The sequence below is a fragment of the Panthera leo genome, chromosome B2 (genome assembly GCF_018350215.1).
Source record: "Panthera leo isolate Ple1 chromosome B2, P.leo_Ple1_pat1.1, whole genome shotgun sequence".
In the NCBI taxonomy this organism is placed as follows: Eukaryota; Metazoa; Chordata; class Mammalia; order Carnivora; family Felidae; genus Panthera; species Panthera leo.
In genome coordinates, this window is record NC_056683.1 from 142,884,952 (window position 1) to 143,013,285 (window position 128,334).

General features: G+C 43.0%; 1 protein-coding gene and 1 long non-coding RNA gene across 2 annotated transcripts; both read right to left on the reverse strand.

Annotated features, from left to right (window-relative positions):
* Positions 1 to 52,363: 52,363 nt before the first annotated feature.
* Positions 52,364 to 87,869, reverse strand: LOC122220556. Its single transcript, XR_006202933.1, has 3 exons — positions 87,405 to 87,869; positions 62,387 to 62,506; positions 52,364 to 52,554 (listed from the first exon to the last, which is right to left on the reverse strand). It is a non-coding gene; the product is annotated as an uncharacterized LOC122220556 (long non-coding RNA).
* A 21,438-nt stretch (positions 87,870 to 109,307) lies between these two features.
* On the reverse strand, positions 109,308 to 121,030 carry SOD2 (superoxide dismutase 2). Its single transcript, XM_042940214.1, has 5 exons — positions 120,506 to 121,030; positions 119,957 to 120,159; positions 115,520 to 115,636; positions 113,592 to 113,771; positions 109,308 to 111,087 (listed from the first exon to the last, which is right to left on the reverse strand). Exons 1-5 carry the CDS (start codon positions 120,526 to 120,528, stop codon positions 110,942 to 110,944), a joined length of 669 nt encoding a protein of 222 aa, XP_042796148.1. The 5' UTR covers positions 120,529 to 121,030; the 3' UTR covers positions 109,308 to 110,941.
* Positions 121,031 to 128,334: the final 7,304 nt, after the last annotated feature.

Sequence of the window (128,334 nt, forward strand, 5' to 3'; positions counted from 1 at the left end):
AAGTTTCACAACTCAGTCAAGCAGGTGCTGTTATTCTTTTACAGCTGAGGAATCTGAGACACAAAGAGGAAATAGCTGAGCTGACAATAAAACCCAGGCGTTCTGGCTCTAGAGTCCAGAGTCCAACCACTATATTATACTGCCTCTCTCAAAATTAGCTGTAAATTGGCCTCTTAGAAATAACACAAACAACCTTTTTGACTGATTATCTCCTAAATATCGAGGGTGCAAAAATTTATCCAAAGGAGAAGTATAATATGCTATCCAGACATCCCAGTCCAAAAGTTCTTCTTGCCAGTGTGCCCACTGGCTAGCCTCTGTCCAGATTTCAGGTTAGTGCTCTGAATTTTACGCTTTGATTTAAACACATACTCCATCCAGATAGCTTTTAACCTTAAGTAACCATAAGAGTCTTGCCCTTTCTCCAAATGCACTGGCAATGGTCTTCGACATGGTTAGTGTATATCGGCCAAGCTAAGGAAGGTGAAGGTAACCCCAAGCTGTTCTAGGGCATAGTTGGCCTGGTTCCTTTTATATCTATGGAGGGCATTTCTCTGCATATCAAAGGCAAGACTATATCTGGAAGAGTCAGGGGTTCCTTGTCTATGGTATTGGTTCCAGAGAAAATATAATCACCATGAAATAAAGGCATATTGATCAAGACTCAGCAGGTTTGGAGGGTCTGGTAGGAACTGTTAGGCAGGATTTGTCCTGGGACAGCCCTTAAAACATCTGACTTGGAGGGGCGACTGGATGGCTCAGTCAGTTAAGCATCCAACTCCAGCTCAAGTCATGACCTCATGGCTCGTGGGTTCAAGCCCCACGTTGGGCTCTGTGCTGACAGTTCAGAGCCTGGAGCCTGCTTCAGATTCTGTGTCTCCCTCTTTCTCTGCCCCTCCTCTGCTCACTTGCTCTCTCTCTCTCTCTCTCTCTTTCTCTCTCTCTCCCTCTCAAAAATAAACATTGAAAAACAATTTTTTTTTAAATCTGACTTGGATGTTACTCAAAGAAAGGAAACATTTCTGCAGTAAGCACCAAGTGACTTTAAGGGAAAGTTCTAAGCCCTGGAGAGACAAGAAACCTGTGGTCAAATGCATCATTTGCCTCTAAAAGTGAGCACCAGGGGCAAAGAATCTTGGAGGCATTGATGCACAAAATCCTAACAAGGAGGTCTTTGCCTTCACAGGAGGTCAACCAACTATCCCTCAAAAGTGAGGAAAGAAACTTAGGCTGAGGCAGATCAGTCTTCATTTCCAGTATTATCTTTCCTGGCCCTGCTCGGGTGTAATCACCAGATGGAAGAAGGGCAAGCACAGAGATTGCACAGTAGAGGCCAAGAGAAGAAACTGACACCTAACACCATCTGGTAGTGCTGAGCCCCTGGAATTTTGGGTCAGACTTGAGTAAAAATGACAAAGTGATTCCTTTTGAGATTAGCCAGCAGCCAGGACTACAGGCCATAGGTTCGTTTTGCATCAGTTGCTCAGACACCTGCCAGTCAGCACCCTCCTTCACTTGCAAGTGTCCCAGTTTGGCTGGCAAATTACACTATCAGACTTGAGATTCCAGTCAAGATGGAGTAGCCCTGTTCCTTGTTAATCTTCCCTCCTACAACTCAAAACCCCTGGATATAATGCAACAAACATAGAAGGACTGAATGGTAGAAAGAAGAAAGAAAGCTGGCTGGGGACCTCAGGACTTGAGGAACAGCAAAAAGGTCATTTCTCTTGGTTTCTTTTAGCCTCCTATATATCTTGGATGGATGCTAGAGGAGTCCTGAACTTCCATCAGCTACAAGGCAGGCTGAGGCAAGCTAAGGCAGGGCCCTCTAGCACTTTGCTGGGGTGATGTCAGTGAGTTCGGGGGGAGCAGAACACCCACTCCCTTCTGAATCTGTATACTATACTCCAAGAGGGTGGCTGACTGCAAAAAACAGAAGATTAAATGAGATCCAGAGTCTCACAACATATTACTCAAAGTGTCTAGGATACAATCGAAAATCACTTGCCATGGTCTGTGCGGAACTGGGGTACAGGTCACTCACTGCCCTTGATCTAAGACAGTTTTCAACATCTGTGTCACCTTGGCATTGGCACCCATTGATTTCCTTTTCTCGTTTAAGTGGAGATCTTCCAGTTTCCTGGTGTGATGATTTTCGTCTGTATCCTGGACACTTTGGGTACCGTGGTGCCAAGTGCGTGTGATCTCGGAAACCCCTGAAGATACTGTCAGTGCCCACACCACACTCCCCATGGAAGATCTGGCATCACTTCACCACAGCACTCACAAGGAAAGACCCATCAATCCTCTCCTGACATTTTCGAAGTGGGGAGATCGCATTGATTGGGATCGTCTGTTTTTCCCCCTCCAATGAGTGTCAAATGCCATAAGGAAAAACCTAAGAAAAAATAACTTTAAATTCCCCCAAGCTTCTCAAGTTTGAAACACACACTTCTTAAAGGAAAGCCTCCTGTTTTCTTGTTTCCATACCTCCAACCTATAAAGCAGGGAAAACACAGCCTCTGCCAGGCCTTCTGCTAAGAGCTATTTATTATGACAGAGCCAGTTGTCACTGTCCACATGAAGTCATCTGGGCCTGAGCATGTTAGGCGCCTGGCTTAGAAGGCCATGTCATTCCTTGAGCTATGGAATATTGTTTTGGCAAAAAACAGCTAGCTGTATGCTCTCACCCTTAGGAAACCATCCAATACCTCCCCTCATCCAGTTCATCAGAAGCACGCCATCTCTGAAACACGCTCCCCTAGCCCTGGATATTCTCTGCAGACACATTCTCCTTTTTCGGGGGGAGAGGGGTTGGCGCACCTCTCGAAGGAGCAGAGAGGTGTCATGGTGACTAGAGCCATGATGAAGAAACGTCCGTCTGTACAGCTATTTGCAGTAAAAGTCTAAGGCCCCAGCTGGCGTCCTTCAAAAGCCAATGGGGAGAGTGAACGTGAGGTGTTCTCGGGAGCCCGGGACTCTGAAACCTTTCCCAAGTAGAAAGGCCTGTGTGCATCCTGCCAGCTCGTACTTTTTCAGCTGATTCCACTTGAGAGCAAACTTTCCAGAGAAAATGGAAAAACACATCTTAGAGATAAATCAACATCAGTTCCAACTTTTTGTTTCAGTTGTTTTGCTTCATGCTCTGCCCTTGTTCATGATTGTGTTGCAATGGCCCTCCTGCCTGCTGCATGTTCTCTTAGGTCAAACGATGAGGTATGCCCCAGAGAGCTAACTTTTCACCTGGGTGGTCTGTTATAAAATAAGGTTCCTGTGAGAGAATCCTAGGATTTTAGAGTGGAAAGAAGCTTAGTTATCAACTACTCCAACATGCTCCTCTTATTGATGATGAGGCCCAAAGAGGTTAAGTAACTTGTGCAAGCGTTCATAGCAATCCGACTGCAGAGTCAGAGAGGGTGCAGGGTCTCCAGAAGGTGCAGGACCCTTTCTGCCTCCACGTGGTAAACCCCTAGATTCTCCAGTTTGGGGTTGATCTTGATTTCAAAATGGATTGCAAATATTTTCACTGTAAATGGAGATACCTAAAAACAATTTAAACCTCTGGGTACTTTTCTAAAATTTTCTACTTCCTGGGATCAAATAATACACTATTTTCCAATTTAAGCCCTCAAAATTTAAAGAATGCCTAACCTAATCTTATTCAACTGAACCAAAGGATTGCAGACTTTGAGATGTTTAGAACAGTATTTCAAGTCAATTTCTGGTTTGAGTTTAGCATCGTAAGTAAACATGTCATGTTTGTCATCCCCTTTGATGTATCTGGAGCCTGGGATTTATAGTCATAAACTATTCACCCAGTACGTCATCCTCATAACAGGAATCAATCAAATCATCATGGTAAAGATGGGATTGGTATGTCGGATATACTGATGACATTCTAGGCCAATAACACAAAGCCAAGAAAGCAATTACTAGATAGGACATATGTTCAAACTAATGTAGAACATTCTCAAACAATACATAGGCAGCACTTGATTGTGTGTGTTTTCCATAAAGCAGTAATTGGTCAACACCTATACTAATAGCTTTCATATTTCTTAAAGAATATGTTCTTTAGATAAAGGCAAACTGCTCATTGAATAAAATCTTCCATTGAATCTATATTTTGGACACACTACATGTCCTAGACTTGCTTTCTGAGATGTTGGTATCTCTAGCTGGTTGAATGATGGCCCCCCAGAATCTGTATATGTGACCTTATTTGAAAAGAGAGTCTTTGCAGATGCGATTAAATTCAGGATCTCAGGATTATCTCTTCAACTTATCTCTTCAGATATCTCTTGATATCTGGATGGGTCCTAACTCCAATGATGTGCTCTTATGAGAAAAGAAGAAGACACATATGTGAGAGAGAAGACAGAAGAGAAGCTCATGAGAAGTCAGACGTGGAGACTGGAGTAATACTGCAGTAAATTAAGGAATGCTTGGAGCCACCAGGAGCTAAAAGATGCAAGGAAAAATTTCCCCCAGAGCTCAAAGGAAACATAGCCCTGTAGACATCTTGATTTTGGCCCAGTGACACTGCTTTCAGACTTCTGGCTCCCAGAACAGTGAGAAAATAAATTTCCTTGGCTTGTGACCACATCACTCCAATCTCTGCCCCCATGGTCACATCATCTTCTCCTCTGGGTGTATGTCTAAACCTCCTCTGCCCCTCACCAATAAGGACACTTATGATGGCATTTGGGACTCACCCAGATTACCCAGGATAATCTCTTTATATCAAGATTATTAATTTAATCATACCTACAAAGACCCTTTTTCCAGGTTCCAGAGATTAAAACTTACTCTCTTGCGGGAGGGCCATTAATCCACCTCCTACACCCACAAATCTCATTGGCTTAACACAACAAATACCAACATAAACAGGTGACCTTCTCCATCTTGTGGTATGCCATCCCGAACACATGACTGTGGAGGGCATAGCAGCAAGGGAAGAAGAGAGATGGGAAAGGATCCCAGGCTCTCATTTACCTTGGCCTGAAACCAGCTCACATCAGTTCTGCTTATAGTCCATTGGCCAGAGCTAGTCATATGGACCCAACCCAAATATAAGGAAAGCTGGCATATGTAAGGGGGACAATGGATATTTGATGGGCACTAACTGTCTTTGCAACATGCTGAAAGAGGTCATAAAATTACAGGGGACCTGTACTATGGGAGACAGCTACTGCCTCTGTCACCCAACACTGTTCCCCACCTCATCCACTCTTCCATCCCCCTCCTTTGCAGAACCCTCCCCATGCCATGTGCCTCTAGTCTCAAAGGTGGCAGCATTACCCAATCTGTCCAATCAAAGTCTTAATGTGGGATTTTCCATTTCAATACTAAGAGGAAAATGTATCCCTTCCTTTGCCAAGGTGGTACAATGCAATTCTAACTACCCAGAGTTAGATCAAAGGCCATACATAAAGAGCACAATCCTCTAACAAATCACCCTCAGCTCAGATGCCAGCTACAAGTAGGGGGTCCCCAGGGAAGTCATACTTCTGACCCACTGCTATAAATTCAGGGATTCCCACTACCTCCTCAGGTTTGATAATTCACTAGAATGACTCTTAGAACTTGGGAAAACATGATACAGGTTTATTATAGTACAAAGATAACAGTTAGCACCAGACAAATAAGGAGACACACAGAATGATATCTGGGAGGGTTCCAAATGCAAAGCTCCCATGTCCTCAGGATGTGTCACTCTCTCAGCACACTGATATATGAATACCAGAGTTTTACTGGGGTTTCATTCTGTAGGTATGATTGATGGGGTCATTGGCCTTGTGATTGAACTGTCTCCACCCTCCTTCCTTCTGCAGGAAGTCGGGCTAATACCACCTGGCTCACAGCCCCAACCCTCTAACCGCACAGTCGACCTTTTTGGCATAGCCGGCACCCTCCAGAAACTGTCTAGGGGCTGACCATGAGTCACCTCACTAGTATAAACTCAGGTGTGGTCCAAGCAACCCACACCAATTACAAAGACATTCCTGACACTTGGGAAATTCCAAGAGGTTAGAGGCTTTCTTTCAGGAACCATGGACAAAGGCCAGCCAAATTCAGCATATAACAGCTGGGATGATAGCAGTCTGTAGCTGTGTGCTACCAGATCTCTGTCTCTATTCATTCCCTCTGTCCACCCCCATCACCTACCACATAGAGGAAAAGCCCTGTAATAAGAGAATAAAACCAACACAAAGAGAGAAGATGAGATGAGAGATGGAGAGTGAGAACAAGCCGTGACAACATGGTTTGATTCCTTCAGTGCAGCCCTGTCCTTCCCAAGTACAGATGTCAGTAAACCCCAGCTCTTGTGTGAGCCACATGGACTTAAATTCCCATCAATTGGAACCCAAAGAAGCTAATACCTCTGCCCTCTAGGAGCACACTATTTGATCGAGGGGTGAGATATACAAATGAAAAATTAAATAACAATTGCCAGGCAATAATTTAAGAACAACCACACAACCATTTGAGTAAGTAGCAAACTCAGAAGACAGAACTATTCTTCCCAAGGAAGTTTCCACAGCTAGGACGCTCACTTGTACTCCTGTTCTCATTTATTCAGCAATGTGCCAGTGCTTGGGATGTCAGGACACAGTCACTATGAAGCATATCTAAGAGCTCAAGGAACACAAGGAAGACAGTTGAATCTTATTTTATACCTTAAAGTGTTTCCCATTATCTTCAAGGGAGGGGGAGTCCATTGGAAGAATAAACGGAGTCACAAAATTCTGAAAATACATATTGATTTTAAAACTGAAAACCGTGGGTACTTGGGTGGCTCAGCCAGTTAAGCATCGGACTTAGCACAAGTCATGATCTCGTGATTTTTTTATCTCGAGCCCTGCATCGGGCTCTCTGCTGTCAGTGCTGAGCCTGCTTCAGATCCTGTTACCATCTCTCTTGTTCCTCCCCTGCTATCTCTCTCTCTGCCCCCCCCCATGCTACTCGTGCTTTCTCTCTCTCTCTCTCTCTCTCTCAAAAATAAACATTTTAAAGACCTGAAAACCAGCATTAAATTTCAATCACTGTTTAAAAATATTAATTTCTATCCCACCCCCCCCCACCTAGACTAAAAGGTATATTTCATTGAAGGAAAGGTGGAGAATGATAATGGCGAATTACGCAAGTGACAACTTCCACTTCTGAAAAGGTTGGAAATCACTACTTTATACAAAATGTGTGTTTCTGAGAATCTCTGTGACCCTCCATGATTCGGGTCCTATTTTAGCATTGATTACGGGGACCACTTCAGAGCAACAGTTCACTCCATCTTACCTGGCAATCAGCTGCCTGTGATCTCCCCACCAGCCCCTGCTGGGCCAGTAAGTAAAGCAAAAGCAAGTACTGACTCGGCATTGCTTCTCCAAAAAGCGTGTCTAGTGGCACCAGCTGAATCCTGTCTGTGGTGGGCATGACCCATGTAGACAGCCCAGCAGACCCCCATGTCGGTCCCATGTCACTCTTGTAGAGAAAACTTCCTTCCATGGAGGTAAATCATCAGCTTCAGTGGGAATTGGCAGGATTCAGAGGCAAGCTCTACCCCCTGCAACAGTTCACAGAGCCTTGACAAGGACCTTGGTCCTCAGGGTCCTTAAACCTGAGAAACTAGACAGGATCCAAAATCCCTGGAGGGCAGGAGGGAGTGGGGCTGATAGCTGACAGGCTCAGAGACAGCGTTTAGCATCTGGCAAAATTATCTGTTGAATGAACCCTCCTACTGCACACTGGGATGTCCTTTTGGAGTGCAAAGGATCCCTCATGCGCCTGGGATTTGGTAAATTCTGAATGCTGGGAATAATATGCCTATGCCTCACATCGACCCAGCTAATGTTTCAATAAGCCAGAAACTGGTTTCCAGGGTGATGATGTGCTTCCAACACTGCGGTTTAGAAAACTGGAACTCCAGAACATTACCAACAGCACCTGGGAGTGCCAGCCAATGACAGTCTGTCCAGGGGTGGGGCCAGCCAAGGCTTGAGAAGTGAGTATAGTAACTACCATTTATTTGTGCCTGTGATGTGCCAGGTCCTGTGTTAAGGATTGTATAAAGGTCATCTCTTTAATTCTCATGATGACCTTACATGCTAAATACTGTTATTCCCATTTTACTGATGAGAAACTGAGGCTGAGTGATGTCACCGAACTGATTAGTGGGACTAGAATACAAAAGCCTGTCTAGCTCCAAACCCCACATTCCAAATGCCTGCTTCTATGTAGCAAGCACTGCTGATTGTCTTCTAATTGTCATTCCCCACCTCTTCATACAAACAAAATCTTATAAAATTGTACACATAAGGACAATAAAGAAAAGTAAGCAAAGCACATGGATGGAGACTGACGGATGAGGAGGGTGGTCAGCACACACTTTGAGCAGATGCAAGAGGGACATGAGGAGTGAGCCACATGAATGCCTGGGAGAAGCATCCAAAGCAAAGGGAAGAGTAAGTGCCAAGATTTAAAAGGGGCACCTGGGGAATCACAAGGAGGTGGATGCAGTCTGAAGGAGACAAATGAAGAGAAAGCAGTAAGGGCTGTGGTCAGAGGTGGGTGGGTGGGAATGAGGTAGGGCCTTGCAGTCTGCTATAAGGACTCTGGCTGTGGATCTGAGCGAGACCGAAGCCACTGGAGGGCTCTGAGAGGGAAAATGGCATGTGCTGTCACCACATTGTAACACCCCCACTGCTGAAGAGGAGGGAGAATAGAATCACAGAGACTAGCTGGGAGGCCACAGCCACATCCTGGTGAGAATTGGTAATGGCTTGAACTGGGCCAGTCAGAAGCTGTCAAGATCCGGATATAATTTGAAGATTTGCTGGTACTCGGGAAATGTTGGAGAAAGTGTTAAGAACCCCAGCGTTTGGGAGTAGAAGAAATGAAAAAATGGACTTGCCATTTGCTGAGGTAGGACAGCTGGAGGAAGAGCAGGTTTGGGGCAGAGAAGAAGTTTAAGATGCCAATTAGACACTCCACTCAAGCAGGAATTGTGGACTTATGAGTCTAGAGTTTGGTGGAGAGTCCCAAGTTGGAGGTCTAAACCCAGGAGTCATTAGCACATAAGTGATATTTAAAGCCATGAGATAGGATGAGATCACCAAAAGAGAGGACATGGGTGGAAAAGAAAGTCTGAGGACTAACCCAACTTATGTCAACGTTTGAAGTCCAAGAAAGCAGAAGAACCCCAAAAAAGAGACTGAGAAGGAATATCAGTGCTATAGGAAGGGAACGAAATCCAAGTAAAAAGTGTTTCAAGGCAAAAATAGTGATCAGTTATGTCAAATGCTGCTGAGGAGTCAAGAAAGGAAAAATATCCACTGTAACTGTCAACACTTCTGGGACCTTGATGAGAGTAGATTCAGAGTAAAGGGCATGAAACTCTGATTGTGCTCAACATCATTACTCACCAGGGAAATGCAGATCAGTGCCACAATGAGACATCACATCACATCTGTTAGAATGGATAGAATCAAAAAGACAAGAAATAAGTGTCAGGGAGGATGAAGAGAAGAGGGAACCCCTGGGCACTGTTGGTGGGAACATAACTGGTGCAGCCCTATGGAAAATAGTATGAAGGTTCCTCAAAAAATTAAAAATAGAACTACCATATGACCCACCAATTTTACTTCTGGGTATTGACTCAAAGAAAATGAAAACACTAACTCAAAAAGATCTATGTTTATCACGTTCATTGCGGCATTGTTTACAATAGCCAAGAGGTGGAAGTAACCCAACTGTCCATCATCAGATGAATGGATAAAGATAGTGTGGTATAGAGATATTCAATGGAATATTATCCCACCATAAAAAATGAAATCCTGTGGGAATGCAAGCTGGTGCAGCCACTCTGGAAAACAGTATGGAGGTTCCTCAAAAAAACTGAAAATACAACTACCCTACGACCCAGCAACTGCACTACTAGGCATTTATCCAAGGGATACAGGTGTACTGTTTCGAAGGGACACATGCACTCCCATGATTATAGCAGCACTACCAACAATAGCCAAAGTATGGAAAGAGCCCAAACGTCCATCGATGGATGAATGGATAAAGAAGGTGTGGTATATCTATACAATGGAGTATATCAAAAAGAATGAAATCTTGCCATTTGCAACTACATGGATGGAACTGGAGGGTATTATGCTGAGTGAAAGCAGTCAGTCAGAGAAAGACAAATAACATATGACTTCACTCATATGAGGACTTGAAGAGACAAAACAGATGAACATAAGGGAAGGGAAACAAAAATAACATAAAAACAGGGAGGGGAACAAAACATAAGAGACCCTTAAATATGGAGAACAAACAGAGGGTTACTGGAGGGGCTGTGGGAGGGGGGATGGGCTAAATGGGTAAGGGGCATTAAGGAACCTGCTCCTGAAATCATTGTTGCACTATATGCTAATTAGGTTGTAAATTTTAAAAATAAAATTATAATTTAAAAAAAGGAAATCCTGTCAGTTTTGACAATATGGATGGACCTTGAGAGCATTATGCTAAATGAAGTAAGTCAGACACAGAAAGATAAGTACTGTGTCATCTCATTTACATGTAGAGTCTAAAAAAAAAAAACCAAATTCACAGCAAAGAGAATAGATTGGTGGTCACCAGAAGCAGAGGGTATAGGGAGGGCAAAAAGAGTGAAGGTAGTCAAAAGGTACAAACTTCCAATTATAAAACAAGTAAGTCATGGGGATGTAATGTACAACGGGGTGACCATAGGTAATACTGTATTGCCTATTTGAAAGTTGCCGAGAGAGTAATCTTAAAAGTTCTCATTAGAAAAAAAAAAAAAAAAGTTCTCATTAGAAGAAAAAAAATGTGTACATATGCATGGTGCTGAATGTTAACTAGATTTATTGAGGTGATCATTTCCCAATATATACAAATATTGAATCACTGTGTTGTACACCTGAAACTAATATACCGTATGCTGACTGTAATTCACTTTTTTTGCATCAGGAATCTCTAAGAGTTTGAGGGGCTGTGATCCATAAACCATAGATGAAAACCAAATATATATGAGAAATATATTTTGGTCATCTGAATGGCCAAATACATAAATTCATTATAAATCACAGTATCACAGAAATGAAAATCTACATATTAGCTTCAAGCCACATATTTCTCTCAGACTATCCTAAGCATCAAGTTAGAAGGCCATGGGATGGGATGCCTGGGTGGCTCAGTCGATTAAGCATCTGACTCTTGATTTTGGCTCAGGTTATGATCTCAGGATTGTGAGGTCGAGCCCCATGTTGGGCTCCACACTGGGCATGGAACTCACTTAAGATCCTCTCTCCATCTGTCTCTGTGCCTTCCCTGCTTGTGTGCGCGCTCTCTCTCTCTCTCTCTCTCTCTCAAAAGAAGAAGAAGAAGGAGATGAAGGAGGAGGAGGAAGAGGAGGAAGGAAGGAAGGAAGGAAGGAAGGAAGGAAGGAAGGAAGGAAGGAAGGGAGGGAGAGAGGGAGGGAGAGAGGGAGGGAGGGAGGGAAGGAAGGAGGGAGGAAGGGAAAGAAAAGAAAGAATGCCATGGTAAATTGTTTGACCTCGAGAACAAAAGGTTAGAGGGAGAGGAACTTCTTAAAGGACCAGCTTCAGCATGTACAGTCTCTCCACAGATTGAGCCCTTACCCGCATCTTATCAGGCAATGACGATTTATTAGACTCACCTCCTTGGCTGCAGTGTAGTGCCACTAATGATTGATTGAGGGAGTCAGTCAGTGCATGCCTATGTTGGGTGATGGGTTAGCTGGCTGTTAAAAGGACCTTCTTTGTAAAACAACACAAAAGAATGGTTTGAAAATGCCTACAGAAATTTGTACAGATAACAGAAAGTGATTCTGACACTTATGGTACCACACAGATGGCAGGTGGAGCCAGGCAAGTGGGGATCAGAATTTTCAGATAGAGCGTAGAATTGTCACTTATCTTCAAGTGGAAAAGAGAAAATTATCTGAAAAAGGTGAGATTCAGTTTGATCTTCATTTTGCCTTAATAATAAAGAGTAACTCTCAAAGTTGACTAGTGAGCAGACTTTATTTATATTCCGAAATGGTAATAGTACTCCAAATAATCCTCTGACTTAACAAGTACAAAGCAAACAGATTTGAAAAACAATCCAGAATAGATTACTGCTATGAAATATAAGTTTGAAAGTTAAATAGAAAGAGTTGATCTTCGAGGTGCCTGGGTGGCTCAGACACTTAAGCATCTGACTCTTGGTTTCCACTCAGATCATGATCTTGCGTCCGTGGGTTCGAGCCCTGCGTCAGGCTCCGCAGTGACAAAGGAGAACCTGCTTGGAACTCTCTCTCTCTCTCTCTCTCTCTCTCTCTCTCCCTTCCTCATGTGCTCGCTCTCTCCCTCTCTCTCAAAATAAATAAATAAACTTAAAAAAAAGAGTTGATCATGGAAATAGTACGTTTTTGGCTTTAAATGTTTTATGTGGCAAATTTCAAAAGTATAATAGTATATAGTTTCAACAGTATAGTTATAACAATATAATTAATCTTCCATGTCCCCATCACCCAGCTTCAACAATTGTCAGCACAAGCTAGTCTTGATCTACATGCCCATCCCAGACACCCCGTCAGTCTACAAATCCTTCAGTGTGTATTTCACAAAGATCAGGAGTTGGGATTTTTTGGTTTATCATAACCACAATACTATCATCACACCTAAAAATCAGCCATTCTTTTTTTTTTTTTTTTTTTTTTTTTTTCCAACGTTTTTTATTTATTTTTGGGACAGAGAGAGACAGAGCATGAACGGGGGAGGGGCAGAGAGAGAGGGAGACACAGAGTCGGAAACAGGCTCCAGGCTCCGAGCCATCAGCCCAGAGCCTGACGCGGGGCTCGAACTCACGGACCGCGAGATCGTGACCTGGCTGAAGTCGGACGCTTAACCGACTGCGCCACCCAGGCGCCCCCAGCCATTCTTTAATACCACGGTTTCTGTCTGAATTGAGAATAAATATTTTGACGAGCTCTACACAAGTAATTTAAAACATTTTCTTGTAAAATATTTTTAAATTAGGGCGCCTGGATGGCCCAGTCATTTTTGTGTCCAACTCTTGATTTCAGCTCAGGTCATGATCCCATGGGTTCGTAGGATCAAGCCCCATATCAGGCTCTGTGTTGGGTGTGGAGCCTGCTTATGATTCTCTCTCCCTCTGCCCCTCTCCCCTGCTCACACACTCCCTCTCTCCAATAAAAATAAAATAAAATATTTTTAAATTAAAATGAATATAAACATTATGTATAACTATAAATATACAATGAAGTAGAATGTAAAATTTACACAAACTTTTCTGGTTTGTTTTACTTTTAAAAATTTCTTTGGGGCACCTGGGTGGCTCAGTCGGTTAAGCGTCCGACTTCAGCTCAGGTCATGATCTTGCGGGTTGTGAGTTCGAGCCCCGTGCCGGGCTCTGTGTTGACAGCTCAGAGCCTGGAGCCTGCTTCGGATTCTGTGTCTCCTTCTCTCTCTGCCCCTCCCATTCTTATGCTCTGTCTCTCTCTGTCTCTTAATAATAAATAAACGTTAAAAAATTTTTTTTTAATTTCTTCAAACATACATATGTAGAATTTTACATAAATATATAAATATGGTAATATATAAACTGTTCATTTTGTTTTCTTATACCCCTTTTACACACAGAACCACACATACTGGCAATTTCTTGATCTAGTGTCTGCTTTCCTAATTTTTTTCTCTAAATTTATACTGGCCCCGTAAGCATTATAGATTATGCAGTAAACAATAAAGTCCCTGTGCTATTTGAGCTTACATTCTTGAGTTACATTTTACTTATACATAGAAAAATATACCATAGCCATAAACTGTGAATATATTATACAGTTTCCAGATTCCTGATTTTCTCACTCATCACTATCAAATCTACTGGTATAGGTCTCTTCATCCACTTTAATGCTTGCATAATACTTCAGTCTATCCCATAAACTGTTTGACTACTTCTCTGGTAGTATTTCCTTTGTTTACCTTTTTTTTTTTTTTTTTTTTTGCCACTATAGACATCCTTACACATATGTTATCATTCCCTGGTGCTTTTGTTTCTACAGATTCTATAGAAGTACGATTGTGGGGTCTGGATATGTGTGTTCATATCCAGAGTATATAAAGATCTGTTAGGGAGGGGGAAACCCATGATAAAGGAGGGATGCAAAGAGAGACAGAATTAGTCAGTCAGAGAAAGACAAAAATCATATGACTTCACTCATATGAGGACTTGAAGAGACAAAACAGATGAACATAAGGGAAGGAAAACAAAAATAATATAAAACCAGGGAGGGGGACAAAACAGAAGAGACTCAGAAATATGGAGAACAAACTGAGGGTTGCTGGAGGGGTTGTGGGAGGGGGGATGGGCTAAATGGGTAAGGGGCACTACGGAATCTACTCCTGAAATCATTGTTGCACTATATGCTAACTAATTTGGATGTAAATTTAAAAAAATAAAAAATAAAACAAGTTTAAAAAAAGAGAGAGACAGACAGACAGACATGCAGAACCCATGGGAAGAATGTCAAGGAGGCTAGATGATCAGCTGTGTGGAGTCCACAGCAGGGCCGACTCTTTCCTAATTCCTTTTGCCTAGAAACACTTAGAAAAATATTTTTCTCTCTATCCTTAGAGTTCTGCAGTATTCCTAGAAAACGCCTGGACACAGGCTTTTTCTTAACAAATCAGCCTCAAACCTGGTTAACTCTTTTAAAAAGGCAGACTTTTAAGAAAAAGAGAAGACGGGCCATAGACTGAGAGAAAACATTTGCAAAATACATATCTGATAAAAGACTGTTATCGAAAATATACAAAGAACTTTGAAACTCACCACTACATATTTTAAAATGGGCTGAAGATCTGAACAGACACCTCACTAAAGAAGATATGCAAATGGCAGACAAGCATATGAAAAGATGCCCCACAAGATATGCCATCAGGGAGATGCAACTTAAAACAACGACGACATACACTACACACCTAGTAGAATCGCCAAAATCTGGAACAATAGCGACAACAAATGCTGGCAAGGATGTGGAGCAGCAGGAACTCTTGCTCACTGCTGGGGGGCACGCAACATGGTGCGGCCACGTTGGAAAACAATTGGGCAGTTTCTTACAAAACTAAGCATACTCTTGCCATACAATTCAGCAAGTACACTCCATATTTACCCAAGTGAATTAAAAAATTATCTCCACGTAAAAGCCTGCACTCAGATATCTATGGGAGTTCTTATTCACCACTGTCAGAACTTGGAAACAACTAAGATGTGTTTAGTAAGTGAATGGATACATAAACATGGTATGTCCAGGCAATGAAATATCACTCAGTGCTGAAAAGACATGAGACATCAAGCCAGAAAAAAATCATAGAAGAACTTTAAATGCATATTACTAAGTGAAAAAAAAAACAATCTGAAAAGGCTACATATGATATGATTCCAACTATAAGACATTTTGGAAAAGGCAAAACTATGGAGACAATAAAAAGGTCAGTGGTTGCAAGAGATTGGTAGGGGATGAATAGGCAGAACACAGAGGGTTTGTAGGGCAGTGACTCTACTCCATATGATACTGTAATGATGAATACAAGTCATTGTGCATTTTTCCAAACCCATGGAATGTACATCACCACAAGTGAAACCCAATGTGAACTATGGACTTTGGCTGGTAATGAGATTTCAGTGTAGATTCTGTGTAACCAATGAACATTCTAGTGGGGGATGTTGAAAGTCAGGAGGCTCTGGAATTGGAGGGGAGTTGGTCTATGGGAACTCTGTGCTTTTTGCTCAACTTTGCTGTAAAACTAAAACTACTCTAAAAGATAAAATCTATTAAAATTTGAACAAAGAAACAGGCTTGGGTTTTCTTCAGTTCAGGGAAGTCTTCTGTTATCGTTAGTATAATAGTCACCCCTCCTCTGTGGCTTCTTTCCCTCTTTCTACCCCCACTAATCACAATCCAAGGTTTTAGGACCTTCCAAGTTTCTTATCCTTTGCCATTTGCTTTCTATCTCTTATCTTTGCTCTATGTCAAGATATTTCTTGTCTTTGATTTTCCTAGGATGCCCGTTCAGATCTCCATGATGATTTTCTCCTCCTTCCATTAATCTCTTGAATTGTATTTGGTTAGAAAATTATGATTTTTAGCCCCAGAAATTCTTTTCATGCCATATTTAAATTTCCTTCAATACTCTGATTTTTTTTTATTTAAAATTGTTTTGCATCTCCTCCAGCAGCTCTGTTTGTTTTGTCGTGTCTTCCCCTCTCTAGAGCAAGGCTCTGAGAGGGGATATTGTTTCTCATTGTTGGCTCCTGGTTTCATGTACCTTGATATCAGGTGCACTCTCACCTGTGGGGTCCAGGTCACAAAAGCAGAGGTGGTCAGTCTCTGCTTAGGTGAAGTCCTCCACATCCAGGGTCAAAGGCAAGAAAGACCCACCCCACCCATTCAGTTGCCTCTTGGCCTCTTCAGGTCAAGGAGCTCAGGCACACGCACATAGAACTTATGTGAGCCTTACTCCTGGGGTTCCTCAGAGCCTAAAGTCCCTTGCACCCAACTCCCCACTAATCCCACTAGTCATTTGCCTCAGAAGAAGGGCAAGGAGAGTAGAGTGGGAGCAGAGGGTGAAGGAGCTATATTTATTGGGGGTCTTCCCAGAGTGCCAGAACGAACCCTCAGACAAACATGACTTCAAATGCAAGTCCAGGCAAGGCACAACATCAGGAAGCCCCCAAGCGTTCTGGTGGCACACATTGTTTCCTCTCTACTGTTGATGGTGTTTGACTGGAAGCAGTTGAGAATAATGGAGCCAGTGAACCCTGAAAGAAGAGGGAAGTGAGAATACTCAGATACACTGAAACAGATGCTTGAAAAACAAAGGTCTCTAAAAGGAATTCTCAGAATATGACTACCTGTGGCTCAACTTCCCTTAGCTAGTCACACAGATTGGTATATGTGTTAGCCTGCTTGGGCTGCTGTAACACAATAACAGCCTGGGCCGCTTAAAGAACAAACATTTATTTCTCACCATTCTCGAGTCTGAGAATTCCAAATCAAGGTACTAGCCACTTCAGTTCCTGTGAGAGCCCTCTTCCTGGCTTGCAGATGGCTGCCGTCTCACTGTGCACTCACATAGCAGACCGAGAAATCTTTCTCTCTTCCTCTTTGTATAAGCCACTAATGTCATCATGAGGGCCCCAATCTCATGACCTCACCTAATCCTAATTACTGCCAAAGGGCACCATCTCCAAATGCCATCCCACTGGGTATTAGGGCTATAATACATGAATGGGGGAGGCACAATTCAATGCCCAGCAATGTACTGCAGCTAACTGCTATATAACAAACTCTCAACTTTCAGTGGCTTAATGTGATAGAAACTTATCTTTCACTTATATAAAATCTAATTGAAAGTGAGGTGTGCTTCACATAGACATTTAGGGCCTGAGGCCAACAGAGTCTCTGCTGTCTTCAACAGGTGATTCCCAAGGTCATTTGAGGAGTCAGCATCAGTCAGCAGAAAGGAGGAAAGATCAGGTTCTTGAACGGGAGGTTTTTCTGGAACAGTCCTGGAAATGATTCACATTAATTCCACTCACATTCCATTGGCCAGAACTCAGTCATGTGGCCTTACCTTTGCAAAACAGACTGGGACCTATAGTCTGGCTGTACACCCAGGAAGAAATGCAGTCTAACTATGCCTAGGTGCAAGTTTGGTGATACCTGGCACATTTTCCCAGAAAGCCCTATTCATGAAGGTATTGTACATGTAACCCACTAAGATTTGCTTTCCCAAACTGTATTTATTACCCAGACCTCCAAAATTAGCGTATGATTACTCAGATTTGGACTTGTAACAGAACATATATGTTTTGTAAGTTTCCTCATTGTAGTCAACTTCAAGGTAAGTCTTCAATTTACAAAAGGAATGCAATGAAAATCCTAAGTAATAAGTGTTTTCAACAAGTAGGGTATCACTTATGGGGCTTGTTATTAAAAATTTAATAATGTACAGTGGGCCTCTGGGTATATTGTACCACTATAAAAAGGAAGAAAATTAGATCTACCATAGCGGCACTTCAAGCAGCCAACTTTTCCAAGAAAGTGCAGCAGGACAATCCTCACCAGAGGAAGTAGACCAAAGGCATAGACTTATGTCAGATTCAGCAGGTCAGCAGCCTTGTTGTCTTTTGACCCCAGGCGCATGTGGACAGCATTTCAGGGGCCTTTTCCAGCAGACAAGCTGGTATGCCAGGGAGTCACCCCTCAGATCATGCCTTTCAGTGGGGCCCAGTAGGGGATCTGGAACTCATCTCTAGATTTTATCCTCAGGATAGCCCTCAAACCCACCTCTTCTCCCCATCTCCACTCTGTCATCTTTGTTCCAGTCACCATCATCTCACCTCTCCCCTGGACCACACGCTGGCCTTCCAAATAGTCCCCTACATCCATTCTGCCTTCTTCTGATCCATTCCATGTCCCCCGATTAAAACACTGCCACTATTGCCCATTGCTCTTAGAAAGCAAAACTCCAAACATGGCCTACCAGCACCTGCATAGCTCCTTCCGGTGTGTAGCCCCATCTCCCTCCACAGCTCCATGGGCTCCAGCCACCCTGGCCCTCTCTGTCCTTTGTACACCCCACATGCTCTTCCCTTTACCTGGTACATTTCTCCCTCCATCTTGCCTCCTGGCCTCTGCTTGAACCTCATCTTCTGGTAGAACCTTCCTAACATCTTTGAGTAGGTGTAGGGGATCAGAATTTGCCACCCCAAAGTATGTCTCTTCGGCATAAGGATTATTTTAGGCTGATTATTTTTAAGAAACTGAAAACACAGAAGAAGCTCTGAAAAACAAGTCAAATAAGTCAAAATTACCCTTTCATAAGGGATATTTATGTGTGTAAGAGGAATCTCCCTGCTGTCCCTAAAACTCCTATCAGTGGAGAATATAACAACTTACATCTGCATAACAACCTCGCCCTTGTTTACTGTGCTTTCCCTGTTCATCTGGTCACTTCCCATTACCACTCTCAACCCCCAATCTTTTGTCTTCAGCTGAAGATAATATTTAAGGTGATGGCTTTGGCCATTTTGGAGAGTTTTTCTGTGTCTCTCCCTATGTATACGTAGGGAAAGAAAAATTCTTCTTCTGCCCTTCCAGGTCTTCCAACTGGACTAACAATTAAATTTACAAAAGATGTACTAACAGGAGAATAAAACATTTTATTGCATGCACACCAAGGCCCAATGAAATTGAGCCCTAAAGATATGACCAAAGCAGGCAGTTTTTATATATTTTAAACAAAGACACAATACATTTGCGAATAACTAACAGGATAAAGAAAAGAGGTATTTGGGAGCTTTAACTTGTGGGGAACTCTAAGCAGACTTAGACTGAGGTAGTCGATGAGAAAACAATAAGATCTGTTTCTATAGCTTTCTTGGTTTTAAGGTCCCCATCTCTGGTGGTAAGGGTGTCTTTTTACTTCTAAGTGCAGGGAGGTTATTTTTCACATGGGAGATTTGTTTCCTGCTTTCAGGGGGAGGAGGATCTGAGTATCCCTGCGTCGGGCTGTTTCTTAAGTAACTTTTATTTAAAATAATCAGTGAGGGGCGCCTGGGTGGCTCAGTCGGTTAAGCGTCCGACGTCGGCTCAGGTCATGATCTCGCGGTCCGTGAGTTTGAGCCCCGCGTTGGGCTCTGTGCTGACAGCTCAGAGCCTGGAGCCTGCTTCAGATTCTGTGTCTCCCTCTCTCTCTGACCCTCTCCCATTCATGCTCTGTCTCTCTCTGTCTCAAAAATAAATAAACATTAAAAAAAAATTTTTTTTTTAAATAAAAAAAAATAAAATAATCGGTGAGCCAAGGGGGACACCTTTTGGGGCAGCCTGCCCTTGGACCCCACGTATACATGTTACTATACGTGTTTTCTCCTGTAAATCTTGTATCAATTTAATTGTCAGACCAGCTAAAGAACCTGGAAGGAAGAAGGCAAAACTTCTTCCCCTACATGTAACTTACGGGCTCCCTCATAGGCTCTATTACATGGCGCATGACTCCTTTGGCACCCACATTGCTTTGGGTCATGTTGGGTAGACACTGGAATTTCCACTACCTCTATGGAGAGTAAGTTCCAAGTGGGAATTGGGCCACCACTGCCGGGCAAGTGGTCTGGCACAGAACAGGTAATTAGTAAATACGTCCTGAAAAACTGAAATAAAGACAGAAGTGCATATGAATAGTTCTCTGCCATTTACAAAGTGCTTTTGCATAAAGTATGTATGTCATGTGGCCCTCACAACTTTACTTTCAAGCTGATTTTAGCACTTCCTTTCCACGGATGAGAAAGCTTAGTTTTGTTTTACTTCCCTGTGGGTTTTTTAAATATTATATTATTGTTATTCCTGCTCTTACTGTTATTTTGTCTTTATCTCCTTTGGATTTGCTCTGTTGCTCTTTTCCTTACTTCTTAAGTTGAAACTCAGCTCACTGATTTATTAAACTTTTTTCTGTATACATTTAAAGCCAAAAGTTTCCCTATATACATAGTGTTTTGGCTACATCCCATAATTTTTGATAGTGGCTTTATTGTTATTCAGCTCAAAATATTTTTTTAAATTTTTTAATGTTTATTTACTTTTGAGAGAGACAGAGACAGAATCTGAGCTGGTAAGAGGCAGAGAGAGGGAGACACAGAATCCGAAGCAGGCTCCAGGCTCCAAGCTGTCAGCACAAAACCCAACATAGGGCTTGAACCCACGAACCGCGAGATCATGACTGATGAGGGAGTGTGGGGCAAGCTGAGGGCAAAATACAGACTGGCACCCCCCGCCAGGGAGGAATATGTGTGCTATTTCTCGGACACTCCTGGCTACCCAAGAACAAAGGAAAGGGGTTTAAGTGCTTGCCATGGTAATATGGGAAACTAAAGCAAATGAAAAATTAAATTCCCTTACTGCCCACGGCCTACGGAAAAGTCCTTGAAACCGGCAGAGTGACCTCACTCTAGGAGCTCAGCTGCCTCGATGCTGACACTTCGCTACGGGCCAAAGAGAATCTTAGCTTAACATTATCCCAACCTTGAGGACCCTGTAAGTCACTTCCTTTACCTCAACTGTCCCAAAATATATGTTGGCAATCATACTCCAAGCTTATGGCCCCCTGATACACATCTAAAGGGTCTCATGACTGAGGTTTTATTAAATGGTAGTAAATGGAGTTTCCCTAGCAACAACTAACCCCTCAAGGTCCTGGAAACCTTGCTTCCAAAATACCTTAGAGACTTACTCTATCCCTGACCCCCTCCCAACCTGAGGGTATATAATGAGTTACCCGTCAGGACCCCAGTGCAGCTCTTTCTGCCCACGGGTCCTGTCCCCTTGCTTTAACAAAATCACTGTTTTACACCAAAGACACCTTCAAGAATTCTTTCTTGGCCACTGGCTCCAGACCACCCCACCATCACCCCAAAACTTCATCAATGACCTGAGCTGAAGTTGGACGCTTAATGGACTGAACTATCCAGGTGCCCCTCAGCTCAAAATATTTAAATTCTTCATTATGAGATTTTCTTTGACCTTTGAATCATTTTGAAGTATTTGTTTAATTTTTTACAATACTTATATAACACATTTTGGATATCTTTTTAGTTGTTTCTCTTAAATTTTGTTGTATTTTGGTCAGACTTTTTATCATTGATGACGCCAATTCTTTGCTTCTGTTGAGATTTCCTTTGTGGTCCAAGATGTGACTAGCTATTTTTAAATTCCCTTGAGTGTTTGAACCCTGAAAGTTACACCCGAGAAGACCCAGGTTGACAGGGACAACATGGGAGAAGGGTCCTCTGAGCCTCTCTCAGGAGGGACAGGGGTGGCAGTGAGACAGGGCTGAGGCAGTAGAGGATCTTCAGGGCATTCTAAAGTGTCTAGAGACAAAATTACACATCCCACTGTGTCATTTCTATTGTTTCTAATTAATTCCATGAATCTGGCAGGGTCTTTGAGGTTACTTTGAAAGGAAGCATTGGACAAGTGGGTGGTTTTCTCCTTTCATTGTTGGGTGACTAATGGAGCAATCTTGTTTTGCTTTCTGGCATGGGATTCTGTGAACATTTTAGGAAAGAATAGAGACCTTTTCATACAACCCCGAGCCTCTGTTTTTAAATTCCTCAGGAGCTCCCAGGAGGAAGGCACCGCGGCAGCTCTCCTCCACCCAAGCAAGAAAACAAGAACTCTGCGCGCTGGACACAAGCACCCCCGTGAAATGGAGATCTTAACCTTATTCATGATTTTTAAAGCATGATCTCAAAAATCCTCAGAAAACAGAGCTAATGGACCATGTGGTTCACCTTCATCATTAGAAGAAATACCAAAAAGGAGCATCTTTTGACGAAAAACCCTTTGAGTTTTGGGGGCTTCACAGCACTGGTGTGGGGTGGGGGGCGCTTCTCTGGTGGATCCTGCTGTGGGACCGCGGAGCTTCCAGACACACATGATGACCTCATGGAAGATCCAGCCGAGAGGAAGTGGAAATACCACCCAAATACCCTGGCATCAGGCTGGGTAGACTTTCAAATGCCAAGCGATGATTGAGGCAGGATCACCAGAGTTCCCAGAACCTCACTCACCCTCATGATTGGGGGTGCAAAACAACCTGTGGGTCAGGAAGGACACATGTGCTCATATCACAGTAAGAATTATGTTTAATCATTCAGAGCTGTAATAACGTCATGATTACTAAAAGCAGGGTTCAAATCAAATGAACCCACTGCTGTACAAACCATATCTGCTGGCTGAAATACCCTTTTAAGTTATCAGTTTCTAATTTAGCATTACTTCTTCCCCAAATCACTCAAGTTGGAAGTTTGATTTTGGCTAATCAGTAACTTCCAAAGGAATTATGGGCATAATGCCCTTATTTTCCAAAAATGCCCTGACACACCCCACGTGTCATTCAATCAACAAACATTTTTGCACACATCCACCCTACCTAGGAGACTGAGCCAAGGACAGAGTGATGCAAACAAAATATAAACACATGAAAATTTCAGTAACAAAGCCAAACAATGAACACTGGAGGTGCAATAAGAAGTCTATGTTTTGGAAGGAAGGGAGGGAGGGCAGGAGGGAGGGAGGGAGGGAAGGAAGGAAGGAAGGAAGGAAGGAAGGAAGGAAGGAAGGAAGGAAGGGGAGAAAGAAAGAAGAAAGAAGAAAATAATCTGTGTTCAATTCGCGAATAGAGCTGGAAAAGATACAACCTTGAGTTCAGTGTGGGAAGTCAGCAATGTTGCCTGGAGTGGTCGAAAGTCTTTAGAGACAGGTGAGTCTTGATAGGAGTTGTAAAATAAAAACAAAAACAAAAACAAAAAAGAATTTGGAAAATCAGAAAGTCTAGTAAAAGACATTCCAGGACCAAAAAAAAAAAAAATGATGTGAATAAAGTCAAGAAATCTGAACAGTGCCGATTAAGTTTCTTAAAGGTAAGTTTCATCACCTGATACCAGAGCCAACCAGTGATGAAATTTATACGTACGAAGAGTTTATCTGCTGCCCTACCACCTGGCCTCTCTGTTTCGCTGCCCCAGCTTCCCAGCATGCAGAACCAGCTACGGAATTTGCGAAACCCAATATAACATGAAAATCAGAGCTCCAGTGGAGAGGGTAAGTAAGCCTCCCTTTCTTTACAACCCCAAGGGATTGCAACCTTTATGCAGAAATGTACTGGGTCCCTGGACCAAGCAGTGAGAGGCTCCACCCCAATTGGGTGTAGCAAGCCCAGGGAAGGACGGCCACTGCCTTGCCCAGTCTGAGGGACTGAAGATGTAAAGGGCAGCAGCAGAACAAGGGCTTCCCTATCCCATGCCCCAGGACACAGGAGGCTCCAGGAGGCAGGGTGCAGGCGACTGCAAAGGTGTCTTAGGGAGGCAGTGGGAGGCCTCTGCACGTGCTGCATCATCCCATGGGATTTCATTTTAATAACATAAACTCAAATAAAATGATTAAGAATGTCAAGATGGTGGGGCACCCGGGTGGCTCAGTCAGTTGAGCATCCGACTTCAGCTCAGGTCACGATCTTACAGTTTGTGAGTTCGAGCCCCGCGTCGGGCTCTGTGCTGACAGCTCAGATCCTGGAATCTGCTTCAGATTCTGTGTCTCCCTCTCTCTCTCTGCCCCTTCCCCACTCATGCTCTGTCTCTCTCTGTCTTAAAAATAAGTAAAACATTAAAGAAAAAAATTTTTTTAAAGAAAAGAATTTCAAGCTGGCAACCACAGAGCAAGGATCTCTGAGGGCCAGGCCCCATAGTCCCCATGTGACTGCACAGGTCTCCGGTCCACGAAGCCAGCCAATCTTGCACTTTCTTGAATTTTCTGTCCACTCCCCACCCAAAATTGTATTACAATCACATTCTAAACTAGTCTGAAAAGCGCCTGCTGATCTTTTATGAGCAGAGGTCCCCACCCGTGCTTACGCTACATTCACCATGGGAGTCAGACCTGCCCAAGGGTGTCTGCAAAACCAAAAGCAACTTTGCCCAGAGTCTTCCCCAGAGAGAATGAAGAACCGGCTAGAAAAGAACATTTCTTGGAGAGCTGGATGGTCCAGCAGCAACGCACCAATTTCTGGGAAGAGGGATCCCCTGGCTTGTGTGTCCGGGGGTTTCTGGAATTCTAGCTCACCCACATGCCACTTCACATTGGCTTTCTGGAGGCAAAAGTCTTCTAACATAGAGGGATGACCATTTATGGGACCTCAAGGCATTATTGCAGTTTGGACAGGAGGATCATCTTTTTAAATAAACTTTTATACTCCATCATATTGTAGCAGAAGGAGGTTCCGGGGAGAGCAAGGTTGATGCTGTATGACACAGAGATACATCATCACCCAGATGCAATTCCTCTCTCAGTCACAGAAGAAGAAACTACAGGACAGTCAGGCAAAGATGGTGGGGGGTCAAACTGCCTTTTCTTTTTTTAAAAAAAAATTTTTTTTAATGTTTATTTATTTTTGAGACAGAGAGAGACAGAGCATGAACAGGGGAGGGGCAGAGAGAGAGGGACACACAGAATCAGAAGCAGGCTCCAGGCTCTGAGCCATCAGCCCAGAGCCCGACGTGGGGCTCGAACTCACAGACCGTGAGATTGTGACCTGAGCTGAAGTCGGACGCTTAACCAACTGAGCCACCCAGGCGCCCCTCAAACTGCCTTTTCAACACACGACACAGGTGGGTTCTGGTCATCCCCCTCTCCTCCAGACACGACCAGAACGGTGGCTCTCTCTGCCCGGCTGGCCACATCCTGTCGCTCTATAAGAAATAAGCCTCTGTTTGATGATGACAGACAACATCAAATGCTTTTCATACATCATCAAGTGATTTAATGTGCAAAGGCTGTGCTGATAACATCAAACCTCAGCTCGATCTGTCACAGTTTAAGTAACTTTGAGAATTTTCCCATTTCTGTGCCTCTCCTTTTATGCCACCTGCCGGAACAAAAGGCCAACTATCATATTTGGAACAAAGCGTCCTTGAGAAAGGAGTATCAGTCTTTTTCAGCTACTTCTGTCACGTCATTCAGTTATTGGTGGATTGCTCAATTTTTAAGCAATATTTCATATCTCCCAAGATAAATGTTCATCACACCCGAGAGAGTTCTAGAATTCGACTGTGTGTTTCAGTCATCCAGACAGAAGAAGTGGAGGCCCAGGAGCTTCCTCAAAGGGGAACAGAGTCCTGATTCATGAGTCTGGGGTCACCTGACACAGTTCCAAGAGTACCTAGAAACATGTCTGAAGTTCCACAGAGGCCGGGTCCTCCCTGAGAGGCTCTGAGGGCTGAAGTCCCTTCAGGGACAACAAGTACCATTCACCCATGAGAACAATACCTCAAGTTTTCCACAGCAGGAATAAGACACAACTGCGACATGCAAATTGTGCTCTGGGTTGTTGCAAAGACCTCTGACTGACCTTGAAAATACACAAAATATACATAGGGGCCAAAGAATGCATCCTATTCCTGAATTAACCAAATAGTCTACAGTTGAGTCTCTCATACAAACCTGCCACTAGTCCTTTAATCTCACAACAGAAAGTTTTTCTGAAGGCAATTTGAAATCATACAGTATTTTTTGGCCAATTTTTTTTCTAACTTTTTATTTGAAAATGCTTATGCCTAGAGTAAGATGACAGAATTGATGCAGTGAACACCTTACACTTTCCACCTAGAAGTACCGACTGTTAACACCTGGTCACTTTTGTTTGATCAAGCAGTATTTAACCAGGTAGTCACCCTTGGAAAGGGTGAAATGAGCCTCCCTTTCACCAAGACACTCTTGTTTCATCTGAGAGCAGATATTTGCCTCCATTAGGGGCAGTAAGATGTGGATGGGCCTCTCTCCCCCCAGTGGGGTTGCACTGCTCTTAACGAATTAAGAAGCAAGGGAGATTAGTTGAGGAAAAGCAGGAGTTGCACTTATGCTTGCATACTTAAGAAAAGGTAGGGGCGCCTGGGTGGCTTAGTCAGTTAAGCATCCGACTTGGTCTCAGGTCATGATCTTGTGATTTGTGGGTTCGAGCCCTGCGTCGGGCTCTGTGCTGGCAGCTCAGAGCCTGGAGCCTGCTTCAGATTCTGTGTCTCCCTCTCTCTTTGCCCTTCTTTCCCTGCTCATGCTCTTTCTCTTTCCCACAAAAATAAACGTTAAAAAAAAAAAAAGATTTTTTAAAAAAGAAAATGTCAATAAATTCAGCAAATATAAAGTTTCTTTTCATTTACTGGTGTCCATTATAAAAGCAAAACACTTCTTTAAGTATTTTCAAGGATCATACATTCATTCACCAAAAATATATGAAGCTCCCGCTCTGGGGGTGCCGGGCATTATTCTGGACACTGGGGACACAGCAGTGCACAGAGGAGGCTCAGATCTCACAAGCTCCCCCTAGAGGGGGCAAGGACAAACAACGAACTAGTACAGAAATATCCCATCAGGGATCACATTAAGTGTAAAGACTGCTTTGGGTAGTATAGACATTTTAACAATGTTTGTTCTTCCCATCCATGAACATGGAATGTTTTTCCATTTCTTTATGTCCTCTTCAATTTTTTTCAAAAGTGTTCTATAGTTTTCAGAGTACAGATCTTTTCCCTTTTCGTTAGGTTTATTTCTAGGTATCTTATTGTTTTGGGTGCGATTGCAAATGGGATCGATTTCTTGATTTTCTCTTTCTGCTGCTTCATTATTGGTGTATAGAAATGCAACAGATTTCTGTACATTGACTTTATAGCCTGTGACTTTGCTGAATTCAAGTATTCTAGTTCTAGCAATTTTTGGTGGTGACTTTCAGATTTTCTACATACAGTATCATGTCGTCTGCAAATAGTGAAAGTTTGACTTCTTCCTTGCTGCTTTGGATGCTTTTTATTTTTCTTTTTTCTTCCTTTTTGTCTGATTTTGAGACTAAGACTTCCAGTACTATGTTGAATAGTAATGGTGAGAGTGGACATCCCTGTCTTGTTCCTGACCTTAGGGGGAAAGCTCTCAGTTTTTCCCCTTTGAAGATGTTACTAGCTATGGGTGTTTCATATATGGTTTTTATGACATTGAGGTATGTTCCCTTTAACCCTACTTTGTGAAGGGCTTTTATGAAGAATGGATGCTGTATGGGGAACCCGGGTGGCTCAGTCGGTTGAGTGACCGACTTTGGGTCAGGTCATGATTTCACAATTTGTGAGTTCAAGCCTGGCATCAGACTCTATGCTGACAGCTCAGAGCCTGGAGCCTGCTTTGGATTCTGTGTTTCCCTCTCCTCTCCGTGCTCTGTCTCTGTCTCTCTGTCTCTCTCTCTCTCAAAAATAAATAAACATTAAAAAAAAAAAAAAAGAATGGATGCCGTATTTTTTCAAATGCTTTTATGCATCTATTGAGAGGAACGTATGGTTCTTACACTTTCATTAATGTGGTGTATCATGTTGATTGATTTGCAGATATTGAACCACCCCCCATCCCAGGAATAAATCTCACTTGAAATACCACCAGCACTTTTCACAGAGCTAGATCAAACAATCCTAAAATTTGTGTGGAACCACAAAAGAGCACAAATAGCTAAAGTAATCCTGAAAAAAAAAACAAAACTGGAAGCATCACAATCCCAGGCTTCAAGCTGTATTACAAAGCTGCAGTCATCAAGACAGTATGGCACTGGCACAAAAACAGACACATAGATCAATGGAACAGAATAGAAACCCCCAAAATGGACCCACAACCAAGTGGTCAACCAATCTTCAACAAAGCAGAAAAGAATATCCAATGGAAAAAAGTCTCCTCAACAAATGGGTGTTGGGAAAACTTGTCAGCAACATGCAGAAGAATGAAATTGGACCACTTTCTTACACAATACACAAAAATAAATTCAAAATGGATGAAAGACCTAAATTTGAAATAGGAAATCATCAAAATCCTAGAGGAGAACACAGACAGTAACCTCTTTGACCTTGGCCAGAACAACTTCATACCAGACACATCACCAGAGGCAAGAGAAATAAAAGCAAAACTCAACAATTGGGACTTCGTCAAGATAAAAAGCTTCTGCACAGTGAAGGAAACAATCAACAAAACTAAAAGGCAGCCTATGGAATGGGAGAAAATATTTGTAAATGACATAGCTGATAAAAGGTTAGTGTACAAAATCTATAAATAACGTATCAAACTCAACACCCAAAAAAACAAATAATCCAGTGAAGGAATGGGCACAAGACATGAATAGATATTTTTCCAAAGAAGACATCCAGATAGCTAACAGACCCATGAAAAGATGCTCAACATCACTCAACATCAGGGAAATACAAATTAAAACCATGGTGAGATACCATCTCACACCCGTCAGAATGGCTAAAATTAAGAACTCAGACAACAGATGTTGGCAAAGATGCAGAGAAAGGGGAACCCTCTTGCACTGATGGTGGGAACGCAAACTGGTGCAGCCACTCTGGAAAACAGTATGGAGTTTCCTCAAAAAGTTAAAAATAGAACTACCCTGTTACCCAGCAATTGCATTACGGGATCTACCCAAAGGATACAAAAATTCAGATTTGAAGGGGCACATGCACCCCAGGCTAAATAGTAGCATTATCAACAATAGCCAAACTATAGAAAGAATCCAAATGTCCATCAACTGATGAATGGATAAAGAAGATGTTTGGGGAAGCTGGGTGGCTCAGTCGATTAAGCCTCCGACTTCAGCTCAGGTCATGATCTCATGGTTTACAGGTTCAAGCCCCATGTTGGGCTCTGTGCTGACAGCTCGGAGCCTGGAGCCTGCTTCAGATTCTGTGTCTGCCTCTCACTCTGCCCCTCCCACCACCCCCCCCCCCCCATGCTCTGTCTCTCTCTCTCTCTTTCAAAAATAAATAAACATCAAAAAAAAATTTTAAGAAATTAAAAAAAAAAAAGAAGATGTGGTATAGGGGTACCTGGGTGGCCCAGTGGGTTAAGCATCCGACTCTTGATTTCAGCTCAGGTCATGATCTCACAATTAATGAGTTCAAGCCCCACAATGGGCTCAGGGCTGATGGTGCAGAGCCTGCTTAGGATCCTCTCTTTCCCTCTCTCTCAAAAATAAATAAACATTTTTGAAAAAAGGTAATTAAGGGGCGCTTGAGTGGCTCAGTCAGTCAAGCATCCAACTTCAGCCCAGGTCATGATCTCATGGTTCATGGGTTCAAGCCCCATGTTGGGCTCTGTGCTGACAGCTCAGAGCCTGGAGCCTGCTTTGGATTCTGTGTCTCCCTCTCTCTCTGCTTCTCCCCAACTTGTGCTCTGTCTTTCTCTCTCTGTCTCTCTCACCCTCTCAAAAATAAACATTAAAAAGTTAAAATGTAAATTTAAAAAAGGTGTGGTATATATATATGTGATGAAATACCACTCAGCCATCAAAAAGAATGAACTCTTGTCATTTGTGACATCATTGATGGAGCTAGAGTGTATGATGCTTAGCGAAATAAGTCAGTCAGAGAAAGACAAATACCATATGACTTCACTCATATGTGGAATTTAAGAAACAAAACAGATGAACATATAAGAAGGTAGGGGGAAGAGAAGAGAGGGAAATGAACCACAAACGACTCTTAATGACAGAACAAACTAAGGGTTGATGGAGGGAGGTGGGTAGGGGGATGGGCAGGATACATCATGGGGACTAAGGAGGGCACTTGGGATGAGCACTGGGTGTTGTATGTAAGTGATGAATCACTGAATTCCACTCCTGAAACCAATGTTGCACTGTATGTTAACTAACTAGAATTTACATAAAAATTAAAAAGAAGAAATGTCACATCAGGGCAAGTGCTCTGGAGGGAATGAAACGGGGTAACATGCAGGGCAAGGTTAGTGACTGCAGCTGATTCCTTTGGGGCCACAGGAGCAGCAAGTGCAAGGATCCCATGTGAGCAGATCAGGTCACAGATGCAAAGAGGTTGCCTGTGCTGAAGAAAAGGAACAAAAGGGAAGGATAAGAGATGAGGTCAGAGTTCTTAGAGCCAGATATGTGAGGACGCCTTGACCCTGATGCAGAGTTTGGACTTTATACTAAGTTTAGGGGGCAGTAGAGGTTTTTATACAGAAGAAGGGCACAATCTGAATTAGGTTTCAAAAGGTGCCTGCGGCCACTGCATGGAAAGGTGATTACAGGGCTTGTATTCACGTCCTAAAGCCGCGGTAGCAAAGTTCCACAAAGTGGGGGGCTTCAAACAGCAGAAACTGATTGTCTCACGGTGCTGGAGACCGGAGGTCCCAAATCTAGGTGTTGACAGGGCCACACTCCCTCTGAAGGCTCTAGGGGATGATCTCTCTTTTTTTTCCAGTTGCATGGTCTCAATTTATCAGGTGTTTGTTCTTCTGCAGACCTCGGCTCAAAAGGTTGTGATTTTAACTTTGTTTATGGCACATTATCATTACTGGTCTGTGCAGTGTATCTAATTATTAACAATGTTTTACGTAGCACTTTACAGTGGAAGGATGCATCTACATCCATAAATTATGGCAAGATGGGATGTTCCCGTTGATGCTAATTACTAGGACAGAATTCCAGCCACACTGAATACAATATTGAAAGACTCAACTACATTTTCTTACTTTCTTTTTTTTATATACAAAATGTAGGTCTTTTTTAAAGTTTTTTGTTAATTCCAGTTGGTTAACAGTGTTATATTAGTTTCAGGTGTACTGATGTTATATGAGTTTCAGGTGTGCAATATACTGATTCAGCAATACCAGGGGAGGGTCTTCTTCAACTTCCACTCCTGGTGGGCCCGGTGTTCCTGAGTTTATGACAACATCACTCCAAGATCTGCCCCGTCTTCACATGGTGTCTTCCGTGTGTGTGTGTGTGTGTGTGTGTGTGTCCTCTGATAAAGACACCAGAGGAGACCAGACTGGATTGGGGCCAGCCCTGAGGATGTCATCTTAACTTCATTGCACCTACAAAGACCCTATTTCTAAATAGGGCACATTCAAAATTCCCAGGGGTTAGGACTTCAACATATTTTGGGGCGGGGAGCACAGTTCTACCCACAGCAGGGGCACAGGAATAGAGGCAGGGGCTGTTTGGGGCACCTGCAGGGTGCAGGCAGCGGGGTTGGCTTGGGGAACGCAGAGCGGAAATGCGAGAATGCAGGTAAGATTTGGGTTATGGTTTGTAGCTCTACCCACGGACTTATGGGGATGAAGGTGAGCAAACATCAAGTGTGACTTCCAGAATTTTGGAGAGTCCAACTGGGAAGATGGGAAAGTTAAGAGAAAGATCAAGTCATGAGGGCAAATCAGTAGCTGTATTAAGAATGTGTTCCATCTGAGCTACTTCTCGAAGTGCACATAGAACTCTGCCAAGAAAGCACTCGGGTACAACCTGCTGCATATCAGGTGACAGATCAGAACCGGACATTTGAATTTGGAAATAAGCAGCATATGGATCCTCATTTGAAACTGAACTTCATCGCTAAGAAGGCCGTTGACATTGTGAATGAGGGAATAATTTTCAAATAAATGATAAAGACTATTTTAATCATCTCTTATGTTTCCAGAGAGTCACGACTTGAGGCTTCACGTTGCTGGAGCGCTTCTGGAGGTCATCTGCTGATGGCGGAGTTCACATGCGGAGTCTGAGGAAGTGAGGCGGGCTGTGTGCTGCTGGCTTTGATATCCACGGACTTCCAAACCCTTGAACTGGGTTATCAGTTAAGGATCGGTAATCTCTCAGGGCGCCTGGATGGTTTGGTCGGTGAAGCGTCCGACTTCAGCTCAAGTCATGATCTCACGGCCCGTGGGTTTGAGCCCCGCGTCGGGCTCTGTGCTGAGGCTCAGAGCCTGTGCTCAGAGCCTGGAGCCTGTTTCAGATTCTGCGTCTCCCTTTCTCTGACCCTCCCCCGTTCATGCTCTGTCTCTGTCTCAAAAATAAATAAACGTTAAAAAAAAAAAAAAGGATCGGTAATCTTGTCTGATGTGACAAAATGTTTCCGTATTTTGAACAACTGTTCTTAAATCCAAAATAAAGCTAAAATTAAAAGTATGGCTCCCTTTTTTGATGTTCCCTCACCGCTTTTAAGCCTCCCGCCTCCCCACTGTCCCCCACCTCTGCCCACACCTGAGGGAGCTGGCCTGCTTGGCCCTGGTGGGAGAGTCGAACCTTCACCCCAGCTGTCCCCTTAACTGTCATGAGCCCTAAGCCAGGCCCTCCCTCTTCTCTCCAGACATTTCAGGCCAGCAAGGGGAGACTGCCCGCTGTCCCCAGAAGCCTCCAGACGTGTGTGATCAACGTTTCATATACCCTCTTGGTGTCAGTGTGGCATCATCCGCCGTCTTGGCATCCAGATCAAATTTTGGGTAGGAGGCCGTCCCGCTTCTTCAAAGTGGCTGTAAACAAAACCCAGGACCCAGTCATAAAGTGCTGTTTAGGAAAGAAAAGAAAGGCTTAGCGCTGCAATCGAAAAGATGAAAAGCAGTTTGGAGGACTGATGAACAGGGACCCATAAAACAGCTGATCCCGGACAGAGGCACCCCTCAGCCCCCTTCCGGAAGGAGCAATGGGGTGCCGTCTCCCCCAGAGCCGCGCCAGCGAAGCAGAAGCATGACTTGAGGCCGGCTGGGGGCAATTCTCCCCCACCACCATTAGGATGCTAAACGGGAAAGAGAAAGGTTAGTACATTACAGAAACTCGCCCCCGTGGGAGCCAGAGGCTGGGTCGGGGAGGACAGGAGACCAGGAGACGGAGGAAGGGCTGGGAAGCAGGGGCCAAGGTGGAAGGTAGGCAACAGCACCCTCCAACTTGCCGGAGAACAAGTGCAGCTGCGCTTTGAATAGCGGCTTCTCCAAACCACGCCCATTTTCAGGGTCAGCCCTCTTCGGTCCACAGTCCAGGTTGTCGGATTCTGCACCCTGCTTTGTCCTTGTCTGGAGGGGGCGCCGTGGCCTGTCCTGTGGGAAGGCCTGGTGCGCGAGTCTCTGCAGAGGAGGTGAGCAAGCGCGCCCTTGGGGCGGGGGCGGGGGGGCGCCAGCTCTGGCTCTGGGTGACACCGCAGACATCAGTGGGGGAGGCACCGCACCCCCAACGCTGGTGGTGGAGACTCGTCTAACACCCCGCCTTCTCGGTTTCTCCTCCATGAAAATGAGGTTAGGTGGATGATTGCCGAGGTCTGAAATCACTACGGTTTTAATTCTGTCTCTAAGCCCAAGGCCGCAGGCTCCGCAATTAGAAAGGGAGCAGGGCAGGGTACCTGGGGGGCTCAGTTGGTTAAGCATCTGACTTCGGCTCAGGTCATGATCTCCTGGTTTGTGTGGGTTCCCAGGAGGGGCTCTGTGCTGACAGCTCAGAGCCCGGAGCCTGCTTCAGATTCTGTGTCTCCCTCTCTGCCCCTTCCCCACTCTCATTCTCTCTTTCTCTCTCTCTCTCTCAAAAATAAACATTTAAAAAAGAATTTTTTTTTTTTTTTTTTTTAAGAAAGAAAGGGAGCAGGGGGCAGGGAGGGCACGTGGCCAAAATCAATTCTTCTCCAGCGCGGACTTTTTTTTTTTTTTTTTTTTTTTGAGAGAGAGAGAGAGAGAGCAAGCGAGCATGCTGGGGGAGGGGCAGAGAGGGAGAGAGAATCCCAAGCAGGCTCTGAGCTGTAAGCAAAGCACCAGATGCAGGGTTAGATCCCACCAACCCTGGGATCAGGACCCCAGCAAAAATCAAGTGCCACTTGGGGTCCCTGGGTGGCTCAGTTAAGCATCGCACTCTTGATATCGGCTCAGATCATGATCTTGTGGTTTGCGAGATCTAGCCTGCAAAGGGCTTTGTGCTGACAGTGTGGAACCTGCTTGGGATTTTCTGACTCTCATTCTGTCTCTGTCTCTGTCTCTGTCTCTCTCTGTCTCAAAATAAATAAATAAACTTAAAAAAAAAGAGTCAATTAACTGACTGAGCCACCCAGGCACCCCGACTTTTGTTTTTTAAACCTGTGAATCCATCTCAGTGAGACTCCAAGTCTCCCACCCTATGAGACCCCCCAGTAAACCCTGGCGGGGGGGGGGGGCACAGACACTGTTACTTCCAGGGCTGGGAGTGGATGGGGCCACTTCTGGTCTTGCCCCACACACCCCTTGGGAAAGCACCAGTCCCGAAACGGCTGGGAAAGAGCTCGGTCCTTCCAGCTCCCGGGTATGTTGCTCACGGTTTCTCCACGCAGGCCACCAAAGGCACTGAGCCCTGTCCCGCAGGTTCCCATGGCAACACCCCTCTGAAAGGAGACAGGAACAGGACAAGGGAGGCCTCGAAGCCTGCTGCAGCCACCAGCCCGAAGCCCAGTCCAGGCCACAAGATGCGCACCAGGGAAGGAAGGGCTGGTGTCCTCGCCTCTCTGAAGGCTTGCAAGCAGCTCCTGAGAGCTACTGAGAGTGAAACGAAGAACACTTTGAAGAATACGTTTTTTAATGTTTTTTACATCATGCCACTGGCTAGCAGGCCACCCGGAACATCTGGTTCTAGCTCTGAAACCGTCGTGGAAAACACTGTGGCCAACGTTCTGTTCCCGGAGCTCTCGCTCAGGCCACCCCCTCACCTCTGGGACCACGTGAAAACCAAGACAAAGGTGGCTGGCCCGCTGGTGAAAACCCAGCTAGGTTTTAAGACTCTGCACTTAATTCACGTCTAAGTGGCATTCAATTACACCAGGAAATACACAAGTTTGCCCCCTTGACATTATGGGTTTCTCTCCTTCATGCCGAATGTCATACACCTTGTCCCTGAGCCATGCTGACCTCCCTAGTGATGGGTATAGTGCTGTGGAATTAGCTTTCCCTTCATCTTTGCAGTAGAGAGGCCTTCCCCCTCCCCAGTTTTTAAACCCTTTCATCCCCTCCTGTCATAAAGGTCTTCATCCACCTAGAATAGGGTGACAGGCCTGGGAAGCTGAAAGACGCCATGCCTGGCTGAGAGAGAAATGACACTGTCGTTTCCAGTTGTAAAGTATGCCCACGGGATTAGTGCTTCCCTCCTGCTGTTTACATAACGTTATGAAACAGTCACATACAGAAAGGGCGCTCAGTGTCCAGGAAGAGTGAGAAGGTCCCTCTGGCTTCTTATCTCTGATAAGAAGTTCCCCTTCCAGCAAGATTGGCCCCCCAAAACACGTGTGCATGTATGCGTGCACACACACACACACACACACACCCCACTTTGACACACACATCAGTCAGGAAAAGAAGTCCATGCCCTGGACGTGAGTGGTAACAGCAAAACATTCAGCAACAAACGATGGCAGCCACTCCCATTTGTTCTGGGTATCACCAGCTTGTCGTATTGGTTGATTTCCACTCTGGTTCCAGATTCTTCACCTTGGTCCACATCTTTCCTTCCCCTCCACATGTCCTACCCCAAGCCCTAAGACCCATACCCAAAAGTGCCCTCTGATGAATATCAGTGCATTTCTATTAAAAAAAAACAAACAGTATTACTGGATGTCCCACATATTTGGGACCAATTCTTCTAGGAAAACAGCGGTCATCCCAAGAACAATAACAACAACAAAAATCGATGAACAATGCCATTTAGACTTGCAAATTGGTGATAACCTTCGCTTTTGCAGAGTCTTTAAGTCACATCAAAATATACCATCACTTAATTCTTACAACTATTGCCAACCCCATTTCAAGGATGGGAATATTGAGACAATAGTGAATATAACTGTATAGCTGCAAAGATTTGTCCAGTGTGAGTGTAAGACTGTGTTCCAGCCACGCGACTTTCTACACCTGTAAAACAGTGCACTACAAACAGAGGCTGATATCACCCATCACATGCTGTCTAACCCACACACCTAAGAAGAGTTATAATATAATGAAGGAAAACTTTTATTTGCTGAACAGCTGGAGCCAGAATTCTCTGGAGGGAGGAAAGTACCCTGACATGTTGCTTCAAGTGGAAGGTGAAATATGTGCACGGTGTAACCTGAACCACCGACAGATGCTGTGCCAGAGGAGACGGGAGGAACCAGAAGTGCTTTGCTCCTGTCCAGGGGAGGAGAGACAAGAAGGGAGGACGTCAGGAGGAAGGAGAGGAGGGCAGTGATGTGGCACAGGGGTTGAGGCAAGCCTGCGTGGAGCAGAGCCGTGAGAAACCCCCGTCTCTGGTGGCTGAATGGGCTCTAATGATAAATATGTCCAGGGGCTCCCGGGTGGCTCAGTCAGTTGAGCATCCAACTCTTGATTTTGGCTGAGGCCCTGATCTCACAGTCTGTGAGTTTGAGCCCCATATCGGGCTCTGTGCTGACAGTGCGGAGTCTGCTTGGGATTCTCTCTCTCCCTCTCTCTCTGCCCCTCCCCCATTGGTGTTCTCTCATTCTCTCTCCCTCTCTCTCTGCCCCTCCCCCACTGGTGTTCTCTCTCTCTCTCTCTCTCTCTCTCTCTCTCTCTCTCTGTCCCTGCCCTCCCCAGCTCATGCTTTCTCGCTCTCAAAATAAATAAATAAACATTAAAAAATAAAAAATTTAAAAATTTTTAAAAAGTAAAAAAATAAACATGTCCAATGTGATTTCTAGGTTCACTGCTGTGGTTCTAAGATTAAAATTTACATGAATGTTTCAAATGTTACTTCCTTTCTTTCTTATATCACCTCTCCTCTGACTTTCTAATCCCATTCACCCTTGATGGTGCACTTCCCAAATAGGGTAGCTCTGTCTTTCCTGGTGTGAAACTTGGTCTGTTTCACCTTACAACCGTCTCTTTACAAATCTTTCCTCACCTCCGCCCCCCGTCTCCTCACTTTCTCCCTAGTGGCATCTCGCGGGTGTGTGTGTATGAGTGTGTATGTGTGTGGGTGTGTGCTTATGTGAGTGTGCATATGTGTGAGTGTATGTGTGTGACTGTCAGTGTGTGTACTGTGTGTGAGTGTGTGTTTCTGCAGGTGTGAGTGTGTGTGTGTGTGTTTCTGCAGGGGGGCACGTTTCTGTATGTGAGTGTATGTGAATATGTGTTTCTGTATGTGAATGTGTATGTGTGTGACTGTCAGTGTGTGTGTGTGAGTGTGTTTATGTGGGTGTGGGTGTGTGCTTCTGTATGTGAGTATGTGTGTGTTTCTGTAGGTGTGCGAGTGTGTGTGTGTGTCTTAAGTGGATGGGAACACCTGTTCTGGTCATCATCGCTGCTACGCTGATGTCTCAATGACATGCTTCTACCCCCACCAGCAGCTTCTCAGAGTTCTTAGTGTCTGATGCACGTGGTGAAATTTCGCGCTGGATGGGGCTGATTGGCTGGCAGGGGCACCGCCGGACCTGCCCATCAAGTTCTCTCCTCTTTAACCTCCCTAACGAACCTCCTTGAAAGCCTTCCATTGCCTCCAGAATCCTGAAAGACCACGAGTGAAGACCAAACAAAGGTTGAATACCAACCCTGGGAAAATGAACCCCAAACGGTCCCGTTACTAAGTGTGGTGGAACAGCCCCCACCGGCAAGGGATGAAACTAAACGCAAGTAAATGACTAGCGGGTCTTGGTGTAAGTGTCTGTCCGGCTGAGCCCTGAAGTACAGGAGGTGCTTCCCATCGTGAACCCTTTGAGCTTGGAGGCTGTGCTCGCTGCAGAGTTACAAAGACACTCGTCTCAGCGGATTGAGGTTCCACGTGTTCCACCCTAAGATGTAATCTCAGCTAGAAACCGGAGCTTGGACATCTATCACTCTGCAAGCCCAGAATGAGAGTCTCTTGCCAAAACCCTGGTTGGGTTTTCCAGAGAGAGCCCGTTTGAAGATTTACGGATGCCTCATCTTGCTCTGATGGCCTCCTAGCCTCTTCCCCACTTCACTTCTCCAGGTCCTTCCAAAAAGGAGGAAATGACCAGAGCGAGCCTACTCATGTCTTACCCAGAGCAGGCCTGTAGTAAATGTTTGTGGCTAATAAATATGCTGAAACCTGCCACCCTGGGCCAATCTCCCCTCGTCAGAACCAGGGGAAGAAAAGCGGAAAGTACTGACTTTAAGGTATACAAGCAATGCTGTGCAGCAACAAAGCATAGCTTCTTTGTTCGTTATCTCTGTGTTACCGAGGAGAGTATGCATGCTCAGAGAGGCTCTTTAACAAGTGCATGAGCACAGCAGTGGGAAGGCTGTGGTTCCATAAGTGTTCTGACCCAGCAGCTTATGCTATTTCCATACTATCCATCACTCTGCGTGTATTTGACTCTGAGGCAAATGAGAACAGAAGACATTTTGGACAGACTGCTTTATCAGGTTGAGGAAGTCTCCTTCTGTTCCTAGTTAACTGAGAGATTTTATCATAAAGGGATATTGAATTTGGCAAATGCTCTTGACAATATGGTTTAGTTTTTGGTATGCATTTGTGTGTGTGTGTGTGTGTGTGTGTGTGTGTGTGTGTGTGTGTGTGTTAGTTTGTTAACATGGTGAATTACATATGTTAATTTGCAAGTTTTAAACCAACTTTGCATTCCTGGGATAAATATAGTATATTCCTGGCCATGATATATTATTGTTTATATATTGGTGTATACAATTTGCTCTAAGTTTAAGAATTTTTACAACTATCCCCATGATGTTAGCCTGTAGATTTCTTTCCTTATAATGTCTTTGTCCACTTTTTTTTTTTTATCATTTACCCGTAATGTTTGGGGCACCTGGGTGGGTCAGTCAGTTGAGCTTCCAACTTTGGCTAAGGTCCTGATCTCGTGGTCCATGTGTTTGAGCCCCGCATCAGGCTCACTGCTGTCAGCGAGGAGCCGGCTTCCGATCCTCTATCCTCCTCTCTCTCTGCCCTTGCCCAACCGTGATCTCCCTCAAAAATAAGTAAAACATTTTTTAAAAAAGAGATAATATTAGTGGGGCGCCTGGGTGGCTCAGTCGGTTAAGCGTCCGACTTCGGCTCAGGTCATGATCTCGCGGTCCGTGAGTTCGAGCCCCGCGTTGGGCTCTGTGCTGACAGCTCAGAGCCTGGAGCCTGTTTTGGATTCTGTATCTCCCTCTCTCTAACCCTCCCCCGTTCATGCTTTGTCTCTCTCTGTCTCAAAAATAAATAAACGTTAAAAAAAATTTTTTTTAAAAAGAGAGATAATGTTAGCTTCATAAAATGGCTTACAAAGTATCCCCTTTTCTTCAATTGTCCACAAGAGTTTGGGTAAAATTGATATAAGTTTTTCCTTAAATGTCTGGTATGATTCATCAGTGAAAGCATTTGGGTTGGAAGTTTTCTTTGTGGGAAGATTTAAAACTATAAAATCAATGTTTAGTTTTAATAGGACTTTTAGGTCTATCTCTTTTTGAGTGAGTTTTAGTAGTTTATATCTTTCAAGGAATGTGTCCATTTCATTTAAGTTGCCAAATTTATTAAAATAAAATTTGTTCAGAATAGTCGTTTATTATCCCTTAATATCTGTAGGATCTGTGATGATATCATGTCTCTCATTTTTTTTTAAGTTTATTTATTTTGAGAGAGTGAGAGAGAACAGGGGAGGAGCAGAGAGAGTGAAAGACTGAATCCCAAGAAGGCTGTGCGCTATCTGCGAAGAGACCAATGCGGGGCTTGAATTCACAAACTGTGAGTTCATGACCGGAGCCAAGATCAAGAGTCAGATGCTTAACCGACTGAGCCACCCAGGTGCCCCAACTCTTGTAAACTCCTAAGGGATAAGAGCACAAAGAGCGTCTTTTGTTCTAATGAGGTGACTCTAGTGGGCTCCTGGATGGGGGCTGGTCACCAGAAAGACCAAGCCATTGGAAATTCCAGCCCACCTTTCACTCTCCTGAGGGGAAAGAAGGGCTAAAAACGTAGTTCATAATTGATTATGCCTACTTGAGGAAGCCTCCCTAAAATCCCAATAGTGCGGTGTTCAGGAGGCTTCTAGGTTGGTGAACATATCCACACTAGGAGGGTGACGCCCCCCAACTCTGCGGGGATAGAAGCTTCTGCACTGAGGACCCTCCCAGACCTTGCCCTATGTACGTCTTCATCTGGCTGCTTATCTGTGTTCCTTTATCACATCCTTTGATAAACTGGTAAATGGAAATAAGTGTTTCCCTGAGTTGTGTGAGCTGCTCTAGTAAACCAATTGAACCTGAACTACCAATCTGTAACCAAACTAGACAGAAGTTTGGGATAACCTGGGGACCTACTGCTTGCATTTGGCACCTGAAGTGGCGGCGGGGGGGGGGGGGGGGGGCGCAACTTGTGGGGCTGAGCCCTTACCTGTAGAATCTGACGCTTTCTCCGGGCTGATGGTGTCAGAATTGAGTTAAACTGTAGGTCACCCCGCTGGTGTCACAGAGGATCGCTTGGTGTGGGGAAGAGCCTCCACACACTTGATAACCCAAAGTGTCAGAAGTGAAGGGTGCCGTGCGGGTGGTCAAGGAGACGCGCAGGAAAGCCACACACAGGCGGCAAAACCAAGCCTTTCCCTGCACACCACCTCGAAGTGGGGTCCCGCCCTCCCCGTCCCCACTTCAATTAGGGTAAAGAGAGATGGGACTAACCCTATTCTCCCGCCCCACTCTACCCCAACAGGAGTACTTGTCCCACCTTTCTGTAAGACTCTGCTTCCTGCTAACTTTTCAGACCCGCACCACACTCTGCATACCAGATACTTATTGCCCTGGCACTGGTCTGGCCTTCAGAGATATTGATTGGACCACCCGCGGTATAGCTACATCTTTAATTTCTATAACTTTAAAAATCAGGAGTTTTTTTTACATTCAACATATCGATTCTCAGGCTCTCCTGAAAAACCAGAAGCTGTGACAACACTGCATTGGCCTTTCTCAATGGCAGCTCCCTTCAAATGAGCCCTTGTGTCCAGGTGACCACAGCCTCCACCTGTTGGCTTCGCTCTCATAATTTACTGCTTGGTCCACATAGGCATTTGATATTGCCACAGACGGAAGCTTGTGCAGGATAAATACGGGCAGACACTTTTTCTCCCCTCTCTGTGGAAGTCACAGACATAAAGTCCAGATGGAAGAATCATTTTCAAGACAGCAAGAGTATTAAACATTTGTACTAAATTATGACCTGTAATGACACTGCATTGAGAAATACAACTTTAAAGCCTTTTCCTTGAGGCTCCTCACCTGCCTTAATCCTAAGAACTATGATTCAGTCTTCTGTTTATTCTTCAGGGTTTTTTACTCTTAAAAGATTTGTTTTAAAACACTTATATACTGACACACGTTTTTGGCCACAGTATTGTCATTCTCTGCTTTTAAATCAAAATGGTATGGAAAGTACACCACAGGGAAATTTTGAACCTTAAGAAAATGCACACTTTAGCACATGTTTTCAATTACGTTGGAATGAATTTGAAGCTATGGAGACCCAGCCTGGCACAGTGAACAAGTGGCCTGGTGACCATCCTCACATCTTTCATCATGTGATGTGCACGAGCCTTCCAAACAGAGCTTTCTGAAGTCAGCCTCCAAGTGTTATCTGGCCCAACCCAGACCTTTTAGGAAAAGAGGAAGATATGTATTATCCACCCCTCGAGCTCATACACCAGTGAGTAAATCAGGACATGAGATTCTGACATTTCATTTGTCCTGAACACTGCATCTCAGAGATGCCAGCCTGCCTTCCCACCGTCTTCCAAGTTTCATTCTCCATTTGAAACAGAAAAGCCAGTTAGGGTAAAACTTTGTTTTTCTCCACATGTTGGCTTAGAAGATGATTTGCTCTGAATGCTCACCTGGGTTGAGTGAGTCTTCTGTGAGTCAGAATCGGCACAGTATTATTTTATGGCCAAATGTCGTATTTCTTTGATGGCAAGAGGGTTCCAAGGGTCAACACTAGGCTTCAGGGATACTTGATTAGTCCAGGACGGGTCTAATTCACATGGACCAGGTAGATTCCAAAGAGTCACTCCTTTCTTTTTGTTTTTTTTTTTTAATTTTTTTTTTAACATTTATTTATCTTTCAGAGACAGAGACAGAGCATGAGCGGGGGGAGAGGCAGAGAGAGAGGGAGACACAGAATCCGAAGCAGGTTCCAGGCTCTGAGCTGTCAGTGCAGCTCTCACAAACCGTGAGATCATGATCTGAGCTGAAGTCGGATGCTTAACTGATTGAGCCACCCAGGCATCCCAAAGAGTCACTCCTTTCAGCGAAAGGCCTCCCAACCATTTCTTAAGAGGCAGACGGTTCCACAGAAGTGCTCACGCACGGAGTCAAGGAGGAAAAACCAAGAGTGAAGGCCCAGTTGCCAACCCAGTTTTCGATTCATCCATCTTAATATTCGCTTACTTAGAGTAGTATTTCACTTGAAGAAAACTCTGATGGATAAAAAGTTTGAAAACCACAGCTTAAGGACATTTGGGCAACCTTTGTTTTAATCAGTAGCACACATGATCTACTATAACTATCCCTCACTCTCCAGAGCTATTTGCTTCCTGAACTTAGTATCAGGAATCCAGATAGACACATGGGCCACTTCTATTGGGTGACCACTACAAGGCTCACGTTGACAAGCTGGCATTGAATCTTCACTTACTGCTATAATTTTGAGCCTTTCATGTTTTCATCACTAAACCTCAATCATGAAGATTAGGAAGGATTACTGACATCAGAAAAAGGATGTGACCAGACTCCACACATTTGACTCATGTTCAAGTCACATCTAATGCTCAGACCCCCTCAGATCATCATTATTTTTTTTTATTTAAATTCATATTAGTTAACATATAGTATAATATTAGTTTCAGGAGTAGAATTTAGTGATTCGTCACTTACATACAACATTCAGTGCTCATCCCAACAACTGTCCTCCTTAATGCCCATCACCCATTTAAGTCCAGCCCCTCACCCACTTCCCCTCCAGCAACCCTCAATTTTTTCTCTGTATTTAAGAGTCTATAACTTATGCTTTGCCTCCCTGTCTGTTTTTGTCTTATTTTTCCTTCCCTTCCCCTATGTGCCTCTGATTTTCTTAAATTCCACATTTGAGTGAAATCATAATATTTGTCTTTCTCTGACTGACTTATTTCACTTAGCAAAATACACTCTAGTTCCATCCACATTGTTGCAAATGGCAAGATTTCATTCTTTGTGCGGCTAATAGTCCATTGTATATATACACCACATCTTCTTTATGCACTCATCAGTCAATAAGCATTTGGGCTCTTTCCATAATTTGGCTATTGTTAATAGTGCTGCTATTGCGGTGCATGTGCCCCTTCGAATCAGCATTTTTGTATCCCTTGGATAAATACCTAGCAGTGCAATTGCTGGGTCATAGAGTAGTTCTATTTTTAATTTTTGGAGGAACCTCCATACTGTTTTCCAGAGTGGTTGCATCAGTTTGCATTCCCGCCAGCAGTACAAAAGTTCCCCTTTCTCTGCATCCTCACCAACATCTGTTGCTTCCTGATTTGTTCATTTTAGCCATTCTGGAATGTGTGAGGTAACATCTTATCATGGTTTTGATTTGTATTTCCCTGATGATGAGTGATGTTGAGCATCTTTTCATGTGTCTGTTGGCCATCTGGATGTCTTCTTTGGAAAAATGTCTATTCATGCCTTCTGCCCATTTCTTAATTGGATTATTTGTTTTTTGGGTGTTGAGTTTGATAAGTTCTTTATAGATTTTGGATACTAACCCTCTATCCGATATGTCATCAAATCATCATTCTAATGAAGAAAATGTTAACAACATTCACATACCTTTGGATTTCTGAGCATGTCTGTGACCCACAATTAAAAACACAGAAACCGGGGCGCCTGGGTGGCTCAGTCGGTTAACTGTCCGACTTCGGCTCAGGTCATGATCTCACGAACGTGAGTTCGAGTCCTGCATCGGGCTCTGCGCTGGCAGCTCAGAGCCTGGAGCCTGCTTTGGATTCTGTGTCTCCCTCTCTCTGTGTTCCTCCCCCGCTTGCACTCACTCTCTCTCTCTCTCTCTCTCTCTCTCTCTCAAAAATAAATAAAGATTAAAAAAACACACACACACAGAAACCCTTGGTTACCCCTGAGTTGAGAAATTGGCTTACCTGCTATAAATGTGAACCCTCATGCAAGCTCACCCAATAAGCCATTTGGACCACTAGCACCGTAGGTAAGGGGGTTTGGCAACAAGCTGAGCTCAGGTCCTCAGGGAATGGAATATCTCAGGCCAATGGGTCCCCACTATCCATGTAAGCCTACATCCATGTTTCCCAAGACTAAAACTAGAATTCATGATCAAACATGCTTCGGGGAACATTTACACCAAATCTTTAAAATGAGAACTGTTTTAGAATGTCCTGATTGCACACTTGCCAAAAGCCCTGAGTCCCTGTGTGGAAGCCAGAAGAGAAACAAAGCAGGAAGGAGGGGCCTGGGAGCTGGGCAGGCCCACACTTGGCCTCCCCTTTTGTTCATCGTGAGCCCCAAGCTTCACAACCGCTTCTCACGGGTGGTGAAACAGAAGCCCAGGAGGTTACTGCACAGGTGTTGGCTAAGTTGGGAGCTTGCTCAGGACCATGAGCAGGAACTCGTGTTTGGAGCCAGTTCTTAAAACTCTTCCACAACCCAGAAAATTCTATGTGGTTTTTCTTTGGAAACAAAATCAGTATTTCTCATTCTGCTTTCCTTTTTACCAAACATACAGGTTTCTTTTGAACATCTGCAATCTGACCCAACGCTGGTTAATCATTATTAAGTATTTTCAGATCAACTTCACCAGACACTCCCCATACGCCAGCACGAAGCAAGACCATGCACATGAGGTGGGTTGAGAGGGGCACAGGAGCACATAGGAGCTCAGGAGAAACTGAGACCCAGGGGGTGAACACTGCCAGGATGACCGCGGTGGGAAGGAAAGGTCATGGGCAAAGGAAAGCCCTTTCCCCTATCCTCCGCCAGTCACCAGTTTCAACTTATGTTTGAGGTTGTTCGTGCTTTTATTATCATTATAGACAAACAAGTAAAGATTGCATCCTTGAATCCGATTCATTTCACCCTTGACAATCAGTTTTTCCTTCTGGGAGTAGACATGAGCGTCACAGCATCCACAACTGGGACTGTGGGGTGGACGTCTGTGTTGAACTAGAGAACAGTCAGGTAGCATGACTTTCTTAAGTCATTACATGGAGTTGTCAAACTTTGTCACTAAGGAGGGGCACCTGGGTGGCTCAATCAGTTGGGTGTCCGACTTTGGCTCAGGTCATGATCTCACTGCTCGTGGGTTCGAGCCCCACGTCAGGCTCTGTGCTGACAGCTCAGAGCCTGGAGCCTGCTTTGGATTCTGTGTCTCCTCCTCTCTCTGCCCCTCCCATGCTTGTGCTCTGTCTCTCTCTGTCTCTCAATAATGAATAAATGTTAAAAAAAAAAAATTAAAAAAAAAACCTTGGCACTAAGGAAACTAAGATTTTGGTGAAAGTCCAAGGGAGAAAAAATATCAAAATGTAAAAATTCCATTTTTCCTTTTTTCTCCCATTTTATGAAATCATTTGTTTTCTCTCTTTTTGTCTTTCATTCTGGGATCATTTATTTAATCACCATGTACCCCCACCCCCATGGCAAAGCCAGAAAACTACAGAATCTAGCATGAGGTTGGGAGTTGACATATAATTTCCAGACATCCATGTTGGACCCAGAAAGGCTGCCAATATGTCTAATTGCCCCATAAGTCATATTTATGAAGCCCTGAACCCTTATTTCCCATATCCAGAAAGTGAATTTTGTCAAGAAAGTCTTTCCAATACCATCATTAATTCTCTTCTCCAGTTTAGCCAAACACTAAACTCACAAGGTTAAGGGCTGAGTCTCAGGGGCTGGCGATGGATGAAGAAAACAACTTAAAAATTGGTAGAGAGAAAGAGGGTCCACTTCTCATCAGCCCCAGGCTCTCAGGCACACAGCCATTGGGTCACAAAGGGACACAGCTGAGTGTTGTTAATGGTCAAAGGGAAAACAGAGCAGAGGAAATGAAATTAAAGCAACCAAAGTATTATCACTTTATATTATCACATGAAACTTAGGGAGATATGCTCTCTTTCCTGATTTTGTTAAGTGAAATGCTTCTGTAGCTAATGTTGCATTTGCTTTCTTCATTTCCTTTTTCCTGTTGGTATTTCGATTCTCTGGATTGACGTAGGGGTGCTAGACCAGGGCCATGGAGCCAAATAAGCATGTATATTGGATGCCAGAAAAGGTTAAACATTAGTTCATGACTTCACAAATATTAGCATCCTAATTTTAAAATAGGGAAGGTAGAGAAGGAGATAAGTGCATCAGAGGCTTCCACTTGTTCCAGAAGAAAAACTGGGGAAATAAGGATGAGGATGAGGGTGTAGACGTTCCAGGGCACGCTCCAGGGTTGTTCTCTGTGCATCACCCAGCCAGTGGCAGGCGGCCAACTGCTCCTTTCATGGGATCCTCCACCTGCCTAGGTGGGGCCAATGCATTTCATCCAGAGTAGCATCTTCTCCCAGGAAGTGCAAACAAACAAGCAATGATTGCTTATCCTTTCAAAGCATGGACAAAGAAAAATACACAGTGGACACAGAGACACTGCACATGAAAGCCAGATTTTTGCGTCTTTTGCTAAGACTGTTTAAAAGATGATACGATCTCCATATTGTATATTAATGAGCACTTGGCTTTCAGCATTGTTTCCATTCTTATAACACCAGCTCCAGACCTGTGAGCTTCTGATCCCAGAGGGGCTGTGGAGTTACCACCTTCAGGCAGGAAATCCTCACATCTATAGACCTAGTAATAAAAGTAAATAAATTGAGGGGCACCTGGGTGGCTCAATAGGCTAAGCGTCCGACTTTGGCTCAGATCATGATCTCGCTGTTTGTGAGTTCGAGCCCCACATTGGGCTCTGTGCTGACAACTCAGAGTCTGGAGCCTGCTTTCGATTCTGTGTCTCCCCATCTCTCAGCCCCTCCCCTGCTCATGCTCTGTGTCTCTCTGTCTCTCAATAATAAATAAACGTTTTAAAAAAAATTTTAAGTAAATAAATTGATACCATGTACCACTTTTTCAAGTGTTTTTAAATGCTTTATAAATAATAAAATACAAGTTTGTAGAAGCATTGCCAAATCCATGCCAGCTTTTATATTTATGTATTTGTCAGTGATTTGACATAAAAACTGTAACTATCATAAAGCAGATTCACTGGGAGTCTCACGTTTATTTTCTTTCAACTTCATTCTGATTCTGAGGTCCCATCCCCATGGACAAGAAATTCAAGCTGTTTTTCTCTGGGTTCCCCTCACCCACATGCATAGCTAGTGTTATATCATCAATTCTCATCCATTCTCTCCAGTCATTTCGTCAAGTATGGAAATCTTCAGTGAACCTGGGGGTCAGCTACTTGGGACCCAGTCCCGCTGATGCAACTAACTCACAGCTTCGGAGGGCTGGCACCTGTCGGGACCGGGACAGAGGCTTCAAATAAGAAGGAAGTAAAATGTATAAGGGAACAAACTCAGTATTTCTATCAATTATCCCTACTATCATCTTGTATCAATAGGTCTAGTTAGGAGACAGAAATCACACAATAATTTTAACAGGGAGACTTTAATATAAAGAATTATATAACCATAACAGGGAGCTGACTGTCAAGGGATAAAAAGAACTCTAGAGGCTATCCAAGAGATGAAGGAGAATGCTCAACGAAAGAACACACTTGAAAAAGAGATCACCACCCACCCCCCTTTCTAAGGCTGGCATTCAGATCTCATTGAAAAGGTGTGATTGAAGCCCACTGAGTAGTGGGGAAATTCTCCAGGAGGACCTGAGCCAGAACTGATCCACAGTGGCTGGCCAAATGTTGGAAGGCAGGGTAACATGGGCTGGGACTGGCCAGCAGAAAACACCCCACCGGGGTGTAGGAGGCTCAAGGCCGAGAAGACAACCTCTAGGGTACCTGTGAGGCTCCCTGAGAATCTACTGGGACAGATGCTACTGAAACAGTGGAGGGGGCACCTGGGTGGCTCAGTCGGTTAAGCATCTGACTTTGAGTTTCAGCTCAGGTCCTGATCTCACGGTTTAGTGGGCTCGAGTCCCAGGTCAGGCTCTGTGCTGGCAGCACAGAACTTGCTTGGGATTCTCTCTCTCCCTCTCTCTCTGCCCCTCCCCCACTCGTGCTGTCTCTGTCTCTCTCAAAATAAATAAATAAACTTAAAAAAAAAAAAAGGGGCGCCTGGGTGGCGCAGTCGGTTAAGCGTCCGACTTCAGCCAGGTCACGATCTCGCGGTCCGTGAGTTCGAGCCCCACGTCAGGCTCTGGGCTGATGGCTCGGAGCCTGGAGCCTGTTTCCGATTCTGTGTCTCCCTCTCTCTCTGCCCCTCCCCCATTCATGCTCTGTCTCTCTCTGTCCCAAAAATAAAAAAAAATAAAAAAAAAGAAATTCAGTGGAAGGGAGTACCACTGGGTGTCCACCATTCATGCCACTGACTGCCACAGTAGCACTTAAAAAACAAGCAACAAAGCACAGAATCACACCGGTATGGGAAGTGATGCCCATGTCCCTTTATTTGCTGCAAAGCCCCACCTCAGCTGCCTTTGTGCTGTCACGGTGCCCCAATCGTTCCGAGGCAAAATGAAGCAGGATGCTTCACCACCCACTGGAGTTCGTGTGGGCGAGATTACTGGAGAGATTCCATGGTTCTCCATTCCTTAAGGGACTGTTAGTAAAACAGCTTCCAGGACCCAGAGATTTAACCAAGGAGACAAATCACAGCATGCATGATGAAACCCGGAAGTGCTTCTCCCCTCCCGTGATGCCAAGTTTCCAGCCTTGCCTGCCGCTTCTGCAGACTCAGGCAAACATACGTGCACCAGCCTCTCCCATTGGCAGTCTGTCAATATGCCCAATCTCCAGCATGGTCACAGCTCTATCCCAAGAGGCTCCTCATCGGTGGGGTCTCCATGAAGGGGCTGAAAGTAGTGGTCTTCCTTCCCTCACCCCACCCCACAGTCCTGGCCAGTAGCCCTCTCTACATTCTCTGATGAATAAAGGAAAGATCGTCTCAATATTGTATAAAGCACCATGCAAATGCAGCTGTAAGTTAGGTCCCCAGCCCTATGCCCTTCTAGCTTAATGGCTATCCTAGGCTCATCCTTAGAAAATTCAGGCATCACTGCCTCCAAGAATTCCCACCCACCAGAGAGGCTTCAGTGGGGCCTGTCTAACCTGGGTGATGATAGACTTGGAGGGACACATCTCAGTCCTCACAGATTGGAGCTAAGAACCCTCCAGCACCCACAGCCGGGTGTCCTGCCATCCCATTACCAGACACTTTCTGAGCAAGCAGGGAGCCGGGAAAACAGCGCCTTCCGAACTCGCTCCTCCCTTCCGCCCTTTCCAAGGTGAGCTTTCTAATGAAAAGAATTTATGATAGTAAAGAGCTGGAAAATTATGAATATTTAAAAGATAAGAATTTTAAAAGAGTTGCTCATATCTGAATTTCCCTTTGGCATGTTCAGAGATGTACTCTCTCTATAGAGCAGGAGGAATTTGGGGAAAATGTTGCCTGGCTTTGATCCAAAATGAGGACCTGATTTTTTTGGAGAGGTTTTTGGTTAAATTTGAGGGGGTTTTGGTTGGTTTGATCCTTTTTTTTTTAGGGAGTGGATTTTTTGGTTCATTGGTTGGTTGGCATTTTAAATCATGGGGACTAGTTTAGTTTTGAAAGAGAACTTTGCCCATAGGTGCTGACTTAAAAACACAAACTCGGTGACTCAGAACTCAGAGGCCAGAAAGGAATAGAAAATGTCCAAACATCTTTCAGTGTTCTTGGATACACATTAAGGGATTATTTCCCCTTAAAGTAATCTAAAAAAAAACCCAAAAGAGAAAAAGAAGGCAGGTAGGCAGGAAGGCAGGAAGAAAAAGGAAGGAAATAAAGAAAAAATTGGTTCTTAGAGTTCCTTTTTGGACAGGGGTAAAAAGACTTCTTAAAAACATTACTAATATATATATATATATATATATATATATATATATATATATATTCCAAAAACATAAACAGATGTTAGAGGAGGATTAAGAATTTAGCACAATTTGCTGTTTTAAAACCTTAGCCCTGTAGAGATCTCTCCTTAAAAAGAAATAAATATCTAAAGAAGGAAATAAGGAATTGGGGGTAAATTTGGAAAGGACAGTTGGCTCGTATGGCCAGAACATTAAGGTGAAGGCAGAGCTTTTTCTAAACACAGAGAAAAGGCTTAGCATTGTAGTTATAGTCAGCAAAGAAATAAGAGCACAGCTGTTAACATTCAGATTTGAAACATATGACTGCTTTGGGATTTATTTTTTATTGGACTTTGCAAATTGCTAAAACCAGGCCCAATAACCATTCTCCTTGGCAATGATTTTCTTCTGTTCTTAGAATGCACCTCTTTGGGAGTGGCAATCAGCAGCCACTTCTGACCCTAGAGAAGCCTCAACAAAGTGGTCACCTTCTGGAAGTGGGGAACAGCTTCATGGCCCCAAGGACAATGCAGTGGATCAAGCATTTAGCTAGAAAATCTGGTTTATTGGTCCATTTGTCCAAATTCTTCTACTGATGCTGAGTGAAACAGGGGGACATGACGGTTCCTACCCCCTAGGGTTGAGAATTAAATGGGCGGACAGTTGTACAGCACACAGCTGTACTGTGTGCCTGGCACACAGTAGGCACTCTCTTTGGGTTCGCTCTGACCTTACCCAGCATTCCTGGGCACCCTACTTTAAAACTCCATGAAATCAGGGCACCTGGGTGGCTCAGTCAGTTAAGCAATCCAACTCAATTTGGGCTCAGGTCATGATCTCACGGCTCACGGTTTTGAACCCCATGTCGGGTTCTGCACTGGTATCACAGAGCCTCCTTGGGATTCTGTCTCCCCACCCCCTGCCCCATCCTCTTTCTCTCAAAGATAAATAAGTAAACAACAACAACAACAAAATAACCCCCATGAAATCACTCTCAGCATTTTCTAACGCTTCTACAAAGGTGGACAATTCCAGCAACCAGAGGCTACAAGATTCCATAATTCTGCTGTTATATCTCCCATATGAAAGTGAGAAATCTGTTATAAAGACTTTAAAGCATCTTAGATGTACACATAACTCTAAACAAATCACCCAGAAGAAACACAAGCAACTGTCATATAAGTTTTTCCTAAATTTCATCACATCAATCTCAAGCATCAAAAGGGGAAGCACTTTTTTTCTCAAAGAAAATAGCTTCTTTAAAACAAGACCTCATCAAAAGTCTCCTATTTTAATTCCTAATAAAGAAAATAAAAACAGTAAACTCTTCTCTTTTTTTACTTTTATTTACTTTTGAGAGAGACAGAGCATGAGCAGGCGAGGGGCAGAAAGAGGTAGACACAGAATCCAGGCTCCAGGTTCTGAGCCGTCAGCACAGAGCCCAACGTGGGGCCCGAACCCATGAACCATGAGATCATGACTTGGACTGAAGTCAGACTTTGAACCGACTGAGCCACCCAGGTCTCCCAGTAAACTCTTCTTTGAAGCCATTCAACAGAACAAGGGAGGGCATCTGAAAGATGTGTTCTTTGCCTTTTGTACAAGTGTCTTCTATCTGTTTGCCCAAGGAAATAATTTCTCCCATGGGCCATCAACCTGCTTTGAGAGAATGCAAAGGAAAGAAAAAAATACAAGCTTGAAACAAGACAAGTAACATAGAAATGCAAATATTTCAGGGCGCCTGGATGGCCCAGTTTGTTAAGCATCCGACTTCAGCTCAGGTCACAATCTCCTGCTTCATGAGTTCAAGCCCCACATCAGGCTTGCTGCTGTCAGCATGGATCCTCTGTCCCCGTCTCTCTATGCCCCTCCCTGGCTCGTGCTTGCTTTCTCGCTCTCTCTCTCTCTCTCTGAAAAATAAATAAACATTTTTTTAAAGTTTCAAAAATACATGTATTTCATACTGTGTTGTACAAAAAGCAATATTGTATCTAGACAAGAGGTTTTTCCTCACTTCACTTCCTCCCCCTGATATAATAGGGGTGCAGTGTTTCCATTCAAGGTCCACAAAGTAATCAATCATCAGATTGTCAAGTTCTTCACCAACCTGTGTAGACAGATGACATAAGAGCATGAGAAATGCTGTACGGACAAAGAGATGTCTTAGCCAAGTCACTGCTCTTCAGACCCTCTGCTTCCTGCTGTCTTTAATCTTTCCCCTCTTTGCAAATACTCATCTTAAGTAACTAATCTAAAACATGGGAAAACATGCATGCATACTTCCAGCTTCTATAGTATTTGCGATAGAAAAAAACCCAAAACAATCTAAACATACAAAAGTAGAAGAATATTTAAATTATGGGATACCAACCCAATAGATTTCTATGCAAACATTTTAAACAATGGTGATAAAGACCATGGAAAGTGGAAAAATCAGAGCATCTGCTATCTTGAGCTCTCAGGTCACCCTAAGGTCTGGATACACAGGCAAATTAACATGGCAAGTAACTTATTGATATTACATTACAATACACCACACATGAAGTGGCATCATGTGTTATATTCAGTGTCGTTTCTCTTAATGCAATTCACAGACAAATTGCAACGGACAAAGTGCATTAGGGCAGCATTTCGTCCAGCCCCTGTGCCTGAATCACTGATGCGTTGCTTCAGATGATCTGTGTCTCTGATTTTCACTGACTAAACCCGCACTTTTAACATAATATCCCAGAAGAAGTAATCAGGGCATTCAGATCTAGCAAGCATGTGGCCCTCTCCTCTTGGCCACATCACCTACTCTGGTTTGGGAAATTAATCTTCTTACCACTTTGGTGTAATGGGGTGATATGTTCTTCTGTTGGAACCACTCAGTGACCTTCCCCAACCTTTAAGTGCATACATTAATGATCAACCACTTAAAAGTGGCCGAATATGTCAGACAGCTGCTTGTGTTAGCAGACTTTATTGGTGTCCCATCTGTGGACCCGGGTATTCTGACATATCTGGGCATGGGCTGAGCATTCTTTCAGGTGTCTCTTTGCTTGAAGGATCAAAAGCCTCCTGGGAAAAGACTCCTCTTCAAGATGAAAGGGATAGGTGTTTAGAAGCTTGGATTAAGATTAAAGGGAGGCACAATTATGAGGACCTATCTCCCTGTTCCCCGAAGGGCTCCCTAAGAACAGGCTTTCCTGGGTTCTAAAGAGTTCAGAGCTGTAAATAAATTGACTAAGTTTTATGTATGTTTTTATTGGGGTTTTTTGTGGGGTTTTTTTTAAGTTTATTTATTTATTGAGAGAGAGAGAGAGAGAGAGCAAGAGAGAGAGAGAGAGAGAGAGAGAGAGAGAGAGAGAGAGAATCCCAAGCAGGGGGCTCAAACCCATGAACGGTATGATCGTGACCTGAGCCAAAATCAAGAATCAGACACTTAGCTGACTGAGCCACCCAGATGCCCCCAAAATTGAGGAAGTTTTATCCTGGGAAGACATTGTGACCCAGCCATGTTGTCTTAAGACCATGTAGCATGCGTTGCCTGACTATAATGACACCAAGACCTATCACCCCTGTAGCTATGGCCCCAAATGTTCTGAAGTCATGAAAACTTAAAAGCACAAAGAGCATTTGACTGGCAGAATCTTAAGAGAATCATATTATGAGTGTCAAGAAATATGTGTGATTCTCCTCCATAATTTATGAACTCCAAAATCACAAGTTCCTATCCCTTCTAGCACATACCATCTGCAGTTCAACATACACTGTGGCCCCAGGCTGACTGGGTGTTGGAAGGGGTGCACTGAATCTTACAGACAACATGGCCATATGACTTATCACCCAAATCAGGAAACCTCTGAGGTTGTAAAGGAGCACTATCAGAATTGTGCCAGGACAGCAGGTATAAGCCAGGACTGTCCCAGGCAAACTGGCATCTGATCACCTATGAAAGAAGGTGAGAGAGAACATTTGTGTCTCTAACTTCAGCTTTTTGCTCCAATCAACTTTTTATCCCATCAGATGTTCCTGCTCTTGTAGGTACATCTTTGGCCACTCAAAGCAAAAATCCAGGCTTTTCTAGGCATTTTGATGAACGTGCCAAAACTAGAACATCCTAAGTAATAATCCTATCCATGTTTACCCTTGACCTTTCCTACCTGTACCCTTACTTCACAGAGATTCAGAGAGACATGTTTCCTAAAAGGATCCAAGTGGCTAGCCATTCAAAACAATCCTACCTTACAGAGGTGCCTCTTGTTGGTCCAAAAATAATAATTATCATTATTACATGAAAGACACACTTCTAAGTATTGGGTGACATCGCTGTTAAAAACACAGGACCAGCACCCAGCTCAGAGGATCTTACATGAAATGAGGGAGGCAGACAATGAATAAGTAAGCAAATAGATCACTGCGGGTCTACCCAACAAAGGTGTCACCTGAAGGGTGGGTGGGGGAAGAGTCTACTCCAGTGAGAGAGGTCCGGGAAGGCAACTCAGAGAAGTGGCATTCCATCTGACTGCAGGACAGACACTGGCCAGTGTGACAAGCCCCTTTCACAGATCAACATCAATTTCTTTTCTGGCCCCGCACTACCTTTTCCTGTTTCCTCCCAGTTGGTGAAGATCACGTGTGTCAATGGTAGTGGAAAGGACCCCTTTATGGCTTTCTCGTGAAAGCCATAGAATGAATACAGATGAAAAGCACACTCGAGAAATCATGGGAAATAGAATTATCACCATCAGTCAGCATAAGGCAGGCCCGGGGTGCCTGAATGAGCCACTCCTGAGTGTGGTTTTAATCACAGACAAGGTTTTGTGCTCCTCGTGCAGTCCTGGGTGCGGAGACTGGCCGAGTCTGTACCCGGAGAATTCCAGAGGACAGGCACACTCGCCGGGCTCAGCTGACCACCGTGTTTTCTCAGGGCAGCTTGGAGCTCGTGTTTACGCCAAAGTCAGCCTGAAAGGCAGTTGTCTGAGCCCATCATGTTCCTGGCATCATTCCTAGACCCTGGTGGTCGCCTGTCCCACTGACGGATCCGTTCTGTGGTTAGGTTACTCCCTCGTTCAGCGTCTGTTGCCCCCGCTGGCAGCATCACACTGCGATTTCTGACCCCACTCTTCTTGACTAACCAGAATAATCGAAGCCTCTCTCTTCCAAGCACAAGCCACAAGGCACTGTCAGCATCAAGCTGGTGCTTATCATAAGCTTTCCCTATCCCTCTTGCTCTCCAAACTCCAGATCAGGATCCCTGCCCTCCTCTCCACATTCTGCAACATGTGATTTTCAGAAACGTTAAAAAAAAAAAAAAAAAAAAAAAAAAAAAAGTCTGCCCAGGGCCCAGCAAGAGCCAAAGGAAATGGAATAATGAAGTATGTCCCACTATTCAGCCTGGGTTTGTTACCACACCCAAATGTGGTTTTGCCTTTTACACTATTTAGATCATATTGTTGACTCATGTTCCATAAGAACACATTGATTTACCCATGGAGCCTCTTCTATTCACCACTGCCCTTCTTACTCACCATCCCTCCTTTTCTCTCCAGGAACCTCCTGCCCAAAGCCAGTTTTCCTAAGGGCACATTTGATTGGACTATTGTTCACAGTTAATACACTTAATTGTTCTTTATTAACTCTCCTTTGATTGCTTTCAGATGTTTTCTTCTACTTGTCAAGATAGGTGATACATTTTTCATTCCTCTTTTACATATTAAAATATTGCTATTGGCCATATCATTTGGATCCTCAATAGATTTTTATTTCAGGTATTCTTACCACTTGACATCCAGGTAACGTCTGGTAACAATTAGCAAACTCGTAAACAGCACTTATTATATTCCAGGCACTGTTCTAAGTATATTACATTCACCAACTCATCAAATCCCCAACACCCTAACAAGTAGGTATTAAAACTATTTACAGATGAAGAAATGGAATCACAGGATTAAGTAACTCACTCTGTGTCTGTCACACAGTTAACAGTGCTAAGCCCATAACATTTCTTCCTCGGCTCTCACACGTAAGAGTAAAATTTCACCTTGTTTTTGTTCATGTTTAATTACCATCAAATTCCTATCTATCTCTATTCCAAAACAGGAGAATTTAAAGCGAATTTAAAGAGAATTCAAAGCATTCTAAGGTCACTGTCTTTTCAAGAGTAGGAAAGAGACATTTATTAGCTTTAGATATTGTTAGAAATATTAAAATTAGAAATATATATATATATGTAAATAGAAACCAAATAAATAATTTCCAGATCAGTAAAGGAACAAGACAGAAAATGTTAAAAGCGAGAGAGAGAGAGAAGAAAGGAAAAAAAGAAAAAACATCTCTACTTCAACAGAATGTGGTAAAGAAAAAATGAGAACCAAAGAGAAACATGGTGGATATAAAATGAAATGATAGAAAGAAGTCCAAATATAGAGTAACTATAATAAATATAAATGTATTTGACTCACCAATTAAAAGACAAACTCTCAGATTTATTTCTTTATGTTTTGACTATCTAGTCTTTCACTTGAAAGTTTGGCATTGAAAAGTTGAATATTGCCAGTTTAGCAATATTAATTTGGTCAAATAAAATTAAAGAAAAAAATATGAATGAAGAGAAAGGCAGAGATTACTCAATAATAAAAGGGATAAACAACCAGTAAGATGTAAAAATCATTAATTTGCTTTACCTAACAAAATTCCCTTCAAATATATGTTTGTGCTTTTGTGCTCTTATTATACTTAATGTAACAGTTTCTGATGGCTATGTGTTTAAAAAAAAAACCAAAATTATCAGAATTAAAAGGAGAAGTTGACAGGGGTGCCCGGGTGGTTCAGTTAGTTAAGCATCCAACTCTTGGTTTCGGCTCAGATCATGATCTCATGGTTCGTGAGTTCAAGCCCGCTCATGGAGCCTGCTTGGGATTCTCTCTCTCTCTGACTCTCTACCCCTCCCCCACTCGTGTGCACTCTCTCTCTCAAAATAAACTTTAAAAAAAGGGAGAAATTGACAAATCCACCATTATAATGAGGGTTTTTTTTAACACATAGCCATCAGAAACTGTTACATCAAGTATAATAAGAGCACAAGGGATTAAAGCAATGCAATCAAGCAGCTTGATCTTCATCCCAGTAAACAGATAATTTACAATCTTTTATGAAAACAAAGCAATTCTCAACACACTCCAAAATATTCGTATCATGAAAACCGGGATCTGTGATCACAGTGCAATACAATTGGAAATAGTACATTTTTTCATTGAAAAAATTAAAAATATCCTTGGAAATTAAAAGGCAGATTTCTGTAAAAATTCATGGGTTAAGGTTAAGGAAAAACTCACATGAAAGTTCCAAAATACTTAGAACAAGCGACAGAAGAACTACATATCAACATTTATTGGATACAGCTAAAACAGGAAGCAAATTTTTAAAAAATGCAAGAATTAATGAAATAAATTTCAGGTCGAGAAGCTAGAACCTGTAGCTACAGAGAACAAACCGATGGTTGCCAAAGGAGAGAGGGTGGGGGATGGGCACAGTGGGTGAAGGGGAGTGGAAGATACAGGCTTCCAGTTATGGAATGAAAAAGTCACAGGAATAAAAGACACAGCATGGGTGATATAGCCAATGGCATTGTAATAGCAATGTAAAGTGACAGATGGTGAGCACAGCATCACGTATAAACTTGTTGAACCACTATGCCATGCACCTGAAACTAACGTAACGTTATGTGTTCACTATACTCAAATAAACAAGGAAATAAAGAAAGAAATACTAAATCAATGCAAAAAAAAAAAGGAAGCTAGAACCTATAAATAGAGAGAACTATGAAATGAAAAACTAAATACATGCAGTGTCTTGTATGTCAATTATACCTCAATAGAACTGTTCTAAGAAGTTTACGGTTGGTCCAAGAATTGATACAAGGTTCAATGAATCAGAAAGAGAGCCCAGAAATTGATCTGTTTATATCTGGAAACTTGGTGGATGACAGGATAGCAATATCAACCAGTGGAGAACTGATGAACCACCCTGTAAAGAGTATTAGAGCAGTTGACTATCAATATTAAAAAGTTAAATTAGCACACTTACTGTGATAAGAACTGAGTCATGCATAGAATTGTTGCATCACTGTATTATATACCTGACACTAATATCACACCGTATGTTAATTATACTTCAATAAAAAAAAAAAAAAGTTAAATGTGATGCATACCTCCAAAATCAACATCAGACTGATCAAAGGCTCAAATGTGGAAAGAAGCAAAATGTCTTAAAATTATTAGGAAAAAGTATAAGAATATATTTATGACTTCACGGTAGTAAGGTTCTCCTAAACGTGACACAGAAAGCATGAATGAGAAAGAAGAATGTCTGACTCTGTCAAATTAAAACTTCAGTTTTTCAGGAGATGCCACAAACAGAATTAAGAGAGAAGTCACGGACTGGAGAAAGTCTTTGCCCTACATAGAACGAACTAAGGATTAATTTCCAAATACGATACTTTTTAAAAACTTACAAATCTAAGAAAACAACAGCCCCCAAAAACACGCAAAGGCAAGGCCCATGCGGTTCTCAGAGAAAGGAATCCAAACAGCCAATAAATTAATTGGGAGAAAGAAAAAAAAGTGCTCAATCCCACTGGTGATCAGAAGAGTCCAAATCAAGTTAGAGACAGCACTTTTTACCCGTAAAACTAGCAAAAAATTAAGATGAATGTATCCAGAGTAGGAGACGATTGCTTTGGAGAGCAAGCTGGCACTCACTATCTAATAGAATTGAAAATGGTTTTATCTTAGGACCCAGAAATCGTATTGGGGAGCGGGGAGTGATGACAGTCCAGTGAGTCTGCACCATCTGCATTCCCTGGGAGATCTAGACTTTCTGCCCAGGCTCCAAACTACGGGCGACTGGTTACGTCGCTGCGCTAAGGAAGGAGACAGGGCCAGGATGGGGTCACACAGGAGAGGATGAAATGCAAACCCACTCTGTCATTGTTCCCAAAGCTGCTACTTGCTCATCCCCGTTGCCTCTTTGGAACCTGGACGCCATGCGTGCCTCTCTTCCTGCCACGCTCTGGCCCCCGTGTCCAGGCCTGCCCTCTCCGTGTTTGTCACTGTGGCCACCATGCTGCTCGGCCCTGTCAGATGGTAGTGAGACTAAGCTCAAGATGTTAACGACAGGCCTGGCAGCACACCTGGTCGGGTGAAACTAGGGGAGACGGCCTTCCTCCTCACCCACAGAACTGAACAGCTTTCCCCCAAGAAAAGAAACAATCCAACTCTTCCATTTGTAGAAAACAGCAAAGAAGCTCCATCAGTCTGTGGCACGGAGCATGCCGGTCTCGTGTGAAAATGAGAACGACCCATCCTCACGACAGCCGAGAGTTGGAGATGTTTCCTAGTCAGCGAGGTGGGCCCGGGCCAGTGTACCCACACATGTCACCGGATAGCCCTTGGTGTGGCTTGATGTGGGTGTGGGATGAAGCAGAGCCCACAGCCCTGACCTCACCCGTGCCCTGTCACGGCCCCCAACCACCCCAGACAGCCCCCTATTTCACGGAGAGGGATGCCGACGCCTTCACCATCCTGTAATGTGTGACACAAAATCACAACCATCCCCGGGCACTCAGCACTGCCAAACAGATTGCCTTTAAATGTTTGTTTCACACTTATGTATTGATTTTGTATCAGTGAAAGTGTATATATATATATAAACAGACTCATTACTAATGCATTGCCACAGGCCAACCCAGAGTCAACGTTTTGGGGGGAAAATAAATTGGCAATTTTCCCACTTTTCTGCAGTTCTTTTTCTCTCTCTGGTTTTCCTTTGGGACTTTCAGGATTAGAGGATTCCAAAAGGCAAACAAAAGGGTTCTGACTTAGGATAGTATGACCGGTTCCTGGTAACAGAACAAGTGCACCAGCATTTCTGCTAGCCTTGACTTTCAGCTGATAACCTCTAGAGCCTCTAGAGCACCCCCACGTCACAAAAGTACGGGGATGGCCGGTGTTTCTGGGCTTCGTGCTCCACTCCCACGCCACCTTGCTCCAGGGCACTTTCCACTTGCGGAGCAGAACCAACATGTCTCGTTGTAGAAGGACAGGCCTGTCCTTAAAATGACCTGCATTCCCGCTTCACCCTAGTGATGGTGCAGTGCTCTCTACGATCAAATCTCTGCCCAGGTGACCTACCCATAACTTCAACTCTTATTTTAGTCTGAACCTTCCAACACTGTCATGTCAGGCTCGAGCATGAGCAGGCAGGACTGCCAGATCGAGGGCCTCCAGGAGCACAGAGGTTGCCATGTACAAATGTATGAGCCCCCTGTGGGCGGACAAGGCTCAGCGCTGCACCACAGAGTAGCTGACCTCAGCCCTGCTCACCCCTCGACTGGGCACCTTTGGGACATGCAGGAACTTCACCATTTTCCAGGGTATGTCTGGCCAGAACCCCTTCCTTGGCTTTAAGGCCATCTGTCAGCCCAGTTTTTCCCAACCTTCTTATCATCACCATCCTTCTCCCCAGAAGCCATTTTAGGCATTTTGTTCCTAATCGCCCCCTTGCATAAAGTTTTAATACCACAGATATACTATACATCTCTTCGTGGACTGAGGCCGTTTGGAGGGCCATAGACCATTGCAATATCTAAGGCTTTTTTGCCTCCCAAGAACAAGCATTTGTGATATCCTCTCCCTGTCACCCCCCCACCCCCACCCCCACCCCTACCCCCACTGAAAATGTATATATTAGCTGTGACTGCAGTAGAGTCTATCCTCTGTCACCAGAGGAATCTACCTGCCCAGGGAGGGTAGAACCAGCTCTTCAACAACACTGAAATGACCTGTTTCTCACACCAGTCCCAAGCTCACTCCCCTCCAGGCTGCCCTGGACAGGGCACCGACCCTCACCCCCTGCCCTCTGCCCACGTTCTCGGTACCCTCGCTAACCTCCACTCTTCACCCGGTTTCCTTTTCTTTCCATGTGCTGCTTCCTGTGTGTAGGAGAGAGATTCAGCCCACAAGGGAATTTCATAATATTTGAATATTTGGTAAAGCAAAAACCTCCTTTGTCTCTAAGCTGGCAAATTGATCCAGCAGCAAATGTATTCGCTTCTTTATATATTGGTTCAGTTAATCAATCAATTAACATAAGGAGAGGGCTCTGTGAGTTGGATGAACAAGAAGCAACCCTGAAGTGCAGGACGTGAAGGGTGAGGAGCACAGTGACTCCCAGAAAGAGCTGATGTTTGGCCAGTCCTTTGGGAGCAAACATGACCTGGTCTGGAGACTCGGAGGGACATTTGTGCAAAGACCAGGAGGACAGATGGAGCATTATCGACAGGCTTGGGAAACTGTGCCAGAGTTCAGTTGCTAGAGGGCAAGCAGAGGGCATGGAGAGCAGGGTGAGCGAGGAAGGCAGAGAAGAGGCTGAGAGAGGGAGTGTCAAGTCAGTGTGTGCTCTTGTATGGATATAGAAAATATGTGTGTGGCTCCCAGAGAGAAAGGATACTTCAGGCTGTGCCCACATGGGAGACGGCAGGAGTTAAGGAGGGTCTAGCAGTGGGTGGGGAGAGGTGGGGGGAGAGACAGAGAGAGAAGGAGGGAAAGAGATGGCCCATCAAGTTCAGGTGGAGCAGGATGGGCTGAACAGCAGAACTAGAACCAGAATCCACACAGACTCATGGGAAGGATGAAGGCTGAGGTTCTAGGCATAAGCACACTATCTAATTTTAATTACTTCTGGAAGTCACAAAGGCATATTCAGGTTTGAAAGTGAAAGATGAACCCACCAAGAATTTTAAAGGTTGAGACATGACTACTCTAGCCAAGGGTCTAAGTTGAATTTAAAACATCTAGTATCTAAGCAGCGACCATGCAGGACAATCCAACCTCAAGACTGGAACAGAACCAGCAGCAAGAATAACTAGAGAGTGAGTTCATGAACTTCTGACTTACAGTTTTCTGCATTTTCCTCATTGGACACAGGACTTCCAATAATCTGTGATGGGAGTCGGCCAACAGACAGGGGCCAGGTGGATGCAGATTCCCAGGTTAAGAAGGGAGCTGGACAGAACACTGTATCAGAAGAGAAAAATTTCAATGCAGACAGAATAACTTACCTCTGACCTGAGTGTGGTCATTTTTATTTTACCTGGGTATGTCAAGCTCAAAGCATATAAACCCTTCACACAATTCTCCAATTCTGGAGTTATCACTATAGGATTCCAACAAATGAGATATTGACTAAGGGAATTGATCTTAATATAAGAAGTGCAACCATGCTGAAAGAACATCCACCCCGGCTAAGATAATGAGAAAGAACATAGTTTGAAGTCAGTCGAGAAGGAAAAGGCAACCACTTGAGAGTGAACACTGGTAACAACAAAACACATGCATGCAATAAAGTCTTGAGTGATCTGAGTAATGGACAAAAAGATCACAGATTAACCCAAATTAGTCACACTGTGGTACAAAATGGATATATGTAACAAATGATTATTTAAATTTAAATTCTTCACAAAAATTAACTCAGAATAGACCCTAGACCTAAAGGTAAAATGCAAAACTACAAAACTTCTAGAAGAAAATATAGAATGGAATGTATGTGACCTTTGATTTGGCAATGACTCTTTGGGTATAATACCAAAAGCACCATCCATAAAATAAAAATTAATAAGTCAGACTCATTAAAATTTGAAAATGTCTGCTCTAGGAAAGACAATGTTAAAGAGTGAGAAGACAAGCCACAGGCTGGGAGAAAATATTTGCAAAACACATATCTGATAAAGAAGTTGAACCAAACATGTATAAAGAACTTTTAAAAAAAAAATTTTTTTAGATTATTTATTTTGAGAGAGTGCAAGTGGGGGAAGAGGAGAGAGAGAGGGAGAGAGAGAATCCCAACCAGGCTCCATGCTGTCAGCCCACAACCTCACACGGGGCTCGATCCCACAAACTGTGAGATCATGACCTGAGCCACAATCAAGAGTCAAACACTCATATGACTGAGCCATCCAGCCGCCCCTACAAATAACTTTTAAAACTCACAGTAAGAAAAAAAAATCCAACTGAAAAACACGCAAAAGATCTGAACAGACACTTCACTGAAGTAAATATACAGATGGAACACTGCAGATGAGCATATTCTAGTAAAAGAAAAATTCACATATTCAGGTCAGAGGAATTCATTCTGTCTGCACTGATGTTTTCCATTCCTGATGCAATGATGGGATATGAAAAGATGCTCAAGATCACTGGTATTAAAACAGTACAATAATGAGATGCCACCACACACTAATTAAAATGATCAAAATCCAGAGTTAAAATGGTGGAGCAGGGGCGCCTGGGTGGCGCAGTCGGTTAAGCGTCCGACTTCAGCCAGGTCACGATCTCGCGGTCCGTGAGTTCGAGCCCCGCGTCAGGCTCTGGGCTGATGGCTCGGAGCCTGGAGCCTGCTTCCGATTCTGTGTCTCCCTCTCTCTCTGCCCCTCCCCCGTTCATGCTCTGTCTCTCTCTGTCCCAAAAATAAATAAAAAAAATGTTGAAAAAAAAAAGAAAAAAAAAAAAAAATGGTGGAGCAGTGGGAGGACCCTATCCTTGCATCATCCCTCAAACACAGCTAGATAAATATCAAATCATTCCCAGCCCCCAAGAAATCAATCTGAATGCTGAAAGGACAAACTGCAGAACTAGAGGGAGAAAAGAAGCCACATTGTAGAAGATAGGAGCTGTGGAGACATAATTCTGGAAGAAAAGAATCATGGATGCTGCAGAGGGGAGGGACTTTTGATCTTGGAGACAAAAGGGAGACAGAGAGAGAGAACAGAGAGAGAGCAGCACGCAGGGGACTGCACAAGAGAAACACTTCTCCCAAAACCATTGACTGGGAAAATGAGAGCAACTGATTACCACAAAGTTTTACAGGCAGTGGAGCCCAAAGTCTGAAGTTTTAGAAGTATGCACCACCACCATGTGGAGCCTGGTGGCCACACCAGTGATCCCGTGGAAAAGGAGGACAGGGGCCCAGGAGCAGACAGACTGGTTTGAGGATCCTCTGGGTCGCACTAGGAGAGCAGTTCCCCCTTCTTGGAGTGCTTTTGGGAGAGGTGGCATGGCCTCTCTGGGAACAAAAGAGCTGGTGAGTGTCAACGTGCTGCCCCGTTCATTAGCATAGGAATAGAGACACCTGCTGAGGGCAGAAAACCTTGGTGCTGACCTTTTGCCTCACTTTACCATAAACTCCCCGGCGACTGTGTGATGGTTTTTCTGGGACTAACTGGCACCAGCCACAGCGTGGGGAGACCTTCCCCCAGAGGATCAGTGTGGGTCCTCGCCATGCCAGGTCCCTAAAATTTGGAGTTTTGAAACGCAGCCACACATCTGGGATAAAACACAGGAGTACTACGCTGCCTCGGAGGCATACAGCTCGGACACAGACCGAGTGATGGCAGGGATCTGACAGAAGCTGGGGACACAAGAGGGGAGATCGTTCACTCTTCTGTGAGGGTTTCCTAAACAGTAGCCAGTGTGAAATCCCTGCTTAGGAGACAAGAGAGTAGGGCCACACCATTTCTGCTGGCGACCCCTGCCCATCAGCGCTCACAGACCTCAGTGAGCAGCATAGCACACCCAGTGGAGGTTTGAGCTGCTTACACCAAGCCCCACCCCTCTACACTCTGCAGGTGCATCTTTACTAGGGAAACTCAGCCTGAGAATCAGCACAGCAGGCCCTCCCTCAGAAGACCAACACAAACGCCTCACAGGCACCAAGTCTACTGATCATAGAGTGGTGCAAAACTTTAACTCTAGGGCGAATAGGATCTAGCCTCTTTGTTTTTTATTTTTTTAATGTTTATTTATTTTTGAAGGAGAGAGAGACAGAGCATGAGTGGAGGAGGGGCAGAAAGAGGAGACACAGAATCCAAAGCAGGCTCCAGGAGCTGAAGTGTTAGCACAGAGCCTGACATGGGGCTCAAACTCACGAGCCGTGAGATCATGACCTGAGCCAAAGTCAGACACTCAACCTACTAAGACACCCAGGCACCCCAGATCTAGACTCTTTTAACAAACATACCAAAATACACCTAGTTAAAACTCACCACACACTGGACAAGATACAAACACTCCCCACTGCAGGCCAGGAGAAACTCTGCAGAGGACTGACCTAAGGGAAAGAGCAGCCAAGACACCACAGCAGGCTGCACACTCTGAAACACTTTCTGAATCTCCAGGCCCTGGACAGTATAGGACCTCTTCTTAATATAGCCATATTCTCAGGAAGAGAAAGGATAACAGGCTTTCCTAACACACACACACACACACACACACACACACACACACAGTGACCTAGACAAAATGACAAAACAGAGTAATTTAACCCAAAAGAAAGAATAAGAAAAGGTCGTGACAAGGGATTTAATCAAAACAGATAAAAGTAATATGCCTGAACCAGAATTTAAAACAGCAATCATAAGGATACTAGCTGGGCTTGAAAAACCATAGAAGACAGTAGAGGATCCCTTACTGCAGAGATAAAAGAATGAAAAACTAGTCAGGCTGAAATTTTTTTAAAAAATGCTATAACCAAGATGCAAAACCAACTGGATATAATGACAACAAGGATGGACAATTTCGAGGAATAAATCAGTGATATAGAAGATAAAATTAGGGAAAATAATGAAGCTGAAGTGAAGAGGGAAAGAAAAGCTTTACAACACAAATGTAGGCTTAGGGAACTCAGCAATTCCATAAAGCATAAAAACATTCATATCATAGGAGTCCCAGAAGAACAAAAGAGAGCAAAGGGGGCAGAAGATTTACTTGAGCAAATTATAGCTGAAAACTTCCCTAATCTAGGGAAGGAGACAAATATCAAAATCCAAGAGGCATAACTCCCAACAAAATCAACAAAAGCCAGCCAACACCAACACATATCATAGTAAAATTTACAAAATACACAGACAAGGAAAGAATCCTGAAACAAGCAAGGGGAAAAATGTCCTTAATCTACAAGGGAAGAGAAATCAGGTTTTCAGATCTCTCCACAAGAACTTGGCAGGCCCAGAAGGAGATGGCATGATATATTCAATGTGCTGAATGCAAAAAGTATGCACCCAAGAATACTTTATCCAGCAAGGCTATCATTCAGAATAGAAGGAGAGATAAAGAATCTCCCAGACAAACAAAAACTAGAGAAGTTCAGCCCTGCAAAAAATATTAAAATTTCTTTCCCACAAAGACTAGAAAGGAACAGGGAACATCATCAGAAACACCAACTTTACAGGTAACACAATGGCACTAAATTCATATCGTTCAATAATCACTCTGAATGTAAATGGACTAAATGCTCTAATCAAAAGACATACAGTATCAGGGGCACATGGGTGGCTCAGTCAGTTGAGCATCAGACTCTTGATTTCAGCTCAGATCATGATTTCATAGCATGTGGGTTCAAGCCCCACATCAGGCTCCACACTAACAGCACAGAGTCTGCTTGGAATTCTCCCTCTCTCTCCCTCTCTCTCCCTCTGCCCCTTCCCTAGTGTCTGTCTGTCTGTCTCTCCCTCTTTCTGTCAAAATAAATAAATTTTAAAAAAAAGACATAGGGCATCAGAATGGATTAAAAAAAAAAAGACCCCTCTATATCATGCCAATAAAAGACTCATTTTAGACCTAAAGATACCTGCAAATGGAAAGTGAGGGGACTCTATCTATCATGGTAATGGATGTCAAAAGAAAGCCAGAGTAGCCATACTTATATTAGACAAACTAAATTTTAAAACAAAGACTATAACAAGAGATGAAGAGAGACACTATATCATAAGGGGTCTATACAACGAGAAGACCTAACAATTGTAAATTTTTATACCCCCAACTTAAAAGCACCTAAATATATAAATCAGTTAGAAACAAACATAAAGAAACTCATCAATAATAGTACAATTAATAGTAGGGAACTTTAACACCCCACTTACAACAATGGACAGATCATCTAGACAGAAAATCAACAAGGAACATTTCATCCTAAAGCAGCAGAATACACATTCTTTTTGACTGCACACAGAACATTCTCCAGAATAGATCACATACTGGGACACAAATTAGGCCTCAACCAGTACAAAAAGACTGAGCTCATATGGTGCATATTTTCAGACCACAACACTATGAAACTTGAAGTCAACCACAAGAAAAAAATTGGAAATTAGATAACACCGCAAAAATACAAACAATTATAAGAGAATATTATGAAACATTATACACCAACAAACTGGGCAAACTGGAAGATATGGATAAATTCCTCAACACATACAAACTACCAAAACTGAAACAGGAAGAAACAGAAAATTTGAACAGACCCATATCTGGCAAAGAAATTGTATCAGTAATCAAAAGTCTCTCAATAAACAAAAGTCCAGGGCCAGATGACTTCCCAGGGGAATTCTAGCAGACATTTATTTATTTTTTATAAATGGTTTTTAATGCTTGTTTGTGAGAGAGAGAGAGACTGAGCATGAGCAGGGGAGGGGCAGAGAGATAGGGAACACTGAATCTGAAGCAGGCTCTAGGCTCTGAGCTAGAGCCCAACACGGGGCTCGAATCCACAAACTGAAATCATGATCTGAGCCAAAGTTGGACACTTAACTGACCCAGGCACCCCTACCAGACATTTAAAGAAGAGTTAGTATCATAATCAATTAATTAATTAATTAATAAAATAAAGAAGAGTTAGTATCTATTCTTCTCAAAGTATTCCAAAAAATAGAAATTGAAGGATGACTTCTAAATTCATTCCATGAGGCCAGTATTACCTCAATACCAAAACCAAAGACCTCACTAAAAAGGAGAATCACAGGCCAATATACGTGATGAAAACACACACAAAAATTCTCAACAAGGTACTAGCAAATCAAAGCCAACAGTGTATTAAAAGAATTATTCACCACAATTAAGTGGGACTTATTCCTGGGCTGCAGGAGTGATTAAATATTTGCAAGTCAATAAATACGATACACCATATTAATAAATGTTTGTTTATTTATTTTGAGAGAGAGAGAGCACCTTCAGGCAGGGGAGGGCCAGAGAAAGAGAGAGAATCACAAGCAAGGGCTTGATTTCATGACTATGAGGTCACAACCTGAGCCAATATCAAGAGTCAGACACTTAAATGACTGAGCCACCCAGACACCCTCTGATGCACCACATTAATAAAAGAAAGGGTAAGAACCATATAATCCTCTCAACAGATGCAGAAAAAGCCTTTGACAAAATACTGCATCCATTCTTGATAAAAACCCTCCACAAAGTAAGGATAGAGGGAACATATTTCAACATCATAAAGGCCACCTACAAGAGACCCACAGCTAATACTCTCAATCAGGGAAAACTGAGAGCTTTTACTCTACAGTCAGGAACAAGACAGGGATGTCCATTCTCACCATTGTTATTTAACGTAGTATTGCAAGTCCTAGCCTCAGGAATCAGACAACAACAAGAAATAAAAGGCATCCAAATCAGGAAGGAAGAAGTCAAACTTTCACTATTTGCAGATGACATGATACTCTGTATAGAAAACCTGAAAGTCTCCACCAAAAATTCCTAGAACTGATACATGAATTCAACAAAGTCACGGGATACCAAATCAATGTAAAGATATCTGTTGCATTTCTATACACCAATAATGAAGCAGCAGAAAGAGAAATCAAGGAATTGATCTCATTAACAACTGCACCAACAAACCGTAAGATACCTAGGAGTAAACCTAACCAAAGAGGTAAAAGATCTGTGCCCTAAAATCTATAAAATACTTATGAAAGAAAATGAAGATGACACAGAGAAATGGAAAAACATTCCATGCTCATAGATTGGAAGAACAAATCTTGTCAAAATGTCGATACTACCCAAAGCAATCTACACATTTAAAGCAATCCCTATCAAAACAACACCCCAGGATTTTTCACAGAGCTAGAACTAACAATCCTAAAATTTGTATGGAATCACAAAAGATCACAAGTAGCTAAAGCAATGCTGAAAAAGAAAAACAAAATGGGAGGCATCACAATTCTGAACTTCAAGTTATATCATAAAGCTGTAGTCTTCAAGACAGTATAGTACTGGGACAAAAACAGACACATAGATCAATGGAACAGAATAGAAAACTCAGAAATAGATCCACAGCTATATGGTCAACTCATCTTTGACAAAGCAAGAAAGAATAGCCAATGGAAAAAAGACAGTCTCTTCAACAAATAGTATTGGGAAAACTGGACAGCAACATTCAGAAGAATGAAACGGGACCACTTTCTTACACGATACACAAAAATAAATTCAAAATGGGTGAAAGACCTAAATTTGAGACAGGAAACCATCACTATCTTAGAGGAGAACACAGGCAGCAACCTTTTTGACCTCAGCCATAGCAACTTCTTACTAGACACATCTCCAGAGGCAAAGGAAACAAAAGCAAAAATGAACCGTTGGGATTTCATCAAGATAAAAAGCTTCTACGCAGTAAAGGAAACAGTCAACAAAACTAAAAGGCAGCCTATGGAATAGAAGATATTTGCAAATAACATATCTGAAAGAGAGTTAACATCCAAAATCTGTAAAGAACTCACCAAACTCAACACCCAAAAAACAAATAATCCAGTGAAGAAATAGGCAGAAGACATGAATAAACATATTTCCAAAGAAGACATCCAGATGGCCAACAGACACATAAAAAGATGCTCAACACCACTCATCATCAGGTAAATACAAATCAAAACTACAGTGAGATACCACCTCACACCTGTCAGAATGGCTAAAATTAACAACACAAGAAACAACAGATGTTGGCGAGGATGTGGAGAAAGGAAAACTGTCTTACAATGTTGGTGGGAATGAAAACTGGAGCAGCTACCCTGGGAAACAGTGTGGTCTCCTCAAAAAGCTAAAAATGGAACTACCATATGACCCAGTCATTGCACCACTAGGCATTTACTCAAAGGATACAAAAATACTGATTCAAAGAGGCACATGCACCCCAATATTTATGGCAGCACTATCCGCAATAGCCAAGTTATGGAAAGAGCCCAAATTTCCATCAATGAATGAATGGATAAGGAAGATGTGGTGTGTATATATACCAGAGTCAATCAGCCATCAAAAAGAATGAAGTCTTGCCATTTGCAAAGACATGGATGGAGCTGGAAGGTATTACGTTAAGCGAAATAAGTCAATCAGAGAAAGACAAATACCATATGACTTCACTCATATGTGGAATTTAAGAAACAAAACAGATGAATATAGGGGAAGGGGAAAAAAGAGATGGAAGCAAAATATAAGAGACTCTTAACTATAGAGACCAAACTGAGGGTTGCAGGAGGGGAAGTGGGCAGTGCATGGGCTACATGGATAAGGAGGATTAAGGAGGGCACCTGTTGGGTTGTGCACTGGTTGTTATATGTAAGCGACAAATTCTGCTACTGAAACCAATATGACACTATATGTTAAGTAAAGAGAATTTAAATAAAATTTGGGGGGAAATGGTCACAATCCAACACACGGACACCACCAAGTGCTAGTGAGGATGTGGAGCAATAGAAACTTTCATTCACGTTGGTGGGCGGGCAAAATGGTGCATTGACTTTGGAAGACAATCTGACAGTTTCTGACGAGGTAAACAGTCTTACCAATGGATCCAACAATTACGCTCCTAGGTATTTACCCAGCTGATTTGAAAACGTGTATCCAGATAAGAGCCTACAAGTGAACATTATAGAAGTTTTGTGCAACCAAGATGTGCTTCAATAGGCAAATGGACACACAAACTTTGGTACATCCATACGATAAAATATTACTCAGCCGTGAAAAGAAATGAGCTATCAAGCCACAGAAAGACATAAAGGAAATTTAAATGCATATTGCAAACTGAAAGAAACCATTCTGGAAAGGCTATATACTATGTGATTCCATTTATACAACATTCTGGAAAAGAAAAATATGTAGACACGTTTAAAGGATTAGTGGTTACCATGGGGCACCTGGAGGGCTCAGTCAGTTAAGCATCCAGCTTCAGTCAGGTCATGATCTCACAGTCTGTGGGTTTGATCCCCATTTCAGGCTCCATGCTGACAGCTCAGAGCCTGGAGCCTGCTTCAGATTCTGTGTCTCCTTCTCTCTGCCCCTCCCATGCTCATAATTTGTGTGTGTGTATGTGTGTCTCTCTCTCAAAATAAATAAACATTTTAAAATAATAAATAAATAAATAAATAAATAAATAAATAAATAATAAATAAGAGATTAGTGGTTATCAAGGGTTCAGGCGGAGGAGTGGGGATGAAAAGGTGGAGCACAGGGGGGTTTTAGGGTGGTGAAACTATTCTACATGACACTGTGCATTCATCAAAGCCCAAAAGACCGTACAGCACAAAAATTGAGACTTAATGTATGCACATTTTAAAAAATCATTTAGGAAGTCAGAGACCTAACCCCAGAGATCTAGGAATGTGACCCTACCTGGAAATAGCATCTTATCAAGTTAACACAAGGTCCTACTGTAGTAGAGTGGGCTCTGAAACCCATCTGACTGGTGTCCTTCTAAGAAGAGACGGACACACACAGGGAGAAGATGTGATGACAGAGGCAGAGATTGGCATAACGCTGCCACAAGACAAGGAGTGCCAGGGATTGTCAGGCACCACCAGAAGCTGGAGGAGACAGAACAGGATCCTTCCTTAGAGGCTGCAGAGGGAGCCTGGCCCTAACAACACCTTGATTTCAGACTTGAAGGCTTCAGAGCTGTGAGACAATGAATACCCATCACTTTAAGCCACGCACTTTGTGGTATCGTGTTACAGCCTCCCAGGAAACCAACACACCCCCTCTGTTACCTGGCTTGAGATAGAAGGCATCACCCCACCCTTCCCAGCAGAGAAAGAAAAACACCACAGCGCTGTGACAGCTGTCTGCAGAAAAACCCTCCTTTTCCTCACCTCTTGCACCTCGATTCCATTCTAGGCTGGAGGCGTGTGGTTCACTAACACACAACTCACCTGGGGCCCTTCCCTTTGCAAGTCTCACACACAAAGCGCCCTTCGTTTCAAAACATGGGGCACCTGGGCTTTGTTTTGGCTTTGGGAGCCCCTGCTGAAACTGAGGTTTTTAAAGCTTCATTTTAACATCTTGCTGCATGTTATATTTGATTCGGTCTCTCCTATTCACTGGATTTCTTCTTTGCCTCTTAATTCAATCAGAATGTTTGGGCCAGAATATAGCACATATTTCCTGCACGGTGTCATGCTGTGGCCCGCTCCCTAATGTCCACAGCTGAAACCACATGAACCCCATCAGGACCCGAAGCCCCACTCCAAACCCCGCTCCAGAGAAAGGCAACAACATCAAAAGGGCTCTGGCGAGATAGCCCATCTGCTCCACGTCAAGTCGGTTTCCTCACTTATTCTTGGTATCCTCGGGATTCTGAAACTGAGATATAAAACTTCCTATGCCCAGCACCTTTAGAGACAAAACTCCTCTCCCAGCACACAGGCTCGCCAACTTGCAACGACTGCATTCTTGGCTCTGACCCCAGCCCCGTGAGATTAGGTTTCAACTATCTCTGCTCAATCCTTAACTCACCCTTTGAAGAGAAAGCCTGGCTATTGGATCAGGTCTGTACCTATTGCTAAGGAATAGCATTCATATCTCACCTACCTTTCTCTCTTCCCTCCCCATCCATCGTGGCCCACATCAGAGAACACAGGACACCAGACCTCCCTCCTGCTGGATGTGAATAGACAGGCAGGAACACTCAACTGAGCTGTGACCAAACCACAGCTACTCAGAAAATGAGCCTTTACGTGAAGGTGATACTGAGATGTCAGAATAGACAGACAGAAAATATCTAGACCCTTGGGGCACCTGCAAGGTTCAGTCAGTTAAGCATCTGACTCTTGATCTTGGCTCAGGTCGTGATCTCACAGTTCGTGAGATGGAGCCCCGTGTCGGGCTTTGCGCCGACAGTGTGGAGCCTGCTTGGTTTCTCTCTCTCCCTTGCTCTCTGCCCCTCCCCTACTCACACACTCTCCCTCTCAAAATAAATAACAGTAAAAAACAAACAAACAAAAAAAAAACCTGGATCTTTGAAGACCACATGAGCCACTGGATCAACCAGCCCTGAAATCCACCGTATCTTCAGACTCCTGTTACATGAGTCACCCAATGTTCTCATCAGTTAGCCAGTATGAGTCGGGATTCTTTTTTCTCTGCAACTAAAACACCCTATTGGATCCACCCTCAACTTGGACCAACAATCAGACTCATGGCTCCACACACTTGTCACCAGATGTTCAACTGAGTGTGTGTGTTTGTCTACACATCTATCTAAACACCTTGAAAAACATAAAATGCCAATTGGGACTTCTAGCATGAGGGCCACCTAGGTGGCTCAGTCGGTTAAGCATCTGACTCTTGATTTCAGCTCAGGTCACGATCTCACAGTTTTTGAGTTTTATCCCTGCATCAGGCTCTGCACTGATAGTGTGGAGCCTGCATGGAGTTGTCTCTCTCTCTCTCTCTCTCTCTTTCCTTAACCTACTCTCTCTCTCAAAATAAATAAACTTTAAAAAAATGAAATCTTAAAAAAAAGAAACTTCTAAAATGAATTTTTGTATTTGCATACTCTACAATGTGTCAGTGAATCAAATAGAGACAGATACAATAAATATGTCATAACTACAAGAGTTGTGTGCAACACACAAATATAGATTACTTAGCATAATCTTAGAGGAAAAAAATTAGTGTTTTATGTCATGAATAATGATACTTTACCAAAATTACTTGAATGGTATCTGGCATTAAAATGTAAATGCTTTTGTGTAAAGTTTTAGGATGGGGTTTTAAATGCCATCCTAATAACCATTAGGATCCCAATAAAAATAATGAGCAAAAGTTGTGGTAAGCAAATATGACACTGAAGCTATCACAATGGCCAACATTCTGTATGAGTAAATATGTCTATTAAGTCTGCTATGCTATGGCCAGCATAGGGCTAATGCCAAACATCTGATGGCAAACTGAAAATAATCAAATGACAATGGGTGTCTCCAAACAGTCACGGATTTAGACTATGAAATAGAATTTTACATATTAACATTTTTATTCCATGGTCTAACTGTAATACAGCTTTGTTCTTTATCGAAGTCAGTTAAATTTTAACACTGAATGTTAACATCCGTATATTTCACTAATTAAGAGCTAATGTATTTATTTGTAAACCACTAGAATTGCTTCTCTGATAGAACTAGAAAGTACAACTGGGAATTGAATCTGGTCCCTACACTTTTTGTTAATATGGTCACCAAAACCCTGAAGCTCTCCCACATTTTCAAGCCAATGATTCCACATTAATGTCACAATTTGGTTTTGAAACAAATGCGTTTCAAATGTTCACAGATGTTAGAGTTCAAAAACTCACATTTAAGGCACATACATTCTTCGGCAGTAGTAAAGAGTATACTGGACTTTTGAAGAATTTACAAAACACCCCAGAAAACGTTTGTATAAAGAAAAAAAGTAACTTGACATCTTAACTGAAGTCAGCCTCATGACAATTACAAAAAACTAAACACAGATAATTAAGCCATTTATTATCATCCAAATAAACACCAGTAAGGTTTAGATAAACTATCTAATGAATAGTCTAAAACATAACACAATGGTGAACACCATCTCCAAAAGCAATTTTAAAATATTTTACTTAAGTGGAAAATAAAAAGCAATAGTCTTGGCATTTGCCCAAGACATGCATTGTCAAATTCTTGTATTTATTTACTAGAACCATACAGTATCTTTCATCTTAAGAATTCCAACTTAATGCTAAGAATCTTGAAAATAACCAGAGGCAAGCACATTGCTTAATTGTCCTCAGACATCCCCACAAGAAATTATGTACCCATCAAAATTTAAGGACTAGCTTAAAATAAACAATTACACTTACATAATAACTTCTCTCCCTCCCTCCCACCCTCCTTCTCTCTCTCTCTCTCTGTCTCCCACACACACAAATACACAAACCCCCAACCTTCCCCACCAATACACACACACACACAGAAAGAAAAAGTACCAAATTGATTATTTGGGTCTCAGTGAATAGGCAGTAAGTAACTACTTAGTCTAAAGTTTTTAAGCCATAGTCTTCTGATCTATAATTGGTCACCCTTCATTTTTTTCTACACAAATTAGTAAATTATTAACTGTTTTCATTTCAGTTGTAATGCAAAAAAAATTTAATGTAAGCACTTTCTCAATTGGAGTGTCTGCTTTATGTCCAAGGACACAAGGGGACTCCACCCTGCCGGCAGGCTCATCAATTACATAGTCATTCATTAAGTGATACCACTTTAACAGATAAATGAAGCATTTTTAACCCAGTCAAGGTAAAGGGTGAATTGCATTGCAGATGGCAGAAGAGATATATATCTTGCCATATTCTGAGTAAGAAGAATGTTAGGAGAACTGCATCGCCTTAGGGAATGGTGTGCAAATCTGCCAAGGGAAACACAGGAAGAGGGTGCAGGGCAGTATTTACGGGGAGGCACGATGTAGGTTCGCTGATGTGGTTCCTTTGAATTATATCAGCTTCATAGTTATGTTTGCATTAAGTGATGTGTTTATTTGGTTTTATAGTTGTGTAAGATCCATAGAGGTAGAAATTTTTATATAGATTTGTATTTCTACATATATGAATACGTAAAAGTTGAGGCTCCTGGGTGGCTCGTCAGTTAAGCATCTGACTTCACGAAGCTCAGGTCATGATCCCACCATTCATGAGTTCGAGCCCCGCATCGGGCTCTGTGCTGACAGCTCGGAGCCTGGAGCCTACTCCGGATTCTGTGTCTCCCTCTTTCTCTCTGCCCTTTCCCCAAGCATGCTCACTTGCTCACTTGCTCTCTCTCACTCAAAAACAAATCAACATTAAGAAAAAAATGTCTTAAAGAATCATTTAACTTAAAAAAAAAAAACACTTAACTGAGTCTCCCGAATCCTTTCATTTACATACATACACACACACACAAATGGGTTTTCGTATCAAATCTTACCATTCCCCTGAGATCTTCTTGTGTGACTTACCAACAAACTGGCAGAGAGGAAACATTTCAGACAATTGCTACATTATGACAAAAGCTGAGCCCCATGGCCCACATCTTGTTGGCACAAAATTCAGTCTTGCAACATATTCTTAAACAGATAGATTTTATCCAATAATATAATTGCCCGTGGCTCTGAGAACACAGGTTTCATGTATGGCTCTAGCATTATGGCAGCAAAGAAAAATAGAAATTATCACACTGATCCAATGTATTCGCTCATGAAACCAATATTTATAATTATACAGGGCTTCATAGTGGCTGCTGGAGATGCAATGCTGATTTTTAAAACAGCACCATGACCCTTGCCTTCATGGAGCTTATGGTCTAGTTGAGGCAACCGCTACTAACCAAACGATCGTGCAAAGACAGTAAAAACCGCTGATGGTGTGTGCTCTGAAGTCACCCCCTGCCGTGAGGAAGGTGTACAGATAACCAAGTAAGTTTTCATCAACCTAATATTCTGTTGCCAAAAGGGCCCTTGCTTTGACCTGAAAGTGGATGTAGACCAGCTTTCTGGCTGTCAGCACAAAGAACACGGCCTTGGAGGTCACACAAGTCACATTTTTCACAGTCTTATCTGAAAACCAACGAGCTACTTAGGAACATAGCTGACCTAGTACTGCAATTTGAAGAAAAAAATTCCAGTTCATATACCAGAAGGAGGAGGAAGAGAAGAAGAGGAAGAGGAAGGAGAAAAGGAAGGAGAAGAAAGAATAAAGGAGAGAGGAAGGAAGGAAAGGAGGGAGGAAGGAAGGAGAGAGGGAAGGAGGGAGGAAAGAAAGAAGGAAGGGAGGGAAGGAAGGAGACAGAAAGAAAGAAGAAAAGAAAAGAGGATGCCTGGCTGGCTTGGTCAGTAGAGTGCGTGACTCTTGATGTTGTAAGCTTGAGCCCCACGTTGGATGTAGAGATTATTTACAAATAAAATCTTAAGGGGCACCTGAGTGTCTCAGTCAGTTAAGGTTTGGACTTCAGCTCACGTTATGACCTGGTGGTTCATGAGTTCGAGGCCCCCATCAGACTGTCTGCTGTCAGCACAGCACCTGCTTCAGATCCTCTGTTCCCCACCCTCTCTCTCTCTGCCCCTCCCCTGCTCCCTCTCTCTCCTAAAAATAAACATTTAAAAATTAATTGATTTATTTAAAAATTTTTTAAAAAGAGGAGGGGGGGAGGAAGAAAACAGTGAGACACAAGTTGAACAACATATTCCTCGCCCACACCCCCCAATGGCTCTCATGATATTCAGATGATATTCAGGGCAAAAGCCAAAGCCCCTCCAGAGGCCAACAAGCCTAAGTAAACGATGCCCCAACCCCAGCCTCATTACCCCCTGCTACCCCCTTGCTCTCCAGCCACATTGTCTCCTGGCCATTCCCAGAGCACACTAGGAACTCACACCCACACGAAGGCTTCAGTGGGGTGCTCTTCTCCTACACATCTGTACCCCTCACCCCTACTTCCTTCAAGGGTTCACTCAAGAGACACCTTCCCAGTGAGGCCCACTATGACCACATTCTTAAATGTACCACCTTCCCCCACATTCTTATTCTGTTTCCATAGCACCCTCCCCTTCTAATGTACTAAATAATTTACTTTTTTGTGCTTTGTTCATTGCTCCATCACCAGCAATAAGAATTGTGCCTGGTAATAATATCAACAAATACTTGTCCAATAAACCAATGAATGAACATCTTGGCAAATCCCTACCACGGTATCACAAGGGAACTCTGTCATAACGTTACCCCTGTGAATGCCAACAACAGATCTCCAATGTGCAGTTAATAATTATGTCAAAAGTTTTAAGTAGTTGTTTTCTTTTTTGAGAGCAAGCATGAGCAAGGGAGGGGCAGAGAGAGGGGGGAGACAGGGGAGAGAATCCCAATCAGGCTGTCGATGCCAGCACAGAGACTGACTCGGGGCTCAGTCCCACAAACCATGAGATCATGACCTGAGCTGAGATCAAGAGTCGGGCATTTAACTGACTGAGCCACCCAAATGACCCAAAGTTTCAAGCAGCTTTTAAATATATGTATTGCATAGTCATGATGGACCAGGCACTGTGCCAAAGGCTGCAGGTCAATTATTTAATTGTTGCCACAACTCTGTCAGAGGCAATCTTCCCCTATATTACAGATGAGGAAGTTGAGACCTGGGGAGATCAGGTTATTTGGCAGTGGTCACACAGGTGGCAAGAGGAAGAGCCAGGGTTAGAGCAGGACTCAAGTCAAGAACATCTGTATCCGATGCCCAAGCTTTCAACCACTGTCTTGTCCCACTCACCTGTTCAGCTAAGAAGGTCTACAGAAGACTAAAATATTGCAGTGCACATGAGCAGCAATCCAATCATCTGCCTCATCCATGAACAATTCTAGACAACAGGGGACTGCATCACCTTTGTTATAATTATTATCATAATGACAAGGAGGAGGAAGCAGGTGATGGCGAGGGATCAGAGCCTCTCACTCATGACGGATCTCCATGTGATGTACTAAGCACTCATGCTTCACATAAATGTCCATAAATATTATTTCTTGATTTTTATAAATATCAGTCAGCAGAGAGTTTGGGGTTTCACTCTGACAACTATCTAAAGTGTAAATTACATACTGCAGAGTACAGGCAGGGCCACACCCCTTCATCATCCAGTGGGTTTAAGTAGGATTTGTAGAATAAACTACAATGTACCTGAACAGAAGGCGGTTCACTCCACAGGAAAGAGGCCTGGGGTCATCATTTTCCCCACAAGACACTTTCTGGGTCCCACACACAAACAAATGGACCGTTGAAGTCCAAGTTGTGGGGCATTAAGGATACCCACAATAATTCTCACTAGGCAAGTGTTTTTAAATGAATCTTACCAATGCTATTTGTAGCCATTGTTTAAAAAACAAAACAAAACAAAACAAAAAAACCTTAGTAAAGGGCCAGAAATGTCTTGAAACATTTTAAGCTCAAGTACCTTAAATAAATGGAATGGACTATTGTAGAGTGGTTAAAAATAAGCTTTTAAAATGGCAGTTTGGCTTTTCCGGGGCACGTGTGTGGCTCAGTTGGTTAAGCACTCTTCATTTTGGCTCAGGTCATGATCTCACGGTTTGTGAGTTCAAGTCCCACTGACGGCATAGAGCCTGCTTGGGATTTTTTCTCTGCCCCCCTGCCCACCCCTTCCCCACTCAAGCTTGCAATCTCTCGCTCTCAAAATAAATAAACTTTAAGAAATATTTAAAAATAAATTAAATTAAATGACAGTTTGGGTTTTCAAAGAGACTCTTACATTCTGCTCTCTGATGATAATTAGATGTCTATCTATTAAGGCAACTTCTAGTTCTTGATAATAAAGCCAGGTCATCAACATATGGGATAATGCTTTCTATTCTGTTTTCCGCAACCAAAAACATATGCCATGTAAACTGAGGAAAATGCCAGACTAAAATGTGAGGAGACAATAGCTAAAAGGAAAGAGCTGTTGAAGGCACCCCTGTTTACTTAGGTTGATCATGAGGCAAGTGTCAAGCCCTGTGACAAGCTCTAGGGACACAGAATAGATGAAGGTCAATTCACACCCTGGAAAAACTTGACGCCTCTTGGAGACACAGACCTAGAAGCCAATTATTATGATGTATGCCAGTACGTTCCAGAACAGAGATGGGAGCAGATAGGGTGCGAAGGACTGACCACTTTGGCCTGGGGGCATCAGGAAGAGGCACCATTTGACCGAATCATAGAGACTAAGTGGATTCTGTCAGGAAGAGAAAGAGGTGGAAGGAAGCAGTTGAATATTTAAAGAAACAGGAATTGAGAGTTATGACCTACAGAACTGTGATCACCTTCTAGAGGGAAGAAACTCCTTGGCAAGAGGTGGGGGAGAAATAAAACCAGTAGTCAACATCGTGGGTGACACCCACACGCGGTTTCCCTTGACTTCCCTTGGGGTCCTCTTTAAAATGCCTGAATACTGTGCATGGCACCTTGGAACCTAAATGAGTCAGAACAAAAGATTTTGGGAAAAAAACATGACACAGGAACTTTTGCCTAAAGGAAATTTTTTTTCAAGGGGTGAGAAAGATGTGAACGGAAACCATGAATTCAAAGTGCAGAGCACAGAATCTCGCCACGGGCAAAGTCAGAAATCTTTACAAGACGGTGCATACAGGCTAAAGACTCTGTCCAAGGCTATTGAAGTACAAAGCAAAGAGAAGGGTGTTTTTCCCACGATGACCATTTGCACAGGGTCCATGATGTGAGGGCTTCTACTTACACCCCAAGGCAGCATCTAAGACAGGTTCTAAGCAGCCTTCATTCTGGATTGTCAGAGGCCAGAGCCAAGAACAGCCATCTGATCGCATGACCTGTGCAGATCCATAGGGACCAAAGCTCCGAAGAGCCCCACACTGTGTTTCACGCTGTGGTGTCACCCCTCGAAATTCTTGATAGTCTTGTTTTTTAATTTGTGTTTTGGAAATGAAATCTAACAGGACCACAGAGCTTAGAATAAGCAGAAGAGATATGCGCAAAGCATGTCTGTCATTCCCTAATGGCCCCTTCGCCCCCTTCACATGAAGCATCCGCCAAGCTCCATGAGCACAGATTCCCGTGGACCCCTTGGAGTTCAGTTAGACTCAAAGCCAGCACAAGGGAAACATGTTCTGTCTGTGATTGATAGGCTCTGAGAGCCACGCTTTCCATTTGAACTAGAACTTGCTTCCCATGTAAAGAAGACATGGTGTTCTAAGAAATACAAGACCAGAGGCGCCTGGCTGGCTCAGTCGGTTAAGCATCTGACTTCGGCTCAGGTCATGATCTCACAGTTCATGAGTTCGAGCCCCGCATCGGACTCTGTGCTGACAGCTTAGAGCCTGGAGCCTGCTTCAAATTCTATGTCTCCCTCTCTGCTCCTCCCCAGCTCATGCTCTGTCTCTCCTTCAAAAATAAATAAAAAATTTAAAAAAAAGAAATACAAGACCATATTCGTTCTTACTCTTGTTATCCTGTATTAGCCAACCAACTTTGAAAATAGTGACCTAGAAGGAAAAGGAAAGAGATGGCAATTGCCAGGGAGAAAGAAATATTCTTCTGTCCGAGATGCTTCTAGTTGAACTAAGAATGAAATTTATGTGAGGCAGATTAAGAGAAGAAAAACGAAGATTAATTCCATGCGAATGGAGGCCCAGTAATAAAATGGAGACCTAAAGAGTTGACCAAGACAGACAGCTTTTACACTTTTTAGACGGAGACAATAAATCTGTGAGGAATTAACAGGACAAGGAAAACAACTTGCAGAGCTTCAACCAGTAAGGAATTCTCAACAGAATTTGGGCCAGGGTAGTAATGAGTAGGAAGTCACAAGAGTACATTACAGCCTTCTTGGCTCGAAATTCCCCATCTCTGGTGATGGGATGTCTCTCCCTCCTGGGACAGGGAAGGCACCTTTCACATGGGAGATTTGTTTCCTGCTATCAGGGGGACAGAAGGGTCTGAGGGTCCTCGCACTGGCCATCTCTCACATAACTTGGATTTAAAATAATCTATAAGCCACACTGGCCCATCTCGAGGAGGCCTGCCCCTGGCCCCCACACAATTTATAGCTCTTTCCCCTAAGACCCTCCTTGCTCATCGGTGAGCCTAACCTGAGCAGACAGTGTTGGTAGAACGCGTGCACGTCAGGAGGAGAAATAAAAACAGTTAAGTCAATTTTGTGCGGTCTTACAGCCGTTCTGGTAAAAACAAAATGCACGTGCCTGTACAAAATATGTATTGTGTCGTTCTAGGTGATTCCACACACAAATTAAATGCTTTTGTATCTGTACTAAAAACAAGCATTACACAGTATAAAGATGACTAGTAAAAATTCATGCTAATAATTTAAATTTTTAATTATTCTTTCCTTAGAGTGACATTGACTAGCAAATAAGAAAACATCATGACAGGTTGAGAGAGACTGTGGAAAATAGGAAAAAGCTTTATATTTCAGTGCCTTAAACAGTACTTTTTTTCTTTTTTGAACAAGCAACATCACATTTTCCTTTTGCACTGGGACCCACAAATTAGTCAGCTCTGATGTGAACTCTTAGTTATTAGTCTATATAGATACAGAAAAAATTATAGATGTGTCTGACATATGTACGTAGGTATTTTCATATATGTGTGTATATGTGTGAACATGTATGTAACTGTGTGTGTAAATGTGTGTACATATCTGTGTGTATCTAGGTGCATATGCATGTATGTATGTGGATGTATCTATGTGTATATCTATATGCATATGTGTGTTTATTTATGTGTGTGTACATACTCACATCATATTTACATATTCCTTAGCTCTGTCCAACAAAAAGACCTGGGAGTGGGGTGCTTCGGCTCAGGTCATGATCTCACAATTTGTGACTTTGAGGGCCCCCCATCAGGATCTCCACTGTCAGCACAGAGCCTGCTTCAGATCCTCTGTTCCCCCCTCTCTGCCCCTTCTCTGCTTATTCTCTCTCTCAAAATAAATAAATAAACTTAAAAGAAGAAAAAGAAAAAGAAGACGACCTGAGAGCAATGACACTCTAAAAACAATGAGCTCATCTGGCTCCTAGATCTGGCTTCTAAATGCCATTCTCCACTAAAGAACCCAAAGAAAAACTCTTAGAAGAAATGGCAGATTAGGGGGCAAGGAAAGTACAATATAAACTTTGCACATGTTGTGCCAGAAATTGATGATGGGGTGTGTCAAAAGGATGCAGAAGACACCCTGAAGTGGTTCTCGCTGACTAAATCTGAAAAAAATAGCCCATTGAATAAAATAACAATTCTTCAGTCTACACTGGTATAAACAAATGAGTAATTGGAAAATTTGATGATGAACATGCAATTTACATAGTCTCAAAGTACCTCTTCCCCAAAGTCTTGTTAGTTACAAACGGAAAAAGAGTATCTTTATGATGGAGGTGCCTGCCAGACACCACGGTAATCAAGTGCTCAAAGGGAATAGTAGCTAACCCATAGCGGTACAAACTGAAACCCTGTGCCACCTGATAGGATGTGGTGACAAGAACACATACCACTTCTGAGCTTTTCCTGCCAAAAATGCGTATATTGAGTCTAATATAAGGAAAGAGATGTACTGAGGGACATTCTACGAAGTCACACCTGTAATCTCAAAAGTGCCAATGTTGGGGCGCCTGGGTGGCTCAGTCGGTTGAGCGTCCGACTTCAGCTCAGGTCATGATCTCACACTGCGTGAGTTCGAGCCCCGCGTCGGGCTCTGTGCTGCCAGCTCGGAGCCTGGAGTCTGCTTCGGATTCTGTGTCTCCCCCTCTCCCTGCCCCTCCCCTGCTCATGCTCTATCTCTGTCTCAAAAATAAATAAAAAACATTTTAAAAAAAGTGTCAGTGTTATAGAAGACAAAGAAGGACTGTGGAACATTCCAAGCTTTAAAGATATTAGGAGACACATAACTAAATACAGTGGTAATTCTGGACTGGATCCCTCTCCTGTAAAGGGCATTATTGGGACAATGTGTAAAACTTGAAGGGTAAGTGAGAATCACAAAACAGTAATGTACGGTTGTTAACTTCCTGACTTTGAAGGCTCTCTAGTGACTATGTAGAAGAATGTCCTTGTTTGCAGGAAATACAGATAAAATATTCTGTGGTGATAGGACATCATATTGGCAACTTTCAAAAGATTCTGAAAAAAAAAACAAGTTTCTATAATTGCGACTTTTATGTAAATTGAGACTGTTTCAAAAGAAAAAGGTTAAAATGAAAAAAAGTAAAAGATTGTTCTCAAGTGAACAAAACAAAAAAGTCTTGTCCTCCTTTAATACTATTTCAACACCCTGAACCCACTCGGGTTTTACAGAAATCCTGCTTTTAGGAGAGTGCATGGGAAGGAGAAAAGTGTGGAAATACTGCCACCTACTGGTCTTAGAGCAAATATATTTCGGGTGATGGGGGCGGGGTGGAGGTGGAGGGGAGGCCATCCTGAGGTACCCTCTGCACTGGGAAGAATAGAGCTTTTTATAGGGATGGACTTTTATTTATTTTTTTAAATATAATATATTGTCAAATTGGCTAACATACAGTGTGTAAAGTGTGCTCTTGGGTTTTGGGGTAGATTCCCATGGTTCATTGCTTACATAGGACGCCCAGTGCTCATCCCAACAAGTGCCCTCCTCAATGCCCATCACCTGTTTCCCCTCTCCCCACCCCCCAGCCCGCCATCCACTCTCAGTTTGTTCTCTGTATTTAAGAGTGTCTTATGGTTTGCCTCCCTTCCTCTCTGTTTGTAACTATTTTTCCCCCTTCCCCTCCCCCACGGTCTTCTGTTAAGTTTCTCAAGATCCACATATGAGTGAAAACATATGGTATCCGTCTTTCTCTGACTGACTTATTTCACTCAGCAGAATACCTTCCAGCTCCATCCACGTTGCGGCAAATGGCAGGATTTCATTCTTTGTCATTGCCAAGTAGTGTATCATTGTATATATAAACCACATCTTCTTTATCCATTCGTCAATTCATGGACATTTCCAAAATTTGGCTATTGTTGAAAGTGCTGCTATAAACACTGGGGTACAGGTGCCCCTATGCATCCGCACTGCTGTATCACACCTAGGGATTAACTTTTAAAAACTGTCAGAGAGCTAAGGAAACAACAGGTCACTGCATCTTGAGGCCTGCGCAAGAATCCAATCTGACACTCGGAGCTGGTGGCAGATGGCTCTTTGTGTTTCAGATGAGCCCAGGCCATAGTCTGGACTGAGTTTAAGAGGAAGGGATACATTTATGGGGTACGATAAAGGCGCAAAACTTCATTCCCCAGCAGGCTTGGAGTCGGTGAATCCTCTGGGAAAAAGAAGAAATAAGAGAACTGGCCCAGGGATAAGGTACCAGGCCAGGACCCTGGGAGAGAGACAGCTAGCAAGATCTAAACTGGCTCATAGGGCAGCTCTGTGGGAATTGAGAAGACACAGCGTCCAGGACAGGAAAAGGCTGGATCTCAGCTCACACTCACCCTCCCGGCCTGACATCCAGCTTGCCGATCATACACAGGGGCTCCAGCTACTGCTAAGATTCTCCCCCACGGTGGGGTGAACACTGAACCACCTAAAAGTTATTTGTTAGTCTTTTGAAATTCCATTTCTACAAAACTAAACAGTCTCGCTATGTGATCTAGCAATCGCTCTCCTTGGTATTTGCCCAAACGAGCTGAAAGCCTGTATTTACACAAAAACCTATGCAAAGGTGTCTCTAGCAGCTTTATTCATGACGGCCAAAACTTACAGGCAACCAAGATAAATTGTGGTACAGTCACACAATGGAATATTATTCAGCACTTAAAAAGAGATGATCTATCAAGATATGAAAAGATGTGGAGGAACCTTAAATGCATCTTACTAAATGTAAGAAGCCAATCAGAAAAGGCTACTACATTCTGTATCATGCCAAGTATATGATATTCTAGAAAAGGCAAAACTATGGAAAGAGTGAAAAGAAGAACCTCAGTGGTTGCCAGAGGTTTGTGGGGATACAGAGGACTTTCAGGACAGTGAATCTATTTTGTATGATACTCTATGAGGCACCTGGGTTAAGCATCTGACTTCAGCTCAGATCATGATCTCACATGGTTCGTGGGTTCAAGCCCCGAGTCCGGCTCTGTGCTGACAGCTCAGAGCCTGGAGCCTGCTTCGGATTCTGTGTCTCCCTCTCTCTCTGCCACTTGCTCTCTCCCTCTTTCTCTCTTTCAAAAATAAACATTTTTAAAAATTATTTTGTTTGATACTCTAATGGTAGATGCATATCATTATATATTTATCAAAACCCATAGAACATGCAACACTGAGAGCTAACTCTAATATAAACTGAGGACGTCGGGTGAATATGACTTGTCCATATAAGTTCACTGAACATAACAAGTGTACCTCTCTGGTGAGGCATGTTGATGGTGGGGAGGCAGGAGGAGTCGGGGAAGGTGGGTAAATGGGAAATCTCCATATTTTCTGCTCAGTTTTGCTGTTAATCTAAAATTGCTCTAAAACACAGTCTAGGGGAGCCTGGGTGGCTCAGTCGGTTGGGCGTCTGACTTCGGCTCAGGTCATGATCTCACAGTTCGTGGGTTCGAGCCCTACATCGAGCTCTGTGCTGACAGCTCAGAGCCTGGAGCCTGTTTCAGATTCTGTGTGTGTCTCTCTCTCTCTGCCCCTCCCCCACTCGTGCTCTGCCTCAAAAATAAATAAACATTAAAAAATTTTTAATAAAATACAAATTCTATTTTTCAAAATTCTCTCTATATCACCAATAACCATAACGACAACTGAATATAGTCAAAATAAAGAGAGTAAGAGATACAATTGCCCACACCCTTTCAGCACTGAAAGTGTCACAAATTCATGTGTTTGAGGGGGAAAAAACGAACGCCTTACAAGTATTCAATTAAAACAAATTTTAAGATGAATTTCATCTATTTCTTACCCCTGTAATCAAGAAATATGCAAGAAATCTTATACTTAGTAAGGGGAGAAAAAAAAAAAAAAGACTAGAAAAACAAGTAAAGCTTGTGCTTAGTTAAAACCTCAAAAGATTGGAAATTCTCCAGGTTAAAATCTTTAAGTGCAAACATTCCTTAAACATTCCTTAAACTTAAAGGAATTCCTTAAATTCCTTTAAGTGCAAACATTCCAGGTGTTTGGGTATGAGAAGGTTTTGTTGTCTTGAGGTTAAAAATGTAAGTGTATTTCCTTTGCCTTATTTCTTGCATCATTAAGGACTTAACCTGTTTATGAGCCTGTAGTATTATGAGCCATACAAAGATTCATCTCTCACCCAGAATTCTGAGGTCCTGGGGGAAAAGGAAGAAGAACTTACAGAGTTAGACTGCTGTGGACTGAACTATGTTCCCCTCAAAGTTCCTCTGTTGGAGTCCTAACCCTCAGTGTGACTGTGTCCGGAGATAGGGTCTTTAGAAGGTAACTGAGGTTAAATGAGGTCATAAGCATAAGAATGAGGTCATAAGCATAAGAATAGCACCCTAATTGGATAGGATTGGACCCTTACAAGAAGAGGAAGAGATGGGAGGGGGTGGAGGATATGCAAAATAGGTGAAATGGAAGAAGAGGTAAAAACTTCCGGTTATAAAATAAATCATGGGGATGATAAGTACCGCATGGGGAGTATAGTCAATATCATAGCATTTTGTATGGTGACAGGTGGTAACTACACTTATCATGGTGAGCACGTCACAATGCACATAACTGTTGAATCATGATGTTGTACACCTGAAACCAACATAATGTTCTATGTCAACTATACTTCAGTTTAAAATAAAGTAAAATAAAATAAAATAAAATAAAATAAAATAAAATAAAATAAAATAAGGACACCTGGCTGGCCTAGTGGGAAGAGCATGCAACTCTTGATCTCAGGGTCATAAGTTTGAGCCCCACGTTGGGTGTAGAGATTACTTCAATATGTAAACAAACTTTTTAAAAAGAATGTAAGAAAGGTTTAATATAGGGACATTTCTGGGGTGCCTGGGTGGCTCAATCTGTTAAGTGTCTGACTCCAGCTCATGTCATGATCTCACGATTCATGGGTTCAAGCCCCACATCAGACTCTGCACTGACAGTGCAGAGCCTGCTTGGGATTCCTCTCTCTCCCCTCTCTCGACCCCTCCCCCTCTCAAGCTAGTGCTCTCTCTCTCTCTCAAAGTAAATAAACTTAAAAAAATAAAACAAAATAAAATAGGAACATTTCTTTAAAAATAATAAAATAAAGCATATATAAATAAAATATCACACCAACCTAAATGAATATTAATCAAGATATTATATTTGCTTTGCACTTAGTTCATGAGGATCACAAACCAACAGGGACCACAGAGAATTTCTAGTCTGGGGGGTTTCAAGCTGCATTGTGAGGACTCCCTCAGGGCCTGTCACATGATAAGGGAGTTATTTATTGAGCACCAACTATGTGCTAGACACGGGGCCCAGCGATTCAGCTACTATTAGCACACAAGACCCCTGCCTTCTTAAAGCTTAGGTTCTAATGGGGAGAGGCAAGTAACAAACAAGTAAAAAAATAGACAATCACAGACTCTCCTGGGAAGGAAATACATTTAAATAGGATGGTTGGAGGCCTGTCTGAGGAAGTATGGCCCTGTTGGAAAAGAGAGGAATAACTTCCCTGTGGTGGGAACAGCAGGCACAAAGTCCCAAAGGCCCAGAAGAACTGAGAGGGGTCTGGGAAATGGTGAACCCAGCACCCCAAGTGCAGGGAGTGGGCGGGAGAGGGATGAGAGGTAAGCTTCAAAACCAGGGAAGAGCCTGACCATACAAAGCCTCGAAGGTCTTAGGAAGAATTTTGGACTTCATTCTAAGAGCGAAGGAACGACATTTCAGTTTTCAACAGAAGAACGTGTACTTCTGGGATTATTCTAGCTGCTACGTGGGAATAAGTTATAGGGGTGCAAGAGTGGAATCGGAGAAAACCCCCTTGGGAAGCTCTTGGAGAAAATGCTGGGGAGAGAGAAGAGACATGAGAAGGAAGAAGAAAGCACAAGACTTTCTGAGAAACTGGACAACAAGATGGAGAAGATGGAGAGTAACTAAGGGTCTGGCTTCAAGCCATCAGGTGTTACCACTTAGTGAGGGGGGAAGGGCTTAGAAATGAGAGCACTTGGGAGTGGGCAGAACTCGGAGCTTTCCTTAGAGTACGTTGGTTCTGAGCTGCCTCTTGGTGGCTCACATGGCACAGCCAGTGAGCGAGTGGGAACTGTGTCCCCCAAGTCCGGAGAGCAGAGCGGAGCCGGAACTGACACAGAGCAGAGCGTCAGCTCACGACAACTGTCCTGCTCAACTTGCCTAGGCAGAATAAGTAACGAAACGAAAGTTACATACAGTAATTTTAATGAATTTTTAGTTCATAGAAGCAGTAAACCCAGGCACTGGCTTCAGGCACCACCAGGTTCAGAAACACGACAGTGACACTGACAGTGACAACGGAGCTCTGCCTCTGTCTCCATGGCTTGGCTCTCCCTGCTTCACTCACTGTCTTAGTTCTACAACCAGCTTGTTCCACTGTAGAGGGCAAGGTGCCACCACCTTACAGGCTTTCCCAAACAGGAGTCCGAAGAAGAGGAAAAACCACTTTTCCCACTGTCCGTATGCTGAGGCTTAGAAAGATTCTCACTGACCCAGTTTGAGTCATGAAACCATCCCTGAACTGGTTCTGCACCCAAAAATGGAGAACTTGACGCACCTGATTCGTGCCCCCACCTTGTGGGCCAAATTGGGGAGGAAGGGGGCAGAGCACAGGAATAGACACTTACCGTGCCCTGAAGGAGTGAAAAGAAGTTGTTCCCCAAAGAATAATAGGATACTATCAGGCAGAAGGGGAAAACCATTGGCTTAGTAGTATTAGTTGCTATAATAAACAAGTCACAACATTTCTGTGCTTTTCCACATTTTTTAAAAAATATTTATTTAGTTTTGGGAGAGTGCAAGCAGGGGAGGGGCAGAGAGAGGGGGACAGAGGATCCGAAGCAGGCTCTGTGCTGAGAGGCAGACAGCAGCGAGCTTGATGCGGGGCTCGAACTCATGAACCACGAGATCACGACCTGAGCCAAAGTCGGATGCTCAACCAACTGAGCCACCCAGGTGCCTCTGTGCCTTTCCACATTAAAATGCTAGTTCTTGCTCCCATAATCTGGGTATTCTTGGTCATGCAGCTCTCTTTGAAGCAATAATTCAAGGACACAGATTTTTTTTTCTCCTATGTCTACACCATCTTCAGCAAGTGACTTCCAAAATAGTAGCATTCATGTTCAGCAAGCCAGCAGAAGGGACAAAAGAAGATTAGGAAGCCTTGCCCGCTTCATAAGCCTTGCCGCTTCATAACCACCTCTGGTCACCATCCAGAAGCAACCACGTGGCCCCGTCATTACATAAGGAAGGCTTGGGAAAGTGGCGCCAACCGACTGGCCACTCCCCAGCAACAGTTGTACACTGTGGGAGGAAAGCCTAGACCTTAGGTGGGCAGAGGCCACATCTGCACAGAGGCTGAGAGGCAGAGGCGGCCGATACCCCCCCTCACACAGCCCTGCAGCAGTCCTGCGCTGGGGCAACAGGGTAGTGTGTGCTCCAGTCCATGCTTCTCTAGGCTCGTCTGTCTGTCACAAAGGGACTCCGTTCCTGGCTCTCGACCCAAAGTCACCTGATAAACTTTTACAAATAAACCCTTGCCCGGACCATTGGAGTCAGAGCCTTCCATGGGTGCAGCCTGGGCATTATTACTTTCCTAACATTCCCCTGAGGGGACTCAAAAGTGCGGCCTGGATTGAGAACCATTTCACTGAAATAAAGGAAAGACATTTAATAGTTTTAAGAAGTAAAGAGAGGAACCAACTGTCTTAAAAATCCAGTCTTGAAAATTTGAGAGAAGAACTCTGACTAGCCCATCTCGAGACAAGGGGCCATCAGGAGACCATGGACCATCCCTGGAGGATGAGTTCATGAAGAACAGGTCAAGCAAAACCACAAATGTTCCCCTCAGTGTTCAGCACACATCAGGCGTGGTGTTGGATCATCGGAGCAGTGGGGCAGAACCCCAGAAGTGGCAGCGTGATCAGCAGAGAAGTAGGAAAACACTGCCAGTACCACACGTTCAAGGAGTTTGCCTGGGAAGGGGAGATGAGACATAGGAGACTCTTCCCAGAAGATCTAAGATGATGCATAAAGAAAACTGGCAGAACAGCCTCTCCACGGCTAAATGTTAAGAAGAGGCCACATCAAAGAGGGTAGGAAGGGTGGAGACACGACTGGAGCTAAATGGACCTGCAGGACTGTCTGCAGAAGGGAAGGACTGGCGGGTGTGGAGAAGGGAGAGAAACAGACCCTCACACCAGGCACCCCAGGTCCCCAGAGCATCTGACTTTGAGAAACAGAGGGGCCAAATTTCACAATCAGTGGGGCTTAACACCTAGAACTTAAAATATCAGCTGGGCTCGGCGATGGAGAGCTGACAGTGTGAGAGGAGGCTGAGACCTCACCCTTAAAGAGCCAGCACAACAAACAGCCCTGAGGAGATACAGCATAAAAGCAGCAATGTGAAAAATGCCTGGGGTATATGGGAGGGAGAGTCGCGCTGGAGGGGCAGAGATCTTTAGGAGACTTCTTCCAGGAACAAAGGAGTTGCCGGCACCATTTCCTTACCCTGGCCCCCAGCCTAGATACACAGACACCTGTGGGAACCAACCCACTAGAACACTCTCCACCTAACTCCGCTAACAGCATGCCTGCCCCACATGCTTCTTCAGATCTACACCCTGCAACGGGCCAGCCGGGGCAGGAGTCTGGGGCAGCTGCAGGTCGCCTCCCATGGAAGACCTGCACAAACCTTGCTAACACTACACACCCCACCCCGATGTTCTCCTGCAGACCTGCCTCCACTAATATGCCCCCGGCTGGCGCCCATCCAAAACAGTGCCACAAGCCTGGCAGTGTGCAAGCAGCCCCCACAGAGGCCAACACCCCTCCAAGTGACTCTTGCCGCAGGGAGAGAGGAAGATAAACACACACGCCATTCTGAGTTTGGCCCCAGCAGTCTACTGGGGGTAGACATCTGATCTACTGCAGGCTCCGCCCACCAATGAAAACTTCTCAGGAGACAACACAGAGCAAGTGCCCTGAAGTTTGGTGCTGCTGCATCCCTGGTAAATGCCCGGTCTGACTCAACTCCAGCCCAACATGGCCCCAGCTCAGCAAACTAACACCACAGGGAGCGAACACTGCCCACAGCAAAGAGAGCCATTACAGAAGACTGACTGAAAGCAACAGTGGCTCAGCCACAACAGCAGGGCACGCATATCCCACATAGGACACACCCCTGAAGTGCCAGGTTCTGGTAAACAGGGGACATCGCACTGCAGGGGCACCACAGAGCCTCTTCTTCATAAGGCCGCTACCTTCTAGAACAAGAGATATGGCCAACTTTCACAACACAGAGAAACGGACACGGAGAGTTAAACAAAATAAGGAGACAGAGGAATATATCCCAAATGAAAGAACAGGTCAGGGGCACCTGGGCGGCTCAGTCAGTTAAGCATCCAACTCTTGATGTCGGCTCAGGTCATGATCTCATAATTCATGAGTTCAAGCTGCACGTTGGGCTCTGTGCTGACAGTGCAGAGCCTACTTGGGATTCTCTCTCTCTCTGTCCCTGCCCCCCAACATTCATATTCATTCTCTCTCTCAAAATAAATAAATTAACTTTGAAAGAAAGAAAGAAAATCACAGCAAGAGACCTAAATTAAACATAAATAAGTAATATGCTTGATACAGAATTTAAATAGTCATAAAGATACTCACTGGACTTGAGAATAGAATGGAGGACCTCAGTGAGACCCTCAACAAAGAGAAGACATAGAAAAGAACCAATCTGAGATGAAGAACTCAATAACCGATATTAAAAATATACTAGATGGAATGAATAAACGAGAGGAAGCAGAACAGATCAGGGACCCTGGAAGACAGAGTAACAGAAAACAATCAAGATGAACAGGAGAGAGAGAAAAAAACAATAATAATAAATGAAAATAGACTTAAGGAACCCAGTGACATCATCAAGTGCAATAACATTTGCATTACAGGGGTCCCAGAAGCAGAAAGGAGAGAAAAAAGGGCAGAAAATATATTTGAAGAAATAATTGCTGAAAACTCCCTGAATCTGAGGAAGGAAATAGAAATCCAGATTCAAGAGCATGGAGGGCCCCCAACAAAATCAACCCAAAGAGGACCACACCAAGAAACACAGTAATTTAAGCGGCAAAATGTGGTTAGAAAGAGAGAATTTTAAAAGCATCAGGAGAGGGGCACCTGAGTGTCTCAGTCGGTTAAGCATCCGACTTCGGCTCAGGTCATGATCTCACGATTCGTGAGTTTGAGCCCTGCGTCGGGCTCTGTGCTGACAGCTCGGAGCCTGGAGCCTGCTTCGGATTCTGGGTCTCCCTCTCTTTCTGTCCCTCCCCTGCTCATGCTCTGTCTCTCTCTGTCTCAAAAATAAATAAAACATTTTAAAAAATTTTTTAAAAAAAGCATCAGGAGAAAAGAAAACAGTTGCATACAAGGGAAAACCCATAAGGCTATCAGCTGATTTTTCAGCAGAAACTTTGCAGGCTAGAAGAGAATGGCATGATATATTCAAAGTGCTGAATGGGAAAAATCTGCAACAAAGAATACTCAATCCACCAAGGCTATCATTCAGAATAAGAGAGATAAAGAGTTTCCCAAACAAAAGTCAAAAGAATTCATCACCACCAAACCAGCCCTACAAGAAATGTCGAAGGGTCTCTTTGAGTAGAAAGGAAAGACCATAAGTAGGAGTAACAAATGTGGAAGCACAAAAAGCAGTAAAATTAAGTATATCTATAAAAATCAGTCAAGGGATTCACAAAATAAAAGGATGTAAAGTATGACACCTATACCTAAAACACGGAGGGGAAAGGAGTAAAGAATGGGTTCAAATTTAAGCAATCATGAACTTAGTATAAACTACTATATGCATAAGATGTTATATATGAGCCTAATGTTCAAAATTCAAAATAATTCAAAAACCAGCAATATATGTGCAAAAAATAAAAAGAAAGGAATCTAAGTATATCACTAAAGAAAGCCAGTAAACCAGGAGAAAAAATAGCAAGAGAAGGAAGTAACAGAGAACTATAAAAAGAACCAAAAAACAACTAATAAGATGTCAATAAGTACATCCTTATTAATAATTACTCTGAATATAAGTGTACTAAACTATAAGTGTTCAATCAAAAGACATAGGGTGACGGACGGGATAAAACAGCTGCCAGGAGGAGTCTCATTTCAGACCTAAAGACACAGGCAAATTAAAAGTGAAGGGATGGACAATAGTTTCAAACAGAGAGGGAGGCAAACCATAAGAGATTCTTGAATGCAGAGAACAAAAAGGGTTGATGAGGGAGGGGGGAAGTGGGTGATGGGCGTTGAGGAGGGCACTTGTTGGGATGAGCACTGGCTGTTGTATATAAGCAATAAATCACGGGAATCTACCCCCAAAAACCAAGAGCACGCTGTATACACTGTATGTTAGCTAACTTGACAATGAATTATATACAAAAAGTTAAATACATAAATACATAAATAAATAAATAAATAAATAAATAAATAAATAAATAAAAGTGAAGGGATGCAAAAGCATGTATCATGCAAATGAAAATGAAAAGAAAGACAGAGCAGCGATATTTTTGTCAGACAAAATAGACTTTAAAACGACTGTAACAAGAGACAAAGAAAGGCACTCCCTAATGATAAAGGGAACAATCCATCAAGAAGATATAACAATTGTAAATACTTATGCACCCAACATGGAAGAACCCAAATACATAAAGCAGGTAATAACAAACATGAAGGAAGTAATCAATAGTAATACCACAATAGCAGGGGAGTTTGACACCCCACATAAAAACAGTGGCTTTGAATGACACGTTGGACCAGATAGATCTAACAGATATGTTCAGAACATTCCATCCTAAAACAGCAGGATATACATTCTTTTTAAGTGCATGTGGAACATTCTCCAGAATAGATCCCATATTAGGCCACAAAATAAGTCTCAACAAATTCAAGAAGACTGAAGTCACACATACCATGTATCTTTTCCAACCACAATTCTGTAAAACTAGAAATCAATTACAAGAAAAACTCTGGAAACAGCACAGGTACATAAAATAATATGTTACTAAACAATTAATAGGTCGACCAAGAAATCAAAGAGAAAATCCAAAAATAATGGAGACAAGTGACAATGAAAACACAATGGTCCAAAATCTTGGGATGCAGCAAAAGCTGTTCTAAAAGGGAAGTTTATAGCAATACAGGCCACCCTCTAGAAGAAAAAAAAAAAAAAATCTCAGATAAGCAAGCTAACTTTACACCTAAAGTACCTAGAAAAACAAGAACAAACAAAACCCAAAACCAGTAGAAGGAAGGAAATAATAAAGATTAGAGCAGAAGTAAATGAAAAAGAAACTAAAAAAACAATAGAATAGATCCATGAAACCAGCAGCTGGTTCTTTGAAAAGATCAACAAAATTGATAAAACTTTAACCAGATTCATCAACAAAAAGGTGGGGGGGGGGGGGGGGGGGGGACTCAAATAAACAAAATCAGAAATGAAAGAGGAATGGGGCACCTGGGTGGCTCAGTCAGTTAAGCGTCTGACTTTGGCTCAGGTCATGATCTCACAGTGTGTGAGTTCGAGCCCCACATCAGGCTCTGTGCTGACAACTCAGAGCCTGGAGCCTGCTTCAGATTCTGTGTCCCTCTCTCACTCTGCCCCTCCCCTGCTCATTTTCCCTCTCTCTCTCTATCTCTATCTCTCATAAATAAACATTAAAAATTTTTAAAAAAAGAAATGAAAAAGGATAAACAACCAACACCACAGAAATACAAAGGATTATAAGAGAATATTGTGAAAAATTACATGCCAGCAAAGTGGGCAACCTAAAAGAAATGGATAAATTCCCAGAAACATATAATTTCCCAAAACTGAATCAGGAAGAAATGGAAAATTTGAACAGATCAATTACAACAATGAAATTGAATCAGTAATCAAAAAACTCCATGGAATACTACGTGGCAATGAGAAAAAATGAAATATGGCCTTTTGTAGCAACATGGATGGAACTGGAGAGTGTGATGCTAAGTGAAATAAGCCATACAGAGAAAGACAGATACCATATGGTTTCACTCTTATGTGGATCCTGAGAAACGTAACAGAAACCCATGGGGGAGGGGAAGGAAAAAAAAAAAAAAGAGGTTAGAGTGGGAGAGAGCCAAAGCATAAGAGACTGTTCAAAACTGAGAACAAACTGAGGGTTGATGGGGGGTGGGTGATGGGTATTGAGGAGGGCACCTTTTGGGATGAGCACTGGGTGTTGTATGGAAACCAATTTGACAGTAAATTTCATATATTAAAAAATAAAAAAAATAATAAAAAAATAAAAAAACTCCAAACAAGCAAAATTTCAGGAACAGATAGCTTCACAGGTGAATTCTACCAAACATTTAAAGAAGAGTTAATACCTATTCTTCTCAAACTATTTGCAAAAGTAGAAAAGAAAGAAAAACTTCCACATTTGTTCTATAAATTCAATATTATCCTGATACCAAAACCAGATAAAAGCAGTAGAAAAAAAAAGAGGCTAATATCTCTAATGAACATAGATCCAAATATCCTCAACAAAATATTAAACTGAACCCAACAGTACATTTTAAAAAATCACTCCCCGTGATCGACTGGGATTTATTCTTGGGATACAAGGGTGGTTAGACACAAATCAATCAACATGATACATCACATCAAGAAGAGAAAGGATAAAAGCCTTATGATAATTTCAATAGATGAACTTGGGGAGCAAGAAGCCACAGGAAGGGAGGTGCTTTTGCAGGCGGAGAGAAGATGGGGGGGGGGGGAGGGTAGAATATGGGAAAAGCACCCCTCCCCAAAAAGCAGCTGGAGAGAAAGGGGAAAATTGGAAACAGCCGCAGGGACGGAACTAAAAAGGGAGAAAGGCAAAAGGAGAGGGTTTAAATTCCATTAAGACTGTAAACAAGGGGGGCGCAAAGGCTGCAAGTCCGCAGCTCCCTACCTGGCGGTGCTCTGGTGGGAAGGGCAAGTCCGCAGGAACAGAGTGGGGCCCAGGAGGTTCTTGGGCCACACGGGGAAAAGCGGTCCCACTGCTGGAAGGACATTTGGTGAAGACTGTTGAAGCCACCTGGTCCCAGCAGACCCCAGAAGGCAGCCACATTCGCTGGTGCCCAAACAAGGTCCTTAAGGGTAAAGCCTGGTGTCAGATGTGTGTTGTGATTTCCCACAATCCCTGAAACGCTGCTGCTACACCGGCTCGCGAACTTTTTCTGGGGCAGGCCGGCACCTGGCCGCAGTCTCGGGGCACCGGCAGCAGCAAGGGTCCAGTGGCAGTTCCTGGGTGCAGCGGACATTCGGCCGTTGCTCGTTGGGCCAGTGCTCGGTGACACCCTCCCGCGGAGGGGCGGAACGGGTCAAAGCCACAGTCCTTCGGAAGTAAGGGGCCGGGGAAAACAGCCACATCTGAGACAAAACTCGGGAGAGAGGTACTGCCTGGGGCTCGGTCACAGACAGTGAAGAGCGGGGAGTGGACGAAAGCTGAAGACAGAGGACAGGTGCGCGACTGCTGATCTGGGAGAACAGAGCTCTGAAATTAGAGACTGGGGAGCTGGGTGACTCCATTTTGACCGCTCCCACGCATGCGCATACGCACCTAGGAGCACAGCAACACATCCTAGTAGGCTAGCAGCGCCATCTAGTGGAGAACGGAGCCTTTACACTAAGCCCCGCTCAACCGGGCCAACCTCTCTCTTCAAGAACACAAGTCTCATCGCCTACTTAGTTTATGGACTATAAAGCACTACATAGTCTGACCTCTAGGGGAAAACAAAGTAATTTCAGTCCTATTTCAATCTGTTAAGAGGTCCATCTATTCAATTTTCTTTCTTTTTTTACCTCTTTTTCACTTCTTTCCTTTTTCTTGAATACAGAAAGAGAAAAAAATCATTTTTATTTTCAATTTTTATTAAAAATATTTTTCTTTAATTTTTTTACTATATTTTTTACTTTTGTGTTAATTTTTTTCAAATTCTATCTTACTTCCATCATTTTATTTTAGTCTACTTCAGTGTATTCACCTTCTCAAATTTTCAAACTTTTCCTTTTTTTTCTTTTTCTTTTTTCTTTTTCATTTCTTGTTCTTGAATGCAGAAAGAGAAAAACTTCATTTTTACTTTCAATTCCTATTAAAAATATTTTTTCTTTAATTTTTTTCACTATATTTTTTGCTTTTATGTAAATTTTTTCAAATTCTATTTTACTTCCATCATTCTATTTTAGTCTACTACAGTATATTCACTTTTTCATATTTTCAAATGATTTCTTTTTTCTCTTTTTTCTTTTTCATTTCTTTTCTTTTTCTTGAATACAGAGAAAAAATTCATTTTTATTTTTAATTTTTATTAAAAATATTTTTCTTTGATTTTTTTCTACTATATTCTTCACTTTTGTGTAAATTTTTTCAAATTCTATTTTACTCCCATCATCTCATTTTAGTCCACTTCAATGTATTCATTTTTTCAAATTCTCAAACGATTTCCTTCCCCCCCTCTTTCTTTTCTCTAATCTGTTAAACCACTTTCAACACCCAGACCAAAATGCACCTAGGATCTAGCATATTTATTAGATTTGTGTATGTGTGTGTGTGTGTGTATGTGTGTGTGTGTGTGTGTGATTTTTTAATTTTAATTTTTTTTAATTTTAATTTTTTTAATTTTAATTTTTCTACCTCATTACTTCCTTTTCTCCCTTCAAAATGACAAAATGAAGGAATTCACCCCAAAAGAAAGAGCATGAAGAAACGACAGCCAGGGATTTAACCAACACAGATACAAGCAAGATGTCTGAACCAGAATTTAGAATCACGATAATAAATGCTGGAGTCAAAAATAGATTAGAATCCCTTTCTGCAGAGATAAAAGAAGTAAAAAATAGTCAGAATGAAATTAAAAATGCTATAACTGAGCTGCAATCATGGATGGATGCAGCAATGGCAAGGATGGATGAGGCAGAACAGAGAATCAGCGATATAGAGGACAAACTTATAGAGAATAAGGAAGCAGAAAAAAAATAGGGAGATGAAGGCAAAAGAGCACAATTTAAGAATTAGAGAAATCAGGGGCGCCTGGGTGGCTCAGTCGGTTAAACGTCCGACTTCGGCTCAGGTCATGATCTCACGGTCCGTGAGTTCGAGCCCCGCGTCGGGCTCTGTGCTGACAGTTCAGAGTCTGGAGCCCGTTTCAGATTCTGTGTCTCCCTCTCTCTCTGACCCTCCCCTGTTCATGCTCTGTCTCTCTCTGTCTCAAAAATAAATAAACGTAAAAAAAAGAATTAGAGAAATCAGTGACTCATTAAAAAGGAACAACATCAGAATCATAGGGGTCCCAAAAGAGGAAGAGAGAGAAATAGGGGTAGAAGGGTTATGTGAGCAAATCATAGAGGAAAACTTTCCTAACCTGGGGAAAGACACAGACATCAAAATCCAGGAAGCACAGAGGACCCCCATTAGATTCAACAAAAACCAACCATCAACAAGGCATATCATAGTCAAATTCACAAAATACTCAGGCAAGGAGAGACTCATGAATGCAGCAAGGGAAAAAAAGTTCCTAACCTACAGGGAAGACAGATTGGGTTTGCAGCAGACCTATCCACAGAAACTTGGCAGGCCAGAAAGGAGTGGCGGGATATATTCAGTGTGCTGAATCAGAAAAATATGCAGCCAAGAAGTCTTTATCTAGCAAGGCTGTCATTCAAAATAGAAGGAGAGATAAAAAGTTTCCCAGACAAACAAAAATTAAAGGAGTTTGTGACCACTAAACCAGCCCTGCAAGAAATTTTAAGAGGGACTCCCTGAGAGGAGAAAAGATGAAAATACATATATATGTAAATAAATAAATACCAAAAGCAACAAAGATTAGAAAGGACCAGAGAACACCACCAGAAACTCCAACTCTACAAGCAACATAATGGCAATAAATTCGTATCTTTCAGTCCTCACTCTAAACATCAATGGAGTCAATGCTCCAATCAAATGACATAGGGTAACAGAATGGATAAGAAAACAAGATCCATCTATATGATGTTTACAAGAGACCCACTTTAGACCTAAAGACACCTTCAGATTGAAAATAAGGGGATGGAGAATCATCTATCATGCTAATGGCCAACAAAAGAAAGCCAGAATAGCCATACTTATATCAGACAATCTAGACTTTAAAATAAAGACTGTATCAAGAGATGCATAAGGGCATTATATCATAACCAAGAGGTCTACCCACCAAGAAGACCTAACAATTGTAAACATTTATGCACCAAATGTGGAACACCCAAATATATAAATCAATTAATCACAAACATAAATAAACTCATCAATTGGGGCGCCTGGGTGGCGCAGTCGGTTAAGCGTCCGACTTCAGCCAGGTCACGATCTCGCGGTCTGTGAGTTCGAGCCCTGCGTCAGGCTCTGGGCTGATGGCTCGGAGCCTGGAGCCTGTTTTCGATTCTGTATCTCCCTCTCTCTCTGCCCCTCCCCCGTTCATGCTCTGTCTCTCTCTGTCCCAAAAATAAATAAAAAACGTTGAAAAAAAAAATTTTAAATAAACTCATCAATAGTAATACCATAATAGTAGGAGACTTCAGCACCCCGTTCACAGCAATGGACAGATCATCGAATCAAAAAATCAACAAGGAAACAATGGCTTTGAATGACACAGTGGACCAGATGGACTTAACAGATATATTCAGAACATTTCATCCTAAAGCAACAGAATATACATTCTTCTCCAGTGCACATGGAACATTCTCCAGAAGAGACCATATACTGGGATACAAATCAGCCCTAAGTAAGTACAAAAAGATTGAGATCATACCGTGCATATTTTCAGACCACAATGCTATAAAACTTGAAATCAACCACAAGAAAAAATTTGGAAAGGTAACAAATACTTGGAGACTGAAGAACATCCTACTGAAGAATGAATGGACTAACCAAGCAGTTAAAGAGGAAATTAAAAAGTATATGGAAGTCAATGAAAATGATAACACCCACAACCCAAAACCTCTGGAAGGCAGCAAAGGCAGTCATAAGAGGAAAGTATATAGCAATCCAGGCCTTCCTAAAGAAGGAAGAAAGATCTCAGATACACAACCTAATCTTACGCCTTAAGGAGCTGGAAAAAGAACAGCAAATAAAACCCAAAACCAGCAGAAGACAGGAAATAATAAAGATTAGAGCAGAAATTAATGCTATCGGGAAAAAAAACACACACAAAAAAAAAAGTAGAACAGATCAATGAAACCAGAAGCTGGCTCTTTGAAAGAATTAACAAAATTGATAAACCACTAGCTAGTTTGATCAAAAAGAAAAAGGAAAGGACCCAAGTAAATAAAATCAAGAATGAAAGAGGAGAGATCACAACCAACACAGCAGGAATAAAAACAATAATAAGAGAATATTATGAGCAATTATATGCCAATAAAATGGGCAATCTGGAAGAAATGGACACATCCCTAGAAACATATACACTACCAAAACTGAAACAGGAAGAAATAGAAAATTTGAATAAACCCATAACCAGTAAGGAAATCGAATTAGTAATCAAAAATCTGCCAAAAAACAAGGAGTCCAGGGCCAGATGGCTTCCCAGGGGAATCATACCAAACACTTAAGGACGAGTTAACACCTATTCTCTTGAAGGTGTTCCAAAAAATAGAAATGGAAGGAAAACTTCCAAACTCTTTCTATGAAGCCAGCATTACCTTGATTCCAAAGCCAGACAGAGAACCCACTAAAAAGGAGAACTATAGACCAATTTCCCTGATGAACATGGATGCAAAAATCCTCAACAAGATATTAGCCAACCGGATCCAATAATACATTAAAAAAATTATTCACCACGACCAAGTGGGATTTATACCTGGAATGCAGGGCTGGTTCAATATCTGCAAAACAATTAATGTGATTCATCACATCAATAAAAGAAAGGACAAGAACCATATGATCCTCTCAATAGATGCAGAGAAAGCATTTGACAAAATACAGCATCCTTTTTTGATCAAAACCCTCAAGAAGGTAGGGACAGAAGGAGCATACCTCAAGATCATAAAAGCCATATATGAATGACCCAATGCTAATATCATCCTCGATGGGGAAAAACTGAGAGCTTTCCCCCTAATGTCAGGAACAAGACAGGGATGTCCACTCTCGCCACTGTTATTCAACGTAGTATTGGAAGTCTTAGCCTCTGCAATCAGACAACACAAAGAAATAAAAGGCATCCAAACTGGCCAGGAGGAGGTCAAACTTACACTCTTCGCAAATGACATGATACTCTATATGGAAAACCCAAAAGATTCCACCAAAAAACTGCTAGAATTGATGCATGAATTCAGTAAAGTTGCAGGATATAAAATCAACGCACAGAAATCGGTTGCATTCCTATACATCAACAATGAAGCGACAGAAAGAGAAATCAAGGAATCGATCCCATTTACAGTTGCACAAAAAAACATAAAATACCTAGGAATAAATCTAAACAAAGAAGTGAAAAATCTATACGCTGAAAACTATAGAAAGCTGATGAAAGAAATTGAAGAAGACACAAAAAAAATGGAAAAAGATTCCATGCTCCTGGATAGGAAGAACAAATATTGTTAAAATGTCGACACTACCCAAAGCAATCTACATATTCAACGCAATCCCTATCAAAGTAACACCAGCATTCTTCACAGAGCTAGAACAAATAATCCTAAAATTTGTATGGAACCAGAAAAGACCCCGAATAGCCAAAGCGATCTTGAAAAATAAAACCAAACCAGGAAGCATCATAATCCCAGACTTCAAGCTCTACTACAAAGCTGTAATCATCAAGACAGTATGGTACTGGCACAAGAACAGACACTCAGATCAGTGGAATAGAACAGAGAACCCAGAAATGGACCCACAAACGTATGGCCAACTAATCTTTGACAAAGCAGGAAAAGAATATCCAATGGAATATAGACAGTCTCTTCAGCAAGTGATGCTGGGAAAACTGGACAGCGACATGCAGAAGAATGAACCTGGACCACTTTCTTACACCATACACAAAAATAAACTCAAAATGGATGAAGACCTCAATGTAAAACAGGAAGCCATCAAAATCCTCGAGGAGAAAGCAGGCAAAAACCTCTTTGATCTTGGCCACAGCAACTTCTTACTCAACACGTCTCCAGAGGCAAGGGAAACAAAAGCAAAAATGAACTACTGGGACCTCATCAAAATAAGAACCTTCTACACAGCGAAGGAAGCAATCAGCAAAACTAAAAGGCAACTGACAGAATGGGAGAAGATGTTTGCAAATGACATCAGATAAAGGGTTAGTATCCAAAATCTATAAAGAACTTATCAAACTCAACACCCAAAATACAAATAATCCAGTGAAGAAATGGGCAAAAGACATGAATAGACACTTCCCCAAAGAAGACATCCAGATGGCCAACTGACACATGAAAAAATGCTCAACATCACTCATCATCAGGGAAATGCAAATCAAAACCACAATGAGATACCACCTGACACCTGTCAGAATGGCTAATGTTAACAACTCAGGCAACAACAGATGTTGGTGAGGATGCGGAGAAAGAGGATCTCTTTTGCATTGTTGGTGGCAGTGCAAGATGGTGCAGCCACTCTGGAAAACAGTCTGGAGGTTCCTCAAAAAACTAAAAATAGATGGGGCGCCTGGGTGGCTCAGTCGGTTAAGCGTCCGACTTCGGCTCAGGTCATGATCTCATGGTCCGTGAGTTCGAGCCCTGCATCGGGCTCTGTGCTGATGGCTCAGAGCCTGGAGCCTGTTTCAGATTCTGTGTCTCCCTCTCTCTCTGACCCTCCCCCGTTCATGCTCTGTCTCTCTCTGTGTCAAAAATAAATAAACATTAAAAAAAAAAATTAAAAAAAAAAAAAAAGATAAAAATAGAACTACCCTACGACCCAGCAACTGCACTACTAGGCATTTATCCATGGGATAGGGATGTGCTGTTTCAAAGGGACACATGCACCCCCATGTTTATAGCAGCACTATCAACAATAGCCAAATGCCCATCGATGGATGAATGGATAAAGAAAATGTGGTATATACAATGGAGTATTACTCGGCAATCAAAAAGAATGAAATCTTGCCATTTGCAACTACATGGATGGACCTGGAGGGTATTATGCTAAGTGAAATTAGTCAGTCAGACAAAGACAAATATCATATGACTTCACTCATATGAGGACTTGAAGAGACAAAACAGATGAACATGAGGTAAGGGAAACAAAAATAATATAAAGACATGGAGGGGGACAAAACAGAAGAGACTCACAAATATGGAGAACAAACTGAGGGTTACAAGAGGGTTTGTGGGAGGGACGATGGGCTAAATGGGTAGGGGCACTAAGGAATCTACTCCTGAAATCATTGTTGAGCTATATGCTAACTAATTTGGATGTAAATTTAAAAAAATAAAAAATAAAACAAGTTAGAAAAATTAATTAAAAATAAATAAAATAAAAAATAAAAAATAATTTTTAAAGAATAAGACAAGTGTTCAATCTTGCCACTTTAATTCAACATAGTACTGGAAGTCCTAAGCTACAGAAATCAGATAAGAAAAAGAAATAAAAGACATCCAAATTGGTAAGGAGGAAGTAAAACTTTCGCTATTTGCAGATGACATGATAATATATATAGAAAACCTAGAGAGACTAGAGACCACAAAAGACCCAAAATTGCCAAAACAATCTTGATCAAGAACAAGACTGGAGGTATCACAATCCCTGTTCAAGATATACTACAAAGCTGTAGTAATCCGAACAGTATGGTACTGACACAAAAATAGACAAATAGATCAATAAAACACAATAGAGAGCCGGGAAATAAACCCACAATGATAGGGCCAATTAGTTTTTGACAAAGGAGTCAAGAATATGCAATGGGAAAAAGATAGTCTCTTCAACAAATGCTGTTGGGAAAACTGGACAGCTACATGCAAAAGAATGAAACTGGACCACTTTCTTACATCACACACAAAAATAAACTCAGAGTGGATTAAGGACCTAAATGTGAGACCTGAAATTATAAAAATCTTACAAGAGACATCAGGCAGTAATTTCTCTGACATCAGCCATAGCAACCTCTTTATAAATATGTCTCCTGAGGCAAGGGAAACAAAAGTAAAAATAAACTATTGGGACTTCATCAAAATAAAAACTTCTGCACAGCAAAGTAAATAATCAACAAAACTACAAGACAACCTACCGAGAGAAGATTATTTGCAAGTGGCATATCCAATAAAAGGTTAGTATCCAAAATATATAAAGAACTTATACAATTCAATACCCAAAAAGCTAACAGTCCAATTAAAAAATGGGCAGAAGACATGAACAGACATTTCCCCAAAGGAGACATACAGATGGCCAACAGACACATGAAAAGATGCTCAACATCACTCACCATCAAGGAAATGCAAATCAAAACCACAGTATCACCTCACATCTGTCAGAATTGCTAAAACCAAAACCTCAAGAAGGGCGCCTGGGTGGCTTAGTCATTTAGGTGTCCAACTTTTGATTTCAGCTCAGGTCATCAGCTCATGGTTCATGAGTTCGAGCCCCAAGATCTCTCCTTTTTTTTTTTTTTAATCTTTGCCAGAATTTAACACGGGTTCACTAAGAATTTCACAAGTCAATGGCATATAGGATAATATCTCCTAATAAGGCAATAAAGAAGTAACAGGGGTGCTTGGGTGGCACAGGTTAAGCACCTGACTCTTGGTTTCGGCTCAGGGCACGATCTCATGGCTTCGTGGGTTCGAGCGCTGCATCAGGCTCTGTGCTGACAGTGTGGATGGAGCCTGCTTGGGATTCTCTCTCTCCCTCTGTCTCTCTCTCAGATAAATAAAAGAAAAATAACATATTCCTAATCAATGATAGATGAATCACATTGTTCCTGGCCAGGGGAGATAAAAGGAATAAAGGCCAAATTTAGTTGAGGTGCACTTCATACGAGTTGGCACTCAGGAGACAGCTTAGCCAAGTGAACCGCTCCTTTTGATACCACTTAAAAATGTTAGTGGGGACCAGAGGCTAAAAGACTCGCTGGTTTTTTTTCCTCCCAGAATCCTTCCTGAGCCCCGGTGAAAGATGGAGCCACAATGAACACCAGCAAGGCTATTGTCCGAGAACCCTTGTTCAAGGGACATAAGCTGGATGGATGCCCTTTGCAAATGACATGACCATTTCGTATCCTCAGTATTCATTCATCCACCGTAAGTTTGGTCAGTACACAGATAAATCCCTCAAATGCTAGAGTTGGCACCTAAGATGCTCTCTCCAAACCCATCGTTCCACATCAGAGGGACAGGACCCAAAGCAGGCAGGCTGACCAGTATCACACAGCTGACCTGAGTCAAAGCACCAGGACCGGGACCCAGGCCTGCCGGGACCCGACTCATTGTTCTCCCGGGGCCGCGGGCGAAGGCGACAGGGAGACGAGCAAGCATAAGGCCTTCGCGGTCACAGCAGCTCTGCCTTCAAACGTCCTTCTGGGTTTTGATAGGTGAACTTGCTGAGGTGACCTGAACCTTGCAAATACATGTATTTACGAGGCCTGTATTAAATCACACTATTTGGGGTTTTTTTCCACCAAGATCTTTATTTTTTATTATATATATATATATATATATATATATATATATATATATATATATATATAAATTGGTTTCTATACAACACCCAGTGCTCATCCCAACAGGTGCCCTCCTCAATGCCCACCACCTACCCTCCCCTCCACACCACTTAATAAAAATATTTGAAAATGGGCCTAGAATTGTGTGCTCAGTCACAAAGACACGAACAAGAATCTTCTGTCCCTGGCCTTCCTGGAGCTTGTGCTTTAGCGGGGGCCGAGACAAAGCTAGAATTACCGCTATGTCAAGACGAGCACTGAGAGCGACAGTGGAACTCAGAACCGCACATCCTTTCCTTTCCAGTCTGAGGTCTTAGTCTTTTTAATATGTTCCAGAAGAATCTTGAGAACTGCACCTGTTCTCAAGCACACACAGAAGAGCAGAGACTTCACCCAACATAGGTGCACCTCACTTCCCTTTCCAAGATTATCCTTCAAACAGTCCAGGGAAAGATTCATGAGGTAAGCTCATACCCAATACGAGAGTGGATAAAATATCACCAGCCCAGAATTTTATGGAAAAAAAAGAAGTAAACAGCCAATTATCACAAGATGTGCTGTATGTAGTTAGGGCAATATTCTACATGTGGTTAGTGTTCAAAGATGTTACGACTTTACAATTTATAGAAAATACTATGCTGTTGGGGTGCCTGGGTGGCTCAGTTGGTTGAGCATCTGACTCTTGATTTGGGCTCAGGTCATGACACCAGGGTCACGGGATCAAGCCCCGTGTTGGGCTCCACACTGAGCAAGGAGCCTGCTTAAGATACTCTCTCCGGGGCACCTGGGTGCCTCGGTTGGTTAAGCTGCTCTGACTTCTGCTCAGGTCATAATCTCATGGTTCATGAGTTTGAGCCCCGCATCAGGCTCTGTGCGGACAGCTCAGAGCCTGGAGCCTGCTTCAGATTCTGTGTCTCCCTCTCTCTCTGCCCTTCCCCCACTAGAACTCTGTCTCTAAAATAAATAAACCTTAAAAATTAAAAAAAAAAAAAGATTCTCTCCCCACCCCCACTCTGCCCCTGTCCTGACTCACGCTCTAAAATAAAAAATAAATGAAATAAAAACACTATGCTATTATCAGATGTTACTACAGATATGACTGGAGAGAGTTCATATGCCTTCTGGGTTTTAAGAATGCTTAAAATGCTACCTAACATTTACTATCCCTTTCCCACAGAAAAGCAGTAAAAATGACAAAGCATTACAGGATTACTAATGTTTTAACACACATGCATAACGCAGACCTCTTTTTGATGGTTGGTAGATTCTTTTATTAACAATCAAAAAGCTTCACACTTACAATAGGAAAATAAGTGTTTCTCTATCGATTAATTAAATGAAAACTATCCAGGACTTTATAGGATTTCTGATGTGTGCCAGGTTTGATGCGTACCTAAGAAAACAGGACATTAGCTTGCCAAAATCATTAGGTATGACTGAAAATGAGAAACAGTAATTTATAAAACATTTACCTAATAGCTTTCCCAAACAGTAGCTCCCCTGAAATCAAAACAGGAAATAGAATTTGTATTTAGACTTAGTTCTAGAGAGGACTCACAACACCAATCAATCTTAATTTTATGGTTCCGGTGGTACTTTTTTTAAAGGTATTCACCGGAAACTCAAATCTCATTTTAAGATCATGAATTTGAGGTGTGCAGTAAAACTGTGATTTCTCAACATCAAAGTTTAATTATTACACAATGGTTCAAGCAGTAGATTCTACCTCAGGCAGTATTTGCCTTGTGTCCTGTTTTCCTTCAGTACGAATCACACTATGGCGTTGGAAGCACATTTAAAACTAGAGCAGGCACTGCTGATTCGGCCACAAAAATCCCTCTTGGATGAACAACACTTGGGTTTATTTCAGAAGCAGCCGCTTTTACCTTTTTTATTTATTTCCACAATGAAAAACCGGGCTGAACAAAATCTTAAAGTCTCATTTTCCACCGGATGATTAAAATCTTTATCTGTAATTTACCTTAGTCTCTTAAAATCTGATGGGGAGGAGAAACCAAAACCTTAGAGAAGAACAGTGTGCTTTCGCTCACTCCCTCAACGTAAAATCGAGGCAAAAATAGAGCCCCATAGAAATTTCAACATTGAATTTTTTTGAAATGCTAAAGCTTAGTAAAAGTCAAAAGGCACTGTATGAATCAGGAGTCTCTGCGTATCTTTGTTAGTTCAATACAAACCATGATCTGGCAGACTACTTATATTCAAAAGCCCATCTTTCAAAAAGTTCTACTTTTCTACATGGATCATTTAAACAGAGTCACTGCCTTGTTTATATATACGTGTATGCATATATATGTGTGTATATATCTATATAGGCATGCATGTGTATATATGTATATATGTAAGCAGTAATCACATGACTCCCATCTGTGCTCCACAAAAGTGACTTTATTGTGGGAGAAAGCATGGCAATCTTTGTCTCCAAAGTGTTTTCAATCCACAGGCACACAAAGAGCTACCACTGGTCTCATCAACACTGCTGACAATTCAGAAAGCCTAAGTACTTTCTACTTGAATTCTAAAACAAAAGCGCCTTAAATTAAAATTTTTTTTTACTTCAGTCTTCAATATTGAAACTGCTAAGTTACTCCATTTTAGCAAGCCAAAAAAAAAAAAAAGAATAAATTTTGGGGGAAAAAATAATACACTAACTTAGGAAAACATTCTGTTACTGAATAGGTTTAAGAAAAAACCTATATAGAAAAAATATTCCAATAGAAGGCAAAACCTATGTGGGTTGTTCACCACAACATTATTTGAATAACAATTAGAAACCAATGAACTATTCAGTATCAGAAATGTAAAATAAATTAGGAAGTGTCCAATTGATAAATTATACAGCCAGTAAAAATAAAGAAAATAATGAAACATGGAATGCATGACAATGTTAAGCCAAATTACAGAAAGGATCCCTGCTACATTTAAACAGTCCCATCTGCAAAAGCTAACCAGGAACATAATTTGACATGTTGGGTCACTGGAGTATGGGTATCGTTTGCCTTTACTGAAAGGACTAAACAATATAAAGTGTCTATAGTGACTGTACATTTTTTAAAAGAAAAGATAAAAATAATAGAGTAACTCAAAAACAAGTCTTCGAAAAAAAATGTTCCTGGATGGGGACACGCTGCTGACCACATCCAGAAACCAACTCCTTTGCCTCTGTGGGCAGGCAGCACCTGATTCAGGCTGGTTCCCCCCACCCCAAGCGATGCTCCTGAACAGGACTGGAAGGCGGGGGCAAGTGCCCCGCCAGAATGATCTGTGGCCCCATTCCCAACATTCATTTTATCAACAAGGCCCAAATCTGCCCATTTTGAGCATGTACACAACACATATTTCTGTCTGATGACAAAATTTCACACACAAGTCCTCCTATTTCTCCCAACAGAAAAATTCAAATGCACGACTATTTCCTTGTCATAATAAAGCAATTCTCAATTAGCAATCAAGTTATATTTTTTAAAAGACAACATGGTGTTAACCCTGTGTAACACGTGACCAAAAATAATTAAAGGCCAATGGGTGATATCTACCAGAAGTACTAGTAGACAGAAGATTACTTACAAAAAGAGCAGTTTTCAACAGAAACGAGGAACGTTTCCCTTGGGAAATAAATTTAATCTTCTATAAACAACTGGGGCAAAGGACCAGGTTTTCTACAACTGCAATAGGGTCAAAAGGCTTCTCCAGCGGCCCTAAGGGGACAGGGCTGAGATATTTTTGATGGCTTTATGACGACAATTATAACCTCCTAGCTATTTCAGCTCTTGAAGAAAATGTTCAATCAAGACTAAATCATACAAAGCACTTACTGTTTTCCGTTGCCCAATAATAAAATTTGAAAACAGGAAGTTCACAGCATTAAATCATGTTTATCAAATACTTGAAGAACCTACATTAAGAAATGCTACTATAGAGCAGATTACTGGTATACTACGGTACTCTGCACTGCTATGAAAATAGTCGTAAAAAGCTTGTTCTGCTCAGTGTAATGATGTTTTACTTTTTGCAAGCCATGTATCTCTCAGTTACATTCTCCCAGTTGATTACATTCCAAATAGCTTTTAGATAATCCGGTCTGACATTTTTATACTGAAGGTAATAAGCATGCTCCCACACATCAATCCCCAGCAGTGGAATAAGACCTATTGGAAAGAAGAGGGGGAAAAAAAGCAAAAACTGTGAATTTCAATCTGAAATATTATTGTCTCTTCTCGATTATCCTATGCACACCAAATTACCCAAATTACCCTTTGCAAAATTCCCATCCATTTTTCAGCTTCTTTTACAAAGAGAAAATTTGCCTAAGAATAAATACCCTATAAAAAATTTGAAACTTTACTCTTCAAAAAAATTTTTTTTAATGTTTATTTATTTTTGAGAGAGAGGTAGGGGGAAGGGCAGAGAGAAAGGGAGACAGGGGATCCGAAGTGGACTCCGTACTGACAGCAGTGAGCCCCACGCAGGTCTTGAACTCACAAACTGTGAGATCATGACCTGAGCTGAAGTCGGATGCTTAATCGACTGAGCCACCCAGGCGCCCTTAAACTTTACTCTTTGGAAGAAAACGTGATAAATAGCAAAAAATTTTTTAAAGACTTGGGAAAATTAAGTACAGTATTTTAACAGCAATGCTTAAAATACCAACAAATCTATCCATGAGGCAATTCTTGGGGGTATCGGTAAGGATGCCATGTTTATGGGGTGGCTGAGCACCTTCCGAAGGTCCCAAGCAGTCAGGGGAGTTTTAGGAAAACTGCTCTGCTCCCAAGGCTAATAATGTCAGTCTTAGAGAATACAAAGCATTTATGAGACATTTAGAGAAATAACAGTTAACAAGGAAAACTGAATAGGACTAAAGAAAAAGACACAATTCTTAGAAATGAAATAGTACATGCAAAGAATTATATTTATGCAACATTCATTTTCAGAAACTCTCCAACTGAATGACAGCCTCCTCTAGGAAAACAATGATCAACCAGTAGGTCTTGATCAGTGGTGAGGTATGTCATTCATCATTCATTATGAGTAATTAAGGTAACAAAGTTTATAAATGATTTCTCCCCTACATAAATTGCCATGACTTCCACTTATTTTCATTCCAATGGGCTTTCTTCAAGTGGAAGGGAAGCAGGTGTAGCCAGGATTTACCTAGAAATTAGCCTTTCGGCCAGGTGCCTTCAAAGATATACCCGACTCTCTAGTCAGTGCTCACAAATCTTCTGTTGGTTTTACAAATTCTGTGGCATCTCTTTCCCAAAAGAGCCGTTCAGATTTTGGCTAAATCTGAATATACCCAGGAAAGTGAGTCATGTAAGCAAGTCTGCAGACGTGTGTAGAGGCAGAAAATGTGGCTGAGAGGCGCCTGGGTGCTTTGGCTGGTTAAGCGTCAAGACTCTTGGTTTTAGCCCAGGTCATGATCTCGTGGTCGTGAGATGCAGCCCCGCATCGGGCTCTGTGCTAGGCTTGGAGCCTGCTTGGGATCCTCCCTCTCTCTCCGCCCCTCCCTCTCCCTCTCTCTCTCTCTCTCACAAAATAAATAAACCTAAATAAGTTAAGTATCTTTAAAAAAAAAAAGTAAAGAAAAGAAAACGTGGCTGAGAACTACTGCTGATTGCCGTTAAGATGTCACTGTAGGTCTTGGGGTGCCTGGGTGGCTCAGTGAGTTAAACGTCTGACTTCAGCTCAGGTCATGATCTCACGGTTTGTGGGTTCAAGCTTTGCATCGGGCTCTGTGCTGACAGCTCAGAGCCTGGAGCCTGCTTCGTATTCTGTGTCTCCCTCTCTCAAAAATAAATAAACATTAAAAAATAAATTAAAAAACAAAAAAGACATCACTGTAGGTGCATTACATCTGAAGATCAATGTCTCAGGACTATCTCCTAAAGGCATTCTAATTCAATCTGGCTCAACATGAAAAAGGAATTGGTGAAGCCAGCCTGGAGCCTCTAAGCCAAATATTTTCCTGGACCAAATCCCCCAAAAGGCAGAAGTCTGGAAACCTGAGCTCTAGTCCCAGTTTGACCACAGGTGCTCAGCAGACGGGCTGCGTCCCAGGGCTGAAGTTGGACTCAGCTTATAGGTCTTTTCCTCTTTTGTGGTGTTTATCCAACTTCAGTGCATGCAATTATGTAAGCTGACATGAATTCTGTCCAATGAAGCAGAGTTTATGTTTAAAACATTTTTTGTTAGGGGCACCTGGGGTCTGGGTGGCTCAGTCAGTTGAACGTCCGACTTCAGCTCAGGTCATGATCTCATGGTCTGTGGGTTCCAGCCCCACATCGGGCTCTGTGCTGACAGCTCGGAGCCTGGAGCCTGCTTCGGATTCTGTGTCTCCCTCTCTCCCTGCCCACCCCCACCACTCACACTCTGTCTCTCTCTCCTTCAAAAATAAACAAACATTAAAAAAATGTTTTGATAAAAAAAACATTTTTTGTTAATGTATCCGTAAAATTACATGTGCTAATGTTACAAAACATCAAGGACTTTTAGAGCATTTCTGCTTACACGAGGCTCTGGGTATCATCTGTTAAGATTTAGTACATGCTCACGATAGGTTTAACCACTGCTCGTGTTCCTTATTTCAAGGTAAATGCTTTACAGTGAACCATTTCCCACTAATGAATGTGAAATAATTTTCAAAGCTAACCTGTTGTTCCTTCCAGGGGATCCTGGTTAAAACAAGCAGCAATCTGCAAGCGTCCCTGTTCCTTATTGAAACCAAGCCAACCCCAACCTGAGCCTTGGACGCCAACAGATACAGTGGTCAACTTCTCTTTAAACTTGTCGAAGGAACCAAAATCACGTTTGATGGCTTCCAGCAATTCCCCTATTTAAAAAACAAATCCAAAAATACCCACAAATGAACAGACTGCAACAATTACAATCAAGAATTCTATTCCATATATTAAAATATTCTTGTCATATGGCACCAGAAACTGGACGACCTCATAGGGAAGACGTAACATAACCCAGTGAGCCTAGTTAGCACTGTTTCTCCTGCCCTCACACTGGCATCACAAGATCTCATGATTTTAATTCACATGTTTATTACTGAACCAAGTTAGAGCAAGTTCTTCCTTCGCTGTGCTATTTCCATCAGAAAAGGAGTAATTTTTTCATTAGCTTCCCCCCCCCCCTTTTACAGAAAACTTTTACTTTGATTTCTACCCTACCTACTCTGTGTCGATTTGGGAATAGTTAAATTTTATGGCTGTTATTTGGTTCTTCCCCACGGCAGCTGAGATCTTTCTTATCACAATTATATAATTTTAAGAAGAGTAATTTTGTCTTTTATCACCGAACTGAGGGTACACTATAAGAGCTACAGCCCTTTTATTCTCTGGCAATGTAGAATATAATTCTAGATGGAGCACATCAACTAAATCAAGTAGGCTAAAAATATCACTTCTCTTATCCCACTGAGTTAAAAGTAATTATCGTCGTGCCCGGGTGGCTCAGTCATTTAAGTGTCTGACTCTTGATCTCAGCCCAGGTCTTGATCTTAGGATCGTGAGTTCAAGCCCTGCAATTGGAGCCTACTTAAAAAAACCGAAAATTCAAAAATAAAAGTAATTATCTATTATAAGCACAAATGACACAATAAAGTGGTACAGACAACCCAAAGTCGCAAAGTACCACTGGCTGAATATGGGCATATCTGACATTCTGCTAACTCACCAAACGTCAACAGTATTACATCACCGTCTCCACACCTAACTCAGAAAAAAAAAAAAAAAAAAAAAAAAAAAGAATGTCCAGCTTCCCATGCTGACTTCCCCATTCACCTTTACTTCCAAATGAGACTGCTTATCACAAGTACATGAGATGCTTACCATACACCAATTAAAAACGAACAAAGCCACAGAAACTTAAGGTGTGCACCAGAAGCCCCAGGGACAAGGAGAGCTCTACTTATGCCCCGCATCTTCCCTGGGGTGAGGAGGCTAATTAAAGTCGTCTGGGCCTCCACGCAGGACATGGTAAGTCACGTAAACCAGCCAGAGTGAGCAAGGCCATTGGCTCTGTACTCCCCTCGCTACCTGCACGTGTCCTGGAAAACCCAATTTCCTGGGACAACTGACTCTTTATCAGCTGGGGAGAGTAGTAAAATAATAGCAAAAAGCACTATTCGAAGCATTTTATATCTGGTAACTTATTTAATTGTCAAAACGGATCTATTATTATCCCTGTACCTTACAGATGAAGGAAGTACAGAATGATCAAGTGTCTTACCCCACCCAGGGCACTCACTTCTTCTAAAAACTGTTTCCTGGTCTTGTTCTAATGTAAAATACAGTACATTTTGACAAAAGTTGACATCATATCTGACACTGTGTGTGTGTGTGTGTGTGTGTGTGTGTGTGTGTGTGTGTGTGTATAAAATCTGAAGACACAATAACTCCCTGAATATATTCTCCGTTCCTACATATGTCCCTTTGAAAGTCACACCTTTGTTGTACTCCTTGCTAGGAAAAATATGCCACTGTGACACCTCAGAGAGAATTAACGTAAGAAAAGCAACAGCCATTCCTATCATGCACAAATGTAGCTAAGACTGCACCAATATCTACCAACCTTTGGGCTCTCCACCACCCTTAGGGCTCAGGTTCGTCCAGAAGATGGAATGATTGATATGGCCTCCACCATTGAACTTCAGCCCAGGCTGAAGAGCTACCTGAGTTGTAACGTCACCTGAAATGTAAAGATGCAAACATATTCTTTAAAATTCTTTCTTTTCAAACGTTCTATGCACCATTTGCTCTCTTTGTAAAACATCAGGTAATTGTACTTGCTTATCTGTAACATCCCTATAAGTCCTAAAATCCCACAATTTCAAGATTCTACAAAAAAAAAAAAAAAAAAAAAAGATTTACTTAAAAATTATTTGTTCCAGTGGATTTTCAATTTCAATTAGTAACGTGAACAACTAATGAGAGGTCCGGCATCAGGGGCAAAGCTAGTAGAAAATTCTTTCCTGAGCTTCAAAGAAGTGAAAGTTTTCTTGGATAGAAAAGATTTCAGAGGCGCCTGGATGGCTCAGTCAGTTGAGCATCTGACTCTTGATTTTAGCTCAGGGCATGATCCCAGGGTCATAGGATCGAGCCCCGTGTCCGACGCTCAGTGTGGCGCCTGCTTAAGATCCTTAAGTCTCTCTCTCTCTCTGCCACTCCCCCACTCACTTTCTCTAAAATGAAAAAAAATTATAAAAAAAACACTTCAGCAATAACAAAGAGAACAATAGAAAATAGTGGAAGGTTGAAATGTGTGCTTTCACAGACTAAATAGTAAATTTTCAGGGGCGCCTGGCTGGCTCAGTCGGTAGAGCATGTAACTCTTGGGTCTCAGGGTTGTGAGTTTGAGCCCCTCATTGGAGGTAGAGATTACTTAAAATAAACAATAGACTTTTTTTTTTTTTTTTTTTTTAGACTTTTTTTTTTAAATGGTACATTTTCAGCTCTCATTTTCTAGATAGACAACTATTCATTGGAAAATAGTTCAATGTTACATTAACAAAAAATTCAGCATATTCAAAACTGAACTCGAGAATTTTAATCCCAAAGTTACTCTCCAATGGCCTTCCTCATCACAGCAAGTGCCAGCTATTTTTCACAGGGCATTTCTGATAACTTCCCTTTTCTTACTCCTTACTCCTTTCCTCACATATAGCCCACCAACATACTCACTGGCAAGGCCAGCTCTCCCTTTAAAAAAGATCCATGGGGCCCCTGGGTGGCTCAGTTGGTTGAGCGACAGACTTCGGCTGAGGTCATGATCTCACGGTCCGTGAGTTCGAGCCCCGCGTCGGGCACTGTGCTCCCAGCTCAGAGCCTGGAGCCTGCTTCTGATTCTGTGTCTCCCTCTCTCTCTGACCCTCCCCCACTCATGCTCTGTCTCTCTCTGCCTCAGAAATAAATAAACATTAAAAAAAAAAAAAAGATCCAGAATCTGACCCCCTCTTGCTAACCTGTGGTACAGACCAGCAGCATCACCTGCCTGCATCTGAGCCACCACCCCGCCCTGGTCTCCGGCTTCCACATGTGCCCCCCCAACACTCTGTTCCCAATAGTGGCCGGAGGGCTCCTCTACACCCCAAAGTGAGTGCAGCAGCCTTGAGCCAGACCCCTCCAAAGGCTGTTCCTCTCACTCGATGAACCCCAAGTCCCTACAACTGGCTTCAGAGGGGCAAATCACCTGATCCTCTGTGTCTCCTCGCTGGCCCAGCTCTGGCCACACTGGTCTCCCTGCACGTACAACAGGGGCTCGGCATGCGCCCAGCTTACGGCTTCTACTGATGGCGGCTGCCCGTCCCGGAACACCCTTCCTGAAGATAGCCTCGTGGTTTGTTCCCACATCTCTCCTTCAGGCCTCCGCTGAAACGTCACCCTCATCAGGGAAGCCTTCTCAAACCACGAGAAAATGGGCACTTCCCCACCACTTCCCCAACCTGTTTTGCTCGAGAGGACTTAAGACCCCTGGCATACTACATATTTATTTACTCATTCATCTGTCTCCCCACCAGAATGAAAGCTCCAATAACAACAAGGAATTCTTTGCACTGCTGTATCCCAGGGGCTGCTAGATTGCCTCCTACATACCAAGAACTTGATGAACGTTTGTTGATTGATTAGATAATTGAATATATTAAATGTAGCTTTTATGGAAGAAAAATTAATTCTCTGCTATCTGCACTTTAAAAAAAAAGTCACATTTGAAGACTTTTTCTACCTTGCTGAACAAGTAGGCAAAATAAAATATTCTTTTCCAGGCCTTCAAGAAACTAAGATTAACTATTAGGAAAAATGGGAATTCCCTTCCCAGCACTTCCCTGTGCTGACAGCTCAGAGCCTGGAGCCTGTTTCAGATTCTGTGTCTCCCTCTCTCTGACCCTCCCCTGTTCATGCTCTGTCTCTGTCTCAAAAATAAATAAATGTTAAAAAAAAAAAAAAAATTAAAAAAAAAAAGAAAGAAGTCCTGAGTGCTTATTATTCACCAGACATTAAGAGGCAAAGTGGAAGATACACAGAACCACTGAGGACTCTGTGTGTAGGGAGTTTACATGATAGAAAAGGTTCTCTAATCTGCTCTTTGGGCACATCTCAGAAAGGAGGAGAGGGCCGAGTGATACCAGAATACACAGATAATCTTGGAGAGCTGTTTTAAGATGCCAACTTCTCGTTGTTGTTGTTGTTGTTATGTTTGCAAAATAATTTTCTTACAGATCAGTGTCTTAGTAATTATTCTAGGAAAGTCATCCTAAATATAAATGTTTGTATGTTTATATATTTCTATATATATATACATACACATGTGTATACACACATATATACATGTGCACACACACGTTTTATATATATTTATATACACGCATACATATACACATATATATGCATATATACATATATAAACACGCGTGTGTGTGTGCGCGCATAGTTTTAGTTTTAGAGAAAAGAGCCCAAATGGGGGAGAGGCTCAGGGGGAGAGGGTCAGAGGGAGAGAGAATCCCAAGTAGGCTCCATGCTCAGTCTGGAGCCCGACACAGGGCTTGACTCCACAACCCTGGGATCATGACTCAAGCCAAATCAAGAGTCAGATGCTCAACCGACTGAGCCACCCAGGAGCCCCTATGTTGTTTTCTAATAAATCAACAGTAACTAAATTTTTCTAATGGGAAAGAAACATGCTTATTAAAAACTAACTTAATAATTGCAATCTCTTAAAGTTTAATCATTTTTAAGTTTTAATAGAAATTTGGGGAGCACCTGGCTGGCTTAGTCGGTAGAATATGCGACTCTTGATCTCAGGGTTGTGAGTTTGAGCCCCACATTGGGCATAGAGCTTGCATTAAAAAATAATAATGATGATAACAGAAATTTGGGAGGCTTTAGTATCTGCTTTTAAGAATACTTTTCTTAAGTTCAACAATTTCTTTGGTTTCCATTTTTTTCCTGTAAAATACAATAAAAGTTAAATACTTCTGTTTGAAAAGTATTTATTTACTTCCTTATAATGAGATCGATGATGTTATTTCACTTACATTACTGCCCCAAATTTTCAAACATCAAAATTTAACCCTTCAATAGTCTTTAAAATATTTTTTTTAAATAAATAAAAGAAAAAGCTCTGCAGGAACTTAGTAACTTATAGGCAACATAGCACCACATAATGTAAAGCTTTTTTTTTCAGTAGCTTCTGTTACACAAGTAAAGATGTGATTGCGCAAGGAAAGGATTGAAATTCAAGTTGTTTTTAAAATATTGAAAAGAAAGGTTCAAGTTGTCAGATGTTGTCACGCAGGAAACAATTTCACAATCGGGATATTCCCCACCTTGTCATCATTACCACATCTTTCCCGAATTTGTTATTTTCTAAAACCCCGAACCTTTTCCCGAACAAGTACCAAACGTTTTCCCCATGCTCCATGTTCCTGTCACAAATCTTCCAGAATGTGGCAATTTCCTCTTGTTTCTGTTTAGACAATTACTTCATCCACAACCGGGCTGAAATACTACACTTTCCCGCTAGATGCCCCCATTCAACAAGCTGCCACCGTCTGAAATTTACCCAACAAATTTCAGAGGGCTGAACGTCATCAAAAATATGCTTAAGAAAAAAAATACCTTTTGAACTGTGTAGCGTATTAAGCAATACGTACAATTATTTTCCTCCTGCAAGCCACTGATCGATAGACTGAAAAGTGCAATACTATTTTGTACAGAGACATTAAAACACATCCCCAGACCCAGACCCACAAAGTCCACACTCGACTGGTTTTGTCGACTGAGCTCTTTAAAAAGTGTGACGTCCGTATGATAGTGTTACGCTGAAGTCTAAAGTATTAGCAAATAACCACAAGCCTGTTTCAGTTTCCCACAAAATGGGCACCTTCCTTGTGAAGTCTGACCCCTGGTTGAGTTCAAGAGCGCGTGGGGCGGCCCCACGGAACCGAGGGGCACCGCGTCGCCGTCACGTTTCCCCGCGCGGTTTCTCACCGGCGGGCGGCCTGGCACCTACCCTTCTCCAGCGCCTCTCGATACCGCTCCTCGAGGACGTTCAGGTTGTTCACGTAGGTCGCGTGGTGCTTGCTGTGGTGCAGCTGCATGATCTGGGCGTTGATGTGAGGCTCCAGGGCGCCATAATCGTACGGCAAGTCGGGGAGGCTGTGCTTCTGCCTGGAACCCAGAGCCCCCAGCGCCGGCACCAGCGTCCTGCTCGAGCTGGAAAGAGAGCAGACACACACACCGATTCGCTCACGTGTCTACGCAGACAGGGCTACGGACGTCCCGGCGCATCTGGGCCTTTCTATCGCTTGCTCGCTCGCCCTCCACATTCTCTGAAGCATTAAACGGCGCCGCGGCAGCACCCGGATGTGCTCAGAGGCCACCTGCCCTCCGGCAGGGACGCCCGCGGCGTCCCCGCCACGCCGCGTCCCCGTAGGTACCCGGGAGCCGCCGCGCCAGCACGGGTACGGAGGCAGCGGGGCCGCTGGAGGAGGCCGCCCGCACCCCTCGCCCTCGGGGCCGTGACCCGTCCCCGCTGCTACGCGCCGCTCGGGCGCCTCACCTGAGCGCTGCCCGGGACAACATAGTGAGCGATGCCGCTAGTCGCTTTCCTGAATTCGAGTCACCGCGCCGACCCACCGGCGTACACTGACCCGCGTCCCCGGCGGCGCCGCAAGGACACCGCCGTCCTCCACGGGCTCCGCCCCCTGCGCCCGCCGCTCCCACACCGTGGGGGGGGGACGCGCAGCGCGCCGTCTCCGCTCCCTGCGCCAGCCCGCCCCCTTTGGGGGCCCAAGGGACCCGAGAAAGAGGCACATGAGGGACCTTATTCAGGGAGTCAGAAGAACCGCAGCGCCCCCCTGCCCGCTTCTGTGCGTGTGGCCAAAAGAAAGGCCATGCTTCCCCCCCCTTCACGGTGTAAGATGGTACGACCTGAAGCCCCGCCCCTCGGAGGTCCGCTGGGAGGGCCTTGGCTGGTGGGGCCGGTGCTTCCCCGCCTCTTAGCTGCTGCCGGCACGCCGGGGTCGGCCTGCGGTCCGGCGACCTTCTCGGAGCGAAAGCTGCGGTTTCCCTGAGCTGGCTTGGCGCGCCCTAGCGGGCCAGGATCCCTCAGTGAGGAGGGTCCTGGGCGCTGGTAAGGTGTAGCAACAATGCTCCTCTAACCACTGCCAGGAGTGACCTTGCTTTTCTAATGAACTTGACCTTCGGGCCGGAGCCAAGCCCAGGGCCGTCTGATAATAGTGTTACTAAACACGAGGTGCCAGGGACTACGCAGCAGGGTTTATATACATTGATCTTTATTTCACTCCCGGGTAGGTATCGTTGACCCCAGGCGACAGTAATGAGCTCACTAAATTTTAGCAGGTTGCCCTGATCACACAGTTAATAAGTAAAATAGCGGATTAGAACCGAAAGTCCATACTTTCTTGATTACTAAGCCTTAGCAGTCAGGTCCTGAGTGTGTGTGTTGGGGATGACTTCCACGAACCAACTGCTCCGGAGAGTATTTTAAAAAGTACAAGAGGAAGGATTCTTTCGTGCTGTCTCTTACAGTGTAATGAGCTGTACTAATGCTTTCTCAACAATTAAAAAAACAATCCTGAATTGTGTGAATCCTCCCTGTATAGAAGTTAGGAAAGCTTTACACTATTATTGATCTATGTTGGGTCCTTATTGAATAGAATAATATAAAAGGAACCATAGAGTAGGTGCTGCATAGATTTTCAGCTACTCTCTTCCACCCCTACCCCCACCCCTCCACAAGGATGACTAGCATTTGGGTTGGGGAATAGTAAACAAGAACCACTGAGCTGACTTCCCAGCAAGAGGCCTGGGGCATGCTGACAGGAAACCAAGAGTATACGACCCGGTAAAGGAGGAAAATCAGGTTGGGGGCAAGTTGTGCATGTCCTTAAAATCCAAACATATGGTTGGGTAGAGGAAAGCAAGAAGCATTTTAGTTGAAGTGAGACACATTGAAAGCAGTTTTTCAGTCAGGTAGTCTGACATCGTTACCACGAGGGGCAAGCTAGTTAGAACAGTATTGCTTGCGGGGCACCTGGGTGGCTCAGACGGTTAAGCATCTGACTCTAGATTTCGGCTCAGGTCATGATCTCCTGGGTTTGTAGGATCGAACCCCATGGGGGACTCTTTGCTGACTCTTTGCTGACCGTGTGGAGCCTGCTTGGGATTCCCTTTCTCCCCACCCCTCCCCTGCTTGTGAGCTTTCTCTCTGTTAAATTGACCACCTTGGGGAAATGCCCTTTTGAACAAGCAACAATTGGAGGGTAAGGTAGTGACAATAACAGTCCCTTAGAAGCATCTCTAACATCATATCTGTAACAGCTCCATCCTTCCAGAAAACAACTCGGACTGTGAGAGTATCTACATCGACACCAAGGATTTGGGGGATACTGGAGGTTAAGAGAAGTCTTTTACCTTCTTTGACTGCCACACCCAATAAACAGGCCTCTTTTTTTCTTTTTTAGTCGGCCACTACATGAAGTATTCATTCAGTATTGGCCCAAGGAGTTAGATTACAATTGACTGGATTCTGTCCCCAATTCCTCCAGCCAGCTCAGGATGTCATCTGCCACATAGGCATCATAATTGTGCATTTCCCTTGAATAAACTTCCCAAGGCTACTTCACAGCCATCCTAAGACCTACGGCGGTTTAGACTGACATATTGGCTGGAGGAGACAAAATATGGGTTGAGATAACATCATTTTGAGCCAGTTATTAATTGCATTCATATTCTAGTGACTGAGTGTCTCAAGCACAGGAAAGCATATTCATTCCCTCATGTAAAAGCGATCCGGGGTGGGTAAACCAGGGTTGGGATGACAGTGCCATGAAATTATCAAGGACCCAAGCTCTTCTGTCCTCAGAGTCGCTTCATGATCCATAACAGCCTCTGCAGCACCAACCATCTCACCTCCTTCCCATGAAGAGGGAAGGACAAAAGGCTGGGCCCCCACTCTCTCCCTTTTAAGGATCCTTGTGGTAGATTCACCCAACAAATTCCACTCAATTTAGGTGCAAGGCTATGCTTAGCTACCGAGCAGGCTGGGAAATGTAGTCATTTAGCTGTGCGCATTTCCAGTCTGAAAAATGTGAAATTCGAGAACGAAAGGGAAAATGAGTAGTGGATTGGCAAATAGTCACTCTGCCAGATGTCTTTATATAAGGCGTTATTTCCACGTGCTTGGATACAAACCCTGGCTGTTCATGGAATGACCTGAGCCACATTCTTTTTTTTTTTTTTTCCTCTTTTACTCTGTACCCCTCATATTGCAAATCCTACCCAGGCAGGAAACTAAGTGAGAATTGCTGTACAACCTTTCCCTTCGCATAGCTGGGATTGCTAATAGGACCAAAGGTAGTACTTAAATTGCTAAAATGAAATCAGTGATCCAGGCTAAAAGAGAAAGTGATGGTAGAGATGTAGCATCATTAACAAAGGTTTGGAAGTGAGCTTCCCCTCATCCCCATATCTTCAGGCTAATTATAATTAGGTTGCACGCTCAAAGAACACATTGACTACTGGAAAAGGAGAAGAGGAACTTGTTTCAGAATGAGAGTGTTTTTATTGAACAAGGCATGTATGTAGTGGGTTGATCCTATCCATAAAGGGAGAAGGGAACCAACCTTAGCGAGCAGACCCTCATCGTGTGCTAGGTACTAGGTCAAAGGCTCTACGTCACCTCTTAATTTACACATCTCTGTGCAGTGGCTTATTATGCCTCTTTTCATGAAGATAGTAAGTGATGTGCCCGAGTCACGCACACAGCGAGCTGAGCTTTGAATGTACTATGTTGCTCTCTTTTGTTAACCCTGACATGCTCTGCGCACCTTAACAGCTGCCCCACCCCCTCCCACATTCCTTACGCCAATAAAATTGAGCTCAATCCTATCTTGCTTGTGTGTGGCCCAAGTTTTGAAACTTCCCCCTCCCGTGCTTCTTCAGGACATATTCCTGTCTTCTCAACCCCTGACTTATCTTCAGACTCATCTTTTGCCTACAACTCAGGTCATAATTCTTGGACCTGAAGCCTGACACATAATATTAACCATCACACCAGGCAAAACACAACATAGCCAACGCATTCTATGTAAGGAGTGAGTTGGTCTGTCAATCATTATACCACAAAGATCCAATTAATATCCCCAGATTATCATGGAGTAAAATTGAATTCATGGGCACAGTTCTAAGAATAATTCTCAAGAGCTACCCAAGATGAATTGACTCACATCACTGAGGGCAATGACCAAGAAGCATAAGGATCTGAGACTGGCTACACATCCTGGCCAGCGTATGCCAGGCACTACACCCCGCGGCGGGGAACCAGAGTAGGTGTGCAGGAGGCTTGGCCTCATACACCACAGAGGTTCATGCCAGAACCTCTGGAAGATTCATGTCTATTGGGAATAGTATGAACTTTGGGTCCCATCTCAGGCATGTCCCATAAGACTAGCCATCCTGGCCTCCATCCCCCCCTCCCCCCACTCTGGTATTGGCTTACATCTTCACTGGCCCTTTTGTGGGGAAATAGCATAAAATTGTGGAAAACAAGCCCACAAGTATCTCCATCCTAAGAATATTAATTTAGTTTAAGCAACTACTCAGCTATACATTGATACAAGATATTCTGGTTGGTTATAAAAGAAGGCTGATCAATAACTCCTGTCCAGGGTTTGAAGAGTATCCTCTCAGTGATATACAAACCAAAAGCTCTCTTAATCTCAACACTAACCCTGAACACTCAACTCTCCCTTGAGCAGACATCTTAGTTTTGTCCTAGACCTGTTTAGTACTTAATCCAGTTGTTAGGGATTACCCCCAGTGCCTTGTAATGTGACTGTATTTGGAGATAAGGACTTTATTTTTTTTTTAATGCTTATTTATCTTTGAGAGAGAGAGACAGAGAGCATGAGCATGAAAGGGGTAGAGAGAGAGAGAGACACACAGAATCCGAAGCACACTTCAGGCTCTGAGCTGTCAGCACAGAGCCAGTCATGGGGCTCAAACTCACAAACGGTGAGATCATGACCTGAGCCAAAATCAGAAATTCAATTGACTGAGTCACCCAGGTACCCTGGAGACAGAGCCTTCAAAAAGGTGTTCAAGTTAAAATGAGTATTAGGGGCACCTGGGTGGTTCAGATGGTTGGGCATCAGACTTCAGCTCAGGTCATGATCTCATGGTTCATGAGTTCAAGCACCACATCAGGTAAGCTTGAGCCCCACGGCAGATGAGCACAAGCCCTCTTTTCTCTCTCCTTTTCTCTGCCCCTTGTGGGATTCTCTCTCTCTGCCCTCACTCACTTGTGCCCTCTCTCTCAAAATAAAATAAAATAAAATAAAATAAAATAAAATAAAATAAAATAAAATGAGAGTATTAGGGGTACCTGGGTGGCTCAGTCGGTTAAGCATCCGACTTCAGCGCAGGTCATGATCTCAAGATTCTTGAGTTAAACCCCGCATCAGGCTCTCTGCTGTCAGCTCAGAGCCTGCTTCAGATCCTCTCTCTCTGCCCATCCCTCGCTTGCACTCTCTCTCTCTCTCTCTGTCTCTCTATCAAAAACAAATAAACATTTATAAATAAATAAATAAATAAATAAATAAATAAATAAATAAATAAATGTAAAAAGTGAGAGCATTAGGGTGGGCCCTAAATCAGTGTGACAGGTGTCCTTATAAGGAGATAAAGACTGTCACACACAGGCTGAGAAGAAACCATCTGTGAGCCGAGGAAACAGACCTAAGGAGAAATCAATCTGCTGACGGCTTAACCTCAGACTCCCAGCCTCCAGTACCGTGAGAAAATAGATTTCTGTTGTTGAAGTCAGCCAGTCTACGGTATTTTGCTTTACCAACCCAAGCAAACCAATAGGGCAGTCCACCGCCTTCCATAATCCAATCTGGTTATCAAACTGTCAGCCACTGTTGAGTTTATAATCACAATCAGAGGGTCTCCTTCCCACCTGGGACTCCTCCTACCACACTCCCCTCCCCTTCCCCCCTCTTCTTCAGAAGGCTCGCTGGCACTCGCCTGCAGGGATGGAAAGGGGAGTCTATGTCCAGGAGGGATGGCTCCTGCATTGGGTGTCACGTGGCCCCAGCTACCAGTTCCAGCCACAGTCTGGGGTTGAGACTGGTCTGGTTCAACTTCATTTTAATAGCCCCCCATATGTACAAGCGCTTTTGTGCAAGTGACGTATCTGGCTCAGCTTCACCCCAGCTGGCTCTCTGTCATGTAGACCTCCTGCCCCTGCCCGGGTGTGGCCATGCCTCTGTTTGGCCCCCCTGTCCCTTTTCTGGATGAATGTTCATTGATCAACATGCACCCATGAGGGCATCCTGGTTCATGCTTCCTCGCCATGCTCCCTTTAAGGCTAGTTGGTTGGTGGGGCGCCTGGGTGGCTCAGTCGGCTGAGCTTCCAACTTCGGCTCAGGTCATGATTTCACAGTCTGTAAGTTCGAGCCCCACATCAGGCTCTGTGCTGACAGCTCGGAGCCTGGAGCCTACTTCGGATTCTGTGTCTCCCTCTCTCTCTGCCCCTCCCCCATTCATGCTCTGTCTCTCTCTGTCTCAAAAAACATTAAAAAAAATTTTTTTTTAAAAAAGGCTAGTTGGTTGGTGACTCCACCTTCCGAAATATCCTGACAAAAAGTGGGTTCCAGTACCGAAGTTCACTCCCAATGTTCCACGACCCCCCCTTCTCTGAGGGAAGAGCAAAATGGGAAAGGGGCAAGCCCAACACTGTTAAATTCCAGAACAGCTCTTCCTTTCAATCCCCCTCCTGTATTTCCCCGTGGAAAAAGCTGCCAAACCCGCACAGCCTGCTCACAACACGAGCCTCTCCACCTCTACCTTCAATCCAGGCGTTAGAGAATTCATAAACTTTAGTGGCAGCTGATTCCATCAGTTGGAGTTGGAGTGTGAATGAGAAAGGATTTCAGGGACGCCTGGGTGGCTCAGTCGGTTAAGCATCCGACTTCGGCTCAGGTCATGATCTCACAGTTTGTGGGTTGGAGCCCCTCATCGGGCTCTGCGCTGACAGCTCAGAGCCTGGAACCTGCCTCGGATTCTGTGACTCCCTTTCTCTCTGCCCCTCCCCCCCTCAAAAATAAATGAACATTAATAAAATTTTTAATTAAAAAAAAAAGAAAGGATTCCAACTGGTGCTTTAACCTTCATGTTCTGTTGTTATTCTTTAAACAATGATGCACCTATGTGCTCAGCTCGTTAAGAGTTGGTTAAAACCAGCCACCATCCTTATCCTCAGGAGCTTCGTCACAGACCTGGAGAGCCTGTCACTCAGGAAAGATTGTGGCTTCTGAGTGCTGATGAGAAGGCCTGAGGCTGCCACAACACTGGAGTCTGGGGGTCAAAGGCCAGAACTCACAGAGCAGGGGCTCTTACCCCAGCACCGCTGACATTTTGGACCAGATGACTCTTTCAGGGTTTGCCTTGCATATTGTAGGATATTTATCCAACCCCTGCCACTACTCACTGGATGCCAGTAGCACGCACCCCACTCCAGCTGTGACAACCAAAAAATGTCTCAAACATTGTCAAACGTCCCCTGGGGGCCAAATCATCTCCAGTTGAGAACCACTGCCCTAAAGGTAAAGCTATCACAAAAGTGTCAAACCAGGTGAGTTAGTCAGCAAAGGACGGCAGACCGAGGAAGGCATAGCCGAGGGCCAATGCTTTTGCACCATATCATGCTGTTTCCAGCAGAATACAGAAGTTTTTATACACAGTCCACGTCAACTGCTTTCCAGATTAACAGACATCTTTGCATTCCTCTGCAGAGCATAGTGACAGATGCCCATAGACTATGCACGATCAGGGTCAGACCACTCACTGCTGCCCCAGGTTGGATGCTTGGGTTGGATGCCTACCGAGAGTCAGGTGTATTTCTTCCCCCAAACAGGTTTATGCCTACTTTTACTTATTCACTAGTTACTGAAATTATATTACTAAAAAAAAATTTTCTTTTATGTAGGCTCTATGCCCAACGTGGGGCTCAAACTCATAACCCTGGGATCAAGAGTCACACACTCTACTGACTGAGCCAGCCAGGCACCCCAAAAGTACGTGATTTGATTAAGTAGTTGTATAAACTGATAAAATGTGAGAAAGGAAGTTATTTTAATGAAAACTAAAGGGACTACTTTGTTACGTTTCAATAAAGGTGATGCACTAAAAATAATCGCTGTTCAATTAGATGTGAGGAAGGCAAATATAGAAAATTGGGAAAGTCACTGAACATTGAAAGGATCAGATTGCTTTGCAGACACGTTCAAGTTCCCACTCCACTCCAGAGAATTGTACACAGATATCGTAGACAGTGCATTATTAGTGTGGTCATGGGTAGCT

What these genes read in the sequence shown, in the direction of transcription:
- SOD2 (XM_042940214.1), bottom strand. Translation starts at nt 120,528, where the DNA reads ATGTTGTCCCGGGCAGCGCTCAG. An exon ending in GGGTGGTGGAGAGCCCAAAG is followed by an intron (nt 113,772 to 115,519) that starts GTTGGTAGATAT and finishes TTTTTTAAATAG; the next exon opens with GGGAATTGCTGGAAGCCATC. An exon ending in TCCCCTGGAAGGAACAACAG is followed by an intron (nt 111,088 to 113,591) that starts GTTAGCTTTGAA and finishes TCTTTCCAATAG; the next exon opens with GTCTTATTCCACTGCTGGGG.